This window comes from Porcisia hertigi, chromosome 28 (genome assembly GCF_017918235.1).
Source record: "Porcisia hertigi strain C119 chromosome 28, whole genome shotgun sequence".
NCBI classification, from domain to species: domain Eukaryota; phylum Euglenozoa; class Kinetoplastea; order Trypanosomatida; family Trypanosomatidae; genus Porcisia; species Porcisia hertigi.
In genome coordinates, this window is record NC_090587.1 from 1 (window position 1) to 137,658 (window position 137,658).

Below are 137,658 nucleotides of genomic sequence, written 5' to 3' on the forward strand. Positions count from 1 at the left end.
TTTTAATTTTAATTTGACTGCAATTTTAAATTTGACTTCACTCTACCCCACTTTTAATTTTTAAACCCACCTTAATTTTAATTCTTAAATTTTAATACTTTGACTTGACCCTGACTTGACTTTGACTTGACTTTGACTCTTAATTTGACTTGACTCTGATTTGGACTTGACTTGACTTAATTTTACCTTAATACTTCTTAATTTACCTAATTTTAATTTGACTTTAATTTTAATTTTAATTTTACCTAATTTAACCTTTTAAATTTTAAATTCTAATTTCAACTTAACTTTTAATTTTAATTTTAATTTAATTTTAGATTTAATTTAATTTAATTTGACTCCAACTTTCAATTTGACCCGACTAATTTCAATTTGACTTGACTTGATTCTAATTTCAATTTAAATTTGTAATTTGACTTCTAATTTGACTTAATTTTGACTTGACTTGACTTTAATTTTAATTTTAATTTGACTTAATTCGACTCCAATTTCACTTTCAATCCCGACCCTAACTCCCTAATTCCTAACCCTAACCCTAACCCTAACCCTAACCCTAATGCTACCGACCTGTGGTGGAGATGTGTCGCGAAAGAAAGATGCCGAGGGGAAGTGAGGGAGGCGTGGCCTGAGGTGGGGCAAGTCATGGCATGATTCTTCGCGACCCCGATGGGAAGCGGCAAGGCAGGCACGCGACTACAGCCGCGTGGCCGCGTAACTGGGGTTCCGTTCGTCCACCCTTCGCGTCCAGTCGCGTGTGGGACACGTCACGTCGTCTACATCTCTGTTGTGTGTTTTTCTGTGGCTTGGCACCGGTACCGGGAAGCCCCCAGCACCGAGTGCCCCTTCATTTGTGCCAAAGGTGTGCATGCCAAACGGACATGCAAGAACAACGGATCACGAAAGAGAATCTAAAAACATATGAAACTACAAAGGCAAATCAGCTCCGACTGAACAAACGGTGGTGCCCGAGGGAAAAAAGAAGAAGCCGAGGCGAAACGAGCACTCGTGTTGTCAGTGGGCAAAAAGATGAAGACAAGAGAATCTACTAAACTAGAGAAATCGAACAAATCAAAGAGTGACAGAAAACAAAGAAAAGATACTGGGTGGATGACAAACGCCCCGCCGGCGTTCGTCAGAGGGTTATGGCGAACACAGCGTGAATCCATGCTGTGTCAAGAGAAAACTGAAAACAAGAGAATCTTTAGAGAAATCAATCATAAACGTTAGATATAGTTTTTCCATTTTTCAGGTCATCCTGGCTACCATTTCTTCACCCAGCGACGTCCAGCCATCAACTATTGAAGGCAAGATGGTGCTTGGAAAATAAAGAACTTTTAAAGAAGAATGACCTTAATGGGATCAACGGTTCCCCTTGTTAAAGCCCACGGGGTGTTGAAACGCCATCGGCATATGAGGGTGGATAGCTTTCCGCCACGATCCTACCATCTCGGAAGCGCACCCTTTCAACTCAGACCCGCGCCCTCTTTCTTGGAAAGACCCGGGCGCGGGGGAAAAGGAGAGCTGGTCGAAACCCCCCTCGGGCACATGTAAAAATACGGAATAAAATCACACTCGCGTGGCATTCTTGACCACCTTGAAAACAAACTGGTTTGCTGATCTGCCATCGTGTGGCATAGAACAGCTTAAACTGAATCAACATTTCTTTAAGAAAAACCACTTCACCGTGGACCAGACACCGTCAGGAGTTCCAGTTCTCAGGGTTGGGTGGGTGGGCGTTTTTGCGTCAGAGACCGCATTAAACCCACTTAGATTACTTACTGGATTTGTATCCAATTCCATAAGAGACAGAAGTAGAAGGAGAGAGAACGAATAATCATTCGGTAAAGAGATAACAAACATACACGCATGTGACATCACATTTGTAGAAAACCACTTCAAGAGCATATCGGCACACAAGGCGCACTGGACCAAACCGTCCCGGGTACACCCGGGTCCGGGGTACCAAAATACATTTGGACCAGACATCTCGGACGAAACCCGGACATGTATTCATCAGAAATCCCCCGCACCACACACTGCATAGCAGTGAATGTGCGTCACTCACTCGGAAAGCCGGCCGACCACATGGTACCCGACCCCCTCGCTCGGACCCCCCCCCCGTGCCGAGCTTAAAGCCCATTTCAATCCATCCAGAAAATCATGTACCATTCGATTGCCTCCGTCGAAAAGACTTCGCCAATGAAATGCTACCGACCTGTGTGAGATGTGTCGCGAAAGAAAGAGGCCGAGGGGAAGTGAGGGAGGCGTGGCCTGAGGTGGGGCAGGTCATGGCATGATTCTTCGCGACCCCGATGGGAAGCGGCAAGGCAGGCACGCGACTACAGCCGCGTGGCCGCGTAACTGGGGTTCCGTTCGTCCACCCTTCGCGTCCAGTCGCGTGTGGGACACGTCACGTCGTCTACATCTCTGTTGTGTGTTTTTTCTTGTGGCTTGGCACCGGTACCGGGGAAGCCCCCCATAGCGCGCGGTTAGCCAGAAACCACTCTTGCATCTTTTCTTCCTTCGAAGTTCTTCATCTCATGGTGTGCGTGTGTGTGTGTGCGGGGTTGGTCGTCACACTTCTCCGCCCTCCTCGCGGGGCCGCTCTTCGCATAGCGGGCAACCACGTTTGGCGGAGAAACGGCACACCGATGGGAGCTACACGCTCCACCTCCAGCGATCCCGTCGCGTCAACCCCAAAGTGGCGCGAGTAGGCGTCAGCCGGACTCTGCGCACCCTCGACGTAGAAAACACTACGTCGATGCCTCTGTCACACCAGCAGGTCACACGTGTACTCGAAAAGTTTGTTCAGTGCATAGCCTCTGCCGATGCCACCGAAACCGTTCAGGTGCTTTTGTGCAATCACAATCGCCCGGTGATCCGTTGCCAGCGCGATGCGTGCACCATCTGGAACGCGATGGTGTTCCACAATGTATCGCAGCATCAGTTGCGCGGCGCGAGGTTCCGCATGTGCCGAGTACCTCGCCTGGAACCGGTCCGTCTCGAGGTCCGGATCTCCTAGTTTGCCGTCCGGATTCCTATGGCATTGTTGCTGGTATTTTCGCAGTTTTTCCAGCACGCGGGTCGCCTCGCCGTCCTCACCGCAGAGCTGCTGCTCCAGGTCCTCGGTCCAACGTTGTCGATACGTCCACCACTTCCGTGGCGCCGGCCTCGCGCAGGTGAAGGACCGCACCCCAGCCTTCCAGCGACGCGTCGGTGAAACACACCGCGTCGTAGGCCGCCTCGTCACAGGACGGGTGACGTTCATCCGATATTCTCCACCACTGGTTGTGCACAAGTGCTCCGCCAATCTCCTGGAGTGTGCGCGAAACCGCCGAGTCAATGTATGGCACTGGGTCGTCCCAGTCGAAGCCCCGGAACGTCAGACGGAATATGCCGCGGTAGGTTCTCAACAGCTTGAAGGCGCGAGCCGGGTTCACCTGGGTGGTGTGGAGTGCGAAAATATCAGCGAGATCAGCGACGCCAAACTGCGAATCGTGGGAAGTTTTCCGCAGCGCAATCTGCATCTTCGCCACCGTCTTGACCGAGTTCCGAATCAGACGTTCATGTCCGTTCCACTGTATTCCTCACCGATGAAACACCGTATTGGCACCTGCCAATCCGCAAGATCGTCTCGTCGGACATCACCTCCAACTCGTCGCGGTTTGGTGATGTCATGAGGTTTGCCGCCTTGATGCGCGCCACGACCGCGCGCACCGCCATCAGGAACTCACGTTCCTGACCCTCCTTCGCTGCGATCACGAATGTTGTCGATGAGGGTGGTGATGGTGACTGGCGTGTCGATGTCGACGATCGTCCAGGTCACGGCCTGACCCACGGCAACGCTCCATCGCGCACCGGTCGGAAGCGTCCGCAGACGGTAGTAGCGTCCGTCATGTCGTGCTCGAAACACCGAACTTGTTGCGGAGTGTCGCCGCGATCGGGATAGCGTCGTAATAAGCTTCGAAATCGATCTGCAGCATGTAGCGGGCGTATCGCAACCGCTGCCGCCTTCCGAGGCGGGTGTCGTAGTGGACGCGTGGCACGTGATGTGTCGGGATCACCCGGTTCAGCAGCGGCTCCGTGATGAGGCGCCGTCTGCCCTTCAACTCGGGCACCGTGAACACGTTCACGCCATGCACTCCCTCAGGCAGTTGCGCCTGGGTACCCACCTGTTGGCAGGACACGGCTCGAATTTTCCCATGTCGACTGCCTGGCGGATCTCGTCCGCTGTCAGGGCGCATTTTTTGATGGTCCGCGAGGTCCGCAATCCGTCATACGAAGCAGGGATCCAGGAAGCACTGGATCCGGCGAAGAAAACGCTTTGTGGAGGCGCGTTTTGTCGGCATCGTCAGCAACCGCCTCCATGTCCAGCGGCGTGTTTTGTTTCAAGCGCAGCGGCCAGTGCTTTACCAGCGCCGGCCTTTCCGCCATCACTGGACGAACCCGGACATGCGATCCACCATGTCCGACACCTCTTGCGGTGCAATCGCGAGGTTCGCACATGACGATTCCTGGGAGCGGAAACGAAACACCGAAGTCGCCGCTTCTAGCGGGTCTGGAACAGCGCTCTTCCTGCGTTTTCCTTGCGGTCTCGGCCTCCACCGTAGCGCTGCTGGCCATACCCAAGCGTAGCGCAGCAGCGTGGCTTGTTTGGCGTGGCCTGATATCGTCATCAAGTCCTTCAGCGGGACACCCGCTTCCGCCATGCAGCGGAGTGCGCCTTTTCGAATCGAGGGCAGCTGTGCGCCTCGCATCTCTGTCCGCACCTCGTGTGCGATCCGCGACCTCAGCTCCTCCGAGTGAGGCGCGAACAACTCCTCTGATGGTTTCCGTTTTGCCATCATCTCTTGCAGCGTGGCTGCAAGCGTCTCTGGTCAGCATCGACGGCACAGCGGTATGGGCCCCTCGTCTTGGCACCTTTTCCTTTGCGTATCGTCAGGGTGATTCGCACGCCACGGCTCCTCCTCTGCGATGGTGGTCGCTCTTCTCCTGCTGTGGTGGTCCGGCTCCGCAGCGGGTGTCGGAAACACCGTCACGTCCTTCACACGCAGCGTGGATATGTCGCACGCTCGCGCCGCGAATCCCCACATCATTGCCAAGAAAAGTGCAGCCCGAGGATGGCCTAGGCGAAGTCGGTCGAGGATTTTCTCGACCTGCATACGCGATACGAAAGGAGGCGCGTCTGGCACCGACTCTTCATGAAGCGCTGCGCCGTGCCAAAAGCGCTTCGCCATTCCGGGTCGTCCTGGAGGCGAATGCCTCGCGATTGGGTGGAATAGAGCGGCAGGTCGCGCAGCGCACCCGCTACTCCCGCAAACGCCTTCGCTGTCGTTGCCCACTTCCATTTGCGTGCCCGAGCGGTCGACAGGATCAGGTCGATGCACGCCGACGGAAGACGCATGAGCATCTGCTCTGAATTCATGCATTTTATGCGCGTCAGCCATCGTAGATGGTGTGCGCGCGTGTCCGGCCTCACACGACTCCATGCCAGCTGTGAGACGTGTGGCGGTTTCGCGCTGAAGAGGAACCAGCTTCGGGCAGGCCTCTGCTTCCTCTGCTTGCGAAAGAGGCCTGCCCTGCATGTTTAAAGGGTTTGAACGGATATCCTCGAGTGCTCGTTTCGCCTCCTCCGATATGTTCGCGTCGACATCGGCGTATCCATCACCTTTCCTGTTGCCAGGAATCCTGGATGTCTCGCCTTCATCGCCTTCATCGTTGATGTCCGGATCGACGTTCACTCCATCACCTGGCCATCTTTTCCGTCTGGTCAGGCGTGGCGCTGGATCATCCGAGCGACCTTGATGTGTTCTCCGGCGTCGCACCTCTTGGACGAGGCACGCAACGGGACGCGTGGCGTGACGCACGCTGTGGCTTTGAGGTCGGGTAATGCGTCATCCCGGCGGGAATGTACACACCCACCGTCGCTTCCGACGCCACTTTTGTGAGGACGTAATAGCTCGGGCAACGCACCCCGTTCATGTCTTCCGGTGCCTCACGGAGTCTCGCTCCGAGGAGAAACTTATAGTTTCTAAACTGGTCAGATAACGCCGACATCGAGGGCCCTCGAACGAGATACAATTCGTCGATCGGAGGGTCCATCGACACCTCATCGGCTCCGTTCTCCTCACGGAAAATCACCTCATTCGGATCGGTCGGTGATGGATCCACGATGTGGATCTTCTTGTGGAGAAGTTTCAGCATCTCTTGAACACTATAGGGTTGCAGCGGTGTCAGTTTGTGTCGCACACGCTGCTGTCCAACGGCTGTGTCGCTCATACCGCGCGCGACACCATCGCCGGCTCTCGCCAGAGCCGTCGCAGCCCATAGGTGATCCAAAACAAATTCGTATACCCTCCTGGCGTGTTTGTTTGCCTCTGCGAATGTTTCTTCTATCCACTCGGAGATGCATTTCCCTTGTGGAGGTGGTGGTGATGGATTCGCCGGCACGTTTTCAGCTACACTCACGGTCGCGTTCGCTGGCATACTCCCTGGGATGTTCTCTGGGACAATCCTCTGCTCATTTTCTGATGCTTTTTCGGGAGTTTTCGCCGATGCGCTCTCAGGCTCGTGAGTCACGACTCGTGCTGATGCGCCATCAGCGCTCGTGAGCCACGTCTCGTGCTGATGCGCTGGTTGTTTCATTGACGGGCACGTTGTCCCGTAGTGCTGCAGCGCGTGCGTCGGCACGCGCGATCGCATCAATCAGCAGCATGTCCTCATCATCGGATGATGGGTCGCTTACCAGTGGGGAATGTGATGTGTTTTCTGTCACCTGAACTGGATCCACGGACATTTGTCTACCACGTTTCTTTGCAGCCTTACGCCTTGGAAGCGGAGCATCCATCGAGGACCTGTCCGGACGTTTTCGGGACGACGCCTGCGATGTCGATTTTCTCTCCTGTGGTGTGCGCCTCGTTCGCGCAGCTCGGTCCACGTTCCTCTGCATCCTGGTTTCCCTTTTCTTCTGTCTCGAAGATGGTTTTGGAATGCTCTGGACCGCTCGTGTGGTGCGTGTCGTTGGTCGTTTCCGATTCGGCGGAGACTTTTTCGACTGCTTTACACCACCACCTCCGTGGAGAGCGTCGCGTGATCCGGATGATTGGACTGCGTCATCCATTTTTGCACGCTTCCATGGCATCTTCGCGATTTCATCGTAAAAGAAATCTTTCCTAGACACCGGGTGGTTCGTGAGCAACCTTCTCATTTTCGTGAGGAAATAATCACGAGGCGGGTGATACTGCGACGCCGCATAAAATAGTCGTCGCAAACACCGTGGCAAATCACGACGGTGATCAACCATTAATTGTAAATAATGACTGAAAAATGCCGCGGACATGAACAACCCACAATCATTGCTATAGCGTTCCTGACGTGGCGAAAATTGTTTCACCAAACGCAAAGCTGGCCAAACCTTTTGAGGTTCTCATTGAGTTGTTGCTCCAAAATTGGGGATGGTGCGGAATCATAAAGGGATAACTGAATGCCTGTTGCATCCTCGTCGTCTTGCTCCAAAATGCCCGCTATCCAATGCTTCATAATAAAGATTGGAAAATAAACAAAGCCGTGCTCGCGCACCATCTTCGTAAGTTGTTGGGTTTTATCGCGGTCCAAGTACACCATTGTATCCGACGGAACGATGCGTTTTGGTGGGAGGTACTGCTCGTAAATGGCGTCGAGTTCTATGTTTGATGTTTTGCCTTCGAGCATGTCGCCGCCCCACACTTCCTTGCCGAATTCGCGGGCAATATTCGACATATTTTTTGGTGTGTGTGTGGATTCCTCCTTCAAAACGACCGGCTGCCGTTCCGTCGCGCATCAGTTTTTGGATTTTCCTGCGGTTCGCCTCCGCGGTATGTGTGGCCTCTGCCTCCTGCGTTTCCGTTGCCGTAGCCGCCTCGCCTGCTACCATTTGAATAATTACGTCCTTGGTAACTCTTGTAATTTGCGGGGGCGTCCGAGCGGTATTGAGTGCTTTGGCGCGTTTGCGCGCGCATGCGTTCTTTCATCATCCGAGCAAACAAGCTCACGATCATTGGCATTGAGGGTGTCCAACTTTGCGCAAAGAGTGGTGGCGAATTCATCCCAGCTGCTCAAGTCCAACGCTCCAATTGGTGACCCGTCCGTGCCCACAATTTGCGCATACGCAGCTCCACCTTCAAGCGGGTCACATTTATCGTCCTTTGAGTTCCGGAACGTGCTTTGGGTTTTTGGTGTAACCAGCGCCGCCTTCAAATTCCGCCTTTTAGTCATTACTGCAGCCTGCGCTGTTTCCATAATGTCTCGCGTGAATCTCGCCAGGCGTGGCGTTTGTGGAAGCAATGGCTCGCTGACTTCTTGGATAATTTGTCGCCATGTACGCATCTGGGCTCCCATCGCCCTTGCAACATGCACGTTGTACCGGAAAAGGCGCGTCGGCTTGGGTTCTTCGAGAAACACGTCGAGCCATAACGCGATCCGCTCCCTATCGCTCAATTCTTTCAGCTCCGGCCCGGATAGGCCGAGCAGGATTACCGCCGACGCCGCCACGACTGGTGTCACCTGTGATGCTTCGATTGCCGTTTCCAGTTTTTCCAGGGCCCCTTCTAACGGGTCTCCTGTTGTTTGGCGTAGGCTCCGGACGCCTCGACAGCCTGTTTGTCTGCATTTTCCGTGTTCATGCATTCGCGGGCCGTGTGTCCGCGTAGATGGTTTGCGCTTCCATCACGTTGTGTTGAATCCTCGCGTCACCGTCCAACGGCAACCGTTCGGTCCCTTTCCTTGTCCTTTTCAAGACCCTCAGCCAGGCGCACAAGCTCTTCGTGATACTTCTCCGCTGAAATGATCCCTTGTTTGCGGAGACCTCTCCACGTCTTCGCTCTAGTCGACGTGCTTGGGTTGTTCAAAAAGAAACTGATGTCCACATCGCCCTCCTCGGTGGAAAGCGAAGCGATATCCGTCTTGTTGCTCATTGTTAAGCGCGAATGTTGTGAAGTACAATCGTCTTTTTGTGACGTGGCGGAACTTCTTGAACGGCTAGATGACGAGAAGCTGCGGATCTGCCTGGGCGCGTGCGTACGGTATTTTTTGTGCAAAATGTGTTTTTGTTTTCGTTTTTGCGTCAGAGACCGCATTAAACCCACTTAGATTACTTACTGGATTTGTATCCAATTCCATAAGAGACAGAAGTAGAAGGAGAGAGAACGAATAATCATTCGATAAAGAGATAACAAACATACACACATGTGACATCACATTTGTAGAAAACCACTTCAAGAGCATATCGGCACACAAGGCGCACTGGACCAAACCGTCCCGGGTACACCCGGGTCCGGGGTACCAAAATACATTTGGACCAGACATCTCGGACGAAACCCGGACATGTATTCATCAGAAATCCCCCGCACCACACACTGCATAGCAGTGAATGTGCGTCACTCACTCGGAAAGCCGGCCGACCACATGGTACCCGACCCCCTCGCTCGGACCCCCCCCCGTGCCGAGCTTAAAGCCCATTTCAATCAATCCAGAAAATCATGTACCATTCGATTGCCTCCGTCAAAAAGACTTCGCCAATGAAACCCTAACCCTAACCCTAAAACCCTAACCCTACATGCACTGACCTGTGTGAGATGTGTCGCGAAAGAAAGAGGCCGAGGGGAAGTGAGGGAGGCGTGGCCTGAGGTGGGGCAGGTCATGGCATGATTCTTCGCGACCCCGATGGGAAGCGGCAAGGCAGGCACGCGACTACAGCCGCGTGGCCGCGTAACTGGGGTTCCGTTCGTCCACCCTTCGCGTCCAGTCGCGTGTGGGACACGTCACGTCGTCTACATCTCTGTTGTGTGTTTTTTCTTGTGGCTTGGCACCGGTACCGGGGAAGCCCCCAGCACCGAGTGCCCCTTCATTTGTGCCAAAGGTGTGCATGCCAAACGGACATGCAAGAACAACGGATCACGAAAGAGAATCTAAAAACATATGAAACTACAAAGGCAAATCAGCTCCGACTGAACAAACGGTGGTGCCCGAGGGAAAAAGGAAGAAGCCGAGGCGAAACGAGCACTCGTGTTGTCAGTGGGCAAAAAGATGAAGACAAGAGAATCTACTAAACTAGAGAAATCGAACAAATCAAAGAGTGACAGAAAACAAAGAAAAGATACTGGGTGGATGACAAACGCCCCGCCGGCGTTCGTCAGAGGGTTATGGCGAACACAGCGTGAATCCATGCTGTGTCAAGAGAAAACTGAAAACAAGAGAATCTTTAGAGAAATCAATCATAAACGTTAGATATAGTTTTTCCATTTTTCAGGTCATCCTGGCTACCATTTCTTCACCCAGCGATGCCCAGCCATCAACTATTGAAGGCAAGATGGTGCTTGGAAAACTAAAGAACTTTTAAAGAAGAATGACCTTAATGGGGATCAACGGTTCCCCCTTGTTAAAGCCCACGGGGTGTTGAAACGCCATCGGCATATGAGGGTGGATAGCTTTCCGCCACGATCCTCCCATCTCGGAAGCGCACCCTTTCAACTCAGACCCGCGCCCTCTTTCTTGGAAAGACCCGGGCGCGGGGGAAAAGGAGAGCTGGTCGAAACCCCCCTCGGGCACATGTAAAAACACGGAATAAAATCACACTTGCGTGGCATTCTTGCCACCTTGAAAACAAACTGGTTTGCTGATCTGCCATCGTGTGGCATAGAACAGCTTAAACTGAATCAACATTTCTTTAAGAAAACCACTTCACCGTGGACCAGACACCGTCAGGAGTTCCAGTTCTCAGGGTTGGGTGGGTGGGCGTTTTTGCGTCAGAGACCGCATTAAACCCACTTAGATTACTTACTGGATTTGTATCCAATTCCATAAGAGACAGAAGTAGAAGGAGAGAGAACGAATAATCATTCGGTAAAGAGATAACAAACATACACGCATGTGACATCACATTTGTAGAAAACCACTTCAAGAGCATATCGGCACACAAGGTGCACTGGACCAAACCGTCCCGGGTACACCCGGGTCCGGGGTACCAAAATACATTCGGACCAGACATCTCGGACGAAACCCGGACATGCATTCTTCAGAAATCCCCCGCACCACACACTGCATAGCAGTGAATGTGCGTCACTCACTCGGAAAGCCGGCCGACCACATGGTACCCGACCCCCTCGCTCGGACCCCCCTCCCGTGCAGAACTTTCATCCATCCAGAAAATCATGTACCATTCGATTGCCTCCGTCGAAAAGACTTCGCCAATGAAACCCTAATGCTACCGACCTGTGTGAGATGTGTCGCGAAAGAAAGAGGCCGAGGGGAAGTGAGGGAGGCGTGGCCTGAGGTGGGGCAAGTCATGGCATGATTCTTCGCGACCCCGATGGGAAGCGGCAAGGCAGGCACGCGACTACAGCCGCGTGGCCGCGTAACTGGGGTTCCGTTCGTCCACCCTTCGCGTCCAGTCGCGTGTGGGACACGTCACGTCGTCTACATCTCTGTTGTGTGTTTTTTCTTGTGGCTTGGCACCGGTACCGGGGAAGCCCCCAGCACCGAGTGCCCCTTCATTTGTGCCAAAGGTGTGCATGCCAAACGGACATGCAAGAACAACGGATCACGAAAGAGAATCTAAAAACATATGAAACTACAAAGGCAAATCAGCTCCGACTGAACAAACGGTGGTGCCCGAGGGAAAAAAGGAAGAAGCCGAGGCGAAACGAGCACTCGTGTTGTCAGTGGGCAAAAAGATGAAGACAAGAGAATCTACTAAACTAGAGGAATCGAACAAATCAAAGAGTGACAGAAAACAAAGAAAAGATACTGGGTGGATGACAAACGCCCCGCCGGCGTTCGTCAGAGGGTTATGGCGAACACAGCGTGAATCCATGCTGTGTCAAGAGAAAACTGAAAACAAGAGAATCTTTAGAGAAATCAATCATAAACGTTAGATATAGTTTTTCCATTTTTCAGGTCATCCTGGCTACCATTTCTTCACCCAGCGATGCCCAGCCATCAACTATTGAAGGCAAGATGGTGCTTGGAAAACTAAAGAACTTTTAAAGAAGAATGACCTTAATGGGATCAACGGTTCCCCTTGTTAAAGCCCACGGGGTGTTGAAACGCCATCGGCATATGAGGGTGGATAGCTTTCCGCCACGATCCTACCATCTCGGAAGCGCACCCTTTCAACTCAGACCCGCGCCCTCTTTCTTGGAAAGACCCGGGCGCGGGGGAAAAGGAGAGCTGGTCGAAACCCCCCTCGGGCACATGTAAAAATACGGAATAAAATCACACTCGCGTGGCATTCTTGACCACCTTGAAAACAAACTGGTTTGCTGATCTGCCATCGTGTGGCATAGAACAGCTTAAACTGAATCAACATTTCTTTAAGAAAACCACTTCACCGTGGACCAGACACCGTCAGGAGTTCCAGTTCTCAGGGTTGGGTGGGTGGGCGTTTTTGCGTCAGAGACCGCATTAAACCCACTTAGATTACTTACTGGATTTGTATCCAATTCCATAAGAGACAGAAGTAGAAGGAGAGAGAACGAATAATCATTCGGTAAAGAGATAACAAACATACACACATGTGACATCACATTTGTAGAAAACCACTTCAAGAGCATATCGGCACACAAGGTGCACTGGACCAAACCGTCCTGGGTACACCCGGGTCCGGGGTACCAAAATACATTCGGACCAGACATCTCGGACGAAACCCGGACATGCATTCATCAGAAATCCCCGCACCACACACTGCATAGCAGTGAATGTGCGTCACTCACTCGGAAAGCCGGCCGACCACATGGTACCCGACCCCTCGCTCGGACCCCCTCCCGTGCTAGAACCCATTTCAATCCATCCAGAAAATCATGTACCATTCGATTGCCTCCGTCGAAAAGACTTCGCCAATGAAATGCTACCGACCTGTGTGAGATGTGTCGCGAAAGAAAGAGGCCGAGGGGAAGTGAGGGAGGCGTGGCCTGAGGTGGGGCAAGTCATGGCATGATTCTTCGCGACCCCGATGGGAAGCGGCAAGGCAGGCACGCGACTACAGCCGCGTGGCCGCGTAACTGGGGTTCCGTTCGTCCACCCTTCGCGTCCAGTCGCGTGTGGGACACGTCACGTCGTCTACATCTCTGTTGTGTGTTTTTTCTTGTGGCTTGGCACCGGTACCGGGGAAGCCCCCCATAGCGCGCGGTTAGCCAGAAACCACTCTTGCATCTTTTCTTCCTTCGAAGTTCTTCATCTCATGGTGTGCGTGTGTGTGTGTGCGGGGTTGGTCGTCACACTTCTCCGCCCTCCTCGCGGGGCCGCTCTTCGCATAGCGGGCACCACGTTTGGCGGAGAAACGGCACACCGATGGGAGCTACACGCTCCACCTCCAGCGACCCCGTCGCGTCAACCCCAAAGTGGCGCGAGTAGGCGTCAGCCGGATTCTGCGCACCCTCGACGTAGAAAAACACTACGTCGATGCCTCTGTCATACCAGAGGTCATATGTGTACTCGAAAAGTTTGTTCAGTGCATAGCCTCTGCCGATGCCACCGAAACCGTTCAGGTGCTTTTGTGCAATCACAATCGCCCGGTGATCCGTTGCCAGCGCGATGCGTGCACCATCTGGAACGCGATGGTGTTCCACAATGTATCGCAGCATCAGTTGCGCGGCGCGAGGTTCCGCATGTGCCGAGTACCTCGCCTGGAACCGGTCCGTCTCGAGGTCCGGATCTCCTAGTTTGCCGTCCGGATTCCTATGGCATTGTTGCTGGTATTTTCGCAGTTTTTCCAGCACGCGGGTCGCCTCGCCGTCCTCACCGCAGAGCTGCTGCTCCAGGTCCTCGGTCCAACGTTGTCGATACGTCCACATTTCCGTGGCGCCGGCCTCGCGCAGGTGAAGGACCGCACCCCAGCCTTCCAGCGACGCGTCGGTGAAACACACCGCGTCGTAGGCCGCCTCGTCATAGGACGGGTGACGCTCATTCGATATTTTCCACCACTGGTTGTGCACAAGTGCTCCGCCAATCTCCTGGAGTGTGCGCGAAACCGCCGAGTCAATGTATGGCACTGGGTCGTCCCAGTCGAAGCCCCGGAACGTCAGACGGAATATGCCGCGGTAGGTTCTCAACAGCTTGAAGGCGCGAGCCGGGTTCACCTGGGTGGTGTGGAGCGCGAAAAATATCAGCGAGATCAGCGACGCCAAACTGCGAATCGTGTGGAAGTTTTCCGCAGCGCAATCTGCATCTTCGCCACGGTCTTGACCGAGTTCCGAATCAGACGTTCATGTCCGTTCCACGCGTATTCCTCACCGAGAAACACCGTATTGGCACCTGCCATCTGCAAGATCGCTTCGTCGGACATCACCTCCAACTCGTCACGGTTTGGTGATGTCATGAGGTTTGCCGCCTTGATGCGCGCCACGACCGCGCGCACCGCCATCAGGAACTCACGTTCCTGACCCTCCTTCGCTGCGATCACGAATGTTGTCGATGAGGGTGGTGATGGTGACTGGCGTGTCGATGTCGACGATCGTCCAGGTCACGGCCTGACCCACGGCAACGCTCCATCGCGCACCGGTCGGAAGCGTCCGCAGACGGTAGCAGCGCCCGTCATGTCGTGCTCGAAACACGAACTTGTTGCGGAGTGTCGCCGCGATCGGGATAGCGTCGTAATAAGCTTCGAAATCGATCTGCAGCATGTAGCGGGCGTATCGCAACCGCTGCCGCCTTCCGAGCGCGGGTGTCGTAGTGGACGCGTGGCACGTGATGTGTCGGGATCACCCGGTTCAGCAGCGGCTCCGTGATGAGGCGCCGTCTGCCCTTCAACTCGGGCACCGTGAACACGTTCACGCCATGCACTCCCTCAGGCAGTTGCGCCTGGGTACCCAATCCGTTGGCAGGACACGGCTCGAATTTTCCCATGTCGACTGCCTGGCGGATCTCGTCCGCTGTCAGGGCGCATTTTTTGATGGTCCGCGAGGTCCGCAATCCGTCATAGAAGCAGGGATCCAGGAAGCACTGGATCCGGCGAAGAAAACGCTTTGTGGAGGCGCGTTTTGTCGGCATCGTCAGCACCGCCTCCATGTCCAGCGGCGTGTTTTGTTTCAAGCGCAGCGGCCAGTGCTTTACCAGCGCCGGCCTTTCCGCCATCACTCGGACGAACCCGGACATGCGATCCACCATGTCCGACACCTCTTGCGGTGCAATCGCGAGGTTCGCACATGACGATTCCTGGGAGCGGAAACGAAACACCGAAGTCGCCGCTTCTAGCGGGTCTGGAACAACGCTCTTCCTGCGTTTTCCTTGCGGTCTCGGCCTCCACCGCAGCGCTGCTGGCCATACCCAGCGTAGCGCAGCAGCGTGGCTTGTTTGGCGTGGCCTGATATCGTCATCAAGTCCTTCAGCGGGACACCCGCTTCCGCCATGCAGCGGAGTGCGCCTTTTCGAATCGAGGGCAGCTGTGCGCCTCGCATCTCTGTCCGCACCTCGTGTGCGATCCGCGACCTCAGCTCCTCCGAGTGAGGCGCGAACAACTCCTCTGATGGTTTCCGTTTTGCCATCATCTCTTGCAGCGTGGCTGCAAGGTCTCTGGTCAGCATCGACGGCACAGGGTATGGGCCCTCGTCTTGGCACCTTTTCCTTTGCGTAAGGGTGATTCGCACGCACGGCTCCTCCTCTGCGATGGTGGTCGCTCTTCTCCTGCTGTGGTGGTCCGGCTCCGCCGCGGGTGTCGGAAACACCGTCACGTCCTTCACACGCAGCGTGGATATGTCGCACGCTCGCGCCGCGAATCCCCACATCATCGCCAAGAAAAGTGCAGCCCGAGGATGGCCTAGGCGAAGTCGGTCGAGGATTTTCTCGACCTGCATACGCGATACGAAAGGAGGCGCGTCTGGCACCGACTCCTTCATGAAGCGCTGCGCCGTGCCAAAAGCGCTTCGCCATTCCGGGTCGTCCTGGAGGCGAATGCCTCGCGATTGGGTGGAATAGAGCGGCAGGTCGCGCAGCGCACCCGCTACTCCCGCAAACGCCTTCGCTGTCGTTGCCCACTTCCATTTGCGTGCCCGAGCGGTCGACAGGATCAGGTCGATGCACGCCGACGGAAGACGCATGAGCATCTGCTCTGAATTCATGCATTTTATGCGCGTCAGCCATCGTAGATGGTGTGCGCGCGTGTCCGGCCTCACAAGACTCCATGCCAGCTGTGAGACGTGTGGCGGTTTCGCGCTGAAGAGGAACCAGCTTCGGGCAGGCCTCTGCTTCCTCTGCTTGCGAAAGAGGCCTGCCCTGCATGTTTAAAGGGTTTGAACGGATATCCTCGAGTGCTCGTTTCGCCTCCTCCGATATGTTCGCGTCGACATCGGCGTATCCATCACCTTTCCTGTTGCCAGGAATCCTGGATGTCTCGCCTTCATCGCCTTCATCGTTGATGTCCGGATCGACGTTCACTCCATCACCTGGCCATCTTTTCCGTCTGGTCAGGCGTGGCGCTGGATCATCCGAGCGACCTTGATGTGTCTCCGGCGTCGCACCTCTTGGACGAGGCACGCATCGGGACGCGTGGCGTGACGCACGCTGTGGCTTTGAGGTCGGGTAATGCGTCATCCCGGCGGGAATGTACACACCCACCGTCGCTTCCGACGCCACTTTTGTGAGGACGTAATAGCTCGGGCATCGCACCCCGTTCATGTCTTCCGGTGCCTCACGGAGTCTCGCTCCGAGGAGAAACTTATAGTTTCTAAACTGGTCAGATAACGCCGACATCGAGGGCCCTCGAACGAGATACAATCCGTCGATCGGAGGGTCCATCGACACCTCATCGGCTCCGTTCTCCTCACGGAAAATCACCTCATTCGGATCGGTCGGTGATGGATCCACGATGTGGATCTTCTTGTGGAGAAGTTTCAGCATCTCTTGAACACTATAGGGTTGCAGCGGTGTCAGTTTGTGTCGCACACGCTGCTGTCCAACGGCTGTGTCGCTCATACCGCGCGCGACACCATCGCCGGCTCTCGCCAGAGCCGTCGCAGCCCATAGGTGATCCAAAACAAATTCGTATACCCTCCTGGCGTGTTTGTTTGCCTCTGCGAATGTTTCTTCTATCCACTCGGAGATGCATTTCCCTTGTGGAGGTGGTGGTGATGGATTCGCCGGCACGTTTTCAGCTACACTCACGGTCGCGTTCGCTGGCATACTCCCTGGGATGTTCTCTGGGACAATCCTCTGCTCATTTTCTGATGCTTTTTCGGGAGTTTTCGCCGATGCGCTCTCAGGCTCGTGAGTCACGACTCGTGCTGATGCGCCATCGGCTCGTGAGCCACGTCTCGTGCTGATGCGCTGGTTGTTTCATTGACGGGCACGTTGTCCCGTAGTGCTGCAGCGCGTGCGTCGGCACGCGCGATCGCATCAATCAGCAGCATGTCCTCATCATCGGATGAGGGGTCGCTTACCAGTGGGGAATGTGATGTGTTTTCTGTCACCTGAACTGGATCCACGGACATTTGTCTACCACGTTTCTTTGCAGCCTTACGCCTTGGAAGCGGAGCATCCATCGAGGACCTGTCCGGACGTTTTCGGGACGACGCCTGCGATGTCGATTTTCTCTCCTGTGGTGTGCGCCTCGTTCGCGCAGCTCGGTCCACGTTCCTCTGCATCCTGGTTTCCTTTTCTTCTGTCTCGAAGATGGTTTTGGAATGCTCTGGACCGCTCGTGTGGTGCGTGTCGTTGGTCGTTTCCGATTCGGCGGAGACTTTTTCGACTGCTTTACACCACCACCTCCGTGGAGAGCGTCGCGTGATCCGGATGATTGGACTGCGTCATCCATTTTTGCACGCTTCCATGGCATCTTCGCGATTTCATCGTAAAAGAAATCTTTCCTAGACACCGGGTGGTTCGTGAGCACCTTTCTCATTTTCGTGAGGAAATAATCACGAGGCGGGTGATACTGCGACGCCGCATAAAATAGTCGTCGCAAACACCGTGGCAAATCACGACGGTGATCAACCATTAATTGTAAATAATGACTGAAAAATGCCGCGGACATGAACAACCCACAATCATTGCTATAGCGTTCCTGACGTGGCGAAAATTGTTTCACCAAACGCAAAGCTGGCCAAACCTTTTTGAGGTTCTCATTGAGTTGTTGCTCCAAAATTGGGGATGGTGCGGAATCATAAAGGGATAACTGAATGCCTGTTGCATCCTCGTCGTCTTGCTCCAAAATGCCCGCTATCCAATGCTTCATAATAAAGATTGGAAAATAAACAAAGCCGTGCTCGCGCACCATCTTCGTAAGTTGTTGGGTTTTATCGCGGTCCAAGTACACCATTGTATCCGACGGAACGATGCGTTTTGGTGGGAGGTACTGCTCGTAAATGGCGTCGAGTTCTATGTTTGATGTTTTGCCTTCGAGCATGTCGCCGCCCCACACTTCCTTGCCGAATTCGCGGGCAATATTCGACATATTTTTTGGTGTGTGTGTGGATTCCTCCTTCAAAACGACGGCTGCCGTTCCGTCGCGCATCAGTTTTTTGGATTTTCCTGCGGTTCGCCTCCGCGGTATGTGTGGCCTCTGCCTCCTGCGTTTCCGTTGCCGTAGCCGCCTCGCCTGCTACCATTTGAATAATTTCGTCCTTGGTAACTCTTGTAATGTGCGGGGCGTCCGAGCGGTATTGAGTGCTTTGGCGCGTTTGCGCGCGCATGCGTTCTTTCATCATCCGAGAAACAAGCTCACGATCATTGGCATTGAGGGTGTCCAACTTTGCGTAAAGAGTGGTGGCGAATTCATCCCAGCTGCTCAAGTCCAACGCTCCAATTGGTGACCCGTCCGTGCCCACAATTTGCGCATACGCAGCTCCACCTTCAAGCGGGTCACATTTATCGTCCTTTGAGTTCCGGAACGTGCTTTTGGGTTTTTTGGTGTAACCAGCGCCGCCTTCAAATTCCGCCTTTTTAGTCATTACTGCAGCCTGCGCTGTTTCCATAATGTCTCGCGTGAATCTCGCCAGGCGTGGCGTTTGTGGAAGCAATGGCTCGCTGACTTCTTGGATAATTTGTCGCCATGTACGCATCTGGGCTCCCATCGCCCTTGCAACATGCACGTTGTACCGGAAAAGGCGCGTCGGCTTGGGTTCTTCGAGAAACACATCGAGCCATAACGCGATCCGCTCCCTATCGCTCAATTCTTTCAGCTCCGGCCCGGATAGGCCGAGCAGGATTACCGCCGACGCCGCCACGACTGGTGTCACCTGCGATGCTTCGATTGCCGTTTCCAGTTTTTCCAGGGCCCCTTCTAACGGGTCTCCTGTTGTTTGGCGTAGGCTCCGGAGCGCCTCGACAGCCTGTTTGTCTGCATTTTCCGTGTTCATGCAATCCGCGAGCCGTGTGTCCGCGTAGATGGTTTGCGCTTCCATCATGTTGTGTTGAAACCTCGCGTCACCGTCCAACGGCAACCGTTCGGTCCCTTTCCTTGTCCTTTTCAAGACCCTCAGCCAGGCGCACAAGCTCTTCGTGATACTTCTCCGCTGAAATGATCCCTTGTTTGCGGACACCTCTCCACGTCTTCGCTCTAGTCGACGTGCTTGGGTTGTTCAAAAAGAAACTGATGTCCACATCGCCCTCCTCGGTGGAAAGCGAAGCGATATCCGTCTTGTTGCTCATTGTTAAGCGCGAATGTTGTGAAGTACAATCGTCTTTTTGTGACGTGGCGGAACTTCTTGAACGGCTAGATGACGAGAAGCTGCGGATCTGCCTGGGCGCGTGCGTACGGTATTTTTTGTGCAAAATGTGTTTTTGTTTTCGTTTTTGCGTCAGAGACCGCATTAAACCCACTTAGATTACTTACTGGATTTGTATCCAATTCCATAAGAGACAGAAGTAGAAGGAGAGAGAACGAATAATCATTCGGTAAAGAGATAACAAACATACACGCATGTGACATCACATTTGTAGAAAACCACTTCAAGAGCATATCGGCACACAAGGTGCACTGGACCAAACCGTCCTGGGTACACCCGGGTCCGGGGTACCAAAATACATTCGGACCAGACATCTCGGACGAAACCCGGACATGCATTCTTCAGAAATCCCCGCACCACACACTGCATAGCAGTGAATGTGCGTCACTCACTCGGAAAGCCGGCCGACCACATGGTACCCGACCCCTCGCTCGGACCCCTCCCGTGCAGAACATTTCAATCCATCCAGAAAATCATGTACCATTCGATTGCCTCCGTCGAAAAGACTTCGCCAATGAAACCCTAATCCTAACCCCAACCTTAATCTAACCTACCTAACTCCTAACCTAACCTAATGACCTACGCACTGACCTGTGTGAGATGTGTCGCGAAAGAAGGAGGCCGAGGGGAAGTGGAGGGAGGCGTGGCCTGAGGTGGGGCAGGTCATGGCATGATTCTTCGCGACCCCGATGGAAGCGGCAAGGCAGGCACGCGACTACAGCCGCGTGGCCGCGTAACTGGGGTTCCGTTCGTCCACCCTTCGCGTCCAGTCGCGTGTGGGACACGTCACGTCGTCTACATCTCTGTTGTGTGTTTTTCTGTGGCTTGGCACCGGTACCGGGGAAGCCCCCAGCACCGAGTGCCCCTTCATTTGTGCCAAAGGTGTGCATGCCAAACGGACATGCAAGAACAACGGATCACGAAAGAAAATCTGAAAACATATGAAACTACAAAGGCAAATCAGCTCCGACTGAACAAACGGTGGTGCCCGAGGGCAAAGGGAAGAAGCCGAGGCGAAACGAGCACTCGTGTTGTCAGTGGGCAAAAAGATGAAGACAAGAGAATCTACTAAACTAGAGAAATCGAACAAATCAAAGAGTGACAGAAAACAAAGAAAAGATACTGGGTGGATGACCAACGCCCCGCCGGCGTTCGTCAGAGGGTTACGGCGAACACAGCGTGAATCCATGCTGTGTCAAGAGAAAACTGAAAACAAGAGAATCTTTAGAGAAATCAATCATAAACGTTAGAGATAGTTTTTCCATTTTTGAGGTCATCCTGGCTACCATTTCTTCACCCAGCGATGCCCAGCCACTAACTATTGAAGGGAAGAAAATGCTGAAAAGTAAAGAATCTGAAAGGGATGTCATTACGGAGGGAACAAATCAATCAACGGTTCCCCTTGTTAAAGCCCACGGGGTGTTGAAACGCCATTGGCATATGAGGGTGGTTAGCTTTCCGGAAAGGTTTTACAACAGAGGAAGCGCACCCTTTCAACTTAGACACCCGCTCTCTTTCTTGGAAACCCGGGGCGCGGGTGAAAGAGAGCTGGTCGAAAAACCTCTCGGGCACCTGCAAAACATTGAACCTGCAAAACACTGGATAGAATCACAGTCGCGTGGCATTCTTGACCGCCTTGAAAACAAACTGCTTTGCTGATCTGCCATCGTGTGGCATGGAACAGCTTAAACTGAATCAACATTCTGAAAACCACTTCACCGTGGACCAGACACCGTCAGGAGTTCCGGTTCTCAGGGTTGGGTGGGTGGGCGTTTTTGCGTCAGAGACCGCATTAAACCCACTAAGATTACTTACTGGATTTGTATCCAATTCCATAAGAGACAGAAGTGGAAGGAGAGAGAACGAATAATCATTCGGTAAAGAGATAACAAACACACATACATGTGACATCACATTTGTAGAAAACCACTTCAGGAGCATATCGGCACACAAGGTGCACTGGACCAACCGTCCTGGGTACACCCGGGTCCGGGGTACCAAAATACATTCGGACCAGACATCTCGGACGAAACCCGGACATGCATTCGTCAGAAATCCCCGCACCACACACTGCATAGCAGTGAATGTGCGTCGCTCACTGGAAAGCCGGCCGACCACATGGTACCCGACCCCTCGCTCGGACCCCCCCTCCCGTGTAGACTTTCAATCCCTCCAGAAAATCATGTACCATTCGATTGCCTCCGTCGAAAAGACTTCGCCAATGAAATGCTACCGACCTGTGTGAGATGTGTCGCGAAAGAAGGAGGCCGAGGGGAAGTGAGGGAGGCGTGGCCTGAGGTGGGGCAGGTCATGGCATGATTCTTCGCGACCCCGATGGGAAGCGGCAAGGCAGGCACGCGACTACAGCCGCGTGGCCGCGTAACTGGGGTTCCGTTCGTCCACCCTTCGCGTCCAGTCGCGTGTGGGACACGTCACGTCGTCTACATCTCTGTTGTGTGTTTTTTCTGTGGCTTGGCACCGGTACCGGGGAAGCCCCCCATAGCGCGCGGTTAGCCAGAAACCACTCTTGCATCTTTTCTTCCTTCGAAGTTCTTCATCTCATGGTGTGCGTGTGTGTGTGTGCGGGGTTGGTCGTCACACTTCTCCGCCCTCCTCGCGGGGCCGCTCTTCGCATAGCGGGCACCACGTTTGACGGAGAAACGGCACACCGATGGGAGCTACACGCTCCACCTCCAGCGACCCCGTCGCGTCAACCCCAAAGTGGCGCGAGTAGGCGTCAGCCGGATTCTGCGCACCCTCGACGTAGAAAAACACTACGTCGATGCCTCTGTCATACCAGAGGTCATATGTGTACTGAAAAGTTTGTTCAGTGCATAGCCTCTGCCAATGCCACCGAAACCGTTCAGGTGCTTTTGTGCAATCACAATCGCCCGGTGATCCGTTGCCAGCGCGATGCGTGCACCATCGGGAACGCGATGGTGTTCCACAATGTATCGCAGCATCAGTTGCGCTGCGCGAGGTTCCGCATGTGCCGAGTACCTCGCCTGGAACCGGTCCGTCTCGAGGTCCGGATCTCCTAGTTTGCCGTCCGGATTCCTATGGCATTGTTGCTGGTATTTTCGCAGTTTTTCCAGCACGCGGGTCGCCTCGCCGTCCTCACCGCAGAGCTGCTGCTCCAGGTCCTCGGTCCAACGTTGTCGATACGTCCACATTTCAGTGGCGCCGGCCTCGCGCAGGTGAAGGACCGCACCCCAGCCTTCCAGCGACGCGTCGGTGAAACACACCGCGTCGTAGGCCGCCTCGTCATAGGACGGGTGACGCTCATTCGATATTTTCCACCACTGGTTGTGCACAAGTGCTCCGCCAATCTCCTGGAGTGTGCGCGAAACCGCCGAGTCAATGTATGGAACTGGGTCGTCCCAGTCGAAGCCCCGAAACGTCAGACGGAATATGCCGCGGTAGGTTCTCAACAGCTTGAAGGCGCGAGCCGGGTTCACCTGGGTGGTGTGGAGTGCGAAAATATCAGCGAGATCAGTGACGCCAAACTTCGGATCGTGTGGGAAGTTTTCCGCAGCGCAATCTGCATCTTCGCCACGGTCTTGACCGAGTTCCGAATCAGACGTTCATGTCCGTTCCACATGTATTCCTCACCGAGAAACACCGTATTGGCACCTGCCATCTGCAAGATCGTCTCGTCGGACATCACCTCCAACTCGTCACGGTTTGGTGATGTCATGAGGTTTGCCGCCTTGATGCGCGCCACGACCGCGCGCACCGCCATCAGGAACTCACGTTCCTCACCTTCTTTCGCTGCGATCAGAATGTTGTCGATGAGGGTGGTGATGGTGACTGGCGTGTCGATGTCGACGATCGTCCAGGTCACGGCCTGACCCACTGCAACGCTCCACCGCGCACCGGTCGGGAGCGTCCGCAGACGGTAGTATCGCCCGTCATGTCGTGCTCGAAAACGAACTTGTTGCGGAGTGTCGCCGCGATCGGGATAGCGTCGTAATAAGCTTCGAAATCGATCTGCAGCATGTAGCGGGCGTATCGCAACCGCTGCCGCCTTCCAAGGCGAGTGTCGTAGTGGACGCGTGGCACGTGATGTGTCGGGATCACCCGATTCAGCAGCGGCTCCGTGATGAGGCGCCGTCTGCCCTTCAACTCGGGCACCGTGAACACGTTCACGCCATGCACTCCTCAGGCAGTTGCGCCTGGGTACCCACCCGTTGGCAGGACACGGCTCGAATTTTCCCATGTCGACTGCCTGGCGGATCTCGTCCGCTGTCAGGGCGCATTTTTTGATGGTCCGCGAGGTCCGCAATCCGTCATAGAAGCAGGGATCCAGGAAGCACTGGATCCGGCGAAGAAAACGCTTTGTGGAGGCGCGTTTTGTCGGCATCATCAGCACCGCCTCCATATCCAGCGGCGTGTTTTGTTTCAAGCGCAGCGGCCAGTGCTTTACTAGCGCCGGCCTTTCCGCCATCACTCGGACGAACCCGGACATGCGATCCACCATGTCCGACACCTCTTGCGGTGCAATCGCGAGGTTCGCACATGACGATTCCTGGGAGCGGAAACGAAACACCGAAGTCGCCGCTTCTAGCGGGTCTGGAACAGCGCTCTTCCTGCGTTTTCCCTTGCGGTCTCGGCCTCCACCGCAGCGCTGCTGGCCATACCCAGCGTAGCGCAGCAGCGTGGCTTGTTTGGCGTGGCCTGATATCGTCATCAAGTCCTTCAGCGGGACACCCGCTTCCGCCATGCAGCGGAGTGCGCCTTTTCGAATCGAGGGCAGCTGTGCGCCTCGCATCTCTGTCCGCACCTCGTGTGCGATCCGCGACCTCAGCTCCTCCGAGTGAGGCGCGAACAACTCCTCTGATGGTTTCCGTTTTGCCATCATCTCTTGCAGCGTGGCTGCAAGGTCTCTGGTCAGCATCGACGGCACAGGGTATGGACCCCTCGTCTTGGCACCTTTTCCTTTGCGTATCGTCAGGGTGATTCGCACGCACGGCTCCTCCTCTGCGATGGTGGTCGCTCTCCTCCTGCCGCGGTGGTCCGGTTCCGCCGCGGGTGTCGGAAACACCGTCACGTCCTTCACCCGAAGCGTGGATATGTCGCACGCTCGCGCGGCGAATCCCCACATCATCGCCAAGAAAAGTGCAGCCCGAGGATGGCCTAGGCGAAGTCGGTCGAGGATTTTCTCGACCTGCATACGCGATACGAAAGGAGGCGCGTCTGGCACCGACTCCTTCATGAAGCGCTGCGCCGTGCCAAAAGCGCTTCGCCATTCCGGGTCGTCCTGGAGGCGAATGCCTCGCGACTGGGTGGAATAGAGCGGCAAGTCGCGCAGCGCACCCGCTACTCCCGCAAACGCCTTCGCTGTCGTTGCCCACTTCCATTTGCGTGCCCGAGCGGTCGACAAGATCAGGTCGATACACGCCGACGGAAGACGCATGAGCATCTGCTCTGAATTCACGCATTTTATGCGCGTCAGCCATCGTAGATGGTGTGCGCGCGTGTCCGGCCTCACAAGACTCCATGCCAGCTGTGAGACGTGTGGCGGTTTCGCGCTGAAGAGGAACCAGTTTCTCGGGCAGGCCTCTGCTTCCTCTGCTTGCGAAAGAGGCCTGCCCTGCATGTTTAAAGGGTTTGAACGGATATCCTCGAGTGCTCGTTTCGCCTCCTCCGATATGTTTGCGTCGACATCGGCGTATCCATCACCTTTCCTGTTGCCAGGAATCCTGGATGTCTCGCCTTCATCGCCTTCATCGTTGATGTCCGGATCGACGTTCACTCCATCACCTGGCCATCTTTTCCGTCTGGTCAGACGTGGCGCTGGATCATCCGAACGACCTTGATGTGTCTCCGGCGTCGCACCTCTTGGGCGAGGCACGCATCGGGACGCGTGGCGTGACGCACGCTGTGGCTTTGAGGTCGGGTAATGCGTCATCCCGGCGGGAATGTACACACCCACCGTCGCCTCCGACGCCACCTTTGTGAGGACGTAATAGCTCGGGTATCGCACACCGTTCATGTCTTCCGGTGCCTCACGGAGTCTCGCTCCGAGGAGAAACTTATAGTTTCTAAACTGGTCAGATAACGCCGACATCGAGGGCCCTCGAACGAGATACAATTCGTCGATCGGAGGGTCCATCGACACCTCATCGGCTCCGTTCTCCTCACGGAAAATCACCTCATTCGGATCGGTCGGTGATGGATCCACGATGTGGATCTTCTTGTGGAGAAGTTTCAGCATCTCTTGAACACTATAGGGTTGCAGCGGTGTCAGTTTGTGTCGCACACGCTGCTGTCCAACGGCTGTGTCACTCATACCGCGCGCGACACCATCACCGGCTCTCGCCAGAGCCGTCGCAGCCCATAGGTGATCCAAAACGAATTCGTATACCTTCCTGGCGTGTTTGTTTGCCTCTGCGAATGTTTCTTCTATCCACTCAGAGATGCATTTCCCTTGTGGAGATGGTGGTGATGGATTCGCCGGCACGTTTTCAGCTACACTCACGGTCGCGTTCGTTGGCATACTCCCTGGGATGTTCTCTGGGACAATCCTCTGCTCATTTTCTGATTCTTTGTCGGGAATTTTCGCCGATGCGTTCTCAGGCTCGTGAGCCACGACTCGTGCTGATACGCTGGTTGTTTTATTGACGGGTGCATTGCCTTGCAGTGCTGCAGCACGTGCGTCGGCACGCGCGATCGCATCAATCAGCAGTATGTCCTCATCATCGGATGAGGGTTCGTTTACCAGTGGGGAATGTGATGTGTTTTCCGTCACTCGAACTGGATCCACGGACGTTTGTCTACCACGTTTCTTTGCAGCCTTACGTCTTGGAAGCGGAGCATCCATCGAGGACCTGTCCGGACGTTTTCGGGACGACGCCTGCGATGTCGATTTTCTCTCCTGTGGTGTGCGCCTCGTTCGCGCAGCTCGGTCCACGTTCCTCTGCATCCTGGTTTCCTTTTTCTTCTGTCTCGAAGATGGTTTTGGAATGCTCTGGACCGCTCGTGTGGTGCGTGTCGTGGGTCGTTTCCGATTCGGCGGAGACTTTTTCGACTGCTTTAAACCACCGCCTCCGTGGAGAGCGTCGTGTGATCCGGATGATTGGACTGCGTCATCCATTTTTGCACGCTTCCATGGCATCTTTGCGATTTCATCGTAAAAGAAATCTTTCCTAGATACCGGGTGGTTCGTGAGCACCTTTCTCATTTTCGTGAGGAAATAATCACGAGGCGGGTGATACTGCGACGCCGCAAAAAATAGTCGTCGCAAACACCGTGGCAAATCACGCCGGTGATCGACCATTAATTGTAAATAATGACTGAAAAATGCCGCGGACATGAACAACCCACAATCATTGCTATAGCGTTCCTGACGTGGCGAAAATTGTTTCACCAAACGCAAAGCCGGCCAAACCTTTTGAGGTTCTCATTGAGTTGTTGCTCCAAAATTGGGGATGGTGCGGAATCATAAAGGGATAACTGAATGCCTGTTGCATCCTCGTCGTCTTGCTCCAAAATGCCCGCTATCCAATGCTTCATAATAAAGATTGGAAAATACACAAAGCCGTGCTTGCGCACCATCTTCGTAAGTTGTTGGGTTTTATCGCGGTCCAAGTACACCATTGTATCCGACGGAACGATGCGTTTTGGTGGGAGGTACTGCTCGTAAATTGCGTCGAGTTCTATGTTTGATGTTTTGCCTTCGAGCATATCGCCGCCCCACACCTCCTTGCCGAATTCGCGGGCAATATTCGACATATTTTTTGATGTGTGTGTGGATTCCTCCTTCAAAACGACGGCTGCCGTTCCGTCGCGCATCAGCTTTTTGGATTTTCCTGCGGTTCGCCTCCTCGGCATGTGTGGCCTCTGCCTCCTGCGCCGCCGTTGCCGTAGCCGTTTCGCCTGCCACCGTTTGTACAGTTCGTCCTTGGTAACTCTTTTGGTTTGTTTGGCGCGTTTGCGTGCGCATGCGTTCGTTCAATATCCGGGAAGCAAGCTCACGATCATTGGCGTTGAGGGCGTCCAACTTTGCGTTAAGCGTAGCGGCGAATTCTTCCCAGCTGCTCAAGTCCAAAGCTCCAGTTTGTGATCCGTCCGGGCCCAAAATGGGTGCGTATTGCGCCCCGCCCTCGAGCAGGTCGTGTTTGTCATCTTTTGCCCGCCTGAACAATCTTTGCGATTTCTTTTCATGGCCGCCACCTCCCTGGATATTTGTCGCTGTGTTATCCGCCTCTTTCCGCGCCTCCTCTAGCGCAATCCGGTTGAAACGCGCCAACCGAGCCGTCTCAGGAAGTAGAGGGGTGTCCACTTTTGAGAGTATTTCGCGCCACTCCATGTTGTCACCTTCAAGCGCGCTGGTAATAAACGTGTTGTAACGATATAAACGCGACGTGCTTGGCTCATGTACAAAGAATTCGTACCAAAGAGTGATCCGCTCTGCGCGGCTCATCTCCTGAGCCCCGCGCCCCGCAAGGCCGAGCAGGATTACCGCGGATGCTGCCATGATCGGTGTGAGAAGTTTTGCTTCGATGGACGCCTCTAACCTTGCCTGTAGTCCTTCCATTGGGTCCGCTACCTCGCTCAAACGCTGCAAGAGTCTCTTGTTTCTATCCTCCGTAGATACGATACTTTCGCATTTCCTTATCGGAAAATAACGATTGCGCGTGCATCATTTCCTCTGGATGTTGCGCGGGTGTTCCTCAAAGGTCGCCCTGCTGTCATATGATCTGGCAGATGCTGACCCGTCCCCTTTGCCTTCGAGCAAGCCGGTGGCCATACCCATGCACCAACTCGATAAATTGGTTGTGATCAATGCTTCCTCCGAGGTACATCTTTTTATCGTTGAGGCTGAGGTTCGGGTTTCGGGATTTGCAAAATAGACTTTCATTTTCTCATCAAGCTCCTCCTCTGTGAGTCGTCTGGTTGGCTCCATTGTTGCGTTGATGTTTGATGAGTCGTCTGATAAATTGTCTGATAAATCGTCTGGTAGATTCCCTGATAAACGGCGTCTGTTTAAACTTTGTTGGCGTAACTGAGCGTGCTTCAATTTTTGTGTAAGAATTCGTTTTTGCGTCAGAGACCGCATTAAACCCACTAAGATTACTTACTGGATTTGTATCCAATTCCATAAGAGACAGAAGTAGAAGGAGAGAGAACGAATAATCATTCGGTAAAGAGATAACAAACACACATACATGTGACATCACATTTGTAGAAAACCACTTCAGGAGCATATCGGCACACAAGGTGCACTGGACCAACCGTCCCGGGTACACCCGGGTCCGGGGTACCAAAATACATTCGGACCAGACATCTCGGACGAAACCCGGACATGCATTCGTCAGAAATCCCCCGCACCACACACTGCATAGCAGTGAATGTGCGTCGCTCACTCGGAAAGCCGGCCGACCACATGGTACCCGACCCCCTCGCTCGGACCCCCCCTCCCGTGTAGACTTTCAATCCCTCCAGAAAATCATGTACCATTCGATTGCCTCCGTCGAAAAGACTTCGCCAATGAAACCCTAACCCTAACCCTAACCCTAACCCTAACCCTAACCCTATGAACCCTAACCCTATGAACCCTAACCCTATGCACCCTAACCCTATGCACCCTCACCCTATGCACCCTCACCCTATGCACCCTCACCCTATGCACCCTAACCCTATGAACCCTAACCCTATGAACCCTAACCCTATGCACCCTAACCCTATGCACCCTCACCCTATGCACCCTCACCCTATGCACCCTAACCCTATGCACCCTAACCCTATGCACCCTAACCCTATGCACCCTAACCCTATGCACCCTCACCCTATGCACCCTAACCCTATGCACCCTAACCCTATGCACCCTCACCCTATGACCCTAACCCTTATGCCGCCGACCTGTGTGAGAGGGGCTTCGCGGAAGGAGTAGGAAACACTTCTGCCGCAGCGGATTCTGAAATTTTAACCTGAGCTCCATCCCGCCAGCTTTCAGCTAAGCACGGAAGGCGCTCCATACGCAGACGGAGGCGGCTGGCATCCCAGGCCCGTTGTAAAGGCAAAGTTCAGCGACCTTAACTGAATAGTGGGGGCGCTAAATTCGCTGAAAACAAAGAAAAGCGAGGGCCAGAGGCAGGATTCCAATGCATGCTTGTCGTGGCTATGTTAAAACATGCGGATTCACGGCGGAAGAACATCGCGGAGCCAGAGAAGTAGAATGCGGAGGACAAGCTAATCCCAAAAAGGAAAGAAGCGCACGAAGTACAGAGCAGAAAACTATGAGCACCCCGAAACCTTCCACTACAGATAAAACGCACTTTGGTGATAGCGTGACTCCATAAAGCTGCCCGCGGATTTACCGGGCATAAAATTGTCCAGGGGGAACGCGGGGGGGCATATCGTTTCAATCGCGGAAATAATACGGGAGCCACGGGGACACCCCGAGGTTACTCCGATATCCCCTACTGGCACCTCGGAAGAAAAACGGGCGCAGTCATTGTTTTGAGGGGTTCACCTAGGCGAACCTTATACACCCGATCGCGAAGGCCCATTTCAGAATAAATGCGGTCCTTTTTAGAATGCAGCGAGATTTCACTGCAGTTTCGCATCAACACCGAGCCTTCTTTTAAGCGGCCCTTCAAACGGTTATGGACACTTTCTTGGCAGGCCTGGAAGCCCACAGCCGCCCCCCCCCCGCCAACTTATCCCAACGCCCCGAATGGCATGCAGGTCGCGCAGCGTGGGGCTTCGGGCGATGCCACGAAGTGTTGCGGTGAAAAAATGAAGCAGCTTTAACAAAAGACCTGGCGATCCGCCCCGTAGCCCAGACATGGGCGCACCCGCACCTAGAGGCCAGCGCGACATTGCATCGCGACGCCCGTTTTACCTGGGCGACGCCGACCCACGCCGAACAGCCCTGGAGCTGCTAAACTGGCGGCCCGGTGTTCCTAGCTGGATGAATTCCGCATGCAACTGTGAGCTTTGAGCTCTACTTGGGTGCAAGAAAGGGGAACAGGAGTGTAGGGCAGATTTGCGACCCCCCCCTTCCTTTCTTCTGGCGACCCTTTTCCGAAGTTCTGATTTTTTGGCAAAGACATTTGCCAAAGGATACATCGCCTCCTCGGACGTCTTTGCACACATGAACTTGTCACTGTATGTCGATTTTGGCCGGGGTTCGCCGCGTCACTGCTAGCGATGATGGCGGTATTCCAGGCAGCATTGACTATATTTTCCGCTGAGCGCGCCAGAAGATGCAGCGTAGGCACGCTAGCTCCAGTGACTTTCTTGATGGCTTTGACGCGAATACCCAGGCGGTATCCGCACACCGCTGCTTTTGCCTATGCGCGAACAATCCAGGGTAGGCGGTATGCAAAGCAGTGGCCCACGCAGAAACATCTGACTTTGGAGAGAAGTGTCATGGAAAACGAGCCGTTATCCAAAGCACTCGCTCTCTCAACAGAACGCGACACACCAGGAAAGTCGAGGAAATGAATTATTCATATATATATATATGTGTGTATTTATCAGGGTTCTTCTCAGAAGCGAGCGGCAATCATGAAGACGCACCATCGAATCTGTTGAGACTGCCAGTATTCCATCACAGACCCGTGCATCAGCTGCTGCTCCTCTTCAAAGAAACGCAGCGGCCTTATCGCTTTTTAACTTCTGAGGGATGGCACGATGCCTGTGCTCTCGATGGAGTTGTCATGAGCACTGCCACCTCTTATCCATGGTGAGAAGCCACTGGTCTGTTCTCCGCGCTATTCCCTCTTGAACGCAAAGTCTTTCGCCGTCATATGTTCCGAGACAATGCCATTCCTCCTGCTAGGTTTCGTTTCGCGGAAACCAGTCGAGAACTTAGTTCACTATCGAATATGAAAACCCGGAGTCAGGTCACGGTTGTGACGAAAATGTGGAAACTACTGAGCACATAACGCTTCACAGTGCCCTTATTCACCATCAATATTCTCAGCTCTTTGGTTCACAAGGAGATAAAGTCAACAGCCACTCTCAAAACGCGTGCGTGTCCATAACCATTGGAATATCAGCGCTGCATGTGCCATGTGAAGGTAGGATTTCACCTCACATATTACGGCTCCCAGCCAGTGATGAAGTCTGTCCTGACCAACCGCTTTGAAAACTACCCCCTAAGCGACCTAATGAAGCCCATGTGACTCGTAACTTGTACTGTGCTTCAAAAGGACATCATTCTATCTGTGCCAAACCACTTGTGGGAGATTACTCACCCTTAATCCTCCGTTTCCGCTCATCTACAAACTGAATCTGTTGCCCGGTAACGCAGGTTTCCTTCTGAGTTTATTCGTAGGAAATCAGCTGCACAAGCACCCAAATACAAACCCACACACACACACACACCCTTAGCGGGCCCTGGAGAATGCAAGAATGCGCAGGTTATCTATAAACATTCTGCGTACGAGTCCACGGCGATGGCTTACACTTCGACCGGAGTCAACTCTTGATTCAGCTCGTTATCCTCTGGGTTATGTCCCTGTGGACGGGACTGAGTCGATCGACTCTGTGTATGTGCTTCTGAAGCGAGGTCACTTTGTGGCACCGCTGAATCGTATAGAGGCAATTCATAGAGTTAGCGTTGGCGCACGAGCCTTGTGTCGATCGGAGTACCCTGTTATCTCGGCACAAGATGTGTTGACTTTGCATCTTAGAGAGAAGGAAATACTTGGCCGAATCCTGATTCGCAGAGACTTCTGGACTCTGGAGGATTTCAACGATGCTGAGCTGAATCAGAGTTTCGGTGTGCAGAATTTGTACTTTGATAACTACAAATGGTCACAAGTTCTGTGGCGCCGTTTCCAGGTATTTGCAGAGGAGTATTTTCCAGTCTCTGAGCACACGCACCTCCTCTACAGTGAATTCGTGCAGTTGATCTGCAGCTTCTCATCTTTTGAGCAGGGGACGGTGGTGAAGCCAGCGTTGCCCAAGTCGATTCGTCTTCACCCACCCTATGGTGCTCTGATCCCTAGCAGGTTTACTCAGGAGCCGATCCTGCTGCTAAAGAGCTGGCTCACGAATTTCCGTGGTCCTCTGATGTTGCAGAAAGCCCTTGTTCTGAATGCAGGTTCAGGTGTGCTTGCATTTTGCACAAAACTGTGCCACGTGCCGATGGTGAGGGGAGTGGACTCTCGCCCTCGTTTCATCGAAGCATGCCGCAAGGATGCTGTCCGCTCTCCAAAGCTGTCGAATGTGAGCTTCCAGGTGGCGGAAATGTTTCCAGAACTCCCTGACAGCAGTGATGGTCGCTCTCGAAAAGGAAAATATGACCTTATCATCTTTTATCCGGACGAAGAGATTGTATCTGTCTTCTGTAATGGTGAGAATGATGCTTTCGCACCCACATCACAGGGTTATGCCGGCAAACTGGAAGAGTTTTTTGAAAAAGTGACTCCGTACCTCACTGAAAATGGCGTGATCGCTGTGTGTTGTACGAATATTCATGCGTTGCTGTTTCCTGATGTACCGCACCCCATCGAGTACGAGGTGAAAGTAAACCGGCGCTTTGTCATTCTGGATTACTTTGACGCACCGGCACGGTATTCGGGTAACATTCGGACAAAATTTCTGGAACCGGTTATCGAGTGTCACCCCGCACTGAAGACGCAACTTCGCTCGGAGATGTGGATTCTGCACAAGACTGAGTCAATCCAGCACTTCGGATTCATTCACGGCATACCCGGCGCCAAGCCCCCTAATATGGAAAAATGGCGGACAAAGAATATGGGGTTGGAACGGCGGAGGGCGCTGAAGGAACACGTTCGCTTGATGGGTGGAGACTGGGGCGACTACAAGAGTCGGCTCCTGACAATGCTCCAGGAGGAAACCGGTGAGCCGGAGGACGATGTTGCAGAGGCAGTACGCATGTCATTGGACCCGACATATCCCGCTGTGCTAGCAGAACGTGCACGGAAAGCAGTTGAGGAGCGAGAGAGAGAAAAAGTGGCGTTTGATCGATCCGTAGCGCTCGAATTTCGTGACTGTTCCCCAAGAGAGGCGTTTCTGAGGAGCGAGTCGCCACTGCGAAGCTGATGTTCACAAGAATGCAGACGCAAGGCCTTCTTCACAGACACCTTTTGTTTTCCGTGCTATGCTTAATTTCGTTCATATTTGTCCATCTCGTTCGGCTAGCCAGTGTAGAGGGAAAGAAAAACTGTATTAGGGTTGTCTTGTTTCTCAGTGAGAGAACGAGTCTCACCGCGTCTGAGTAGCGCACCTTCACGGACCCTCTACTCGTTTGCAGTAGTAGATTGCGGTTCCCGATGAGGGTTCCATTTGGGGAGATCTTGACTCCTGTATGTTCTTCAGTGGTTGTGAATCTTTGCAGACTTGTTTTTTTTTGTTGTTCGCACTCTCTCTTTCTCCTTGCAGCTGCACTTGTCGAAAAACGGTTTTCCCCGTCAAGAAATCGGCTTTTTAGGCGGCTAGTACTGTTCTCACTGTTTAGCGGGGCTCAATAGGCGAAGGGTCCCCCCGTAGAGACACTGTTTCCGGACACAAGGGGCCGTCGATGGCCCAACAGGATCCGGGGTAGGGTAGTTTGTTTTTATCTTTCGCGGTGGAGTTCGGCACAGGTGTAGTTCCGGCCGCAGAGTCCGCTGAGGATCCAGCTGAGTCAAGGTATCTATGGAGGTCGTCGAGGAGTTCCTGCGCCTGCGTCGGGAGGGTAAAGGCGAGGAGGCATATCAACTATTAGCTCCAGGGGCATCTATGGGATGTCCGTGGGGTGGAATGCATCATGGCCAGCGCATCCACGATCTTCTGATGGACGAGTCTCGATTCGCCAAAAAGGGTTATCTAGATGTGGTGCCCATCGAAAAGATCGATGAGGGGACGTATCAACGCAAGTTCCAGTGGGACAGGGGCATGGGGGAGTTCGGCAATAGCGGCTATCGTTATCTCGGTGTGCTGCCGATGTGGAGAGAGGTGTTTTTTGTGCGTGATGGCAAAATCAATCTTGTGACGTCCAATAAGCAGCTGAAGAACCGGTCACTGCTGCATGCACTTTTCGGTATAGGTAGTGGGTAAGCAAAGAGTGTGGCATGGGTGCTGTGTCGTACAGTGAGTGTCCTATCTGCGGTCTATCTTTATAGTGGGTTCTGCTCCCGGCGCTGACGTTGGATACCGCTGTTTGTTTCCTTTTGTTTCGCTCTTCTCGGTCGTATTCAGGGGGACCTAGCGACTATGATACACATTCACTGATTCGGAGCAGCTCTTGTTTTTAGAACATCAAAGGAGAGCCGAGAAGAAGAGAAAACGCGTTTGTCCCTGCGGTGCAGGGCCATCTTTTGTGCTAAGGGGAAAGAATGCACTGGGCGGTGCATTTACTTTTCCCGTTCTATATATTGCTTTGCCTTCTGGACAAAGACGACGTGCGCAACTCATACATGGTCTACCGGGTCGTGAATGCCATGCGCGCGAGCCAGTCCCGGCTTCAGTTTCTGGCCTACAGTGAAACACCGACATGTTGGCCATCCTTCACTGCATCCTGATACGTCAGCGCGTTTTTCTCTCTCCTTTTCTATTTTTCACCCCGGGGGTGCTGTGTTGTAAGTGACGAGAGTCTTTGACCAGACGGTTATGAAGCGCAGCCGGCGTGCGACGCAGGAGGAGGATGTTATGCGGGCACTCAAGGAGGGAGTCCAGGCGTTAAGCGTTTCAAGTGCAATCTCCACAAAAGAGCTTGTTTGGAGAGAGGTACACGCTCGCGCAATCCAGGATTTTCTACAAGACGAAAAACAACACACCATGCAGATATTTGGCATGCCTGGTACGGGTAAGACAGCTACCGTAAATTTTGCACTGGCGCAACTAGCCTCACAGCGGGGCTCGAAACCGACTGCTGTTCTCCTAAACGGTTTTATTGTGCAGAAGAGCACCGATATCTACTATACCCTTCATCAGCATTTGACGAAGGCGAGACTCGGTGCAGTGGAGCAATGCACTGTTGCACAGTGTGCGTCAAGTATTGAAAAGCGCTTTCGGCATGGGTGGGGAAGCAGGCCACCCTCTTTATGCGTGATCGTAGTGGATGAGGTGGACAAGTTTTTAGAAAAGCATGCCAAAGGACTTTTCAAGGTAGTGGACTGGTTGACTCTGCCGTACGCTAACTGCAAGCTCATCACTATCTCGAACAGCATGGAGCTCCAACTCGACGCAAAAACGAAGAGCAGACTTGGTGTGATTAATCAGCTGGTGTTCTCATCGTATGGCACACAGGAGCTGCGTGATATTCTGTTGAACCGAGTAGGCTCGATAGAGCCAAAGCTTTTTTCAGATCAGGCGGTCAATCAGCTGTGCACCCAAACGGCGTCGCACTATGGCGATGTGCGGCGACTTTTACAGTCTGCTTCCGCTGCCATATGTAGTGTCTTGATGCGGATACAGGATGGCACTGTCGACGTCTCCTGTGCGGACGGTATCATCACACTCCGGGAGGTCCACAATGTTGTGCGGCATATTTTCCACGACAGGTTTGTCGAGTTCATCACCACTATTCGAAAACCTGTCCTTTTCATCCTTGTGGCTCTCCTGGGCAAAGAGACAGAGGAGCTGGTCAATAAGAGGGAGGTGGACTGTCGTCTATCGATGGAGCGTCTTCTGGCCCTGACACAGCAGGCACAGAGGAAGTGTATGAAGGTCTCGCAGCCACTTTCCCGGGCCGCGTACCTGGAGGAAATAGAGCTACTTTGTCAAGTTTCGCTGGTTGAGATGTGCGTTGGGGAGGATCGCATTCCAATTCACTGTGCGGATGAGGTTCTCGACTCGACAGAGGACGTTCATATTCTGCTACTCCAACCGTATCAAATGGTGGTCGACTCGTGCCGACTCCATGACGCATTTGGTTCTACCTATGGGGTAGGACTAAACTTGTGACAACCAACTGGACTCACCCACCGCGGCTGTTTGCTGCGGTACACTCTTCCCATGTAGGCCTTTGTATACCTGATGGATCTTGGACTACCCACTAGCACCATGTAGGCAAGTCCCAATGGGCGACTTGTCGCGAACTTGGGAGTGGGTTGTCATGGGTGCATTTTTTGTGCTGTCAGTTTTGGGGCAAAACGTCAAGTCTGAGAAGAAGCACTAATATGTGCCTGTGTGGTTTTGAATAAACCGGGCAGACGACGTGCCCTTCCTTAACGGTGTATATTCCATGCGGAACAGGGGAGTAACTCTCAACTCGATGAGGTTTTTGTCTCCCATACTCGGGGCTTCACTTTCATGCTGTCACTTACTCTCTGTTTTTTTTTTGTTCTCGCCCTCTTCCTGCTCTTCATGTTTGATGGAAATCCTTGAAGTCGTCTGTTCAGATGCCGCCTTCACACAAAGGCACCGTGTCGGGTTTCGCAGCTGCGGCGAAGGTTCTTTTCGAATCTGCGCAACGTGTTGGTGCAGTTGAGCCACTGGAGCACAGTACTAAGCAGTATGCGCAGCAGCTGAAGAAAATCCAGTCCCAGAGCAAAAAGCGAGGAGGTTCTCTGGGTGGTGTTTCGTACAAAGTGGCAGAGTTTTTGGCGGCACAGCGACCTGCTGCTCCTCAGCGAGTGTGCTCCTCTCAACCCAAAGAGCGCACCCTCGCGAAAAAGGTTCCTTTGATTGAGATTCCTCAGAACCCAGGTAAGGCAACCGTGAGAAAAACTCCTGCATTGGAGGCCAAGTCGCGGCCGTCGCAGCCGCCGCTGTTGCCGCTCGCCAGCGTGAGCTTGTGCTTCGCTGAAAACACGGAGCTGCGCAGGGCACAGGTCCCACCACCACGTCCAACGCCTCTCTCCAGTACTACGGAATCTGCGGCTCCAGCTTCATCATCTGTAGAAGAGGTATTCATTACCGAAGACCAACCTGTCTTCGATGTTCGCCCGCAGGTTTCGCCACAACATCCACCGGATGTTTTCGTTCACCCAGTTGTTGCAGCTGCTGGCCTGGAAAAGTTGCTGACCCCAGCTCGCAAGGTGAAGCCGGTGATCGCCATTCCCATTGTCTCAGCTGACGCCAACGTAGCGGAAGCCGCTGCGGATTTAGCAGGTGGTGACTCTGGCACCGGCCAAGCGGTGGCGAAAGCAGCTGAAGAGCTTTCGGTCGATGCATGGGAGCAGCTGCGCGAGCGGGAGCTGGCGCGGCTGCAGAGGAAGCAAGAAGAAGAGGAGCAGCGGCGCCTTGCGATTGTGCGAGAGCAGGAGCACCAAACACTTGGGAAAAAGTGGGTGGAGGAGCGCACTCGAAAAGTTTCATTCGAGGCGGAGGTCACTGTTGGTAGCAAGCTGTTGCGCGAATTGTTCGCCACAGATTCTGCTGCTGCTGCACTAGGGATATTTCAGAAGATGATCGATGCCGGTGCCCGGGCTTCTGCGCTGTTGCCGGCGGGTCTTGCGTCTGTCGCCTACAAGATTCGTTCGGCGGACCCCGCCGAGCGCCTCGAACTCAAGCGGGCTCTTCTCGACACAGTGGGGAAGACCAAGCTCCCTGATCATGTAATGCGAAAGGCGCACTTGCTAGTGTCTGGCAGCACGGACTTCCTGGAGGCCTTCGGCGCCTTGACGATCGAGGAGAAGCAGCACCTGGACAGCCGGACCATCCTCAGGGCCATCCGGATCCTCATGTGGAATGAGCGATGGGAGGAGGCTCTCGAGTTTGCCAAGCAAAGTCGATCGAGCTTTCGCAGTAGGAGTGATGTGTTGGACCTAACCTTGTTGAGGGCGAGTCAACTACTCGAAGAGGGGCCCCGCAAAGAAGTTGTTGCCCACGCGACTCGGAGTCTCACGGAGAGCGGGCGTCTCGGAGGCCAGGCCAAGCTGCTCATCGCCAGCGCGGAGGTCGGTATGTATCGTCGCACACTATTGAAGCAACTGACGGCGTCGTCAGATGTAGACGAGGGAGTGTACGCAGAGCTTATTCTACGCTCGGACAGGGAACATACAGAGGCGCTCTTGGCTGAGATGGCCACTAGAGGGCTGAACAATGAAGACCCTGTAGTCCTGAGCGCCGTGGCTATGAAGACACTGAGCAGCGAGTCACCCGCGAACGCTTTTAAGGAGATTCATCGACAAGTGGCCAAGATCGGTATTCGGTCAATTCACATGCGCGTTGCAGCAATGACAGCGGCCTTGCATCCTACAGAGGAGGTCCTGCGCCAGGCGAGCGCGGTTGTGCAGATGGCTGCGCCAGCGGCTCGCGGTCCAGGCCTGCGCAAGCTTCTACCAATTCTTTACCAACACAACATGCTTGACGAGATTGTCCATTTAGCAAAGTCGACAAACGAATCTGTGCCAGTTGCGAAGCTAATACCCCGTGCTGTAGCTTTCATGAATGAGGCACTTTTGAAGGCGGGTCTTGAGCCCCTTAGCGAGGTGCGAGTGAGCGACATTGGCTTTTCGCGCACGATCGTCAGCGCGGATGCTAGCCCTTCCACCGAACTCGATGATCGAGCAACAAGCGTTATTGCTGATATGGCTGGCCTGACCGAGAAGATGCTTCTTTATGCAAAGGAGCGGCAATGGTCGAAGGCACTAGAGGTGGTGAGCGGACTGCCAACATCCATAAAGGCAGACGCATCCGCGTTAACCCTGCTCTACAATTGTGCGTTGGGTGCTGCCGTGGAGCATCCAGAGACAGTCAAAGAGGTATATGTGCTGATGGTGAATCGTAAGGTCACAGTGAACGCAACCACAGTCAATACTGTACTAAGTAGCCTAAGCAAATCATCTCGGTGGAAGGAGGCTCTCGAGTTCTTTGATTCCACACCTGTCGAGAAGCGAGATAGCAATACGTATCTCGTCTACTTTGCGCTGCTCGGAAAGCAAAATCTGTGGAAGCAAGCAACGGAGGCTTACGACGAGGCGCGCGCGGTCATGCCGAAATTGCCCTCTGCCATGTTCTCGCTCGTCATCGGAGCGACATGCGGGCACGATTGGCACGCCACTCTACGAGTTTTCCAGGATATGTTGAGAATGCATGGTCCGGGCGTGAAGGACAACGTTGTGACACAGGTTTTTCGCTGCCTTGAGGAGAACAGAAAAACGACGGAGATTGCGAAGCTCGAAAAGGAGTTGTTAAAGCGTAAGAAAAAAAAAAAGTGATTGCCTCACTTGTGACAGGGGAGGGGGTCGGTCACTTTCCCTTGCGCTGGGACCTTTTCGAACTGGGCACAGGCACAGCGGCCAGTCTTTTTTTTTCTCTTTTGCTGGTCTCCAAAGCGCTGTTAACCACTTGGCGGCGATGGTGGTTTCTCTCCTCAATCAGTGAGAGCTACTCTGTGTCGTTTTCTGCGCATGCGGCTGACTCTCTGTCGTTTACTAGGGAGCATTGAAAGTTTCACCAGATAGGGTGGCTGGCGTCGTGCCCGGGGTGTACTGCTGCGCGCGGCATGAACAGATCACGAGACCGTGCATCACCATTTTTCTGATGCGAATTCCTGAAGGTGAGGAGGCGTTTCAAGGGTATTCGAGATGAGTTTGAGATCTTTCCTGCCCTCGTGTTGCTACACCCCATACAAGATCAAACGCACTATAGGTAAGAGTGTTTGGTTCTGCGAATGAGTGGAATAGACCCCCCCTTCTTTCTGCGCCCACTCTGCCACACATCGTTTCATTCAGCAACGATGCAATGTTTGTTTTGTCGTCACCCTCGACTTTTATTTCACACTCTCGCTTGAACTGATCGCCCTTTTCTCTCCTCTTCGTGTGTGGTTTGTGTGAATTGTGGTTTCAAGAAGTGGTGACCGCTTCGTTTATCTTCGCCGTGCATAGCTCACCTCGTCGAATTACGACGTGAATTTATCAACTGATCCCCTTGATTTATGAAGTAAACAATCAGCAGCGACGTGATATTCGCCAATGCCGGTCGAAAGGAAGACGTCCAAAAAGGGCGCTCGGAAGAAGATCCTCACCGCTGTCGAGCTTGAGAGGATGCGAGCGGAAGAGTCCGAAAAGCGATGCCGCCAGCTTATGATGTTGCAGAATCGCCTCCGCGAGGTGATTTTGGAGGAAAAGGAGGTATCCAATATTGTCGCTGGAGCTATTGATGCTCGCTGGATGCGCTTTTTGCGTGAATGCAAGCAGCGGGAGCTTGTCGCTGCCATCGAAGTGTTACGGCGGACGTTCGAGGCGACGCTGGACAGAAAAGAAGCTTTCTCCGCGAGGCTTTTAGAAGAGCTGGGCGTGGCGGAGGAGCAGTGCCGGCATGCTTTCCGGTCTCACATGGATGTTGTCAATTCTCTGCTCGAGTTGCACGAAACCCGCACAAAGGATCTGGAGGGTGAACTTGACAATAATTTGTCGGAGATGCAGCAGGACTTCGAGTATGAAAAGGCCGAACTTGAGCTCAAGCACCGGATTGAGATCGGTGACCTGCGACTGATACTGGAAAACATGGCTGCTGAAGCGGAGTTGTTGGAGAAGAAACTGCAGGAGGAAACATCTGAGGGTCACGAAACGGCAGCTGAGAAGATGGACGAGCAGAAGAGACAGATGGAAACCGATCTCAACGCTGCTGAGGATGCCCTCCGGAGCGAGCTGGACTCTCGCTACAAGGGCTTCATGTCCACTGCGCAGGCAAATATGAAAGAATACACAGCGAAGTGCAAGGAAGATCAGGAAACGACAGAGCGTATCGCCGCTCAACTGCGCAAGATCGAAAAGCTGCAAAGCAACGTTTCTTCATGGCGCACGAACATCGCCCGTAATGTCAAAGAATGGGAGGCGCGAAACGCTGCTATCCAGGCTGAGCGGGATGCGACCATGGCCCACACGAAAAGACTGAAGAAGAAGATGCAACGCTGGCGGCAGTTGCAGTCTACTGCACTTATTGAGCTTGTAAAAGAGGCGAGCGCGACCGAGGATGCGCTGCAGGCGACCTCAAAGCGAGCCGCGCGCTTGATGCGGCTGGTAGAGTTATGCAAGCCGCTAGAGACGGAGCGAGAGCAGGTGCTTCTGCACGAGACGAATATTTCAGCTTCAGCGATTGACGCTGAAACAAGGCGCCGAGTTGCCACTGATGGCTCTGGGAACGAACCTGTCGATGTACAATCAAGCGGTAGCGCTGTACCGGTTGCCAATGAACCGTGGCAGTCGCTGGAGCGCTTCTGGGTAAAGCACAACAAGGTGGTGCTGGACAACGCGGCGTTGGCTCAGGAGCGCGTTTTATTGGAAGAAGAAAATCGAGTGTTGCAGCGGGTTCTCAAGGAGTACTTAGATGATGTTTCTGTCAACGATGAGGTGATGCGCCAGAGAAATGCCCTTCTTTGCACACAGGCAGCAATTCCCAACGTCGTCCAGGATGCGAATGCGCGCGATGGTGGTGGTACAAGGGGCTACAATGTTGTCGAGGGAAACAAATTCGTAAACGACCTGACTCGTCACGCCATTGGCCATTAGCCACAGCTGAGCCCATCGCTTTCCTCGCAGACGGAATGCGAGCCAGCAATGGTACAGAGTGTTCTTTTTTTTTCGGTTCTACAAGCTGAAATTTGGACCGCGAATGTCTTCGCTTCGTGTTCTTTTTTTTTCCTGTGAGGAGTGAGTGCATTCCCGTTTCCGTGCTGACGATACTCTGGAGAGATGTAAAAAAAAAAACATCACACCGACGTTGTGGTCAAGAAGGCCGGTTGTATAGTGTTTGCTTTTGCGGTGTAGATGTATTTTGATTCTCAGCTGTCTCTCTTTTTCTGGAAAGCAAATCGAACGAAAGGCAATATATGGTGTACACGTGATCAATAAACCGTGGCTTTTTCCCAGTACCTTGTTTTTTATTTTTCCTACTCGACACCGTACTGTGGAAGAGCAGCACTTGCAACTCGAGCGGAGCGCACGCGAGGCAACAGTAGCAGACGGTTTTTACCCCGCTTCGCCCTTGAAGTTTCTGCAAGATGTGTTCTACATTTTTCCAATTCCTCAGCCTCTTCCTGTCTTTCTGTGTCTCGGGGGTTTTTCATTTCTCGGTGCTCCTCGCGGAAAGATTACGTCCTTCACAGCTTCAGTCGCCCCTTCGCCACACCTTCACTCTCATATTCAGACTATTTCCGTTTTTGTCGGTGGTGCTTGTGGGTGAGGTTCTCTGGAGGAGACGCGTCGCCCGACACTTAATATCTTTGGCACTTCTCGTCGTTAAGTCTACTGGCTCTTCAATGCTGCAATGCGTCGCTTTGGGCAACGTGTACTCACCTCGCTGGCTTCGACTGCTGCTCGACGGTGGCTCGAATCGCAGGAGCCGTGTACTCCAGAGGCGATTCGCGAATTGTTACAGCGAGCGGAAAAGGAGCAGGAGAGTCTTGAGCTTGCGGTCGACCAGCGCAGGGTAGTGTTCACATCTGCCAGCAGCGGTGACCACCGTCCACGTATCGCGGCTGCTGAGGCCTTTGATGTAGCGGCGGCGGGACTCCCGCGGCCACCGAATTTTTGCTACATGAATGTCTCAGTTGACTATGCCGGGATGGTGGATGCACCAGAGGTGGTTTGGTTCAACATGTGCAAGACGAATGGCTTCACACCGTCTTCGGTGAAGGCTGGCGCGCTTCACATGTTGGGAGGGATGGTTTGTCATCAGCGTCTGGGTGGAGGGTTCATTCAAGTAATTCTTGGTTGCATTCCCGACTTGGAAACAGACTCTTTCACCTTTGATGCAGTGCCGCACGAAGACGAGATTACGGTGGCATCCCGAGCACCGCCAGTGCTGGGCGTCGCTATGCTTGATACTGGCCTGGCGCTCCAATACGAGCAGGTTCTCTCAGCGCATCTCAGTAGTCTCAGCAGCTCACTTGGTGACGGGTGCCCTCTTGTTGGTGGACTGTACCCCCCTGTGGGTACTGTCACCGGTGTGGAAGAGCAGTCTGGGAAGCTTGAGGACTCCATTTTTTTCATCAACGATCGTGTTTACCGCGGTAGTGCGGCGGCGGTGGTCTTGCGCAGCAGGCTTGTGAAGGCTCACGCGGTGAGTGTGGTTCCATCGATTTCTCTTGGCGACGCTGTAGTGACAGATGTGGCGTGTCAGGGTGGGGTTGTGACTCTGCGAACGTTGAACAACCAGAGCGCCACAGAGGTGGTCAAAGGGCTGTACTCCTTGCCTGAGATTTCGGAGAAGCCTAGCAAAGTGTTTATCGGTCTCAGACACAGGGACGTTCGTGTCCCCGTATCGTTTGTCGGCCATCCAGATAGTGGTGAGCTTGTCTTTTCTTTACCTCCTGGGACATCCCTAGTGCAAGGCGAGACTGTTGATTTTTTGGTGGATGACGCAGAGCTGGACATGGAAATGGCTGCAAGCCTCTTGATTGGCATGGAGAAGAACATTGCACCGATATCTGTGGAGAAGGATATCAATGTGGCACGCGAGGCACGCCGGAACATCGTTGCATCCTCCACAGCGGCCTTGCACTTTTCGCACGGTGGGCTGAACACTGTCGCCAAACCAGACGCCCCCATTGTGAACTTGGGCAGCGGTGGGGCGGTGTTTGCACCGTCTATTTTGCACCGTTGTGTTGGCCGCTCGTGCCCCAACGCTGGCTTCTTCTCGTCTGGTCAGGTGGCGACGGTGGCGAATCTTACTTCCATCTTTCCCCGATCAAGCACCTACTGCTTTCTGCAAGGATCAGAGTAGTTTAGTGTAGGTACTTGTCTGTTGGTTTGTGTGGTGTTTCAGGAGATGAGCACTTCTCACTGCGGGAGGCGTATTATGTGACACTAATGGGACCGTTTGGATATGCGCGTTCGTGTTGCTTTAATTTTCACAGCTGTTCTTGATTGTTCTCATAGGCCGACGTTGACCACAGGCTCAACAGGCATGAATCAGAGGGAAGGGGGAACATGGCGGTTCTAAGAAAACAAACGGTACTTTCTCGTGGAAGGCTACACCAACACGCGGCACCTCCTGCGATCGATGTGATGTTTGTTTCTCCAAGGACCAAATCACTTTGGCTATCTACTGAAGTTCATAAGGCGCTTAGACTGAGGGACTCAAGGCGGGATGGTCCGGTGAAGTGCCGTGCTTGTGGTGGGCCATAAGCGCCACAGTGGCCCTAGCGGCTACAACTCTCTTGTAAGGGCTGCACGCTACTTCTTTGCTATGCCTGTGCCACCCCATCGACTTTGTTACAGCACACTGCTGCTCTCACAAGAGATCATAAGCTTGCTTTAGTTGTACCGAGCGCTCTTTGCACCGAAACAGAGTAGATATGTCGGTTTGCACAGCTCATCAACTGAGACGATCGGCTTCCAGCGTTGCGACCGAGCTATGGTCTCCGCACGAGTTATACAGTGCTGACCCCCAGGTTGATGTATTGCAGCCCACGTTGACTCCTCTTGAAGTGGACACTCGTCAGTTTTATGCGTTTCGTCTCTCATTGTCTCTGGTGCCGTTTGAGGTGCTTGAGAACTACTGGGCACCACAGGCCAGGGTCTACGGATGTCCGGATGACGGTGTTTTGGATGTGACGTGCACGGAATTGCCATGTGACGGGGGATCTCATGTGAGCACGACCGGCACCATCGCTGAGCAACGCAAACCATCCACATGGTTTCGTTTCTCGAGCACAATCTCTCAACGATCGTTTGTCGTTGATCGCACTGCAGCTCACGTGCAGACGCTCGTCTCAGCACTACGGTACAGCTTTCCGCATCTCCTCTTTCCAGCAGACTTGCAAATGAGCAAGTCGACATGCGTTGTGCTTTTCAATTTCATTGTGCACCATTGGCCGAAGCTGTCTGCATATCTTCCTTTGCTGTATTTTCTTTTTGAGCTGCAGGAGCGCGCCTTCTCCACGTTTTACAAGCAGCTGGCTACACAGGTTCAGACGCGGAAAAGCAACGATGCCGCCGCATGTGACGCCCTCAAGCCGAAGAAGAGCAGAAACCTGCTGTCGTGGCTGTCGTCGAAGCCGAAGGAGGTTGAGCTCAGCGTGAAGGACAGGCTGGAGATCATTGATGCTCACAAGTCGATGCTGCCGGTTGCGCTTGAGAAACGGTACATGCTGGCCCTCGCAAAACAGGAGCAGATGAAGAAGATGCAGTATTTTTGTCATGAGTACATAGACTTCTTAAAGGAGGAGATGTCTACGTATGAACCGCTCGGAGAAGGGCCAGCCACTTTCCACGGAACCTTTAGCTCTGCCGCCCACTGTTACCCCGCCAGCGCTCTCAAAGGTTCAGCAGATGATAGCGCAATCGTAAAGCAAATCGAAGCCCTGTTGCAGAGCTTTGCATTGCGCAATCGTGTTATCACCAAACAGTTTCTCCTACCTCATTTAGCTGAAATCTCGGCGTGCGCGTCTGAGATGTGTGTAATCGCGAGCTCACACGTGGCTTTCTACGATGAGCTGATGATGAGAGCAAAGGCGGTGAACGAAAACACGACACTGTTGTCGAGAATGACACTCATTCCCATGAGCTGTGAAGCTTCCACGCGCCCAGAGAGCTTAGCAAACGCCCGGGAGGTAAACCGGAGGCACACAATAGAGCTCGCCAACTGTGTCGAGCAACTCTACGCAGAGACTGCACACGCGGAGGCGGCCTTCAAGGCGCTCATGAAGCGTCTCTGCATTGCTTTCGGGGGTGTTGTGAAGTCCATAGCTTTTTCCACCGATGAACAGAACACCGAGGTGTACTTGCATCCAGTGGCTCTTACATCGGCAGACAACGTCACTGAGGACTCCTTTGCTTCCCATCCACCTCAAGAATTCAACGGCGTAAAGGAGGGGAGGGACGAGGCTGCTTTTTACACTGACCGCGGAGGTTCTTAGATGTAGCCATTTAGTTGCCGAGGGATAACAAAGCAAAGCAGCCCAACGACGCTGGACTTGCTCATTTCTGATCGGAATACAACCCCCTAGCTGTGATTGTTTTGTTTTGTATGTGTTTTCTGTCTTCTTGCTGCTTCGCAGTATAATGCACATTCGACAAATTTTCTCTCTGGGGGGGGGGCACATGATATGGCTGCTCCTCAGCGGTGGTGTTCTTGCAGTGTCCACCTCTTCCTGTGCACGATGTGCGCCTCCGCTTTGTGTTCCCGCTTCCCTGCATGGCATTTCACATCGAGCGCTGTAATATGAAGCATCTTTTGGTGGTATGACGACTTTGTCGGACTTCCTCTCGCATCGTCTGTCTCTCCCATTCTGCCAGATAATAGCGAGCGCGTAGGTAGAACTGGGACGCGCTTATTTGATGGGCATCTCTGTTTTCAATGGGGCTCCAACTCTTTTCTTTTCCATCATTCCGCTGAAAACTCGCTCTAATCGCCATATTACCCGGCACCACTTTTAACTGTGCATGAGTCAATGCAGATGTCCCCGTTGCCGACGCGGCAGCTGTAGATGCACGGTTTCACATCTCACCGCGCACCAAGAATTTTTGGTAGGACACGTCTGCCCTTCCATCATGAACCGATCTCCGCAGTCACCTGCGGGTAGGAGACCCACTCTCGCAAGTGTGAGCTCTCACCCTAGCGGAGCCTCGTTTCTTCCCGCACCCGAGTTGATAGAGGCAGTAGAGCAGGCGGATGTCCGGTTGCTGCGGAGTCTTCTGATCACATCCCCTCCTGGGCTGTGCGCATGGTGTGATGCAGAGCAGAACAGTCTCCTGCACAAGGCTGCTGCACTTGCTTCTCCAGCTTGCCTGACAGAGCTTCTTCAATCCGAGATGCGGTTTGCCTTTTTACAGAACTTATGGGGTGAGACACCGCTCCACGTTGCTGCCCGCTGCGCAGTGACGATTGTTCCGATTCTCCTCCTTGTAGCCAAGTACGGTTGTGCCCATACCGTTGACCGGAACGGAGATACGTTCCTGCATTGTGTTCTTAGCAATGAGAGGATCAGCTTCCGGCAGTTGGTGTTGCTCATGGAGTCGCTGCTCGAGCGAGACGATGTCTCCGTCCAGATAAATACTGCCAACAATAGAGGAAGGACGCTATTTGACATGGCGTACCAATGCCACTCTAGCAATGTCGTATTGCTGGATCTTCTTTTACGATACGGCGCTGTTTCTGGTGCGCTTTTATTGCACGATGAGTCGGCTACTCTCGTTTTTACAGAAAAGGAAGAGCGCGCGCGCGCTATAGAGCGTGAGGGCACCATGTCCGCGACGCTGCATTTCAATGAACAGACGGATCGTGCGCGGATTTGGCGGGAGGAGCGTGAACTTAGAAAAGTGGTCAAGAGTGAGAGGAGGAGACGTAGGGTGTATTGTGACAAGGAAGCGTCGGTGTGGGTATCGCTTGTAGACAAGGAGAGAGGACATGCGAGGCGAGTTACTGAATGCCGTGCGGCCAGGGAGACCTGGGCTCGCGAGATGCAGCGCGTCGGCAGAGGATTTTTGGCACGATGTGTGATGCGCACTTTGTTGTTACGGAGAAGCGAGATCGAACTCCCTGCTGAAGGAGGGACTGAGGCCACTGCCGCCACCGCTGTCACCCTGGCCATGTCGTCGGAGGTCAACGCACGTGGAGGTGAATATGAGAATGTCGAATCCGAAGAGGAGTCTAAAGGTGTGGCGGTGGTCCTCGACCCCACAGAGGTGCAATTCAGCACTCTTCCCGAGAAACTTCTTGTGTATCTGCAATCCCTGGCCAGAACGCGTCGGGCAAGGCGCATTTTCCTCGGTAAGAGGCGACTCATAATTGCTCTTCAGCGGGCGTGGCGACACCACTGCGCCCGTGTTATGTGCCGACGTCAGCAGGCAGCCGACATGGTCATTACCGCGCTTCAAACCTACCAATTCAGGAAGGACCGTGGTACGTTCCTGGAGCAGGCAAGTGTGATTCATATTAAAGCCATGTTGAAAGAGGTAACGCGGCTAATCACGAAGCTGGTCTGGCGAGAGAATTTCTGCAGCGCATTTCGAGAAATCGTGTTCATGCAGAGGCGTCGCATGCCCTTACCCCCACCGCGGCTCTCCCGCTTTCGGCGACTGCAGCTACTTGCTGTGAAGTTCGAGCGGTTTGTCTTGCTGGCACAATTCCTGGTCAGTCTGTTTCTGCTCGTTTATATGGGCTGCTTCCCGCGAACTAGTGCTTCCCAGGTCCACAACTCGGTCGACATTGCCTTGATTTGTCTTGAGCTGGTCATCACGTCCTTCCTCCCCGTGTGCTGGTGGCGATTATGGGACGTCGCAGTTGTTTTTACCGCGCTCATCTGCGCCGCTGCGGGGCAATATGGTGGGTCTATTGTGATCACGTTCTTCACTCTAAAGCTGCCATTTGTCTTGCGTCAGTTTGCGCCGCGCCACTTGGGCACATGCACCTTGTGTCGGTGCGTCGAATACTCTACGGTGTACTTGTTGGTGCTACTGCCCTTTGGCGTAGCAGGAATTGGCGCCACCGTGCGGGGCACCACCCTGAGTCACCTTTTGCTGACAACTCACGGGAACTGGGGTCGCGTGTTTTTGTCGCTTCTTAGCACAGTGAGTCCTCAGTATACCGCTTTTCTTCTAACATCAAAGGTGACCGAGAGCGTTGCAGTGGAGGAGCTGTTGCCATTGCGTGCAGAGCAGCACATCTACGGCCTTCCTGATGGCGGTGCTTTGCTGCGCCTACGCATGCCGTTGCCCCAGCTCATCGCCTTTCGAACGGTCCTGTGGCTTTACTGGTGGTCGGCAGTGATTGTTGGTACCCACCACGCGATTCGGCACCACTACGATATCAGTGACGAGTTGAAGCTCAAATCCAATAAGCATCGATTTCGTAACGAGGGTAAGGAAGAGCTTTTCGATGCTCACCGTGCAGCGAACATTGAAGCCCTCGGGCAGCAGCTCGACGGAGTGATGTGGGAAAATGACGTGCGTGCTGCCAAGGAGGCGATTGAAGCTTCTCACTACGACCGTAATGCCAACATAAGGGTGCATCGCTTTGTCTGTGAAGTCCAAGATACACTGAGTACCCAGGAAGGCGCAATACTGAAAAGACAGTTGTCACCTCGGTCTCCACGTGTAGCGAAAACGACGACGAAAAACGCTTCTAAGTGGGATTGCCGCAACGAGGATCCAAAGTCGCGCGGCGCGTACGACGTTGGTATTGTAGAGACGGCGCTTGGCATGGTCGAGCGCAAGGGCTTTGGTGAGCGGTTCATCGAGCGGCAGTGGACTGGCGCGCCGCTCCGAAAGGAAATGAACTGGTTGGTTGTGGGCATGCTCGTTATGGCGTCGGTCAAACCCAATCTGTTTCCTATGGAGGCGGCGTTCAGTGCTGTTTTCGCAGTAGAGTTAGCGTTGTCGCTCTACTTTCTCCGGTTGGAGTTCATTTTTTCTCACTACTTGCGCCTCATGCTTCGGATGTTCTGTGTGGTGATCGGATTCGTACCTCCTGGGATCCCTTTTGTGGTTTTTCGTGGTCTACGACTTGTGGAGGGGTGGTCGCTTCTGTTCAGCATTTCAGGCATGGTGCGCTGGGGCATGGTTTACCTCCTTGCATTGTTTTTTACCATGTGGATGATCGCCTACGTGGCCTCCCTGCAGTTTCTCGCGGCTGCAGAGCTGCATGCGCGTCCATCCATCTGCTCGAGCAAAACTGAGTGCCTAGCAGTCTCGTTACGGGAGCTCGTCCTGCCTGTCTGCACGCCCAAACATATCGACCCATTCTCGGAGGCCCCCGTCATGGCGATGCTTGTGCTTTTCACGCGCTTCTGCTTCGTGCCACTCTTTCTCACCATAGCGCTGCACCCCCTTCTGCGGCTGTCCGACTTCATTTGGCGTTTCTTTCGGCTGGTGGTGCGAAGTCTTCACCAGGACGTCCTAGATTATCTGGAGCACTACCTGGAGGGCGCATCGTGGTACACTCACTGGGGTCTCAAGACGGAGGTATCGGTGGACGTCATTGTGCGGATGAGGATTTGGATCAATGACTTACGACGCCGGCGCATGAGTGCCGCCTGGGGCTTCGCGCAGACCAGCGGTATTTTCTCAAATATGTACGTCCCACAGAAATCGTTCATCAAGGGGTATGAGCGGAAACCGGAGGAGGAGGGCCCAGCATTGACAGAGATCATCTGCCGCGGCGAGTTCGCGTCCTTGGAAAACAATGACGCACTAGACCGTCTCACTCGCCACCCGGTTGATCAGTTTCTGAGTCGCTTGGTCGTCCGCAATGTGTATGTGCACTACCTGAACTTCGTGTTCACCTTTGTATCCATAGCCTTTCTGTGGATTGCTGATGCTTCGCTCGATCGCGATGACGGCCTCGTGGTCACATCTTGTGTGGTGCACTTACTGAGCGTTGTAGTATCCGTCGTAGTACTTCCGCATGATTCCACGGCAGTCACGACGTTTGTGTCCGCGTGCGCGCTACTCTGCGCTGTTGTCTTCGTCTTAATTCCAAATCGGCGATTCAACGGCTACTATTGTGTGCGATTTGTGTCGCTGTTACGCCTTGGTCAGATACAGGTGTTTCTTTTTCGTGATGCGAGACAAATGGTGAGGATGTACATGGATTCCGCGCTTAGGATTTTGTTTCCAGTCGCAGTCATGGGAGGTGCCGCGTACATGGCAGAGCTGCTTCGAGCGCAGATTTTCATGGTGCAATTCAAGCCTTTTGCGTGGATGGGAATCGACTGGAGTAATCTGACAGAGGTGGAGGCTTTGCGGTCGAACGTGTCGTATCCGGAGTTTCTTGCAGCCATACCACGTAGTCACACTTCGCGTCCCAACGTAAAGGAGACCTCTGACCTATTTGCCACATATTTCCGAGGAGATGCATACATCTTCTATTCTATCTACTCTTTCTGGGTGCTTCCCAGCATTAGCGTTGCGACGTGTCTGTCGTACCTTTTCTGGGTCGGAGCGAACCTCAGAGACACAAACCGGCTGAGAGTGGATATGATCCCTCTGCTAGAGGACCCGATTACCATGTCTCACTTCAACTGGTATCAATTTCTATACCGCTACGTAGGAAACGTGGTCCTGCTGGCGAGCCTGGTGTTCGGGTGCATCTTTAGCCCAACCACCACAGCCACTGATGATGATTTCAGCTTTTTTTTTGGATTCGAGGTGGCCTTCACCATTTTTGGCCTTGTCGAAGCGATCATGTCATGTTCCTTTGCTGTGCACCGCTGTGCACGTTCTCGCATTAGCTGGCGGTCGTGCCAAGATGACGCCAAGCAGCCTTATGTACTCTACGGCGACTGTGTTTTTCTCTCATGTGAAGTGATTCAGCTTGTTTATTATTGTGTAGCCCTAACGTTGTGCGCGACGCTTTTGACGGAGCGCGGATTCTGCCTTATATCCGCAAGCGGGTACGCAACTTTTTTTATCACAGCCCGTTTTCTGTTTCTACTGCGCCTTTTGAGCCGCGAGATTCTTCTGGCGTTGCTGCGCAACTTCTTGTCGATTTTTTGTTGCTGCGCTGCCATGCTCATCTACTTTGTTGCTTCGGCGAGTGTATTGGCGGACGTCTATGCGGCGGAGACACGCACAAGATACACACCTGCAACGTGGCGCGCCGCCTTCGACGCTATATTACGCCTCGCCTTCACATCGGCGATCTCTTCCCGTTATGAAGACCACTGGCAGCCTTTTAACAGCACCGCTGTCGCTTCTGAGCTGCAGAATAAGTCGATCACGCGGTGTGTGATCGAAGAGAACTACACCACATGGCGCTTGGCTTTTGCTTTGGCCACAATCGGAATGGCAATTTTGGCCAGCATCGTAGGCTTTTTCATCGGTTCTGTGATTACTCCGGTACGCACAGCGTTTCTTCAGCCGCTGCCGGCAAAGAGCATGCTGCTCTATCAAACACTGTGTGGGGGGTTGAAGGGGTTAGTTGCATTCGGTGTGCAAAATCACGATGATATGCGGCCGCAGACGCGTCGCCGTATTCAGTCTCGCAAGTTCACGCGCATATTCATGTCGGAGGGGATCCCGTCGTGGGCGGTGCCGCACCTTCTGGAGGAGCTGGATATCTGCCGACCTGTGCGGCAGCGCCGACTGATGTACGCCTTGATGAGATTGCTGGAGTACATGCCAACGAGGGAGAGGCGGCACGAACGGGTGCGTGAGTATATGCGTGTGTGGGAAAGCTATCGCTGCGGCGGGCCGGCACGTGTTCTCTTTTCCGAGCTCCCAGTTTATCCTCCTGCTGCGGCGTTACAGACAATACCAAACCCATACAATGCATTACCTTCCCCAACGATGCGGCGTGAATGCTACATTGCACCACTGCGGCTTGTTCAGGCTCTCGCGATCTTCGAGCTTGGGTTTCCTGCAGACTCGTCTGTGGGCTCTAAACTGTGGATAGATTTTTTCTCAGTGGTCCAAAAGATGCGCGGCGCCACGCTGTTGCAGTCCTTGTGGCGGATGTATCGTGAAAAGAAGGCTTTCGAGGCCGACGCTAGCCGCAGCTCGTACGAGCGGGCTCTGATTGTGCATCTTCGCCGCGGGTTTAGAAAACAGAAACTGCGCAGCCACATAACGTTTTTGAGGTTCTCCTCCTTTGAGGAGGCCATAAAATACGAACACGAGGCGTTCAATCCAAGCTCTGGTCATTTTGACTTGCTGAATCGTTTGCGTCGTCATTACACCGGGCTTAGCGCTTCACCTGGGTTTTGGAAGAACGCCCGCGCTGCCGAGAGAGAGCAGGCTGTATAACATTTTTTTTTTACATCATTGCGTACCGGCAGGCGCAAGTCGTGCTTATGCGTGGGAGGGAGGGCGTAGTGTATCAAGGTTTCCCTACAACCAGGAGTCCAGCTTCACGATTTGCACGACAGATGAGTATTCTCTGAATTTCGCGTAGTTGTGTGTGTGTCTGTGTGTGTTGTGTTCCCCCTTCATACTGGTTGATTGTGCGTCTTGTTGCAGTGTGCTGCGAAAAGCTGCTTTTTTCCCGTTTCGCTTCAACTTTAGAGTATTTCTCTGTTTGTTTTCAAATGTTTTTCAGGTCATAGACTTACTTACACTGGCATTCAATGTAATGTATCGTTTGTATATTGCACGCGTTTTTCGGCACTTGACCAAAAATCAACTTTTGAGGGTAATTATTCCCCACTTTTCCTTTTTTTTCAAGGATCGGAATTGATTGTGGTCTTGACGCTGTAGGTTGCGCACTTTCTGCTGTGCAACCCCAGTGGCGTATGCGGATTGGCCCTCGCGAGGCGGGGGGTACTCGCGGTTCAATTGTTTGTTGCTGCGACGTTTTGTTCCCCCTCCTCTGTGTAGTTGAACACAGTGATGACGAGTGCGGTTGCCGCTTCCACTCATGGCGGCTTCGCATCGCTGACCCCGCCCGCCTGCTCATCCCTCTTCTTCTTTTTTCCTCCTTTATAACATGGCGTGCATCGATCGACCTCGGCGAACCCACTCACTGTTTCAAATCGTTGCTGAAGTGACCTGCCGTCATTGGAAGAAACGCCATCAAGCGCGCTGCCTCCAGTTTCAAATTGTTGAGTTCTGCGGCATGCCAAACCGTTGGATGTGAGGCTTGGAGGCTGGTACGTGATGTTTTCTTTACCGGCGAGGCTTTAGCTCTGTGTGCGTCCTTCTGTAAAAGTTGTCTGGAGCCCGTCGAAAGCAGAAGGTCATGTGACAGATAAAGCGGCTGAGCTCAAGCTACCAAAAAAAAAAGCGTGCCGCTGTAAACGGCTATAGTTATCTGAACACCGAGATATCAGCGGCGCGTCTCGTTTGGCATTCTGGTGAGATAGTGCACTTCACATACATGCATCGTCTTCAAGAGCTCTGTACATGTCAGCTCAAATCTTCCGACCATGCTAAATGTCGTTTTTGCATCGTCAATAGCAAAAGTCTGAAAGGCCCATTGCGCAGCGACACCGCGCACCTTGTAAGAACCTTCATGAAAAAAAAACTTTTGGCGCGATTCGGGTTTTCCTCAGGAGGCTTTGCTTGTTTCTTGGAATCTTTACACGTAGGTGACTAACGGCATTGGCGACCTTGATACGTCTGGTATCCGGTCACGAGGTCACAGGCAAGGCTAGCTGGCTGTTGTTTTTTGATTCCTTTCTTTCATCAATTTCTCTCTGTGTATGGGGAAGTAAAATTTGTGGTGATCGTCACCGACCTGTCGGTAATAGATCTTCTATAGGTCGATTCGCTAATGGAGCACCGGCTGGGTATGTGCGATCTTGTCAATTTGGAGCGTGCAAGTGCCAGTGGAGTGGATGAGGTTCCCATGCGCGTAGGGAAGTGCAGCAATGACACCCCTTAGACCCACAGTACATGGATTGTGTGCGATTGCAGTCGCGACTATTGGGTATGGTTACCCCTTGCGTGATGAGCGTCTCAGGATGAGTGGTTAGGCTCCCCATGTTTTTGGGAAATCCCAGTAACCCATCTAGGATGGGAAGAGGCGGGTAGCTTTGTATAACGACACGATAATCTTGTCGATTGGTGCCGCTATGTTTGCTCGTCACCTGTTGAAATTTCCCCCGTGATGCTCGAATTTTCATTTGATGCGTCCCCCTCCTCCCCTTCTCCATCTTTATGATTTTCGTTTCTTTTTTTATGTGAGTAAAATGAAAGTCTTCGGTTTCTCAGAGGCCTAGTTGTGCCTTGACGCACTAGAGCCTTGGGCTTAAGATGCATTTATTATACATGGAAATGTTGACACATTGCGGTGTACTGAGCGACACTGTGAACGCCGAGTTGTTCAGGTCAGGAGTTCAGCGCTGGTGGTGCGAGCCCGTGAAACTGTGAAGGAAAAGCGGCCTCGAAGCTCTTTGAGCTCCCGTTTTTTGTGAAGATGGTAAACATGTTTTTTTTCTTTCGAAGACACGGTGTGGAAGCAGAAGTGCGCGTAATTTTTCCACTTTTTATATCCGTATTTTACCATGGGGCTCTCGAGTTTCCCTTCTAGTGCGTCTTTACCGTCGTGTTCTTCCTCCTTGAACTTCTCTGTAGTCGATGTATTCCGCTGTTTTATATGTCGTGGCTTTCTCCACCCTCCTCATTCTTTGACATGCGCAAGTACATGAGCACCAGCTCCGTCATCAATAAAAGAACACAGAGAGGAGCCTGATCATTACCATTGCCTGCGCTTCCCTCAATCATTTCGTTTACCAGCACAGGAGGAAGAAGGCGGCACACTCCCAAACTCGTGCATTGTGTGAAATGTTGTTTGGTGTGTCGATCTACTTTGCGCCACGATCTAAGCCTTTCCCAATTGTGCGTATCCACAGGCACAACTCTACGGTGTTTGTATCACCCTCACTCCTCCTCCCACACCCCTTCTTTGACTCCCTGTGAGCAGAAAAAAAAATTCTGGCTTTTTTTCCTCAACAGCCAAGGTGCATTGCCTCGGATGTATCCGTCATACACATACACACTTATTCCGAGCCACGTATAGTAGCACCCTTCCTGTTATGGGCTCTATTACTATTTCCCCCCTGCTCCAGTCCACGCTTTCACGCCTCTCCTGCACCTGTGAAGGTGTTGCCTTCTCTCAAAAAGTTTTTGCTCCACGCAATCCTTGTTGTGCTGTTCGTGCCCTCTTCAATCATTGCTGGTGAGACTATTGTGCTTCGTTCAACTGCTACTCCGCTAAGTTTATCCGGTGCGGCCATTTCTGAAGCAGTCTTGTGCTACCCTTTTTTTTTGGTTCCAGAGTGCGGAGGCTTCGACCATGGGGTCTGGTGCCTCTCGACAACGTCGAAAGAGGGATTCTTCTATTCGTGGGACTGATGCGGCCAGGACTTCCCTTCCAACCGAGAAAACGTTGACCTCATGGAAGCAGTGTGAGAGCTCGGCGAAAAATGAAAGTAGCTCTTCCATGGTTGAGTTAGCGCTCAACTCGGGTGGACAGGATATGGAGCCTTGGAGGACGGGGGGTAACTCGGATGAGACCCAATATGGCATGAGGCAGATGGCCAGCGTACAAGATGAGCTTCCGCTGTTCAATGAACAGACTTTCCATGATACACTTGTGAGTGTCGCTCAGCAATTGCGGGATCGTCAGCGCGATGGCAATGCAATTATTTCGAAAGCAGAGATGGAGGGCCTAGTGCTTCTTACCCGTGAGCTGGAAAATCTCAAGCAAATGATGAGACGCTCACAGTTCACAGTGGAGGGAACATGGGGCATTTTGGAAAAAGAGGGGATGCTGGATCGCTTTGGTCAGCAGCTGTACGATGAGCTGCTCACCCGAAATCCACGTCTTCGAGTTCATTTTTACGGTGTCGACCTTGAGGAACAGTCCAAAGCGTTGCTGCGGATGCTTGGTACCGCGGTGCACTTCTATGAGAGGCCGGAGGTAACCGTTGACATGTTCACTAGGGCAGGTGCACGCCACCGCGGATACGGCGTGGATTGGGAGGTTTTTACGGAAATGCGAAGCGCCTTTTTTAAGGTGTTTCCCAAGTACGTGGGTACCGACGTTTTTCAGGCATCCGAGGAGGAGTGGAACAAATTTTGGAAGCTGGTTTTGGATCTGCTCAAGCACGGAAGTGAGAGTGCAGAGGGCGAACGTTACGGTAAGATGCACGAGGAGCAAATGCTCAAAAATATTCAGGCCGACTTCAAGCTCATCACGGAGCGGCAAAGGAATCTGGACACACGGTCCCAGTTCATCGGCGTGATGTACGGTAAAGCCATAGATATGTATGAGGACCTCTCCACGTTCGACGCGCTCAAAGATCTGCGTGTAAGTGGACGTGTGTTTCAGTCGTTCGTTGACATAATCAACAACATCCACGACAAAAGGCTCTCAGAAGAGTACATGCGTGAACTTGGCGGGCGCCACATAGCCTACAACGTAACGGTGGAGCACTTACGCTCGTTCACTGAACCATTCCTTTTCTCGTGCCGTCATTTTTTGCAGGACAAGTGGAATGTCGCAGTGGAGTCGCGCTTTTTGTGGCTCTTTGAGCGTATGGTCGATGGTATCGCGGCTGGTATGGTCAGGGAAATTCACAGCATCGAAAACATGCGCGCTCCGATCAACAACGTTTCCTTTGGCCTTATCTTCACCGATATTGAAGCTAGTACGAAACTGTGGAGTAAGGACCCCACCGCGATGGGACTCGCGGTGAAGAACCATCACGCCATGATTCGACAGCTTATCGCGGACTACGGTGCATATGAGGTAAAAACAGCTGGCGACTCCTTTATCATCGCCACCAAGGATGTGCTTGTGGCTGTAAAGCTGTCGCTTTGTATCCAACTAGAGCTGATGCGCATAGCGCCTATTGCAACAGGATTTACGATGGTTGACAGCACCGAGGGCCATGGTGATCCACAAGCATGGGATGAACGCACGCTGCGCGTGCGGATCGGCGTAGAGCACTGCACTGATGCCACGGCCACGTATGACGCTGTTCATAGGCGCTATGACTACTACGGAGAGAGCGTTAATCGGTGCGCCCGTATCGAATCGGCGGCGTGTGGGGGGCAAATTTTACTCTCCCGTGAGAGTTTCCAGCAGCTCAAGTCCATTCCAGAGTTCCATGACGAGCCTTGCCCATACATTTTCCGCACCATAAAGCTTGCCACTCCGCCCCCGAAGATTGATAGCCGTGGCTTGGACCACTTTATAGGAGTGAGTGATGTTGGCCTGGCTTACCTTAAAGGCATACCTCATCCGGTGCACCTTGTTTCACTCGTTCCACGCTGTTTAACGGGGCGGCAGTTTGTGAATAAGACAACCAAGGTCTCTTGTTAGCGTGATGGCTGCACCATCTCTCGCTCTCCTCTCGATTATTGTCCAGTCTTACGACTCGGTGGGATATCCTTTTCGTCTCCATTTTTTTTTATTGCTCCCGCTGACGGGAGCCCAACTCCAGCGTGTTATCGGGACCCAATGCCTCTCGTGTGGGGGAAGCCACGCAACCGGTTTCCTTGCCAAAGCCGTGCCACCTCTAGTGGTGACAGGCTGAGGTACCCACGACAGAAAGGGGGGAGGGGTACGGCGATCTCTCTCTGCTAATGTCAGGAGTGAGGTCCTGGATGGCGTCGAGTCGAGGCGACCTGCGACAGCGAACCCCTTTGTACTCATCGTGTGATGGGTGAGGTCTCGGCGTGGCTCAAATGCTTTTTATCCAACTCCCACTGCCTATTGCTGGGGAGTCTGAGCCTACCCCTCCCCCCCCCCCCTCCCCCCCGGGGGGCGCACTACGTGGCGACCGGCATAGCGTGAGCGGCTTTGAAGCGACCCGCGGAGCTAGGCTGTGTGGAGCTGGTGGAAATGGCGTTCCTCAGACGACTGGGCTGGCATCGCAGAGACAGTTGGGCTACTGTTCCTATGCAATGCACGATTGGGCCCTTGACAGACAATGAGACATGCGCGAGGGCACAACTAACATGTGTGACAGGGAGCGCATCAAAAGGAATTTTTTTTGTATTTCCGGGCATAGTTCCCCTCACCATTGAAAAAAGAGCGAATATGATCAGCACTGTAGCCTCATGTGCTAGCCAGGCCACGGTGATATACTTCTTTCATTTGCGGACTCGTTTATTGATGTTTGGTCTGCACAACCTCCCCATTGCTCTCAGGGTAACACAGCGGAGAAGTGCACTGTACAGCTCCTCCCCGCGAATATTTTTCTCTCCGCAGTTTCTGCCTGCAGTTTCCTATCGTTATGGATGTACTGCACGCCTTTCTGATCCACTGGCTTTTACCCTCCTCGCCTACTCAAAAGGCTATTTTAATCTCTGTGTTCCTCATCTCCTCCCCACACGGCCGCGTTGAAGTTTTTGTCTTGAGGGAATTCGGGTGCCTGTTCAGGAAATATCGGCTCACTTTCACGCACCTGCAGCATTCTCACACGGTCTTGATCCACTTCACATATTTAGACCCGAGGATGAAGGAACCGTACCGCTCGACATGGCGGGTGTATCTCCCGGGTTTATTCATGATGTCCATGTTCAGCGTTGTCGTTTATTTCAGTCGCACCCGCTCTGATGTCGTCAAGAACGGTTATGATTTCGTACCAATCTACTCGGAGGACGGAAAACTTGAGGGCTTTACACACCCCGTGCTCGTCAAAGCAGGCAACCAGTACCGCGAGAGTGATGGGCAACGGGGTATGCGATGATATCTCAGTCATTTTTTTGTTTTCCAGCGGAAGCTCTGCTATCTGTGCTTGTTAGGTCAAGCCCTTTCCGAGTGGCTAGATAGAGAGGGAGTACACATGTTTTTTTTTGCATCGACACACCCTTGTGTGTTTTTCTTTTCTCGGAGTTGATCTTCCGGTTACAGAAGAGCGCGTTTTTGGTGCAGCGAAAGCATTTGCTCTCTTCCGCGCCACAGTTGATCCCCTGTGGCTAATGGAGGGGCTGCGCCTTGAGAATTTTCTGAGAGGCGTTGGCGGCTATAGCGCCTTGGTTCCTGGCGGTTGGGTGACATCGCAGGTGCCGGTATTCCTGAGAGTGGCGCTTCGATGATCAAATATTAAAACAGAGAATATACATCTTGCGATTCATTGTGTGACCTTGCGGATTCGCAAGCGATGGCGTGAGGAGGACATGCCCAAAGACAGGGAGGAGCGGTGGCTGCTGCGCTGTGGTTGAGGGTAGAAGGAAAAGACCCACCTGCGTTTTTTTTGCTCGCGGTTCTGCGACGCACTGTATTTGAACCTTTGATTATGCAGCTTTAGGCAGTACTCACGACTGCTTTTCTCACTTCCTGTGTTGCCTCACAAAACTATCTCTTTCACTCATGCTGTCTTTGTGCGCACTCTTTATGTGCTGCGGCTGTGTCCCTCCGCCCGTATCATGACGAGGTGCAACGAAGAAATTTCGTCGTCAGCTGCAAGCTTCAGTTTTTCTCTCCTTTGCACCATTCATTCATCACTTCCCTGCGCCTTTGTACACATCGTGTGTTCTTTTCGCGGTTTGCATCTTTTTTTCTTTTATCGTGTGTTCACAGAACTGCACGCCTCGAATACTCGCCCCCTTTTTCGGTGTTTTTCGTCGGTACCCCTTTTGTGGTGACTCTTCTCGCTCTGCTTCGGTGTGAAGTGCCCAAGATGTCTATTATGTCCTACAGCGGCGGCTCGGTGATGGCCATGGCGGGAAAGGAGTGCTTCGTCATCATCTCGGATAACCGCCTCGGCGAGCAGCTGAAGACGATTTCTATGGAGGTGCCGAAGCTGCACGTGGTAAACGACAGCGTTGTATATGGTCTGACCGGGCTGCGTACAGACCAGCAAACCTTTGCGAACAAGGTTCGGTTCCGCACGGACATGTACAAGCTGCGAGAGGAACGTGACATAACTGGTAAGGCGTTCTCTGCGATGATCACATCTATGTTGTATGAAGCGCGTTTCGGACCGTGGTTTGTGGAGCCGGTGATCGGTAGCATAGATAAGTCCACAGGTGAGGTGTACTTGTGCGCCACCGATCTCATCGGTGCGCCATGCGAACCTGAGGACTACGTCTGCGCCGGCACCGCCGCCGAGAGTTTACACGGTATGTGCGAGGCTCTCTGGCGACCGAGTATGTCCCCAGAGGAGGTCTTCGAGATTGCGGCGCAGGCGATGCTTTCCGCCTGTGATCGCGACAGTCTCTCTGGTTATGGTGCAGTGGCTATGATCGTGACGAAAGACAAGATCACTACGCGCCTTATCAAGGGCCGCCAGGATTAAAGTTGACATGTGGTGGTACCTTGACAGGAGTGTCACCGCACCATTTTTCTTTTTTTTTTGTGCTTGATTGCAACCTTGCCAGGGACACTGACGCACGCACAAACTATTCTCTCTTTCCCTCTTTTTGTGTTACTCCTTTCTTGTCTATGGTCGGACCTGTGAGTGTGGTTTTAGGTTCGCTGCTCAAGCTCTCAGTTCAGAGGCGTTGTTTGAGCGGCATGTCTGTGCTTCTCCCAGCTCTGAGTGCTTTGTTGTACACAATCAGCAGGTATCCGACCAGTGAAACAACAACATGCGGGATAGGTTATGTTCTCTGAAGAAGAGCAAGGTGTACACATTCCTCTGGTGCCTCGTATTATGCGCATCTCGGAGCGGGTCTGTATGGGATTTCCTGTATCACAAACACGCTCTCGGCGGGCTTTGTTGTGACAAAATTATACCCCCTTTCTTCAAGTGGTCGTATGTGGAGTGAGAAAAGAATGAAAAATAGAGAATGTGTTATTATTGCAACTACGTGTAGCACGCCGGTGGCGGTGTGATGCCGAATAGGACTTTTGAATCTGCGTAGTTGTGATGCCCCAATACACCGGGTGGCGCTCTCGCCGCTTTCAGCTGTTGGCCAGGACAAACTTTCCCAGATAAGTTACCGAGGTCGGGGACGCATTGTCGTGTATCATGCTTGTGCTCCTCGGAGAAAAAAAATGATGGGAGTTATCGCAGCGCCAGCGTCTCTCCCTGCTCATCTTTGACGTCGAGCGCGCATCGATCTATCACATTTCTGCGTTTACTCTATGCTTATTCTGTAATGCCGATTTCTTGGCAATACCCCTCGGCTGTGATGCGTCTCTGTTCTCCTTTGCTTCCCCTGGTGAATGTCTTCTTTTTTTTTTGTCGTGTGCTTCACTGACTCCCCATCTCTCCTAAAGTGCGCGCCTTAACACAAAAATTACTCCCAAACGAAACGCATCCGCCAGTGCAGAGGTGAACTCCACAGAGTGAATACGAGGGGGAAAGGCGCGCTTTTCGCCTAATTTCCCGGCAGCGTCGACCGTCGTCGCCGTCAGTATTCTACTCGAGCTTTGTGTTTTGTCAAATAAAAAAGGTCACATCGGTTTTGTCCGTGTCTCAGGTGCAATGGCAACGGAGGACATCACTCAGGTGAGCATCGGAAACGCTACCACCGCTCCGATGCTCTTCTGCTCACAGTGCAGCAATCTTCTTTACCCTGAATGCGATGAGGACAATTACAGTATGACATGGCGCTGCAACTACTGCAAGACGACTGAGCAGCACGACCAGTGCAATCTCGTCCACGTAATGAATTTGAAGATGAAGGCAGATGCGATTGGCGGGATGGATCTCATTGCGGAGTTTGCTAGTGACCCAACCGCGCAGCGTGATCCTGACAAGCCGTGTCCCAGGTGCGGCAAGAAGGGTGTTGCGTGTTTCGTGAACCCGCTCGGCCAACCGCAAGAGGACATGACACTCTACTTTGCCTGCTCTGATACGGTCTGTCGCCATGTATGGAAGGGGGCTGCCGTCGAGGACCAAAACTGAGACCATTCCCCTTCGTTCGACACGGAAGGCGAGGTGGGGTGCACTTTCACCTTCCTCCTCCCCCCAAATCGCTCCCGCGTTTACTCATCTTTTTTACTTCCCCCTGTTGTTGTTGTTGCGATTTTTGTCTAAACAAGTGAGAAAAAAAATACCGGAATAGTGAACTAATCGTGCGTTGCGCTGAGTGCCGCTCCCCCTGTTTTGTTTTTGAAAATAAAAATCCACTACCAGTTTGGAAGCACGTCTGCACTTTTGTCTCAGCGCTTCGCATTGACATCAGCTGCGCTGTCATCCTTCGTGTTTAAGCGTGAAGAAAGAAGAGAGATGTGCCCTCCCCACGACGTACTGATGCTCCCAGGTTTGAAAAGCTGACCGCTTCTCTCTCATGACGGGAGCCCAACTCCAGCGTGTTATCGGGACCCAATGCCTCTCGTGTGGGGGAAGCCACGCAACCGGTTTCCTTGCCAAAGCCGTGCCACCTCTAGTGGTGACAGGCTGAGGTACCCACGACAGAAAGGGGGAAGGGGTACGGCGATCTCTCTCTGCTAATGTCAGGAGTGAGGTCCTGGATGGCGTCGAGTCGAGGTGACCTGCGACAGCGAACCCCTTTGTACTCATCGTGTGATGGGTGAGGTCTCGGCGTGGCTCAAATGCTTTTTATCCAACTCCCACTGCCTATTGCTGGGGAGTCTGAGCCTACCCCTCCCCCCCCCCCTCCCCCCCGGGGGGCGCACTACGTGGCGACCGGCATAGCGTGAGCGGCTTTGAAGCGACCCGCGGAGCTAGGCTGTGTGGATCTGGTGGAAATGGCGTTCCTCAGACGACTGGGCTGGCATCGCAGAGACAGTTGGGCTACTGTTCCTATGCAATGCACGATTGGGCCCTTGACAGACAATGAGACATGCGCGAGGGCACAACTAACATGTGTGACAGGGAGGGACATTGCTCAACAGAATATATGTGCTCGCCACTGTGATGTTATGTTCTGAACAAGCTATTCTCAAAGGCCTCTTACTTTTCTCTCGCTGACACCTCGCATTGGCCTTGTGCTCTCGATTCGACTCCACGACCAAACTGGCGCCCTCGAATGCAGCACGCGCACCCGGTTGTTGAAGTGGAAAAGATGGTGCTCGAACGTGCTCCCGAGTTTTGTTGCATTCATGTCTTGGGATAAAAGAGCAGAAGTTTGTCCGTTGCGCATGCGCACTGAAATCAAAAGAAAAGAGTGAGTAGAGACAGGCTTGTCGCACAGTTTAAGGTTCTAAGGCCTTTCCCGGTCTTCATGTAGCACTATCGCTCTTATTGATTTCTAGCTGAGTGGTTGCGAGGCAGCATGCACGTCTTTTGCATATCAGTCCCGCTTATGTGTCTGTTGTTCTTCCACCTGGTCGTTGTGATTATCACCCCTTTTGAACTACCACCTTTTGGTCCGACTACAGTGTTCATCTGAAAGCCTGCGTAGTGCTTATGTTGGGTTGTGAGCGGTCGAGGGATTGGCTTACGGCGCCTTTGCAGCGCCGCGGTTTATTTACTCGTGCAAGTACGGTAAAATCACCACTGCACGCCTAAGTGGTCTTCTCAGCGGCGTCGCCATCATGTTTCTGTTTTTTTCCCTCCCGCTGCTGTTAATGGAGGCGGGGCCGTTGCTGAATTTTGGTGGACGGTTCCTTCACGTCTTGGATGGGACCGTTTGTGTGTTGCACGCCATCGCAGCGTTCGTGGGCGGCTGCACGTCATATTTTGCCTTTATGCACGTTGTAGCACGGTACCTCCAAGGCTGGCGGGGGCCGGGGCGCCAGATCGCGGACAAGTCGGAGAGCCTATCACGCCCATATATTGATCGTCGTATCTCGCGGCGCTCTCAGGGGCAACCGGAAACTATTTAGCCGGGGAAATCTGCGGTAGTGTGGGAACCGAGGCGGTTTCCTACTCGCTTCCCACTGCGCCGTGATGGATGTGGTGGCTTGGCCTGACTCACTCCGTGCCTTTGGCCGACGGGCGCTGGAGTTTGTAGCTGCCGGAAAAATAAACGGCAGAGTGAATTTTGAGTGCTCCCCTTCCCCCCTTCGAACAAAAAATAAAAACAGTGGAGAAAACGTCACTCTCTGACGAACTCGGGCGCGTATACACAAAAACACACCAGAGCCGATGCTGTTCGAGCTCCTTTTCACCCTTGCGTGAGTTAAATCTTTAGATGTACAGGCACATACCCACGGCGTTTATTTAGAGAGCTCATGTCGCTTGTTCTCTTCTCCGCACTGTCTTTTTTCCCTCTCTCTGACGCCACGTGTACAGTTTAGAGCTCAATATGTACTCCCCCCCCTGTGTGTGCGTGGGAGTGGAAGGAGGGGGGGGGGTAACGGTCTGTGATTAAGCAATGCTTGCTCGAATCGGCTTTACCGGATATGTCTGCGGCGTGTGTGGCCAAACATGTTTCGTGGTCTCTTGAGACATATTCCCAGTCGACTGCCACAAGTGGAGACCCAGGTTTATGGTTTCTGCTTCATTACCTATTGGTCTTTCGTCTCTACGAACTTGGCGTTCGTCGGTCGCATTAAGGAAATACTGTCCTCGTCGTCCTCCTCACGCTCTCTTCCCTTTTCGATTTGGGCTCGCATCAGATTTTCGTCTTCATTGTCACCGTGTCCTAACTAACCCTTCGTTTGTCGTGCAGCATACATTGCAGTATCGATTGCCTAGGAAAGCTCTGTTTTTACCTGACCGCATAGAAAGGTTTGAGCTATAATGTCAGTGAGCGACGTAGGCAGTGCTTCGGCTCGGGTACTCAGCTTTAACTTTAATATTCTTCCTCGAGGTAGTGGTGGCTATCAGCATGAGCGCATCGACACCTTTCTCGGCATGGTAGACGCGTACGACGTGGTGCTGCTTCAGGAGGTGTACGCCACAAGCTACTTACCCTACATTCTGCAGAAGCAGCTGTGCTATCAGAAGATGATTTTGGATGGGCTCAGAGCGAAGGGGTTCCACTACTACGTGATTTCTCGGAAACCATCCTACATGACTATGTTGCGGTACAATGTCTGCTCTGACAGCGGCCTCATCATTGCTTCCCGTTTTCCGATTTGGAACCGCGGCTCCTACACGTTCCGCAGCCACAAGCGTGGGGAGGCAACTGTTGGTAAAGGGTGCCTATTTGCTGAAGTCGAGGTGCCCGCGGTGAACAGTGAGGGCAGCCAACGCATCGTCTTCTTCAATGTGCACCTGCGTCCAGAGGACAACCTTCCCAGCGAATCGTCGCAGATGCAGCAGGTTCACCGCTTTGTCGAGGCAGCCCTGTCCCAGGTGCGTGGCGAGCACGAGGACAGTGACGGACCGGGGGCGCCGCAACAGAAGGGGGCGGCGGTGCCCTTTATCATCGCTGGGGACTTCAACATCTACGGCATAGACGCGGTGACTGGGCAGTCTTCGAAAAGATTCCATGACATGCTGAGCCAGTTCCAGGACATCGGGTCGGTACGGGACGTCATTTACGCGGAGACGGGACAGAACCCGCCGACCCGTCCGCCAAGGCTTTTCTTCCCAGAGCTGTCGAAGCTAGAGCGCTATGAGTCCACGCCGCAGCGGCAGGACTACTTGTTGGCGGAGGCATCCATTCAAGTAGAGAAACCCCACCTGGAGAAGTATGTGGTGAGCAGTCGCCGTCCGTACACGTACTTGTCGGACCATTTTGGTATCGCGTGTCGTGTGACGGTGGCACTGAGCCCAAATGGCAGCCTCCAAACGCGCGTCTCCTCGCGTCTCAATGTTTCGTCTCTCATTGAGGCAGCCAATCACGAGCACTCGAATTCCACGTCGGGTGCGCGTCTCGAGGCGGTCCTCATCGCTGTCTTTGCGTGGTGGATCTTCTCCTTCAGTTTTAAGTTTCTGGTGTTGTGTGCGGCACTCGTGTCGTTCCTGCGCTGGGCCCAGGAATACAGCGCCTCGCCGGTGCTGGGTGAACCACCACTGCTGACTATGGAGGCCCTCAAAGAGAGAGGAAAGCTGTGCTTTGCCAACAAGACGCTCAACCCCCTTGCGGGAGTCTCTACACTCGGAGAAATGTGGGAGCGCAGTGTGTCCCGCTTCCGAACGTTCAAGTGTCTTGGCACGACCAGCGAGTTAGGTATGCCTGAATGGATGACATACGGCACCGTGGACATCCGCGCTCGAGAGCTGGGTGCTGGCCTCTTGGAAATGGGTTTTCGACCTGGCGATCTGATTGGTGTGGCTTGCGAGCCCAGTCGCAGCATCGTCATTTTGGAAGTGGCATGCGCACTCTACGGCTTCGCCACGGTGCCGTTGGCGGGAAAGCGCAGTACTATGCGTACTCTGCTGGACCATTGCAAGATCCGTGTCGCGATTGGAGACCGAAGCTCCGTGGCGGCGTTGCTTACGTGCCGCTCCACCAAGCTGGAGACAGTTATCTACACGAGCTCCTTCGCTGACGAAAGTGATCACGCGACGGCAAAAGACCTGAACATCTGGCTTATCCCATTTGGGTTTGTTGAGCAGAAGGGCCGTCTGAATCTGGTTGCACCATCGAAGGAGCACGTGACGACGGAATCGGTCTTTACGTACACAATTGACAACACGAACAGTCTTGTGAGTGACGATGGGAGTACGCTGCTGCCGGTGCGTCACTCCACCGTTTTGCACGATCTCAGTCTGCTGCTTATGACGGGCGTGCTGCCGTCATCCTTCAAGAGAGAGTCGATGGTGTGGTTCAGCCCCATGGCGCTGCTGTTCCATCGTGTGTGCGTCCTTGGCATGCTAAGCCAGGGTAACGCCATCGCCACGGTCGACGCGGCGCACCTGCAGGAGGCCTTCGTGAAATTTCGCCCGACTCTCTTGGTCACATCGCCGGCGCTGTTCAGTACGAGCCGCCTGCAGCTGAGCCGCGCACAGCGTCGGTACAGCGCCGTGTACAACTGGTTCTTCAATCGCGCCTTCCAGCTGCGCTCGCATCTAATCCACCTCAAGCGACAGGACAGCTCGCTTCTGCGCTTCTTTTTTTTTCGAGCCTTCCAGAGGCAGCTAGGTGGATGTGTGCGCAAGATAATATTGAGCATATCGGAGGAGAGCACCGCCTTCAGCCTGCTGGAACACGTCAGTGTGTGCTATGTGCCGTTGGTGTGTGAGGTGAGCTACCAAAACTGCGTCGGTGTGTGCGCCATCGACGGCACACCAGTGCCCTTGATGCAGGTTGGCCTGGAGTCAATCAGCGATCTTTCAGACAGCGTCGGTATTGGCCAACTGGTCATCAGGAAGGAAGGCGTACCGAGTATGCGTCTGGAGATCGCGGCGCAATGGAAGCGCGATGGCACTGCTACGTTTCTAGGAGCACCGCGAGGCATTCTCTGGCCTGTTTCCTACCAATATGCTGTTGCCGCAGAGCTGGAGCGTATCTTCTCTGTCTCGCGGTACATCAATGCCATATTCGTTTACTGCGACCCACTGAAGCCGATTATCGCGGTTGTGTGCCCGAACCGAGACACAATTGAGTTTGAGTGGCATCAGTCCAATGGGTGTGACGGCCCAGTGCGGCAGCTCAGTTGGACCGAGCTCGTTGAGTACGCTACGTCAATTATTTCTGCCGATCTCGCGAGTATTGCGAGAGAGGAGCAGCTGCACTTGTCACAGATTCCCGAGTATGTGCACCTCCACCCGCATGCGTTCAGCGACCACAGTACATTCCTCACCCCCTTTGGAAAGATTCGTCGCGACGCCGTGCACAGCTACTTCAGCTCTGTCTTCGAGAAACTGTACAGCGGAGCCGCCACCTCGCCCCTCTCTGCGACCGACGCGGGCTGCCAGGAGGACTTGAGCGATGCAGAGATCAGTGGTACAAAATTAGATGCGGGTTGCAGTCCTCATCTACGTGTGCCGGTCAGCATCGATATTGGCGGTACGTTTGCAAAGATCGCGTTCATTTTGCCCCCCAACGCAGGCGAGTTTCCGGTATTTCCTTCCGTTATATTTGAGGCATCCTCACTCACAGACAAATTAGGGTCCAGAACATTTCGTTTTTTTTCAGATGAAGAGGCTGCCGAGAAACAGTTGCAGAATCGCCTCCACTCGCGCGTTGGTACGTTACGTTTTGCGAAAATTCCCTCCCAGCAGGTCCCACGGTTTGCCGAATACCTCGCCGGTCTCCATGCCATCAAGTGTTTCAAACCAGAATACACCACTCGTGTACGCGCTACCGGCGGTGGTGCGTTCAAGTACGCTCCGCTGGCGCGTAGCGTTCTCGGCATCGAGTTCGACGTGGTGAAGGAAATGGATGCCGTGGTGAAGGGTCTCAACTTGGTTCTCCGCACTGCGCCGGAATCTATCTTCACGGTGGACTCAGCGACTGGCGTCCACCACCCACATCGGCTCGTGAGCAGCGGCGAGGGCTTTTCGCCGTTTCCGTACCTGCTCATTAACATCGGATCTGGCATCTCTTTTATCAAGTGTACCGGCGCGGATGGCTCGCATGTGCGTGTCGGCGGCTCTCCCATCGGCGGTGCTACGTTTTGGGGTCTCATACGCACAATGACGAATCTCACGTCATGGGAGGAGGTGATGGAGATTATGCGGCTGGACGGCCCAGGCGACAATAAGAACGTCGACCTGCTTGTCGGTGACATTTACGGCTACAACGCGAAGGACTTGCCCGCGATGTTGTCTAGTGAGACGGTGGCGAGCACTTTTGGAAAACTAGGGACCGAGCGGTTTTATGAAATGAAGCGTGGGGGCAGCACCGACAAATTTGCAGACGACGGCGCAGCGGGCGAGATTTTGTCACCGATCGCGGTGAAGACGCCTTCCGTTCGGGCTTTACTACCGGTTCGCAACGGAACCAAGGTGGCATCAGCTATTGACATTGTGCGGTCTCTGCTGAACATGATTGCGGGTAACATTACACAGCTTGCGTACCTTCATGCGCGTCTGCACGGGGTGTCGAACATCTTCTTTGCTGGGGGCTTTGTGCGCGACAACGCGATCATTTGGAGCTTGATTAGTGGCACCATGAAGTATTGGTCCTCCGGTGCATGCCATGCTCACTTCCTCGAGCACGACGGTTATCTCGGAGCGCTCGGTTGTGCAATTCTTGATCCACAAGGAGATGTGACGAAGGGTGAGTAATACAGAAGCACTTGGTGGTGGTGAGAAAAGAGTTTGGTGCGACGTCTGGGGAGATGGGGTTCGCGATTATGGGTGCACACGCGGCGCGGCTTAGTGCAGTGCTTGCTTCACACACCCTTTTCATTAATTGCTTGTCTAGTCAATAGTGTGTGTGTTTTGTTTAGCTTCCTCATGCGAATGACTTATGCGTGCTGCATAGCCGCATTTCATGAAACCACTGCAAGACTGGTAGCACTGGTACGCCAGAAGAGTTGACTTGCCGTTCATTTACCTCTTCGTCACCACAAGGGTTACAGGCTCCTCTCCTCCCGGTGTCCCCCCCAATACAGTACTGCTCTCTCGCAGCATGTGCCCCAGTGCGAACGTTGCGCGCACGCGCCGTGGGCTGCCGCTGACGTTCCACATACCAAGAAAGCACGGCGCCCACGCGGGTCAACTGCGCCAGTTCAGTGGACGGTAAAGACGCGAAGAAGTCTGCACGTGTGGGTCTAGGGGGTGCATGTGTGAGAAGCATTCAGGGTGTCTACAACGTTTGACCTGCTCGGGTGGCGAGGCGATCAGGTGGGAGACCCCCCGAGCTACGAGGTGGGGTCCCGCAGATTCGCTTCCGTAGAGTTGTCAGACTTTGATAAGAGGATGTGCAGCGGAATGAGTCGGCTTGTGAAGGAGGAGCACGGCATGCCTACTTGATATTACGTGTAAGAGAGGGCTCTGATAGGGAGGTTCTCATCTTCCTCGGCGGGCTCGTTTGTCGCCCATGACGCTCACCCCCTGCTCCTCGCGCTGCAAACGCCGCTACTCTCGCGCTCGAGGGGCACGTTGCGCGCAGTTGACATGCATAAAGGCGCTTTGCCCGCCCATGTGAGCCCAGTGGTTGGATGCGGCAGTCGACATGCGTTGTCCCAGAAGACTGCCGGGCGTGACCGCTGCGCACCAGAGGCAGGCGAGTCGTGACCGTGTGCGCGTATATGTCTGGCCATGTGCTCGTGACACGTCGACGCGCTGAACCCCGGCGTATTGTGTATTTGTTTTTTACCTGTATTATGCAACGAAAGTCAGGACGCGGGGTAGCGAGTTTGGCTTTCATTTTATTATCTGTAACCTGTTCTCGGGTATTTTGTGTGATGGCGCGATGGAGGTGTTAGCCTCACATATCAGTAAGGCCTCGTGGGTCTGGAACCTCTTCAGCGATTCGAGGGTAACACGGAAAGAGAAGCCAAATCCAATAATTTTTCTTTCGTTCCTTTTCTTTTTTCTCGGTGCGTTGGGTAGGGATGGCACGATCATTGCCTACGCACGTGAACCGAATTTCCCGCACGCGGAGGATTACGGAGACTCCTGTTACTGGGCAATTAAAGCGGATGTTTTTTTTTTTTTCCTTCATTATTCAAGCACGACAAGGGGCAGAGCGTTTGGTACACATGTGTAGTATACAACGCGAAAAAAATGACACCTAGACGAGGTTGTAGGATGTTTCCGTCGACGGGCGAGGACGGCTGATGAATGAGCAGCTATGTCGCACTTTCAATCGGTAGCGAAGGTGCGCGCTCGGATATCTTGCACTTTGATTTCCAAACAAACAAGAAGTGATGATGCTCATCTGAGGTGTCTCATTCTTTCAGAGGGACGGGCTTCTGCCATCTCTTTGTTTACTCTTTGCGGGGATCTTCACTGACCGCCTTTGCTTTTTTTTTCTTTTTTTCCCATGTGACGGGCATCTTTCATAGAGCACATCTCTGCTGAATTGCCTTTGTGTGTGTGTGTGTCTGTCCGAGAATTGTGACATGACGTTATATCTTCTATTTTCTGTGGAGCCTGCCATTGGTGGTTGATTTGGCAGGGGTAAGCACTTTACTGATTATCCTCAAATATCGACTATGTTCGTACCTGAAAATACAGCACCCGCTTGCTCCCCCCTTGTCTGATTACAACGATTGGCTCTTTGATCTCTGCTCTGGGTGTTGTCGGGCCTCTGCAGGGGTCCTTGTCACTCATCATGCGGACATCTCTCGCGCTTCAAACATATCCACATTCCCCTACTTCCCGCACATGCAACCGTGTGAGAAGGCGGCTGTCGTAGCCGTGGTACTCTGGTGCTGCGGGCCCAGCAACCAACCGGAGTCTCTTTCGTTCACCGGTCTTCCCTCTTTGTCGTTGGATTTCTTAGCTGTGAGGTCTCCCTCAACTCGCTGCTCTCCTCTCTCTCGTTCTCTCAATCTTCTTTTGCGTTTCATGTGTCTTTCTTCATTTGTTCGCGTCCCTGCCCAACACGCTGGACCGCCTTGTTCACCTGCCGCAACGGGATTTTTTTTTTTGCACCTGCACGAATTGTTTTTTTGTTTGTTCTCCAGTGGTCGAGACGCACGCAGGGGCTTGCCGTTGTCGTAGTCTTTGTCATTTTTTTTTTGCATCCATTTGCTGGGAAGAATCGTAAACCCTTGGCGCGCTGTTGTATTGACGCACATTTTCTTACCGCTGGGCTTTTCCCTTAGCATTCATGGCGTCAGAGGAGGGCACCGATATAGTTGCCGAGCAAGCAGCGTCGGTGTGGTCTATCCTCCGAGAAGAATCGCGAGAGCTCCGCTGGTATGTCCTGGGAGTAGCGTGCTTCCTCACTTTTGGAAGTTATTACATCTATGACTTCCCCGGCTCCATTGGCAGCGGCAGCGGGCACACTATTGAGGGCCATTTCAAGGCTCATCAGAAGATCTACACAGAGAGCATGAATCAGTACCTGTACAGTGTGTACGCGTGGCCGAATACGGTTCTTTCCGTCGCGGGCGGCCTCCTCATTGACAAGTACCTTGGTCTACGCAGGGCCATGCTCCTCTTCACCACACTCATTCTGGCGGGTTCTGTGTTGTTTTTCTTTGGCGTGTATTTGACGGAGTACTGGATTTTGTTTGTTGGCCGCATAGTCTTGGGCTTTGGTGGGGAGTCGCTCTCCGTCTCGCAATCCGCGTTTGTAGCGCGGTGGTTCAAGGGCCATCGCGGTATGGCGCTTGCCTTCGGCGTCACGATCAGCTTCTCTCGTGTCGGCTCTTCGTTGAATTTTTTGTTTGCGCCGGCGATAGCGAACAAATCTAATGTTGACGCTGCTGCTTTTTCGGGCATTGGTGCCTGCCTCATCTCCGTGGTTGCATGCAGTGTGCTCGTAATGGCGGATCGATATGCCGCGCGTACCGGCTATCTAGCCGGTGCCGCTGAGGGGGAGCACGACTCGTCGACTGATGACGAGGTAATGCGCTTGGCAGGCGTTCTGCAAATGCCTTTGGCGTACTGGCTTCTGTGTGCTGTATGTGTATTTTGCTACACAGCCATATTTCCTTTCATGGGTGTGGGAAAAAACTTTTTCGTGGTCAAATACGGCTACAGTGGTGACACGGCAGCCCGCTACCTTTCCCTCTTTCAGATCACCTCAGCTGTGGCGAGTCCGGTCATCGGGTTGGCTGTGGACTCGGTGGGCCGCAATACGTGGTGGCTCATCTTTGCCTGCTCATTCATAGCGGTCATCCATGTGCTGTTCATGGCGTCAGCGATCCCTGGTGCCCCTCTCATGGTTCTCATGGGGTGCTTCTACAGCTTTTTGGTTTCAGGGCTGTGGCCGTCGGTGCCCTGGGCTGTGCCCGATGCGGTGGTTGGGGTTGCGTATGGCGCGATGACCTCAATCCAGAACATCGGTCTGGCACTCTTCCCTATGGTCGTGGGTGTAATTCTGGACCATTTCCGTCCAAACGGCAGCAATGCGGAGGACCGGACGCAGAACCTGCCACCGTTGGTGGCTTACAGGTGGACCGAGGCGCTCTTCCTGTTTTCGGCTCTCCTTGCCTTGCTGGCGAGTGTAGTCTTGCTCGCGGAGGACTATCGAACGGGTGGAGTGCTCAGTACTTCAAGCCGCAAGCGGCTACAGATTGTAGAGGAGCTCAGTCGGCGGCAAAACGACTTTGAGGGGGTTGTGCCAGAAGTGGAAGACATGCTCTACTGTGATGAGGATCTATCCTACAACGAGGAGACAAGATGTCTCTCAGATGCCGCGCTCACTCGCGCTCTGCCCACGGAGGCGATTACGCGATCGCAGCCTGTGAAGGGTGCGAGAGGCACTGCGTAGTCAAAAAAAATTCTCTTCTCTCCCTGCGAGGTGCTGCTGCCGAGGACACGAGCGCGAGTGCGTGCGGATGTGGTTTGTAGCACATCCTACGCTGTTGTCAACATGCCCATCATCGTTACAGTGGCGCCGCTGTGGCCTTCATCACTTTGCGGAAATCAGCAGAGATGCGGTCGCGGGTGAGCTGCACATCTCTTTCGACAACCGGCACCACTCTCTGGTCATGGCTAGCATATCTGTCGGACAGAGTTCTTTGGGCACGGAGCGCTATCGAGGCTTAATCTACTGTGTATGTATATATATATATATATACTGTTTTTGTGGCCCCCGCTCCTGCTTTCATCTCCGTCTACTAGCGTTTTTTTTTTTGTCGCCCGTTGCGGGCTCACGCTGTGGTGGGCATCTCTCCCCACCATCTCACACTTTGGCGACGCCCTTCGTTGCTTGTTCTGCACCTTTGTTTTCATTAATGTGCAGTAAAAATTGCTGCAGCTTCATAGCCATGCTGAAGCCTCTCTTGAATGTATCTCCCCGCCCCTCCCCACCCCCAAAAAGAAGGTTTATATTTATGCTCATGACGTGCAGGTCTCTCGTTTTGCAGCTCTCTGCCCTTGTGCACTAAGGAAAGGGGGTGGGCCATTGCTCGCCCTTTTTTTGGCGCTCCTTCAGCTCACCACGAACTTGCCCACAATGGGCATCTGGAAGCAATTTGGACGTCTTTTTTTTTGTTATCCGCTCGCTTCTTTGATCCTCGTACAACGCGGGTGACAATTTCTCTTTGCGCTCGTTCTCTAGGGGTGCTAACAGAGCTCCTGTAACCGCGGCTCTGATCACCTGCAAGCTTGCGTGAAGTCGAGACTAGTGCCACTTGTGGCCACGTGTGTTGGTGTTGTCGAGGCATTCGGTCTCCGGCTCAAGGCAATATGGCCGCTCCTGTTGCTCATATTTCCTTTGTCTCATGTGCTCCTCACTGTCTTTTATTCCTCTCCACAATTCCAAATAGCAGAACTTTTTTTTTTCTCAACGCTCCACCCCCGTCGATCGAGTGCCGCCTGGGCAGGGCAGATAATGCCAAGCAGGGCCGTCATTCGCAAAAAGCAGCGGCGCGATGCAAAACGCAAAAAGACGGAGGAGGAAAGTCGTATTTTACCCCAGGATTTGGCGTCCGTTCCTCTCGGAATCGACGAGTCTTTGCTGCGTCTCTCTTCGTCAAAGGTAGATTTGCCACTCAACAGCATGAGCACAGAACCGCCAGTGTCACGCAAGCGCGCACTAGCTCCACTGTCTGCTGACCCGTCCTCATCACGGAGCTCCGCAGATGGTGTCTCGGCCAGCTTTGCTCATCCTGTGAAGCGACAGCGCTTGGAAACGTTGCCGCCGGAGAGGATGCCCGACGGTCTGTCGCGCAAGGAGCGTCGGCGCTGGGAGACAAGTCAGCGGCTAGAGCGTCAAATGTCCCGACTGGTCTCAAACCTGACGGCGTCCAAGGAGGCGATGGAAGGGGCAGCCGCACAGCACTTTGGGTCAGCAAGCGGTGCCAACGATTGCGACGTGGTCGCATTGTCGGAGATGAAACCGCGGCACGACCCAAAGTATAAGCAGGGTACGTTTTGGCGTGATCGGAAGGAGAAGAGAGCGCGGACGCTCTTTCTCGGCGGCATCCCCGCTTCATTCTCGGTGCAGGAGGTGAAGAATCTCGTTTGCGCCTTGGTGAACACGGACTCCGGTGCCAGGGACTATGTGGATGAGATTGACAAAGATGCAGAGTTGGTGGAGGAGGTCGACATGCTACCAGTAAAACACAATAGCAAGGTCAAGCACATGTACGTGACCATGGCATCTGTCTCGCTCGCTGGCTGCGCTGCAGCCGTCCTGGATCGATACAAGTTGAAGGGAAGGGAACTACGGTGCAACTTTGCAGCGGACAAGTCGCAGCGCGAGGAGGCGATCCGGCGACGAAACACCGCGCAGAGCTGAGTTTGCATGTTCCCTTAATAAAATTAAAATACGCCAGCTTCGTGGGAGCCACAACAGACCAAGCGCTATCCCTAATGATTGTGTCACGCTCGACAGGGTGTTGAGCATCTGCGCATTTTTTTTATTGTCGCCGGATTACGTGTAAAACTTCATTTGTGGATTTGGAGAGCAACCTTAAGGCAGAGCTGCGGCTGTCGATTGCGTTAGCAAAAAAGAGCAGAAAAAAAACGTGTGAATGTCGACAATGTTTTTTTTTTTGGTTGTATGCTGATGGCAGTGAGAGGATTACCGCCTACGTCTCTCGTTGTTTTCGGCAACATCGAATCCCTTTCGCGTCACTGATTTTGCGCGCAAGTGCACGCTTTAGTCGAGCGCAGAAAAGCGTTGTGCCTATGATCCACAAAGCGCGTAAGTCGTACGCGAAGGGCCCTCAACGGTCTGCTCCCCGACCCTTGATTGTACGTGCTTTTTCTTCTTGACCATCGCTCTCACGTCTCCCCTCCTCACCTGTCGCTTTGTTCTTCATTTTTTCGATCCTGGGTGAACTCGGAAGGGCTGTAACTGTGTGACGTAGTAGAACCGCGCGACTCCTAGCTTGACTTCAAGACCCTCTTTGCACCGCTTGTTCGCGTTTGAGCGATCGACGGTGTCTTTCTCTCTATTCTAGCTCCCCCCCCTTCGCTCCTCCTTGTCTTGGCACACCTCTCTGTTTCCATCTTCTTTCTTTCCCCGCAGCTCTCGTGGGCACGCCAATGGGGCTCTGACCACATGAACGCAGAGTGAGCGCCTTCTCCGTAGTTTTGTTGTCACCAGTGAGTGAGACTTCCATGCCTGTGGATCACTCTGAAGCATGGCCGAGCAATTTTTAGAAGACTTTAGCTACCGATGCTGTCGACCAAGTAGGGAACGCTTTACACGTCTAGCCGAGATTGCGAGACAGACGAGACGTATCGCGTTACCCTCCCTCGGTTTTTATGCGACCCCTGCTCCGTTTTCTCTTCCACATCTCCCTCGACCGTGACTCGCGTAGTTTTTAGCGAAACCTTTTTGGGATGACCTTTTTTGCACGTATAATCCTCCTCCTTCCTCCTTTTCCTCCTTCCCGACTTCTTTGTAAGTCTGTTTGAGGTCATGAACCTGGTCATCGAGTATATGTATGTGCATATTCTATTTTTTTCAGTTAATCACTCCACCTCTCGTTGGTGTGACACGCTGACCGAACGTGTGTTTTGGTCCTCAAAATGTCTTGACGCTGTTTCGTCGCTGTTCTCCCCTATATGTTCATGTACATGGGTCGTTCCTCCCCCCCCCCCCCCCCCCCCCCACCCATGGTTGTAGCCGTGATCCGCAGGCATGTACACACACACACACACACATATACGCACGCACCTCTTTGTAGTGATGTATGCTGTGGCGTGTGCGCGGTACCTCTCGCCACCGCCTTTCGTATGGCGAGGAGGACGATGCCATCTTGTTTTCTTCACTAAGCTTCTCTGTGGACTCATGTCAGTGCCTCCCCTAAGCAGACCGCGTCGTGTCAGCCACCGGGTAAGACATGTTAAAGCAGGAGAGGGGGGGGGGGGAAGCCTTGCACATTGGTAGGTTCCATCAAAAATTGAGCATCAGCGCTATGATGGAAGCACACAAAAGACAAATTCTTCATTCCCTGACGACGCCTAGCGTGCATGTGACATTTTTTTTTCATATTGCAAAAAAAAAAATCGTTGTTTCTGTGTTCCCCCAACTCAATAGATCCCCCTCCCCCCTCTTCTTCTTCCCCTCCGTATTTCTCCTCCTTTGTTTCATCGATATCACACCACAGAAGGAAGGGAGGATATATTCACAGTTAGTGGAGGACACCAGTGATGAGTAAGTTTCCTTCAGCCTCAAGTTTCTGCGATTTCGGGGAGTGGAAGTCCGGAGGGGACTACTCTGAGGACTCATGCTCTTCGACCTCCTCTCTTCAGTTGAGTACATCCTGCTTGGTTTCTAAGCGGTCTTGCTCCTTTGCAGTCGGGCTACTGGCAAAAGCACAACGCAAGCTAAGCGCTCTGCCGCTTTGTAACACCGAAGAGGAGTTGCGTACCGAACTTGAACAGTGCAAATCATCGCTGGATTGCAACTTGTCTGCGCTGGGGTTGTCGGCAGTGCCGTCTGATGCACCACTGAGCACCCTGCGGAAGATTTCTCTTTCTGAGAACAAAATAGTTTCGTTACCGGAGAGACTCTTCACAAACGGATCGTTCGGTGTGCTTGTGGAGTTGATCCTCAACACGAATCAGCTCACGTCTCTTCCGCTCTCTCTTTTTTACCTCCCACACCTGCAGGTCCTCTCCGTGAACAACAATCTGCTGAGGTCGCTTCCGTTTGAAGATGCTAGCGGAGCAGAGTGCAACGCAGCGGGAGCGCCATTTTTGCCGTCGGTGCGGCGTATCGGGATGGAGTCGAATCAATTGCAGCGACTGCCATTGCCCCTCCTAGAGTGGTGCCCCTCGCTGGAGGAGCTGCTATTAGCCATGAACGAGGAGATGCTTGAGGAGTCCGTACCCTATGATCGTCTCCAGAAAATTTGTCGTCCCTCTAGCAAACGTATCATGCTCAAAGTCGATAATCGACCTCGTTTTGTCACTCAGATCGAAGAACAGCGCTGGTTCGAGACTCTGCCATGGCTGCAGGTGGAGCTCAACAAGATTTATCCTGACAAGGTATTGGATTATCTCTTCTTAGGATCCCTACGCACTGCGCAGACGTTGACCGTGTACCATGATCTAGACATTGGCTACGTTCTCACCGTGGGGCGTGACTTGGAGGCGGTGATTGAGCCGTGGATGCGGCAGCTTGTACTTCCTGTTGATGACTTCCCAGAACAGGCAATGAAGCCTGTCTTCGAGGACGCCTTCAGTTTCATCGATGAGGCCAGGTCGCACCGGAAAGGCGTTCTTATTCACTGCTTTGCTGGTCTATCCAGGTCAGTGACGATAGCCGTGGCATACCTAATGCATCTCAAAGGAATCACACGCGATGAGGCGCTTGCCTTGGTGCGTCTGGCGAGGCCGGCCGCACGTCCAAATGAGGGCTTTCTGCGTGAGTTAAGCGTCTATGAGGATATCCTGCGCACTCGCCAACTCATTCATTAGTAAGGCGCGCGAGTGGAGAGGAGAGGCGCACTTTATGCTGCTAACTGTTTATTTTTGTGGATTCTTTCCCCCTCCCCCTTCTCCCTCCCCTCCCCCTCCCCCCCCTACCGCATAGGCGGGGAGGGTGTCTCGCGTCGGCCGTGGTGTTTCTGTCCGACGCGCTTTTTTGTGCTTTTTCTCCCATCATGAATAGGCGGGTGACGTATAGTTTTGCGGTGCATGATCGGCATCGATTGCGTTGTTTATTTTTGGTCATGGTCGAGTTATGACGACGCTCTTTCTGTCGGTTATGGCGGACACCGGTGAATCGACGCCCCCCTCCCCCCCATCCCCGTTCGCTACGGTTCAGTGAGCTTCTTCAGTGCGCTCATTGCCTCGCTTCTTTTTTCGGGGGCTGTATTCGCCTTGTTTCCACGCTTGCTTTTCTTCTGTCAGCGTACGCTTCAAGTAGGCATCCGCGGTACCTTGAGAAGTTGCTCACAACATCGATGAAGTTTGAGGAGAGGAGGGGGGGGGCACAGAAAGCATCACGACGGCGTGCCGTGGGCGCAGAAGAGCCACTGCATACTAGATGAGGGTGTCTGGTGGATGCTCTTAGCGTGATTTGTCAACTCATAACACGCCAGCTCGCGTGTGCGTGTATTGCAGAGCTTCTTGCTATCGGCGTACAGCGAAAGTGGGGTTACTGCGCCAGCGTACGTGTGTATGTGCGTGGCGGATACCTACGTGCGTTGTAGAGATGCGGCAGTCTATGACGTCTGACTCGTTTCTCATGTGGCATTCAATGAGGCTGGCCAACGAAGACTTGACAGGGGTCGGAAAGGAGTTGTGTATTTTTTTTCTGCAGTGTGTGTCCCCCCCCCCCCCCCCTCCACCACATAAAAAGCGCGTTTCTGCCTTACGTTCGCTCTTTGATGGCCGCATCACATTCTACGACACCGGCCTTGTCTTAGTGGCGCTGCCTTCTCAACTTTAGGCCCCCTTGTGGTTTAAGAGCACATCTCAAATTGAATTAGGGAACTGTGCGTAGACGACGTCGCCCCCCACCCCCCACCCACGAAAACAAAAACAAGTGAACAAAATGAAAAGGTACTTGGGTGTGCATGCTGTTGGTTGGCATGCTATGCCGCTACTGTATATAGGCATACACATGTGTATATGCACACACACATCCCCATCCTGCCTTCTTTTTTTGTTTCTGTCTCTTCTCTTCCTTGTTGTGTTGGTTTGTCTCTCCACGCGGCTTCAGTTGAAAAAGATACGAAAAAATTGTACCCCCCCCAAAAAAAAGAAAAAAAACGTGGACGGACTCGACAAGGCTGCGAACAGGGGAACTCCAGAAAGCTGGTCTTGTATCCTTCATCGCTGCTGTTTCGTGGCTTTGTCGCCATCTATTTTCACAGTACTCGACCTGACCATATTTTCTCTCACATATACACACACACACACACCGCAGCGTACGAGTGTACCGCATCAAATGTTGCTCTGCACCCGGGGGGCTGTCTTTTACGGTTCCGTATGGACAGCGGGCGATTTCTTCGCGCAGTTTTACAGCGCTCACAAGGAGGCGGCGATACGGCGTGCCCGCGGCGAGGGGCGGGCGCGCCCGCGCCCGAGTGCGGCGGATATGTTCTCGATGCTGGACAAGGAGCGTCTGGGGCAAAACGCGCTCTTCGGACTTATAGCCGGCTTCGCCATTGGGTACTATGAGCACTTTCTGCCACGAATTTTCGGCACATTAAGACGTCACGCCACGCCGTGCTTATGCGCACTCGGTTTACAGCAGTTGGCATTGACGCCGCTCCTTCTTTGGTCCTACTTCAATGCCATGACCGCAGCGCGAGGGGGGCTAAGCGACCCGAGCTTCATGAGCGCTCATAGTTTTGGGGCACATCAACGACATGATGTCGCCAGCGTTGAGAAGCACATTCTTCGTGATGTGATGCCGTATCCGCTCCTTCTTTCGTGGGGTGTGTACACACCACTGTTTATCGCCGCATACATTGGTCCATTCCGTGCTTACACCTTCTTTTCCGGCTGCCTTTTCGTGCCGTGGTGCGGCCTCCTCTCCTATACGCAGACGAATGATATTCTCTAGCCTTCCCCGTCTACATTTTTATATATTCTGCCACGTACATGGAGGAGAAAAAAAGTTCTCTCACAGCAGAAAGGTGTTTAGGTGTGCAACTTCTATATATATGTGACCATGTGTCGCCTAGGGAAGGAATGCACTTCATGCGTAGCCGGCGCGTTAGAGGAGGTTGCGGTGCGGTGTGGTCTCTTTCTCCACAAAGGGGTGGTGGTGGTGGTGGTGGTAGCGGCATAGCATATTTCGCGTGTCCTTCTGTTCTCTGTTGACTTTGTTTGGCTCACCATCGCCTTGTTGGGTGCATCTTTTTTTTTTCTTCCCGTATCATGTCATTTTTATTGCATCACTTGCCTGCGCGTCTTCGCGTGTGCATTTCTTCGCGTATCGTCGTCTCTTCGTGTGAACCAGTGAATGATGACGGCCCCATTCCTTGCACCCATTACTAAGACAGGACAGTCATCGTTGCTTTTTCTTTGTGGTGCGATTGTATCGTAATCACGTTCCACTGTGCTCTCCCCCCCTCCCCCCCTTCCCCCTTCTCCGCCTGTGTTCGGAGGATTGTAAGACGAGGCGTGATTGTGAGGGAGAGGCGACGGGCATAAGTCCTGATCAACGTCCGTGTCTCTGCTCGTCGCGTGAACACCAACGTTGTCGCTATACAGCCTTTCTCAATGAGCTGGTGGTGTACGCCATGATCTTGTATTCGCTCCGTTGAATGTCCCGCTTGTTCTCTTGCACCCGATGTGATGTCATCTATTTGCCATCTCTTCCCCTGCTCCTATTCTTCTCCCATAATGCTTACCGCACGCTCTCACTTTGACACCATGCCACACTTTGCACTCTTCTCTTATTCACCGTCTCACATGTCGGATCACCTTCCTCCCCCGTCCGTTCTGCCTCTCTGGGGGTATTCCACGCACTATGCAACAAGAACCATCACGTAGCACCATTGATTTCACTTCTACCCGTAAGATCACTTTTTTTTTTTCGCGAATTTTTAAATCACCATATTTTCTCTTTTCGTTGTGCTCATTTATATTTTTGTGCGTGTGTGTTTCGTGTATGTCTGCGTGTTTATATCGCTGCTTGATGTGTTGCTCTAATTCTCTCGGAGCGTTCACTCGTTCTGTACGGACTTTTTCTCTGTTCGCGCTTTTCTCGTTTCGCTCTTCTTTACACGCTTTTTTTTTTCGCCGTGTATTGGCCGCTCTGCGTCCTGCACTTCTATTTTTGTTTGCTTCGCGTTTTCCCTTTCTTCCTCCCTCCCTTCCCCCCTAGCTGGCGTCTTGTGTTCATGTAGTTGTCTTCACGTCAGTCTTTTCATGCGTTGCGTGTTGTTTTGCTTCTGTCATCCGCTCACTTCACACTTCTCTTTTCGCTTTTCTTCTTTTGTTTCCTTGCCTCTTGCCACTGCTTCTCGTAGTATCGTGCGTTTTATGCCAGGTTAACGTAATCGATTCCGTTGTGTATTCGTCGCCTTTTTTGTTTTGGCAAGGAAGGTGAGGAGGGAGGGAGAGAGGGAGGGAGGGGGCTGACCTTCTTTGGTGTATTTCCTCAAGCATCCTAACGGACATTTGAGGCCTCCTGAGAGTCTTCATGCGTCTCGCCCAGCCTCTGAACGTCAGTGACGATAGGAAGAAGGACACCTGCATGGTGACCTTGACGGCCCTACGGTTTTGCGTACTCTCTTCGCTTGCCATCCCGAGGACACCGCAGCAACTGACCACGCGCCTGTAGGGTGGAGGGGTAACATCATTATTATCTTACCCTGCGTCTTGTGTGCGCTGCTTTGCTTTCTCCCCGTAAGCGGGGTGTGTCCAGTGTCAGGTGCGTGTGTCTGTTAGCCTCACTTCTCCGTATTATGTCGAGGGCACTGATTAGGTTTCACCTCTCTTTCTATAGAACATCGCATCGTTTCTGAAATCCTTGCATGTCGCCACGTGTATCCGTTGTGTGTTTTTGCCGGTTCTCTCATTCCCCATAAAAGACTGCGCCACGCTTCAGTCCAGAAGCGCAGTGAATCAACCAGCGCCAGGGGTCACGGACACGAGGAGCGCTTGTGTGTGTGTTGTAGCGCCTTTCCGTTTTGTTCCTCAAAACCTGTACGGCCTTGAATGCGTTGCAGCAAAGACCATTTCTTACCACGAGTTGTGTGAGGTAGTTGCAGACATCACAGCGTTGGGTGTCTGGGGTGTCGTTTTTATTTTTTGCCAACTCTCTTAGTCTGTCGGCGGGACGAAGGGGGGCACACTGTCGACGACGTCGAGATGATCAAGGAGAGGGTTGACTGCATGGAGACGGCGAGTCCGACGGACTCGCCGTGTGGTGTGGTTCTCGAGGGCAATGATGGTCTGTCGGTTACGACAAGCGAATGCTCGTCACAGTCGAACTCACGCAGCAAGCGGTGCGAGACACCAGACGGCACCCCTATGCCTTCCACTGAATGCAGCGACTTCAACTCATGGATGCCCATTATTGATGAGGAGGATCGGCAGGCACGCACCCTGCCTAACGGACGCTCTTTTTTAGACAATAACCATCAGGCGCAACGAGGGGTGTGTAATCAAGAGTACCGCAAGTCGGCTTACCAACTTCAGGTGCGGCGGTGGCAGGACGAGGAGACGGCGTACTTGAGGCACGAGGACTGGTGCGAGCACCGCGTTATCCTCCTCATGCAAGAGGCCTTCCGATGCAGCACCCAAAATCTGAAACGGGCGTTCAGCGCAGGCGTCATGTCGCCAGAGGTGTACCACACTCGTGTGACGGAAATCAAAAATTCTCTGCTGTACATCAAACGGGAGTATCGCCGGACTCTGCAGCGCACACGGGCTCGCAAAAGCGACTTGTCCAGCATAGCCAGCAAGGCTGTCACGTGCATCGCTTCCGTGTTTCCGTGGAGCTGTAGCGGATTCGTAATAGGGTTTGAAGAGAACGTTCGTTTTGGTCAGCTGCTGGACAAGATGGGCAGCGGGAGTCGACGTGGGATCCCACTGGCGCCCCCGATGCCGCAGCAGCTGATCGACGCTGCTGTGGCTCCTTGCTGTGAGGCTGATCGTATGGAGGGAGTGGTACTTTCTGGTCTTCCCCCCGAGCACGTCGATACACCCGCCCGGCTGAGGGACGATTTTGTTCCGGGTTCCTACCGACGACCTCTCGCCACTGCGCGCGTCACTCTAAGCCCTTTCCCACCTCGGTGTCAGCTTTTCCGGAGAGAGTTATCAGGAGACGGCCCTCAACTCCTCTCACCAGTGTCCGCCGGCACTCTGGCAGAGACGGTTCCCTCGTCGATTGGTGCTCTGCCGTCAGAGAGTTTTAACCGCAGTTTCTGTGCATTTTCACCCCACTGCTTGTCTCCAAAGTCGCCGGCTCAGGTGCAGGTGCCGCCAGTGTCGTTGGCCGGCCCATTTCGAAACGATGAGCGGCGATTCCTAGAAAAGTGCCAAATCGTTGTGCGAGGGATGGCGTTCGTCTCGCGTTCGCTGGCGTCAAGTATTTTCATTTCGAGCCGGCGCGCCACCATTGCGGCTGCTACGATGCAAGAGCGACTGGCTCTCACAAAGGATCAGGCGAAGCCTCCGGCGCTACATCCGAGACCCGGCTCTTCTGTGGTAAAGAAGCGGCTTTCGCCTCCGCCATCCCCCTCTTGCAAGGCAGGCATTGCTTTCCCGAAGGTGAACCCCATGAATGCGAACAACGGATTTGTCGGGGCGAGCACGATCAGTACAAGCCCACACGTCCGTCAAAGTAAGCGGCGCCCATCGCCATCCCTCGCCCGTGACAGTGGTTCCTTTCAAGTGAGCCGCTCGCCGGGTGCCTCTGGGGAACCAACTCCACCATCGCACCCACACGCAGTTGCCGTATCGAGCGAGTACACGCTCGTTCATCCTGTGCAACTCCCCTCGTACTACCCTAGGCGAATCAGCCGCGGCTGCTTGTGTGTTGACCGCACAAGCGGCCGCTCTCCTCTGCTTTCGTTGCCGCCCGTGCCGTTTGAGGAAGAAAAGCACGTCAAAGAGCTGTGGTAACGTGCTCCCTCCCTGCCCCAAGCTATGCAGGGATCTCATCGTGCTCGTGATTCAGCTTTGTTGGCGGCAGAGGGATCGGCTTCATCTTGTAAGAGAGGATGTGCCCAAGATTGCGGAGCGGGAACACTGACTGAGAGACTCTGACTTGGCACGGGACTTGTGTGGTGCTGAGCAACGTGCATGGGAGTGTTGCTAAACTTGAATACTTTTTTTTTGTTCAGGGGGAGTGTGCCGCAGGCAGCGACGTTCCGTCATCCCAGAAAGGCACTCTGCGATAATGTCAGCTTAATTGCTGAGACGCTTTCATATTCCCTTTAGCATTCTCTTCTCGTCGTTCGGCGGGTACGGCTTTTTATCTGCCGAGCGTCGCCTTACCCTGGAAGTGTCGATCTTGGACTGCAAAGTTTCTCTTCCCGTATCTCCCCTCTCAGCGCACAGTGTTTCTCTTTTTATCAGAGACCCTCAACGGCTGCTGTCCATCGGGAACTCTCTTTTTATTTTTAATTTTGTGTCGTATGCCCAGATGCTTGTGATCATACTTTTTTTTTCCACCTCTTTCCGTTTGCTCTCTCTTTGCCCGTGTGTGTGTGTGTGTGTGTGTGTGTGTGTGTGTACGTACCCCCCCGTCCCCCCCTCCCTCCCTCGCTCCCCTTTTCTCTGTCCTCCCGCCGCCCTTTTTCTCTACGATGTCAACTCCATTTGCTTGTGTGTAAACTCATAGGGCGTTTTTTTCCTTCTTTGCGCGTTTCTCTTCGATTTGTGCGCCTTTTGTTCTCATTTTATTTTTCATGTGCGCGTTTTTTTTTCGGTCTTCGTTTTTTTCTTTTTTATTTCTGGGCTCACGGAGATACGCTCTGTCGGCACAACATACGCGCACGCATGTACACACACACACACACACACACACACACACAGACACACATACACGCATATAGATGTGTGTTTTTATTTAATTTCGACTTTGTCGCTTTCCCACGCCAATTTCTTTCTCTCTGCCTTTCTTTCTTCCCTCACGTATGGCCGTTATTTATGCACACTCGAAAAAAAACGAGTATAGAACCCACAGATTTACAGAGGGGTGCAACGGGGTGAGGTTGGCAAGTGGGGGCGGCGACGATCTCAGCATGCGCGTTCCTATTTCCATTTCTGTTGTGTTTTTTTTTTGGTGCCGTATTCCAAAGGAAATATCCACACACGCTCCAAATTCTTGGAAGCGCTCATTTTTTTTTATCCTCTCTTCAGGAGTATGCTGAAGTCCAAAAAAAAAAGGGAGATGCTACTCCCTCTGCCCCGTTCCCCCTTCATGTACCGTTTTTCTCTGTCACTTGGGTTAGGTCCTGCTGTTTTCTCTTAGCGCCGAGGCGATGTACTTTAAGCTCTTGCCTCTTTTTTTTTCGTTGCTCACTCTCTTTCTCTGGTGGTCATTAGGTGTTAGAGGTGATCTGCATGCATGACCACGCATACGTCTGGGCGTCTGCCGGCGTGCTTTGCAGCGATGGTGGTTGTTAGTGTCGGTCGGTGATGAAGACAACGAGGAATTCTTTATTCATGCGTAAAGAACGGCGCTTCTCTTTCCCCCCTCTCTTCCTTAGTTGAGTGGACGTCAGGCTGTTTGTGCATCTCGAAAGTTGCTCTCCCTCTTTTTGCTGAACTATCGACTGCGATATGCCATCTTTTGGACCTCCCATTTTTTGTTTTGCTTTTCAGTGCCGGCAGTTGTGGCATGGTCCCGTGCTTCCCTTGCCGCTGGCCGCGCTCTCTCTTTCCACACTTCACCCATCAAGGCACAAGATCACCCCTCGTTAGTGGACACACACACACTCTATCGCTCTTTTTTTTTCTTCTTGCCGCTTGCTATGCGCACGTTTTTTTTGCCCCTCGTGGGACTTGTAGGCTCCCCCCCCCCCCAGGGTGTGGGAGCCTGCTTTGTTTGAAATGATGCGATGTGTGCGCAGCCCACACCCCACATAGGGTGAGCTTCGGTGAGAATCAGGTGAGCATTCGAAGATTTCGAATGAGGTGGGGCGCTGTGGCATTGTCCCCATACCTCTTCACGTTTTCTGTTGTTCTGCTCTCCCTGCTGGTGCATCTCAACCGGGTTTGAAGGGGATGAACGCTGGTGGAACGGGTGCTTGTTGTGAATCTGCTTTTGTGTGTGTGTGTGTGTGTGTGTGTGTGTGAAGGGGGGAGGGCGAAGCAACCTGTGAGATGGTGGACAGCTGAGTAGTGGTGGTGGTGGTGGTGGGGGGGGGGGACGGTTTTATGCCTACAACAGTACAAAAATAATAATGCACATGAACAATTTTTGTCGGGGATCTGTCTTCCTCGTTGATGTTTGTGCAACAGCGCGACGATGAACCTCCTTTTTTCCCTTCCTTCGCGTCCAGCGCAGCCGCTTTTAACAAGTGGTTGTAGGGGAACGAAGAAAAAAGGCGGAGGAGAAGGGTACGCAAAAGCATGCAGCTTCACCTGGATGTGTTCACGCAAGAATGAGTGTGGGAGGAATGCACGTAATACGTCACGGAAGAAGAATTAGGTAAATCCGATATCGTGCAAGCTTGGCGCTCCATATGGAGGTCTCGGGACTCCGCGGCTTAGGCCTGCCATAATGGTGCTTACAATTCACCCCTCGTTTACGGACAAAAAACAACGCGATACCGTAGGGGTGGCGACGGGGGAGGGCGCGCGCGCACACTAGAGATCCCCCCTCCCAAAAAGGGGTCGTCCCTGCGGTGTAAAGACTTGTGCCTCACGCGCATAGATGCACACGCCCGCGCGTGTGCCAAGGGGACTGTGTGCGGAGGGAGGGAGGCGTAGTGAGATGATGCGCAGCACAGTGTGAAGTTCCCCCCATTCGTGACCGTTTTCTTGCGTTTCTTCGAACTTTCTCATCTCTTTCTTCTCAACCATGAGCTCTCTCTCTCTCACACACACTCACACACACACACACACACACATATATATATATACATATATATATATATATATATATATATAAGCTTATGCTCCTTTTTGTTTTCTGCTTGCCGTTCTTCTTTCCTTTATTAGCACCACACGTGCGCTGCTCTGGCTGGCCTTTTTCCCCCCTCTGCTCTCCCTCATTCCTTCTCTCTTGTAGACATCTGCCAAAAAATGTTGAACACGCTCGAACGACGGGTAGACGGCGTAGAGTTGGCTGGACAAAGAGGACGAGCGTTCTACGCAAGGTTGTAAAGCTATTTGCATGTGTGTGTACATCGCCGCCGCTTGTGCCAGCACCGATTCGTTTTCTGCCTCACTGCACGTCTGCGTTCATTCAGGGCTGAGGGGTTTATTGTGTCACGAAAGGATATCGAGAGCTCATGTGTCAAAGACACGTTTTCGGATTCGACACGTGTATCTTTGGGTGTGTGCATCCTTCGCGCTCTTCCCTTTTATTTCTGATGCCGCCGTGGGTGCATCTTCTTTACTCCACATCCTCGTTCCCCGTTCCCCGGGTCGCCTCCCTTTTTTTTTCCGCCGTTCCTCCATCCCCGCTCTCACCATATCCAACGTCCCAAACCCTTTTAAAATTCTCGAACAGAAGTCAATATAAAAGCGAGAAGAACCGGATTTACTAATTTATTTCATGGGACCGCTTCCCGGTAGATGCGTTTAGGTGCGGCAATTGGTTTGATGGAGCGGGCGGGCGGGCGGGGGGGGGGAGCTCTGTGTGTGTGTGTGTGCGTGTCTGTGTACGATTCCGTAATACTGGGCTGTTGTATCAGTCGTTGTCTTGTGTTTGTCTCATTCTGCTCCGTCTCCCAACCACAGGCACTCGGCTGGTCTCCACTTTGCAGTGAAGCGGTAGGTTTGTTTTCTCTCTGCTGAAGGCCTCATGTCGCCCCCTTCCCTCCTCTGAATTTCAGAGGCGAATGTACGCTCTCTGAGGAGCTCACGATGCCACTGACCAGTCTATTGTCTTGTACCGCGGGGGACTGCTCGTGTTGGCGCATGGCTTTGTGCTGAACAGGCCTGTGGTTAGCCTTTTCTGGGCACCAGTGCACCACGAGTTTTGTAGAGAGTGCACAACGGGCGTGCGCGCACACCTGCAGTATTACCACTTGCGCGGTGTCTTGCAGTGATGCTGAGCGCGAGTGCGGACGTGATTGTCTGCGAGGGGCGCGATTGGGGTGCACGGGACTGAGCGCTACCAAAGGCGGTTGTCTGACGCCGCCCCATGGCGAAACCTCAAACCACCACTGAAGTCTGTAGTGGATTCGTTTGGTCTCCCGCGGTTGTAAGCCTCCCGGCTAGCAGCAGCAGATCGGATGTGCGATGGTGACCCCCCGCTTGATCGACGGATCCTCGCCTGCACCAGGGCGTAGGTGACGCCACAGCTGCGGAGTGCGGTACCTGCCGTCCCCAGATGCGCCTTGTGGACGGGTGCGGAAGAGGCGCTGTATGTCTCAGTGCCGCCCCTTCCGCGCTCATCGCGTCGCGCACCATCGCAGCGACTGTGCCTCTCTCTTCCGCCGTGTCCACATTCCCCCTCCACCCCCCCTTTTCACCCCCCTTGTCACCCACCTTTCCCCGTTGCCCCTGCTGTGCGCTGCCACTGCGCCTGTTCGACGTATCGGTGGCCCGAAGACCCACCCTCCCCTCACCCTGCTCCCACACCTCTCGTCCCCTGCATCCACACCCATCCCAGCGCGCGCGCGCGTGGCGGGATCATCTGCGGTTGACGAACAGCGAAGCCCTGGCACTATAGCCCGTCCCGCGCGTCTGCATATCGTCTGCATCGCGAGTGTCATTGTGTGGGTACAGGCGCCCCGCCGTATCGATTGCCGCTGTCATTTATTGTGGTGCTGCCGGTGCTGCTGCGCCTCTCCTCTCCTTTCCTTTCCTTTTCTTTTCTTTCCTTTCCTTTCCTTTCCTTTCCTTTCCTCTCTTCTCTCACTTGCCCGTGGCGTGCGCCCGTGCGCGCTCTCCCTCCACTCACCTCTATTCGCCGCCGGTGTTGCTACTCGTCGTTGTGCTTCTCACTGTGGGATCGGCCGCTCTGCGCGCTCTTGTCGTTGTGCCGCGCCGCCGTGTCGTCGATGTGCGCCGCCGTACGCCGCACGCCGCTGAAGGCCGTGGTGGCCGCGGTGCTTGTGTGTGCTGCTACTGCTGTTGCTGTTGCTGTCGCGGGTGCGACGCAGGTGGAGCGGGAGCCGGGGCCTGTCACTGCGAGTGTGCATCGGTGCGGGTTCGACGAGCTGGAGGCGCAGACGCTGGGCACTGGCGTGAGCCTGGTGAGCAACGTGGATGCAGCCGCCGGCGAGCGAAGTGTCGCTGCTGCTGCTTCTGCTGCTGCTGCTGCGCGGCCCTGGCAGCCGATTCGCATTTCTGTGTTCACGGAAGACATCACGGATAGGTGCCGGCACTGCTGCGCCGCACAGCAAATCCGGGTGGACTATGAGGGGAGGAAAGTCTTATGTTCTTCAGAGGACGTTTTGACGAAGGCGAAGAGGCGGACGCTGTTGGAGCTGCTGATCCCGTCTGCCGTGCAGCTGCACCGCGAGCGGTTGAATGTGCAGCGGGAGAGTGGCAACATCGTTTTGTCTCGCTCCTTGAAGGACGACCGTGTCTGCGGTCAGTTCAGCATCCCGGCCGCGCACATGACGACGGGTGTGCCGGACGCCGACTTTGTCCTCTATGTGGCTGTTGGGCCGACGTGGGGTCTTGTGAGTTCGTGGGGGAGGACGTGCCAGTACTTTGGCAATGGGCGGCCTTCTGTGGGTGTGGTGAACGTGTCGCCCAAGTACATCTCCGCCACTCCGCAGATGATGCGCACGGTTGCCCACGAAATACTCCACGCACTCGGATTTTCCTCCACAACGTTCAGAGTTCACAACATGTTCTCCGTCGAGGACTTGCGGGGCAAAGGTGAATTAGCGGTCATTGCGACTCGAACTGTACGGGCCAAATCCCTGGAGCACTACGGATGCTCCTCAAGTGCATTCATGGAGCTCGAGAACGAAGGGGGTAAGAGAATTTCTTATTCTCATTGGGATCGCCGGAATGCCAAGGACGAGCTCATGGCGATGGTACTCGGCGCCGGCATCTACTCTGCAATCACGATTGCGGCCATGGAGGATATGGGCTACTACCGTGGCAACTACAGCAACGCGGAGCCGATGGCGTACGGGCAGAATGTGGGTTGCGGCCTGACCACGAGAAAATGTGTGATCGATGGCGTGTCGCAGTTCCCTGATATGTTTTGCGATACGAATAAGAAAAAGATGGTGTGCACCTCGGACCGCAGTGGGATGGGTGTGTGCGCCCTGTCGTTTCACGCATCAGGGTTGCCTACCCAATACCAGTATTTCAGAAGCTCGACCGTGGGTGGCTCGGACCCGCTCATGGACTACTGCCCATTTGTAAAGGCCAACAGTAACACGCACTGCACTCTGAACGGGAAAACGCTGTCGGGCAGCGTGTACGGTGCCATGTCGCGGTGTCTGGACACACCCACGAGTTTTTCTATCGGTCCCAAGCGGCACTGGCAGTTTGGCATTTGTGCTGATATTGAATGTGGGAACTCTACGTATGGTGTCAGAGTGGCTGGGGCGTCTGTCTTCACGGCATGTCCGCCTGGTACGGTGGTTATGTTGCCTGCGATTAGCCCACTCTTCTCTTCTGGGACGCTGATGTGCCCTTCCTATGACTCTGTGTGCGCGATGAAGGAGGACGCCGCGCTGTATGGGAAGTACGCCGCTCTGCTTGGAGACTACAGCGTTGCTGGCGTGCGGCTGTGTACGGTGGCTGTGGTGGTGGTGCTTGTGGTGATGCTGCTCACGGGCTGAGCGTGACAGTGCAGAGGCCTCTTCATGAATTCGTCGAAATGTGTGAACTCTTGATGAACTGCTCCCCTCTCCTGTTTTTGCCCATCATGTGTTTCTGATAATCCTTCGTCGTTTCCGTGAGGGTGGGGGATCGGCACCGACTTCATTGGGTGCCACTCGCGTTGTGTAAGTGCCTGCGCCTGCGTATGTGTGCGCACGCTGGCTGTCTCGCAGCTCCGCCCCCCTTCCCTATTCCCTCTATTCCCCCTATATTCCCCTTATTCCCCCTATTCCCCTCTGTCCCCCAAGTCACCTCCTTCCCTCTCTGCCATGCCCCGCTGTCGGTTCGCATGTCTCTGATTTCTCTGATGTACCTCCCGCGTGTGAGTGATGCTGGCCGCGCGTTTAGTTTTTTTATTTCGCTGTTTTTCTCTGTAGTTGTTGCTGTTGCAGTTAAAGGAAAAATAGAAACAGCAGCGTTGTCAACAGGAGCTGAGTGCGTCTCCCGTGCCGTTGTGCCTCTCTTCCCCTCCCCCTCCCCCCTCTTGCTGTGCACTGGCGCGAGCGGCACGGACCGCTGCGTTGGAGGGCTCTGCCTACTGGGACAGGCCATAGCGGGGATGGCTGTTGTGAGGCACCTGCACTCTGATACCCATGTGGTGCACAAGGCTTCGCCTTCAGCGATGAGCGACTGGGCGTACTGCGGCGCGTGGGGAGGAGCACGTCTCTGCGGTGCCCATCCCCGTGGTTTCAGGGGCCCTGTGGTTGGCTGCGAGGACTGACATGCTTTGCCCCCGACCGCCTCCCTCTCACCGTGCGTGACCGCTGTGCGTGTGTATGCCTGTCGATGTGCTCGCGGGGGGATAAGACGTTTGGACGGGGAAAAAGGATACGCATTGATTAATAACTCACCTCTCCCCATTCACCGAAGCCGTACCTGCGAGACACTACTCTGGGTGCTGTTATTCCGGGTGCTAGGGGCGCTGGTGTTGCGAATGCTGTGGTCGAGGGTGGAGGCAAGGCGACACGTGCGGCGTCACACCGACGCCACCTCCTCTGATTCCGATGGGGTTGTGCTGAAGGCGTTGTCCGCACAGACGCGTTTTAACTCACCGTCCAGTGTGGAGCATCGACGCGCACGCGGACTCGCGCTGCTGCACTGTTGCTGCTTTTCTCGTGCCATTTCTCAACCTCGCCGACGCAGTGCCAGCACTGACAAACAGCTGTGGTGGTTTTCACCGTGGTGCTTTGTTGCGTACACGTGAAGGCGACGCAGTGGACAAGGAGTCCACCGCTGCTGGCATTGTATGGTGGTCGCCAGGGCCGAGGATGTGCTGGAATGGCTTGGGGTCGCTGGCAAGGTGGCGTCGCTTCCCTGCACACTGTGTCTGCTGCTCGCACGTGTGCGCGTGTGTGTAGTGTTTGCCCTCCCTCCCTCCCTCCTGTTCCTCGTGTTTCTTCGCGTGTGTTTTCATATTGCTGCGCTTTTCTCTTTTCCCGCTGACAAGGACGGCCTCTCTCTTTCCCCCTCTTCTCCTCGCCCGGCTGTCCCGTCCGTGTCTTACCGTGTCTGCTGTATGGCGTCCATCACGGAGTGCCGAAGGGCTTCCGTCACCTGTGCGTCTTGCCGCTTGCCGCTTACGCCCGCCTCGCGTGCCGTTTGGCTCGTCCTCGTGTTGCGTGTGCGTCAGAGAGGAGGCCGCAGGAAGACCCCGCAGCGCATGTTGAGCGACGCACCGGGAGTGCTTGCATCTGAGCCGCTCTGTAGCACCCCCCCACCACCCCTCCCGGCTGTGCCCTGCGGCACGCACCGCTGTGGTGCTGTATGCGGAGCGGCGCTGTATGTCTCAGTGCCGCCCCTTCCGCGCTCATCGCGTCGCGCACCATCGCAGCGACTGTGCCTCTCTCTTCCGCCGTGTCCACATTCCCCCCTTGTCACCCCCCCTTGTCACCCCCCCTTGTCACCCCCCTTGTCACCCCCCTTTCCCCGTTGCCCCTGCTGTGCGCTGCCACTGCGCCCGTTCGACGTATCGGTGGCTCGCAGACCCACCCTCCCCTCACCCTGCTCCCACACCTCCCGTCCCCTGTATCCACACCCATCCCAGCGCGCGCGCGAGTGGCGGGATCATCTGCGGTTGACGAACAGCGAAGCCCTGGCACTATAGCCCGTCCCGCGCGTCTTCATATCGTCTGCATCGCGAGTGTCATTGTGTGGGTACAGGCGCCCCGCCGTATCGATTGCCGCTGTCATTTATCGTGGTGCTGTCGGTGCTGCTTCGCCTCTCCTCTCCTTTCTTCTCTCACTTGCCCGTGGCGTGCGCCCGTGCGCGCTCTCCCTCCACTCACCTCTATTCGCCGCCGGTGTTGCTACTCGTCGTTGTGCTTCTCGCTGTGGGATCGGTCGCTCTGCGCGCTCTTGTCGTTGTGCCGCGCCGCCGTGTCGTCGATGTGCGCCGCCGTACGCCGCACGCTGCTGAGGGCCGTGGTGGCCGCGGTGCTTGTGTGTGCTGCTACTGCTGTTGCTGTTGCTGTCGCTGGTGTGACGCAGGTGGAGCGGGAGCCGGGGCCTGTCACTGCGGGTGTGCATCGGTGCGGATTCGACGAGCTGGAGGCGCAGACGCTGGGCACTGGCGTGAGCCTGGTGAGCGACGTGGATGCGGCCGCCGGTGAGCGAAGTGTTGCTGCTGCTGCTGCGCGGCCCTGGCAGCCGATTCGCGTTGCTGTCTTCAGCGATGACGTCACGGATAGGTGCCGGCACTGCTGCGCCGCACAGCAAATCCGGGCGGACTATGAGGGGAGGAAAGTCTTATGTTCTTCAGAGGACGTTTTGACGAAGGCGAAGAGGCGGACGCTGTTGGAGCTGCTGATCCCGTCTGCCGTGCAGCTGCACCGCGAGCGGCTGAGTGTGCAGCGGGAGAGTGGCAACATCGTTGTGTCTCGCTCCTTGAAGGACGACCGTGTCTGCGGTCAGTTCAGCATCCCGGCCGCGCACATGACGACGGGTGTGCCGGACGCCGACTTTGTCCTCTATGTGGCTGTTGGGCCGACGTTGGGTTTTGTGAGTTCGTGGGGAAAGACGTGCCAGTACTTTGGCACTGGGCGGCCGTCTGTGGGTGTGGTGAACGTGTCGCCGAGGTACATCTCCGCCACTCCGCAGATGATGCGCACGGTTGCCCACGAAATACTCCACGCACTCGGTTTCACGGCCAAGCAATTCGAGGCGAGGAATCTGCTCGATTCACTGGCGTTAAGGGGCAAGAACAAGTCGTGGGTTATGAAGTCGCCTAACGTAGCAGCGAGAGTGCGTGCACAGTATGGATGCAGAGCTACCGCCTCCATGGAGCTGGAAGACCGGGAGGACAGACCACAGCCTTATCTCACTGGAAGCGCCGCAACGCCAAGGACGAGCTCATGGCGGGGTTGGTCGGCGCCGGCATCTACTCTGCGATCACGATTGCGGCCATGGAGGATCTGGGCTACTACCGGGGCAACTACAGCAACGCGGAGCCGATGGCGTACGGGCAGAATGCGGGTTGCGGCCTGGCGACGACCAAATGTGTGATCGATGGCGTGTCGCAGTTCCCTAATATGTTCTGTGATTCTGTTCAACCTCCTTTAGTTTGTTCGTCTGATCGCAGAAGTTTGGGGAGGTGTTCCCTCTTGTCCCACCCGTCAGCGCTGTCCCCGTTGTACAGGTACTTCAAGAATCCCAAGAGGGGGGGGGGACAACTCTGAGATGGACTACTGTCCGTACATCGAGGAGTACACTAACACTCAGTGCTCAGCGAACGGGCATCAACTCGCAGGCAGTGCGTACGGTGCCATGTCGCGGTGTTTAGACACGTCAGGCGGTTTCTCTGTGCAGGGCAAACACAAATGGCAATATGGAATCTGTGCGGATGTGCTGTGTGAAAACTCGTTTTACGCTGTCAAGGTGGCTGGTGCGTCCAGCTTCACGCTGTGCTGGCCTGGTATGGCCCTTCCGCTGGAATTGATGAGTTCGTTGTTTACGGAGGGTACGCTGTTGTGTCCCTCGTACGACTCCGTGTGTGCTGTAAAGGTGGACGCGGCGCTGTACGGCAAGTACGCAGCGCTCCTGGCCGACCACAGCGCTGGGGGTGTACGGGGCGTTTGATGGCCGTGATAACCGCGGCGGTGCTGCTGGCGGTGCTGCTGACGGTGCTGCTGGCGGCTTGCTTGTTTCCTGTGTAGCGCACAACGGAGGCCTCGCACACGCGCGCATGTGGAGGACGTGTGCACGGCGAGATGATGTGCTGACCCGCGGTGAAGAGTAGGTGTGGCAGTGCAACGATAAGTAAGTGAAGAGTGTACTCTTTGATAACTGACACCCCCCCCCTCCCCCTCCCCCTCTCCCTCCCTCTCACCCCCCTTTCTTTGTTCCTGTTCCCCGTGCCACCATTGCGGTGTGCAGTTGACTGTCTTTTCATTACCCCTGCGTATTCCTGACTTCGCCTGTTCATTTTATCAGCATGGTTTCTTGACGAGTTGTTTGTGTGGTTGTCATACATGAAGTACGATGGGTGGTGTGTCGTCGCGGGTGGAGCGGCTCTCTCTTGTGCCTACCCCTGTAGCTGCCCGACTCTTTCTTGTTTGTGCAGGACGAGAGTTGAGCGCACTGCGCGCTCTGACAGGCGTGTGCACGCCACTCCCTTGCTGGAGGCACTGAGGGACTCGTGGCGGATGCGTGTGGGCACAGGGAGGGATTGCATGTCGCTGCCACCGCGCACTGAAAGCGGCGTCCCTGCTGTGGCGGCACCTGCTGTGGTGCGATGCAGGTTCCCCTCGGCTCCCTTCCGCCCCCCTCCCCCCACTCCCCAGCGCGAAATTGGAGGGATACGGCTTGCCAAGGCAGCGATGCACCCGCGTCACCGAGCGCCGGGCCACACCACCGTCGTGGCGCCTGGGCTTGCAGGCTGAGAGATGCGGCTGCTGCAGTCACACGCGGTCGGCGACGTGTGCGGTGACGTGTGTGTGGCATGCATGCACGGCGTCGAGAGGCGCCTGGGGAGCTCGAGGGAGGTGCGAGGTGACGCGCGCGAGTGGCACCCGTTCATGACTGTGTGTGTCTCTGTGTGTGTGTCGCAGATTTCATATGTGCGCTGATTGTTGTCTTTTTTCTCCCCCATTATCCCCTTTGTTGTTTTACGTGTCTCGTGTTGCGGCGCATTTTTTGTTCTCCCGCCTCACACATATTCCCCACCCCTCCTCCTCCCCCCCCTCCTCCCCCGTGTCCACCTCTTCTTCCCCCTCGTTTCTCTTTTTCCGTTGGCGTCCGATGACTGACTTGTGTCTGTCTGTGCCTTCTCAACGCAACTCAGCGCTAGCTGCGGGTGCCTTTCCATGCCTGTGCGTGTTGCTGCACCGCTTGTTCTGCAGTGTGGCGGGTGCAGTGTGATGCGCTGCGCGTGCGCGACGGGCATGGCGTACCTGTCGGGAGTTGTGTGGCGCCGCCGCAGCGATGCCGCCACTGTTGCTTTTTGCTCTCGCTGCACGTGGTGCAGGCGCCGCGTGGAGGCGCGGAGTGGCTGCTTTCTGCCCGTCTGTCCCCTCGCTCGGCGCCGACCGCGTTGCACGCTGCGCCTCCGCCTGTCTTTTCATCTTCGTTTCTCCTCCTGCCGCCTACGTACTCCCGCTGCCTGACTCTGCGCTACTGCCGCTACTCACCGTGTACGTGGCGCGTAGACATCTGTGAACCATAGACACACACGCACACACACAACCTCCCCCGTCCCGCATACACGCGCACATACTGGCAGCTTGGGGGGCTTCTCGTTTCTGTAGGTTGCATTCAGTTCGCTGTGGCGGATCTGATCTCCCTGTTCTCCTGTCCACCCCACCCCCCCTCTCTGGTTTCTTCAACACTGGTTAGCGCGCAGTAACACACACACACATACACACACACACAGACGGGAGGAAGAACGAGTGGTGTGGTCATCTGCAGCCCATACGCGAACACGCCGAGTGTGTCTGCCCTTGCCGCTGTCACCCGACTCTGCGCTGCTGTGGCTGTTTCCTCCCTCCTCTCGGACTGCGACTGTTGTCTGCCCGACGGGGGGACGTCTGTGCTCGCAGTGGACGACGTCTTCTCACGCCGTTGTTGATGCGCCTCAACTTGTCGATCCCCCCTCCCCTGCTGCGATTCTCCCCCTCCCCCCTTCGGTTCTCGCCTCTATTGGTGCACTCCGCTGTTGCGGTGGCCTCCCTGCGTGTGTGTGTGTACGTGCGGTTGCGGGGTGAATCTTATCTCTCTATTCATTTGTGTAGCGGAATCGCGACGACGGCGGGCAGCGTGAGTGTTCTCTCTCCTCTCTTGTTGTCCCCCTTTTCTTATTCCAGTCGCGGTAGTTCTGTCGGCGGGGACTGTGTCGTCGATGCGCGGGTCTGTAGGCTGCGCGTTGGTGAGGGCGGGGCTGGTGGCGGCGGCTGTGGTGGTGCTGTGTGCTGGTGGAGGCGCTGGTGGCGCTGGCTCAGCTCAGCTGGCCGCCATCGATGATGGACGTCGCTGCGGGTTCGACGAGATGCAGGCGCGTGTAATGGGCACTGGCGTGAGCCTGGTGAGCGACGTGGAGGTGCCCACGGATGGGCGCGCTGTTGTGTCTGCTGCAGCGAGACCGTGGCTGCCGATCCGCATTGCTGTGTTCACGGATGACATCTCCAACGCTAGCCGACACTGCACTGCTGCAGGGCAGAAGCGGCCCACCTTCGCGGGCGGGACTGTGACGTGCACTGCAGAGGACGTTTTGACGAAGGCGAAGAGGCGGACGCTGTTGGAGCTGCTGATCCCGTCTGCCGTGCAGCTGCATCGCGAGCGGCTGAGTGTGCAGCGGGAGAGTGGCAACATCCTTGTATTGCGTGATGTGACGAAACAACGATATTTCGGTCTGTTCAGCATCCCCGCGTCGCACATGACGGCTGGTGTGCCGGACGCCGACTTGGTTCTGTACGTGGCGGCTGGACCAACGTCGCGATTCGTAGCTGCGTGGGCAGTGGTTTACCAGAGCTTTGTCAACGGCCGCCCGTCTGTGGGTGTGGTGAACGTCTCGCCCATGTACATCTCTGCTGAACCAGCGATTGTGCGTATGATCGCACACGAGATGTTGCACGCGTTGGGTTTTAATGTTCATAAATTCAAAGCGCACACGATGATCTCCTTCAAGAGACTACGAGGGGCAGAGAAGTCGCCTGTGATCACCTCGGAGAATGTGGCGGCGAGGGTGCGTGCACAGTATGGATGCTACATGAGTGCATTCATGGAGCTGGAAGACCAGGGAATGAAGGGCACCCCTTTTTCACACTGGAAGCGCCGCAACGCCAAGGACGATCTCATGGCGAGTGTCAGCGGCGCCGGCATCTACTCTGCGATCACGATTGCGGCCATGGAGGATATGGGCTACTACCGGGGCAACTACAGCAACGCGGAGCCGATGGCGTACGGGCTGAATGCGGGTTGCGGCCTGGCGACGACGAAATGTGTGATCGATGGCGTGTCGCAGTTCCCTAATATGTTCTGTGATTCTGTTCAACCTCCTTTAGTTTGTTCGTCTGATCGCAGAGGCTTGGGGAGGTGTTCCCTCTTGTCCCACCCGTCAGCGCTGCCCCCGTTGTACAGGTACTTCAAGAATTCCAAGAGGGGGGGGAACAACTCTGAGATGGACTACTGTCCGTACATCGAGTATTACACTAACACTCAGTGCTCAGCGAACGGGCATCAACTCGCAGGCAGTGCGTACGGTGCCATGTCGCGGTGTTTAGACACGTCAGGCGGTTTCTCTGTGCAGGGAAAACATCAGCGGCAATATGGAATCTGTGCGGATGTGCTGTGTGAAAGATCGTTTTACTCTGTCAAGGTGGCTGGTGCTTCTCGCTTCTCGCTGTGCTGGCCTGGTATGCCACTCGAGCTCGCGTCGATGAGCTCGTTGTTTACGGAGGGTACGCTGTTGTGTCCCTCGTACGACTCCGTGTGTGCTGTAAAGGTGAACGCGGCGCTGTACGGCAAGTACGCTGCGCTCCTGGCCGACCACAGCGCTGGGGGTGTACGGGGCGTTTGATGGCCGTGATACCCGCGGCGGTGCTGCTGACAGCTTGATTGTTTCCTGTGTAGCGCACAACGGAGGCCTCGCACACGCGCGCATGTGAAGGGCGTGTGCACGGCGAGATGATGTGCTAACCCGCGGTGAAGAGTAGGTGTGGCAGTACAACGATAAGTAAGTGAAGAGTGTACTCTTTGATAACTGACACCCCCCCTCCCCCTCCCCCTCTCTCTCTCCCTCTACCTCCCTCTCACCCCCCTTTCTTTGTTCCTGTTCCCCGTGCCGCCATTGCGGTGTGCAGTTGACTGTCTTTTCATTACCCCCGCGTATCCCTGACTTCGCCTGTTCATTTTATCATTATGGTTTCTTGACGAGTTGTTTGTGTGGCTGTCGTACGTGAAGTACGATGGGTGGTGTGTCGTCGCGAGTGGAGCGGCTCTCTCTTGTGCCTTCCCCTGTAGCTCCCCGACTCTTTCTTGTATGTGCAGGACGAGAGTTGAGCGCACTGCGCGCTCGGACACGCGTGTGCACGCCACTCCCTTGCTGGAGGCACAGAGGGACTCGTGGCGGATGCGTGTGGGCACAGGGAGGGATTGCATGTCGCTGCCACCGCGCACTGAAAGCGGCGTCCCTGCTGTGGCGGCACCTGCGGTGGCGCGATGCAGGTTCCCCTCGGCTCCCTTCCGCCCCCCTCCCCCCACTCCCCAGCGTGAAATTGGAGGGATACGGCTTGCCAAGGCAGCGATGCACCCGCGTCACCGAGCGCCGGGCCACACCACCGTCGTGGCGCCTGGGCTTGCAGGCTGAGAGATGCGGCTGCTGCAGTCACACGCGGTCGGCGACGTGTGCGGTGACGTGTGTGTGGCATGCATGCACGGCGTCGAGAGGCGCCTGGGGAGCTCGAGGGAGGTGCGAGGTGACGCGCGCGAGTGGCACCCGTTTATGACTGTGTGTGTCTCTGTGTGTGTGTCGCAGATTTCATATGTGCGCTGATTGTTGTCTTTTTTCTCCCCCATTATCCCCTTTGTTCTTTTACGTGTCTCGTGTTGCGGGGCATTTTTTGTTCTCCCGCCTCACACATATTCCCCACCCCTCCTCCTTCTCCCCACCCCCCCTTCTCCCCCGTGTCCACCTCTTCTTCCCCCTCGTTTCTCTTTTTCCGTTGGCGTCCGATGACTGACTTGTGTCTGTCTGTGCCTTCTCAACGCAACTCAGCGCTAGCTGCGGGTGCCTTTCCATGCCTGTGCGTGTTGCTGCACCGCTTGTTCTGCAGTGTGGCGGGTGCAGTGTGATGCGCTGCGCGTGCGCGATGGGCATGGCGTACCTGTCGGGAGTTGTGTGGCGCCGCCGCAGCGATGCCGCCACTGTTGCTTTTTGCTCTCGCTGCACGTGGTGCAGGCGCCGCGTGGAGGCGCGGAGTGGCTGCTTTCTGCCCGCCTGTCCCCTCGCTCGGCGCCGACCGCGTTGCACGCTGCGCCTCCGCCTGTCTTTTCATCTTCGTTTCTCCTCCTGCCGCCTACGTACTCCCGCTGCCTGACTCTGCGCTACTGCCGCTACTCACCGTGTACGTGGCGCGTAGACATCTGTAAACCATAGACACACACACACACACACGCACACACACAACCTCCCCCGTCCCGCATACACGCGCACATACTGGCAGCTTGAGGGGCTTCTCGTTTCTGTAGGTTGCATTCAGTTCGCTGTGGCGGATCTGATCTCCCTGTTCTCCTGTCCACCCCACCCCCCCTCTCTGGTTTCTTCAACACTGGTTAGCGCGCAGTAACACACACACACATACACACACACACAGACGGGAGGAAGAGCGAGTGGTGTGGTCATCTGCAGCCCATACGCGAACACGCCGAGTGTGTCTGCCCTTGCCGCTGTCACCCGACTCTGCGCTGCTGTGGCTGTTTCCTCCCTCCTCTCGGACTGCGACTGTTGTCTGCCCGACGGGGGGACGTCTGTGCTCGCAGTGGACGACGTCTTCTCACGCCGTTGTTGATGCGTCTCAACTTGTCGATCCCCCCTCCCCTGCTGCGATTCTCCTCCCCCCTTCGGTTCTCGCCTCTATTGGTGCACTCCACTGTTGCGGTGGCCTCCCTGCGTGTGTGTGTGTACGTGCGGTTGCGGGGTGAATCTTATCTCTCTATTCATTTGTGTAGCGGACTCGCGACGACGGCGGGCAGCGTGAGTGTTCTCTCTCCTGTCTTGTTGTCCCCCTTTTTTTATTCCAGTCGCGGTAGTTCTGTCGGCGGGGACTGTGTCGTCGATGCGCGGGTCTGTAGGCTGCGCGTTGGTGAGGGCGGGGCTGGTGGCGGCGGCTGTGGTGGTGCTGTGTGCTGGTGGAGGCGCTGGTGGCGCTGGCTCAGCTCAGGTGGCCGCCATCGATGATGGACGTCGCTGCGGGTTCGACGAGATGCAGGCGCGTGTAATGGGCACTGGCGTGAGCCTGGTGAGCGACGTGGAGGTGCCCACGGATGGGCGCGCTGTTGTGTCTGCTGCAGCGAGACCGTGGCTGCCGATCCGCATTGCTGTGTTCACGGATGACATCTCCAACGCTAGCCAACACTGCACGCGAGCGGGGCAGGAGCGGCCCACCTTCGCGGGCAGGACTGTGACGTGCACTGCAGAGGACGTTTTGACGAAGGCGAAGAGGCGGACGCTGTTGGAGCTGCTGATCCCGTCTGCCGTGCAGCTGCACCGCGAGCGGCTGAGTGTGCAGCGGGAGAGTGGCAACATCGTTGTCTCACCTCATATCAAAGAACAACGTTTCTGCGGCGAGTTCAGCATCCCCGCGTCGCACATGACGACGGGTGTGCCGGACGCCGACTTTGTTCTGTACGTGGCGGCTGGACCAACGTCGCGATTCGTAGCTGCGTGGGCAATGCTTTGCCAGAGCTTTGTCAACGGCCGCCCGTCTGTGGGTGTGGTGAATGTCTCGCCCATGTACATCTCTGCTGAACCAGCGACTGTGCGTGTGATCGCACACGAGTTGTTGCACGCGTTGGGTTTCAATGTTCATAAATTCATAGCGCACGAGATGATCTCCCTTGAGAGACTACGAGGGGCAGAGGAATCCCCTGTGATCACCTCGGAGAATGTGGTGGCGAGGGTGCGTGCGCAGTACGGATGCTACATGAGTGCATTCATGGAGCTGGAAGACCAGGGAATGAAGGGCAGCCCTTTTTCATACTGGAAGCGCCGCAACGCCAAGGACGATCTCATGGCGAGTGTCAGCGGCGCCGGCATCTACTCTGCGATCACGATTGCGGCCATGGAGGATATGGGCTACTACCGGGGCAACTACAGCAACGCGGAGCCGATGGCGTACGGGCTGAATGCGGGTTGCGGCCTGGCGACGACCAAATGTGTGATCGATGGCGTGTCGCAGTTCCCTAATATGTTCTGTGATTCTGTTCAACCTCCTTTAGTTTGTTCGTCTGATCGCAGAAGATTGGGGAGGTGTTCCCTCTTGTCCCACCCGTCAGCGCTGCCCCCGTTGTACAGGTACTTCAAGAATTCCAAGAGGGGGGGGGAACAACTCTGAGATGGACTACTGTCCGTACATCGAGTATTACACTAACACTCAGTGCTCAGCGAACGGGCATCAACTGGCAGGCAGTGCGTACGGTGCCATGTCGCGGTGTTTAGACACGTCAGGCGGTTTCTCTGTGCAGGGCAAACATCAGCGGCAATATGGAATCTGTGCGGATGTGCTGTGTGAAAACTCGTTTTACGCTGTCAAGGTGGCTGGTGCGTCCAGCTTCACGCTGTGCTGGCCTGGTATGGCCCTTCCGCTGGAGTTGATGAGTTCGTTGTTTACGGAGGGTACGCTGTTGTGTCCCTCGTACGACTCCGTGTGTGATGTAAAGGTGGATGCGGCGCTGTACGGCAAGTACGCTGCGCTCCTGGCCGACCACAGCGTTGGGGGTGTGCGTGCTATTACGATGGCAGTAGGGCCGGTGGCAGCGCTGTTGGCGGTGCTGCTGACGGCTTGATTGTTTCCTGTGTAGCGCACAACGGAGGCCTCGCACACGCGCGTATGCGGAGGACGTGTGCACGGCGAGATGATGTGCTGACCCGCAGTGAAGAGTAAATGTGGCAGTACAACGATAAGTAAGTGAAGAGTGTACTCTTTGATAACTGACACCCCCCCTTCCCCTCCCCCTCCCCCTCTCTCTCTCCCTCTACCTCCCTCTCACCCCCCTTTCTTTGTTCCTGTTCCCCGTGCCGCCATTGCGGTGTGCAGTTGACTGTCTTTTTCATTACCCCCGCGTGTCCCTGACTTCGCCTGTTCATTTTATCAGCATGGTTTCTTGACGAGTTGTTTGTGTGGTTGTCATACATGAAGTACGATGGGTGGTGTGTCGTCGCGGGTGGAGCGGCTCTCTCTTGTGCCTTCCCCTGTAGCTGCCCGACTCTTTCTTGTTTGTGCAGGACGAGAGTTGAGCGCACTGCGCGCTCTGACAGGCGTGTGCACGCCACTCCCTTGCTGGAGGCACTGAGGGACTCGTGGCGGATGCGTGTGGGCACAGGGAGGTATTGCATGTCGCTGCCACCGCGCACTGAAAGCGGCGTCCCTGCTGTGGCGGCACCTGCTGTGGTGCGATGCAGGTTCCCCTCGGCTCCCTTCCGCCCCCCTCCCCCCACTCCCCAGCGTGAAATTGGAGGGATACGGCCTGCCAAGGCAGCGATGCACCCGCGTCACCGAGCGCCGGGCCACACCACCGTCGTGGCGCCTGGGCTTGCAGGCTGAGAGATGCGGCTGCTGCAGTCACACGCGGTCGGCGACGTGTGCGGTGACGTGTGTGTGGCATGCATGCACGGCGTCGAGAGGCGCCTGGGGAGCTCGAGGGAGGTGCGAGGTGACGCGCGCGAGTGGCACCCGTTCATGACTGTGTGTGTGTGTGTGTCGCAGATTTCATATGTGTGCTGATTGTTGTCTTTTTTCTCCCCCATTATCCCCTTTGTTGTTTTACGTGTCTCGTGTTGCGGGGCATTTTTTGTTCTCCCGCCTCACACATATTCCCCACCCCTCCACCTTCTCCCCCCCTCCTCCCCCGTGTCCACCTCTTCTTCCCCCTCGTTTGTCTTTTTCCGATTGCGTCCGATGACTGACTTGTGTCTGTCTGTGCCTTCTCAACGCAACTCAGCGCTAGCTGCGGGTGCCTTTCCATGCCTGTGCGTGTTGCTGCACCGCTTGTTCTGCAGTGTGGCGGGTGCAGTGTGATGCGCTGCGCGTGCGCGACGGGCATGGCGTACCTGTCGGGAGTTGTGTGGCGCTGCCGCAGCGATGCCGCCACTGTTGCTTTTTGCTCTCGCTGCACGTGGTGCAGGCGCCGCGTGGAGGCGCGGAGTGGCTGCTTTCTGCCCGTCTGTCCCCTCGCTCGGCGCCGACCGCGTTGCACGCTGCGCCTCCGCCTGTCTTTTCATCTTCGTTTCTCCTCCTGCCGCCTACGTACTCCCGCTGCCTGACTCTGCGCTACTGCCGCTACTCACCGTGTACGTGGCGCGTAGACATCTGTGAACCATAGACACACACGCACGCACACACAACCTCCCCCGTCCCGCATACACGCGCACATACTGGCAGCTTGAGGGGCTTCTCGTTTCTGTAGGTTGCATTCAGTTCGCTGTGGCGGATCTGATCTCCCTGTTCTCCTGTCCACCCCACCCCCCCTCTCTGGTTTCTACAACACTGGTTAGCGCGCAGTAACACACACACACACACACACACACACACACAGACGGGAGGAAGAGCGAGTGGTGTGGTCATCTGCAGCCCATAAGCGAGCACGCCGAGTGTGTCTGCCCTTGGCGCTGTCACCCGACTCTGTGCTGCTGTGGCTGTTTCCTCCCTCCTCTCGGACTGCGACTGTTGTCTGCCCGACGGGGGGACGTCTGTGCTCGCAGTGGACGACGTCTTCTCACGCCGTTGTTGATGCGCCTCAACTTGTCGATCCCCCCTCCCCTGCTGCGATTCTCCTCCCCCCTTCGGTTCTCGCCTCTATTGGTGCACTCCGCTGTTGCGGTGGCCTCCCTGCGTGTGTGTGTGTACGTGCGGTTGCGGGGTGAATCTTATCTCTCTATTCATTTGTGTAGCGGACTCGCGACGACGGCGGGCAGCGTGAGTGTTCTCTCTCCTGTCTTGTTGTCCCCCTTTTTTTATTCCAGTCGCGGTAGTTCTGTCGGCGGGGACTGTGTCGTCGATGCGCGGGTCTGTAGGCTGCGCGTTGGTGAGGGCGGGGCTGGTGGCGGCGGCTGTGGTGGTGCTGTGTGCTGGTGGAGGCGCTGGTGGCGCTGGCTCAGCTCAGGTGGCCGCCATCGATGATGGACGTCGCTGCGGGTTCGACGAGATGCAGGCGCGTGTAATGGGCACTGGCGTGAGCCTGGTGAGCGACGTGGAGGTGCCCACTGATGGGCGCGCTGTTGTGTCTGCTGCAGCGCGGCCGTGGCTGCCGATCCGCATTGCTGTGTTCACGGATGACATCTCCAACGCTAGCCAACACTGCACGCGAGCGGGGCAGGAGCGGCCCACCTTCGCGGGCAGGACTGTGACGTGCACTGCAGAGGACGTTTTGACGAAGGCGAAGAGGCGGACGCTGTTGGAGCTGCTGATCCCGTCTGCCGTGCAGCTGCACCGCGAGCGGCTGAGTGTGCAGCGTGAGAGTGGCAACATCGTTGTCTCACCTCATATCAAAGAACAACGTTTCTGCGGTCAGTTCAGCATCCCCGCGTCGCACATGACGACGGGTGTGCCGGACACCGACTTTGTCGTCTACATCGCGGCTGGACCGATGGCCAAGGGTATGAATGCGTGGGCAATGCTTTGCCAGAGCTTTGTCAACGGCCGCCCGTCTGTGGGTGTGGTGAATGTCTCGCCCATGCACATCTCTGCTGAACCAGCGACTGTGCGTGGGATTGCACACGAGTTGTTGCACGCGTTGGGTTTCATCTCGTGGAATTTCTCATCCCTGAATTTGTTGAGTTACGTGTTCCTTCGCGGGAAAGGTGCATCACCGGTGATCACCTCGGAGAATGTGGCGGCGAGGGTGCGTGCGCAGTACGGATGCTACATGAGTGCATTCATGGAGCTGGAAGACCGGGGAGGAGAGACCACAGCGTTATCTCACTGGAAGCGCCGCAACGCCAAGGACGATCTCATGGCGAGTGTCAGCGGCGCCGGCATCTACTCTGCGATCACGATTGCGGCCATGGAGGATCTGGGCTACTACCGGGGCAACTACAGCAACGCGGAGCCGATGGCGTACGGGCAGAATGCGGGTTGCGGCCTGACCACGACGAAATGTGTGATCGATGGCGTGTCGCAGTTCCCTGATATGTTTTGTGATTCTGTTCAACCTCCTTTAGTTTGTTCGTCTGATCGCAGAGGCTTGGGGAGGTGTTCCCTCTTGTCCCACCCGTTAGCGCTGCCCCCGTTGTACAGGTACTTCAAGAATCCCAAGAGGGGGGGGAAAAACTCTGAGATGGACTACTGTCCGTACGTCAAGGAGTTCACTAACACTCAGTGCTCAGCGAACGGGCATCCACTCGCAGGCAGTGCGTACGGTGCCATGTCGCGGTGTTTAGACACGTCAGGCGGTTTCTCTGTGCAGGGCAAACACAAATGGCAATATGGAATCTGTGCGGATGTGCTGTGTGAAGACTCGTTTTACTCTGTCAAGGTGGCTGGTGCTTCTCGCTTCTCGCTGTGCTGGCCTGGTATGCCACTCGAGCTCGCGTCGATGAGCTCGTTGTTTACGGAGGGTACGCTGTTGTGTCCCTCGTACGACTCCGTGTGTGCTGTAAAGGTGAACGCGGCGCTGTACGGCAAGTACGCAGCGCTCCTGGCCGACCACAGCGTTGGGGGTGTGCGTGCTATTACGATGGCAGTAGGGCCGGTGGCAGCGCTGTTGGCGGTGCTGCTGACGGCTTGATTGTTTCCTGTGTAGCGCACAACGGAGGCCTCGCACACGCGCGTATGCGGAGGACGTGTGCACGGCGAGATGATGTGCTGACCCGCGGTGAAGAGTAAATGTGGCAGTGCAACGATAAGTAAGTGAAGAGTGTACTCTTTGATAACTGACACCCCCCCTCCCCCTCCCCCTCCCCCTCTCTCTCTCCCTCTACCTCCCTCTCACCCCCCTTTCTTTGTTCCTGTTCCCCGTGCCACCATTGCGGTGTGCAGTTGACTGTCTTTTCATTACCCCCGCGTGTCCCTGACTTCGCCTGTTCATTTTATCAGCATGGTTTCTTGACGAGTTGTTTGTGTGGTGGTCGTACGTGAAGTACGATGGGTGGTGTGTCGTCGCGGGTGGAGCGGCTCTCTCTTGTGCCTTCCCCTGTAGCTGCCCGACTCTTTCTTGTTTGTGCAGGACGAGAGTTGAGCGCACTGCGCGCTCGGACAGGCGTGTGCACGCCACTCCCTTGCTGGAGGCACTGAGGGACTCGTGGCGGATGCGTGTGGGCACAGGGAGGGATTGCATGTCGCTGCCACCGCGCACTGAAAGCGGCGTCCCTGCTGTGGCGGCACCTGCTGTGGTGCGATGCAGGTTCCCCTCGGCTCCCTTCCGCCCCCCTCCCCCCACTCCCCAGCGCGAAGTCGGAGGGATACGGCCTGCCAAGGCAGCGATGCACCCGCGTCACCGAGCGCCGGGCCACACCACCGTCGTGGCGCCTGGGCTTGCAGGCTGAGAGATGCGGCTGCTGCAGTCACACGCGGTCGGCGACGCGTGCGGTGACGTGTGTGTGGCATGCATGCACGGCGTCGAGAGGTGCCTGGGGAGCTCGAGGGAGGTGCGAGGTGACGCGCGCGAGTGGCACCCGTTTATGACTGTGTGTGTCTCTGTGTGTGTGTCGCAGAGTTCATATGTGCGCTGGTTGTTGTCTTTTTTCTCCCCCATTATCCCCTTTGTTCTTTTACGTGTCTCGTGTTGCGGGGCATTTTTTGTTCTCCCGCCTCACACATATTCCCCACCCCTCCACCTTCTCCCCCCCTCCTCCCCCGTGTCCACCTCTTCTTCCCCCTCGTTTCTCTTTTTCCGATTGCGTCCGATGACTGACTTGTGTCTGTCTGTGCCTTCTCAACGCAACTCAGCGCTAGCTGCGGGTGCCTTTCCATGCCTGTGCGTGTTGCTGCACCGCTTGTTCTGCAGTGTGGCGGGTGCAGTGTGATGCGCTGCGCGTGCGCGACGGGCATGGCGTACCTGTCGGGAGTTGTGTGGCGCTGCCGCAGCGATGCCGCCACTGTTGCTTTTTGCTCTCGCTGCACGTGGTGCAGGCGCCGCGTGGAGGCGCGGAGTGGCTGCTTTCTGCTCGTCTGTCCCCTCGCTCGGCGCCGACCGCGTTGCACGCTGCGCCTCCGCCTGTCTTTTCATCTTCGTTTCTCCTCCTGCCGCCTACGTACTCCCGCTGCCTGACTCTGCGCTACTGCCGCTACTCACCGTGTACGTGGCGCGTAGACATCTGTGAACCATAGACACACACGCACACACACAACCTCCCCCGTCCCGCATACACGCGCACATACTGGCAGCTTGAGGGGCTTCTCGTTTCTGTAGGTTGCATTCAGTTCGCTGTGGCGGATCTGATCTCCCTGTTCTCCTGTCCACCCCACCCCCCTCTCTGGTTTCTTCAACACTGGTTAGCGCGCAGTAACACACACACACACACAGACACACACACACAGACAGACGGGAGGAAGAGCGAGTGGTGTGGTCATCTGCAGCCCATACGCGAACACGCCGAGTGTGTCTGCCCTTGCCGCTGTCACCCGACTCTGCGCTGCTGTGGCTGTTTCCTCCCTCCTCTCGGACTGCGACTGTTGTCTGCCCGACGGGGGGACGTCTGTGCTCGCAGTGGACGACGTCTTCTCACGCCGTTGTTGATGCGCCTCAACTTGTCGATCCCCCCTCCCCTGCTGCGATTCTCCCCCTCCCCCCTTCGGTTCTCGCCTCTATTGGTGCACTCCGCTGTTGCGGTGGCCTCCCTGCGTGTGTGTGTGTACGTGCGGTTGCGGGGTGAATCTTATCTCTCTATTCATTTGTGTAGCGGACTCGCGACGACGGCGGGCAGCGTGAGTGTTCTCTCTCCTGTCTTGTTGTCCCCCTTTTTTTATTCCAGTCGCGGTAGTTCTGTCGGCGGAGACTGTGTCGTCGATGCGCGGGTCTGTAGGCTGCGCGTTGGTGAGGGCGGGGCTGGTGGCGGCGGCTGTGGTGGTGCTGTGTGCTGGTGGAGGCGCTGGTGGCGCTGGCTCAGCTCAGGTGGCCGCCATCGATGATGGACGTCGCTGCGGGTTCGACGAGATGCAGGCGCGTGTAATGGGCACTGGCGTGAGCCTGGTGAGCGACGTGGAGGTGCCCACGGATGGGCGCGCTGTTGTGTCTGCTGCAGCGAGACCGTGGCTGCCGATCCGCATTGCTGTGTTCACGGATGACATCTCCAACGCTAGCCAACACTGCACGCGAGCGGGGCAGGAGCGGCCCACTTTCGCGGGCAGGACTGTGACGTGCACTGCAGAGGACGTTTTGACGAAGGCGAAGAGGCGGACGCTGTTGGAGCTGCTGATCCCGTCTGCCGTGCAGCTGCACCGCGAGCGGCTGAGTGTGCAGCGTGAGAGTGGCAACATCGTTGTCTCACCTCATATCAAAGAACAACGTTTCTGCGGCGAGTTCAGCATCCCCGCGTCGCACATGACGACGGGTGTGCCGGACATCGACTTTGTCGTCTACATCGCGGCTGGACCGATGGCCAAGGGTATGAATGCGTGGGCAATGCTTTGCCAGAGCTTTGTCAACGGCCGCCCGTCTGTGGGTGTGGTGAATGTCTCGCCCCAGTTCATCTCTGCTGAACCATTGACTGTGCGTGTGATGGCACACGAGTTGTTGCACGCGTTGGGTTTCATCTCGTGGAATTTCTCATCCCTGAATTTGTTGAGTTACGTGTTCCTTCGCGGGAAAGGTGCATCACCGGTGATCACCTCGGAGAATGTGGCGGCGAGGGTGCGTGCGCAGTACGGATGCTACATGAGTGCATTCATGGAGCTGGAAGACCGGGGTGGACAGACCACAGCGTTATCTCACTGGAAGCGCCGCAACGCCAAGGATGAGCTCATGGTGGGTTTCAGCGGCGCCGGCATCTACTCTGCGATCACGATTGCGGCCATGGAGGATATGGGCTACTACCGGGGCAACTACAGCAACGCGGAGCCGATGGCGTACGGGCAGAATGCGGGTTGCGGCTTGGCGACGACCAAATGTGTGATCGATGGCGTGTCGCAGTTCCCTGATATGTTCTGTGATTCTGTTCAACCTCCTTTAGTCTGTTCGTCTGATCGCAGAAGTTTGGGGAGGTGTTCCCTCTTGTCCCACCCGTCAGCGCTGTCCCCGTTGTACAGGTACTTCAAGAATCCCAAGAGGGGGGGGGACAACTCTGAGATGGACTACTGCCCATACATCGAGGATAACATTAACACTCGGTGCTCAGCGAACGGGCATCAACTCGCAGGCAGTGTGTACGGTGCCATGTCGCGGTGTTTAGACACGTCAGGCCGTTTTGCTGTGCAGGGCAAACACAAATGGCAATATGGAATCTGTGCGGATGTGCTGTGTGAAAACTCGTTTTACGCTGTGAAGGTGGCTGGTGCGTCCAGCTTCACGCTGTGCTGGCCTGGTATGGCCCTTCCGCTGAAGTCGATGAGCTCGTTGTTTACGGGGGGTACGCTGTTGTGTCCCTCGTACGACTCCGTGTGTGCTGTGAAGGTGGACGCGGCGCTGTACGGCAAGTACGCTGCGCTCCTGGCCGACCACAGCGTTGGGGGTGTGCGTGCTATTACGATGGCAGTAGGGCCGGTGGCAGCGCTGTTGGCGGTGCTGCTGACGGCTTGATTGTTTCCTGTGTAGCGCACAACGGAGGCCTCGCACACGCGCGTATGCGGAGGACGTGTGCACGGCGAGATGATGTGCTGACCCGCGGTGAAGAGTAAATGTGGCAGTGCAACGATAAGTAAGTGAAGAGTGTACTCTTTGATAACTGACACCCCCCCTCCCCCTCCCCCTCCCCCTCTCTCTCTCCCTCTCTCTCTCCCTCTCACCCCCCTTTCTTTGTTCCTGTTCCCCGTGCCGCCATTGCGGTGTGCAGTTGACTGTCTTTTTCATTACCCCCGCGTGTCCCTGACTTCGCCTGTTCATTTTATCAGCATGGTTTCTTGACGAGTTGTTTGTGTGGTTGTCGTACGTGAAGTACGATGGGTGGTGTGTCGTCGCGGGTGGAGCGGCTCTCTCTTGTGCCTTCCCCTGTAGCTCCCCGACTCTTTCTTGTTTGTGCAGGACGAGAGTTGAGCGCACTGCGCGCTCTGACACGCGTGTGCACGCCACTCCCTTGCTGGAGGCACAGAGGGACTCGTGGCGGATGCGTGTGGGCACAGGGAGGGATTGTATGTCGCTGCCACCGCGCACTGAAAGCGGCGTCCCTGCTGTCGCGGCACCTGCGGTGGCGCGATGCAGGTTCCCCTCGGCTCCCTTCCGCCCCCCTCCCCCCACTCCCCAGCGTGAAATCGAGGGGATACGGCCTGCCGAGGCAGCGATGCACCCGCGTCACCGAGCGCCGGGCCACACCACCGTCGTGGCGCCTGGGCTTGCAGGCTGAGAGATGCGGCTGCTGCAGTCACACGCGGTCGGCGACGCGTGCGGTGACGTGTGTGTGGCATGCATGCACGGCGTCAAGAGGCGCCTGGGGAGCTCGAGGGAGGTGCGAGGTGACGCGCGCGAGTGGCACCCGTTTATGACTGTGTGTGTCTCTGTGTGTGTCTCTGTGTGTGTGTCGCAGAGTTCATATGTGCGCTGATTGTTGTCTTTTTCTCCCCCATTATCCCCTTTGTTGTTTTACGTGTCTCGTGTTGCGGCGCATTTTTTGTTCTCCCGCCTCACACATATTCCCCACCCCTCCTCCTCCTCCCCCGTGTCCACCTCTTCTTCCCCCTCGTTTCCCTTTTTCTGTTTGCGTCCGATGACTGACTTGTGTCTGTCTGTGCCTTCTCAACGCAACTCAGCGCTAGCTGCGGGTGCCTTTCCATGCCTGTGCGTGTTGCTGCACCGCTTGTTCTGCAGTGTGGCGGGTGCAGTGTGATGCGCTGCGCGTGCGCGATGGGCATGGCGTACCTGTCGGGAGTTGTGTGGCGCCGCCGCAGCGATGCCGCCACTGTTGCTTTTTGCTCTCGCTGCACGTGGTGCAGGCGCCGCGTGGAGGCGCGGAGTGGCTGCTTTCTGCCCGCCTGTCCCCTCGCTCGGCGCCGACCGCGTTGCACGCTGCGCCTCCGCCTGTCTTTTCATCTTCGTTTCTCCTCCTGCCGCCTACGTACTCCCGCTGTCTGACTCTGCGCTACTGCCGCTACTCACCGTGTACGTGGCGCGTAGACATCTGTGAACCATAGACACACACGCACACACACGCACACACACAACCTCCCCAGTCCCGCATACACACGCACATACTGGCAGCTTGGGGGGCTTCTCGTTTCTGTAGGTTGCATTCAGTTCGCAGTGGCGGATCTGATCTCCCTGTTCTCCTGTCCACCCCACCCCCCTCTCTGGTTTCTACAACACTGGTTAGCGCGCAGTAACACACACACACACACATACACACACACACACACACAGACGGGAGGAAGAGCGAGTGGTGTGGTCATCTGCAGCCCATAAGCGAGCACGCCGAGTGTGTCTGCCCTTGCCGCTGTCACCCGACTCTGCGCTGCTGTGGCTGTTTCCTCCCTCCTCTCGGACTGCGACTGTTGTCTGCCCGACGGGAGGACGTCTGTGCTCGCAGTGGACGACGTCTTCTCACGCCGTTGTTGATGCGCCTCAACTTGTCGATCCCCCCCCCCCCCTGCTGCGATTCTCCTCCCCCCCTTCGGTTCTCGCCTCTATTGGTGCACTCCGCTGTTGCGGTGGCCTCCCTGCGTGTGTGTATGTGTACGTGCGGTTGCGGGGTGAATCTTATCTCTCTATTCATTTGTGTAGCGGACTCGCGACGACGGCGGGCAGCGTGAGTGTTCTCTCTCCTGTCTTGTTGTCCCCCTTTTTGTATTCCAGTCGCGGTAGTTCTGTCGGCGGGGACTGTGTCGTCGATGCGCGGGTCTGTAGGCTGCGCGTTGGTGAGGGCGGGGCTGGTGGCGGCGGCTGTGGTGGTGCTGTGTGCTGGTGGAGGCGCTGGTGGCGCTGGCTCAGCTCAGGTGGCCGCCATCGATGATGGACGTCGCTGCGGGTTCGACGAGATGCAGGCGCGTGTAATGGGCACTGGCGTGAGCCTGGTGGGCGACGCGGAGGTGCATGCAGGTGAGCGGGCTGTTGTGTCTGCTGCAGCGAGGCCGTGGCTGCCGATCCGCATTGCTGTGTTCACGGATGACATCTCCAACGCTAGCCGACACTGCACGCGAGCGGGGCAGGAGCGGCCCAGTTTCAAGGGCACTGTGGTGATGTGTTCTTCAGAGAACGTTTTGACGGAGGCGAAGAGGCGGACGCTGTTGGAGCTGCTGATCCCGTCTGCCGTGCAGCTGCACCGCGAGCGGCTGAGTGTGCAGCGTGAGAGTGGCAACATCGTTGTATTACGTGATGTGACGAGAGACCGACATTTTGGTCAGTTCAGCATCCCTGCCGCGCACATGACGACGGGTGTGCCGGACGCCGACTTTGTTCTGTACGTGGCGGCTGGACCAACGTCGCGATTCGTAGCTGCGTGGGCAGTGGTCTACCAGAGCTTTGTCAACGGCCGCCCGTCTGTGGGTGTGGTGAATGTCTCGCCCCAGTTTATCTTTTCTGAACCAGCGATTGTGCGTATGATCGCACACGAGATGTTGCACGCGTTGGGTTTTAATGTTCATAAATTCAAAGCGCACACGATGATTTCCTTCAAGAGCCTACGAGGGGCAGAGAAATCGCCTGTGATCACCTCGGAGAATGTGGTGGCGAGAGTGCGTGCGCAGTACGGATGCAGCACGAGTGCATTCATGGAGCTGGAAGACCAGGGAATGAAGGGCACCCCTTTCTCACACTGGAAGCGCCGCAACGCCAAGGACGATCTCATGGCGAGTGTCAGCGGCGCCGGCATCTACTCTGCGATCACGATTGCGGCCATGGAGGATCTGGGCTACTACCGTGGCAACTACAGCAACGCGGAGCCGATGGCGTACGGGCTGAATGCGGGTTGCGGCCTGGCGACGACCAAATGTGTGATCGATGGCGTGTCGCAGTTCCCTAATATGTTCTGTGATTCTGTTCAACCTCCTTTAGTCTGTTCGTCTGATCGCAGAGGATTGGGTAGGTGTTCCCTCTTGTCCCACCCGTCAGCGCTGTCCCCGTTGTACAGGTACTTCAAGAATCCCAAGAGGGGGGGGAACAACTCTGAGATGGAGTACTGCCCGTACATCGAGTATTACACTAACACTCAGTGCTCAGCGAACGGGCATCAACTCGCAGGCAGTGCGTACGGTGCCATGTCGCGGTGTTTAGACACGTCAGGCGGTTTCTCTGTGCAAGGAAAACATCAGCGGCAATATGGAATCTGTGCGGATGTGCTGTGTGACAGATCATTGTACAGTGTGAAGGTGGTTGGTGCCTCTCGCTTCTCGCTGTGCTGGCCTGGTATGCAGCACGAGCTCGCGTTGATGAGTTCGTTGTTTACGGAGGGTACGCTGTTGTGTCCCTCGTACGACTCCGTGTGTGCTGTAAAGGTGGACGCGGCGCTGTACGGCAAGTACGCTGCGCTCCTGGCCGACCACAGCGCTGGGTGTGTACGGGGCGTTTGATGGCCGTGATACCCGCGGCGGTGCTGCTGGCGGCTTGCTTGTTTCCTGTGTAGCGCACAACGGAGGCCTCGCACACGCGCGTATGTGGAGGACGTGTGCACGGCGAGATGATGTGCTGACCCGCGGTGAAGAGTAAATGTGGCAGTACAACGATAAGTAAGTGAAGAGTGTACTCTTTGATAACTGACACCCCCCCCTCCCCCTCCCCCTCCCCCTCTCTCTCTCCCTCTCTCTCTCCCTCTCACCCCCCTTTCTTTGTTCCTGTTCCCCGTGCCACCATTGCGGTGTGCAGTTGACTGTCTTTTCATTACCCCTGCGTATTCCTGACTTCGCCTGTTCATTTTATCAGCATGGTTTCTTGACGAGTTGTTTGTGTGGTTGTCGTACGTGAAGTACGATGGGTGGTGTGTCGTCGCGGGTGGAGCGGCTCTCTCTTGTGCCTACCCCTGTAGCTCCCCGGCTCTTTCTTGTTTGTGCAGGACGAGAGTTGAGCGCACTGCGCGCTCGGACACGCTTGTGCACGCCACTCCCTTGCTGGAGGCACAGAGGGACTCGTGGCGGATGCGTGTGGGCACAGGGAGGTATTGCATGTCGCTGCCACCGCGCACTGAAAGCGGCGTCCCTGCTGTGGCGGCACCTGCGGTGGTGCGATGCAGGTTCCCCTCGGCTCCCTTCCGCCCCCCTCCCCCCACTCCCCAGCGCGAAATTGGAGGGATACGGCTTGCCAAGGCAGCGATGCACCCGCGTCACCGAGCGCCGGGCCACACCACCGTCGTGGCGCCTGGGCTTGCAGGCTGAGAGATGCGGCTGCTGCAGTCACACGCGGTCGGCGACGTGTGCGGTGACGTGTGTGTGGCATGCATGCACGGCTTCGAGAGGCGCCTGGGGAGCTCGAGGGAGGTGCGAGGTGACGCGCGCGAGTGGCACCCGTTTATGACTGTGTGTGTGTGTGTGTGTGTGTCGCAGATTTCATATGTGCGCTGATTGTTGTCTTTTTTCTCCCCCATTATCCCCTTTGTTCTTTTACGTGTCTCGTGTTGCGGCGCATTTTTTGTTCTCCCGCCTCACACATATTCCCCACCCCTCCTCCTCCCCCCCCTCCTCCCCCGTGTCCACCTCTTCTTCCCCCTCGTTTCTCTTTTTCCGTTTGCGTCCGATGACTGACTTGTGTCTGTCTGTGCCTTCTCAACGCAACTCAGCGCTAGCTGCGGGTGCCTTTCCATGCCTGTGCGTGTTGCTGCACCGCTTGTTCTGCAGTGTGGCGGGTGCAGTGTGATGCGCTGCGCGTGCGCGACGGGCATGGCGTACCTGTCGGGAGTTGTGTGGCGCTGCCGCAGCGATGCCGCCACTGTTGCTTTTTGCTCTCGCTGCACGTGGTGCAGGCGCCGCGTGGAGGCGCGGAGTGGCTGCTTTCTGCCCGTCTGTCCCCTCGCTCGGCGCCGACCGCGTTGCACGCTGCGCCTCCGCCTGTCTTTTCATCTTCGTTTCTCCTCCTGCCGCCTACGTACTCCCGCTGCCTGACTCTGCGCTACTGCCGCTACTCACCGTGTACGTGGCGCGTAGACATCTGTGAACCATAGACACACACGCACACACACAACCTCCCCCGTCCCGCATACACGCGCACATACTGGCAGCTTGAGGGGCTTCTCGTTTCTGTAGGTTGCATTCAGTTCGCTGTGGCGGATCTGATCTCCCTGTTCTCCTGTCCACCCCACCCCCCTCTCTGGTTTCTTCAACACTGGTTAGCGCACAGTAACACACACACACATACACACACACACAGACAGACGGGAGGAAGAGCGAGTGGTGTGGTCATCTGCAGCCCATAAGCGAACACGCCGAGTGTGTCTGCCCTTGCCGCTGTCACCCGACTCTGCGCTGCTGTGGCTGTTTCCTCCCTCCTCTCGGACTGCGACTGTTGTCTGCCCGACGGGGGGACGTCTGTGCTCGCAGTGGACGACGTCTTCTCACGCCGTTGTTGATGCGCCTCAACTTGTCGATCCCCCCTCCCCTGCTGCGATTCTCCTCCCCCCTTCGGTTCTCGCCTCTATTGGTGCACTCCGCTGTTGCGGTGGCCTCCCTGCGTGTGTGTGTGTACGTGCGGTTGCGGGGTGAATCTTATCTCTCTATTCATTTGTGTAGCGGACTCGCGACGACGGCGGGCAGCGTGAGTGTTCTCTCTCCTGTCTTGTTGTCCCCCTTTTTTTATTCCAGTCGCGGTAGTTCTGTCGGCGGGGACTGTGTCGTCGATGCGCGGGTCTGTAGGCTGCGCGTTGGTGAGGGCGGGGCTGGTGGCGGCGGCTGTGGTGGTGCTGTGTGCTGGTGGAGGCGCTGGTGGCGCTGGCTCAGCTCAGGTGGCCGCCATCGATGATGGACGTCGCTGCGGGTTCGACGAGATGCAGGCGCGTGTAATGGGCACTGGCGTGAGCCTGGTGAGCGACGTGGAGGTGCCCACGGATGGGCGCGCTGTTGTGTCTGCTGCAGCGAGACCGTGGCTGCCGATCCGCATTGCTGTGTTCACGGATGACATCTCCAACGCTAGCCGACACTGCACTGAATGGGGGCAAATCCGGCTCGACTTCGAAGGGGCTTTTTTCGTATGTTTTTCAGAGGACGTTTTGACGGAGGCGAAGAGGCGGACGCTGTTGGAGCTGCTGATCCCGTCTGCCGTGCAGCTGCATCGCGAGCGGCTGAGTGTGCAGCGGGAGAGTGGCAACATCGTTGTGTCTCGCTCCTTGAAGGACGACCGTGTCTGCGGCGAGTTCAGCATCCCCGCGTCGCACATGACGACGGGTGTGCCGGACGCCGACTTTGTGCTTTACATGTCTGCTGCTCGCTCAACCCTTTTCACTGTCGCGTGGGCGATGCCTTGCCAGTATACAGCAGATGGGCGGCCGTCTGTGGGTGTGGTGAACGTGTCGCCGAGGTACATCTCCGCCACTCCTGAAATGACGCGCACGGTTGCACACGAGATATCGCACGTGCTTGGCTTCGATGTGGTAAAGTTCACAAATGCAAAGATGATCTCGTACGTGAGTCTGCGCGGAAAGGGAAAGGCACCGGTCATTTCGTCTACTACAGTGGGGATTATGGCGAAGAAGCAGTACGGCTGTAGGGCCAGAACCTTCATGGAGCTGGAGGAGCGAGGTCATGTGGATACAGCTCTTTCTCACTGGAAGCGCCGCAACGCCAAGGACGAGCTCATGTCGGGTGTCAGCGGCGCCGGCATCTACTCTGCGATCACGATTGCGGCCATGGAGGATATGAGCTACTACCGTGGCAACTACAGCAACGCGGAGCCGATGGCGTACGGGCAGAATGCGGGTGGTGATCTGACCACGAGAAAATGTGTGATCAACGGCGTGCCGCAGTTCCCTGATATGTTTTGCCACACGAATAAGAAAAAGATGGTGTGCACCTCGGACCGCAGTGGGATGGGTGTGTGCGCCCTGTCGTTCCACGCATCAGGGTTGCCTACCCAATACCAGTATTTCAGAAGCTCGACCGTGGGGGGCTCGGACCCGCTCATGGACTACTGCCCATTTGTAAAGCCCAACCGTAACACGCACTGCACTCTGAACGGGAAAACGCTGTCGGGCAGCGTGTACGGTGCCATGTCGCGGTGTCTGGACACACCCACGAGTTTTTCTATCGGTCCCAAGCGGCACTGGCAGTTTGGCATTTGTGCTGATATTGAATGTGGGAACTCTACGTATGGTGTCAGAGTGGCTGGGGCGTCTGTCTTCACGGCATGTCCGCCTGGTATGGTGGTTGCGTTGCCTGCGATTAGCCCACTCTTCTCTTCTGGAGCGCTGATGTGCCCTTCCTATGACTCTGTGTGCGCGATGAAGGAGGACGCCGCGCTGTACGGGAAGTACGCCGCTCTGCTTGGAGACTACAGCGTTGCTGGCGTGCGGCTGTGTACGGTGGCTTTTGTGGTGGTGGCGCTTGTGGTGGTGCTGCTCACGGGCTGAGCGTGACAGTGCAGAGGCCTCTTAATAAATTCGTCGAAATGTGTGAACTCTTGATGAACTGACCCCCCTCTCTTTTTTTTTGTCGATCTTGTGTCTCTGATAACTCTTTGTCGTTTCCGTGAGGGTGGGGGATCGGCACTGACTTCATTGAGTGCCACACGCGTTGTGTAAGTGCCTGCGCCTGTGTGTGCGCACGCTGGCTGTCTCGCAGCTCCCCCCCCTCCCTCTTCCCCCTTCCCCCCGTATTCCCCCTATTCCCCCTTAATTTCTCTGTCCCCCAAGTCACCTCCTTCCCTCTCTGCCGTGCCCCGCTGTCGGTGCGCATGTCTCTGATTTCTCTGATGTACCTCCCGCGTGTGAGTGATGCTGGCCGCGCGTTTAGTTTTTTTATTTCGCTGTTTTTCTCTGTAGTTGTTGCTGTTGCAGTTAAAGGAAAAATAGAAACAGCAGCGTTGTCAACAGGAGCTGAGTGCGTCTCCCGTGCCGTTGTGCCTCTCTTCCCCTCCCCCTCCCCCCTCTTGCTGTGCACTGGCGCGAGCGGCACGGACCGCTGCGTTGGAGGGCTCTGTCTACTGGGACAGGCCATAGCGGGGATGGCTGTTGTGAGGCACCTGCAGTCTAATACCCATGTGGTGCACAAGGCTTCGCCTTCAGCGATGAGCGACTGGGCGTACTGCGGCGCGTGAGGAGGAGCACGTCTCTGCGGTGCCCATCCCCGTGGTTTCAGGGGCCCTGTGGTTGGCTGCGAGGGCAGACATGCTTTGCCGCCGACCGCCTCCCTCTCACCGTGCGTGACCGCTGTGCGTGTGTATGCCTGTCGATGTGCTCGCGGGGGGATAAGACCACTGGAAGAGAGAGGGCGGGCGATGGTGAATGGTTGGGCGCCTGGCAGAACAAATGCTGCACTGGATGTCTTTGTGTGTTTGTGTCGTGAAGGATGTTGCCTCTATTCCTGCGTGTATCTGCTGTCCTCTGTTGTTGTACTCGCGTCTAGACGAAATTCTGTTTGGTTCACTGTGGGCTACTCAGCTCAGAAATAGTTATCCGGTGTCTTAGCGCGGACACTGTGCGAGGTAACCCCTCCGATCACTATGCAGGTTGGAACGTTGATGATAATTCTGACGAGGAGCACTCGCTGCATTTTAGCGCGGATCTGCTCATCTACACATCGTTACTCAGAAGACGCTCGTACACGCAGGAGAACGGGGCGCAGGGGGACATCCCAGGTGTACACGGGTCTTCTCGGGTGTGGAAGAACGCCGAATGACATCCGTACCGGCGCCTAAGAGTGGCGGAGGCTGTTTTCCCGTTCAGTGGGATTTGGTGCGCCTCCCAGTGCATTTGCAGGTGCGGTTGACGGCTGGAAAGCAACGCACACTCGCCCCGCATGTTTCTGTCTTCGAGGGTTTCGGCTCTTTTCACTCTGAGAATGTTGAAGACCTCATGATGATCGATGAGGCGGCTTATAGGCCCCCCGCACATTCCCCGGCATTTGCGAAGCGCATTCTCTCAACGTCGGAGATTTCGCGTGCCTTCATGGCGGCGCCGGAGGAGGCCACTGGCTCGAAGCTGACCATCTCGAAGTCCAGCTGTAAGCGAAGCCGCCTCGAGGCGGGGCCCTGTGGCGCCGCAGTCTTGTTGTCTGACTTCAGCAGCGGCAACGGAGACACACGTACTGGGGAGGAGGAGGGCTGGGAAGCGGACTACGGGGACACGGACGACTCACCGAATAGCGACTGCGACGTGAGAAGTGACGAGGGCCGCGGCGTCTCTTTTCGTGTCTCTGGTGAATTGGGTGACTCTGCGGATCGCCAGATTCGTGAGATGGTCAAGCATGCCGTGGAGCCGTGCGAGTTTGGGAGCGCCTTCCGCTCTGAGCATTTCACAATCACTCGCGATATGGTGTTTATTAACCACGGTGCGTTTGGGAGCACTCTAGCCGGTGCAATGCTGATAAAGCGGCTTTACGAGGAGCACATGGAGGCGGAGGTAGTGCAGTTCATGGACCGGGAGCTGCTTCCACTAATTGTGCACAGCATCCGCTCCCTGAGCCGCTTCCTGCATGCCGATGCGCGCCAGGTGGTGCTGCTCCAAAACGCCACCTTCGCTCTCAACTGCGCCATGCGCATGATCGATAAAGGGGATGTGGTTGCATTTCTCGACACGGAGTACTTGGCAGTGTACAAGATGATGTGGTTTCGCTGTGTGGAGGTCGGCGCCTCGCTGCATGAGATTGGTCTCAACAGGTTTCTGCACGACCCGGCTGTGATGGGCAACGACGCCGCATTGACCGCGGAGATATGTCGCCAACTGCCTGCGAACTGCACGGCAGTGGTTCTGGACCACGTGGCGTCGACTAGTGCGCTGTGCTTTCCCGTTTTCACTCACATCATTCCCGCGCTGAGGCAGCGCGGGGTGCACAAAATCATCGTCGACGGTGCTCACGCACCGCTGCAGGTCGAGCTGGACTTCCTTGCTCTGCCACCCGCGTCGCAGCCAACCGTCTTTGTAGGTAACTTGCACAAGTGGTTTTCCTCACCCAAATCAGTGGGCTTCTTCTGGGTACGGCCCGATGGCATGGAACGGATGCACAGCGTGGTGCTCTCGCACGGCGCTGGGGAGGGTCTTCTCTCGGAGTTTATCTGGGACGGCACACGTGACTACGGCGCATACCTTTCAATCCCTGCCATTGTAGACTTCTGGGAGAAGCAGGGTGTCGAGCGAGTGCGAAGCTACTGCTCTCATCTCTTGTCATCGGCCGTGGACATGCTCACTGCTGCTTTTCAGTCCCGCAAGGTGGCTCGTCACTCCCGCTTTATGTCGCTGGTGGAGCTCCCAGAGAAGCTGCAGGACAGTCTCATCACTACCAAATACATCCAAGATAGCCTCCATGACATCTTCCGAGTAGAGGTGCCAGTGAAGCGAATTGAGGGGCGCTACTATGTGCGCATCAGCGCATTCGTGTACAACTCCCCGGATGAGTACGTATACCTGCGCGAGGCGGTCTTGTTCATTGCCGACAAGTGGGTAGAGTCCCCACAGCGAAAGGACCTGCAAGCGCAGTTTCTCACTTCACACGCGACCGCAGTCGCTGCCAAGGGTCAGCTTACTCCAGTGCCGTGCGACGAGCGCGTCCGTCGCCAAGGCGGCTGTGAAGTATCTGGCCTGGAGCCTTAAGCGCAAGAGGACCTCCAGGTTTGCATCGCTCCCACTTGGCGATGCACAGAACAAGGGAGCCTGAGACGCTGTGCGTGATTTGAGGTGCGTCAGGCTTCGGTAGAGCCGATGCTTTGGCTACCTTGTCCACCTCCACGCGGCGCTATTGTCCTCCCTCCTTCCCGCCTTTGCTGCCCACTGCGCCTTCACTCTTTTTTTTTCGGGTCGTGGACCCCACAGTCTGGTGTTAAAGAGCTGATTCCGGCAGCGGTGTTGTCGTTATTATTTGGTGACGTAGTCCGGGTTTCCATCGAAAGCCGCTGCATCGATCGTGTGCGGTTCCGTTGTTTTGTTTTCTGTGTGTGTGTGTGTGTCATGTTTTGCCGCCTCCGCCGTATGCTTGCACCTCCTTTCCTGCCCCCCCTCCCCTTTTTCGCCTACACTCCCCTTCCGTCTCCAACGCCTTTCGTCTACAGGCACAACATGTGAGGGCCTTCATTGGTGCATTTGTGAGCACTTTTCAGCCTCTGCGGTTCTCACTTTTCTCGTTTTTTTTCTTTTGCAGTGTGTTTCCATGCCGCCTCCTTTCTTCCTGCTGCATCGCTCTTTTTTCCTCCCTCTTTGTGTTGTCACGGTCCACGTGTAGTAGGACACATCCGACTCGGTTCTCTTCCTTCATAATTGTATGCGTGAGGTGTTTTGCAATCTGTGGATCATACTTACACGCCAGCGCATGCGACAACGTAGACAAAGTTGATTTCGTGCAAGAATGTGTTCTGCGTGTTGGTGCACAGCTTCACACAGGGTGAGAGGCGCGGTCGAATGAGGGTGGGTTAGCACTCTGAGGGCGGGGTGCTCCTCAGTGCGGTACGAGGGGTCCATTGCACATTTTACGCGGGTGTCGAGAGGCTCCCTATACTGCGTGCCAACGCTGAACTGCGTCGTGTGGCCACGGGGTCGTGCGTCAATGTCATCTGGGGTCAGAGCAAGGAATCCCTGAGGGCGGTTGTCGCCAGGTCCTATGTGGTGTTGCGTCCGAGCGACCCGTGCCTGTGGACATGTCCGTGGCATTTGAATGATGGGCTGTGTGTTGGGGTGGCCCCAACGCACTCTAATCGGCTCTCGATGTCCACTGGTGGGGAGCCTGAGCCATCCTGAGGGGTGTGGCACGTGGCGGGGCTGGCATAACGAGAGCGCCTGCGAGGCGACGTGAGGCGACGTGAGGAGTGGGGGTGAGTGGGGTTTGAGGCCGATGCCGTGGTCGTGTGACTGAGTGCGCCATTGCTGTAATGTGCGTCTAGGACTGTTTCGCACCACGCTGTGTGTTGGCATGAGGTTGTGTGTGCGTTCCTTCCTTCTCACTGCCTCTCTGTGGAGCTGGTGCGCTTGACGCCGGCATCACACGTTTGGACTGGGAAGCAATGAATGCCACGCGCCTATAAACTTCACACAATATGCCATTAGAAGAATGAACGCCGGCGTACACACACACACACAGCTGACCAGCACACACACACACACACGCACTTGCGCGTGGCGAGGTAGGGGCTCAACAAGAAATAGGAGCCTGGGGGGAGGGAGGGGAGGAGGCAAGTGGTCGTGTGTTGGGGGACAGGGCAACACGGCGGAGGGGTGCCTGGAGTTCTCCGCTCCCCCTAAAAAAACCGAAGCCCTTTCAAGATGAAGGGGATGCGACCAGCACTTCAGTGGCGAAGTCGTTTCGACGGAGGCACTGTTAGACGCGGGATTGGACTGAGAGTTTGGCGAGGAAAGAGGCCGCAGGGGGGTGTGGGGGGGGAGGGGGGGGGCATGAGGCGCCAACTTGACTGCAAAGCACAGCGACGCGGACCAACATCAACGGCGAGGGCTGAAAAACAACAATATGACGAGACCCGAATGTCCACCGATGAACCCAGCTGTTCGAAGTATGAAAAACGGGAGAAAATATCTCCTCGATGGGCTCTTGATTTTACGCGCGGGGCTTCTCCTTTTTGTTTGTGTTCTGGTGTGCGGTTTTGTGACCTCGATTGCCCATGCCTCTTCCTGCACCTCGCCTTTCAACCATTTGTTTCCCCCCTCTCTTTCATGTGGCTACGTCTCTCTCCGCTAAACCACTTCTTGGGTGCTGTCGGGTTCCTCTTCCGTTCTCTTTGCTTACCCGGGCTCGGTTTGTATTTTCTGAGGAAAAGATACCGTACTTTTGTTGCCTCCTCCCTCCCCTCTCGAAGGGAGAAGGAAGGAGAGGGGTTGAATGTGTGTATCTGTGCGCGTGTATACATGTGCTCTACCTTCTGCATTCCTAACGCTCGTGAGTGCGACAGTTTTCTCTGAGGCCAGATATCAGACGCCGCTGAATCGTGGGGTGTCATGTGGCGCACTAGTATGTTGTTTGCCTGGCCATCCGATAAAGGTTTCGGTGCACGTATTAACCAAGGCACAGGTTTTTGAACGGCTAGCAACGCGCAGACCGCGAGAGTAGGGGGGGGGGGCGCGGGCAGTGGTGTACTTTCTACTAAAGCTGGCCTCTTGCACTAAGGCACACGATTGGCTCAACAGTGTTGCAATGAATTGTGAAGTCTCTTAGGTTGCATGTGTCCTTGTCTCAAAGATGCCCCCTCCCCCCCACCTCGGCAACCCCTCAGCCGTCTCTTCATACTCTACAACTAGCTCTCCTCCACCGAACTCTTCTCCAATCGCCCCACACCGGCGTTCTCCTCATTCGGCGGCGCTCACGCTCCGCCGTATCACGCGGCGCGCATCTTCGTATTCATCCGTTGTCAAGAATTCGTCTTCCAGGGACGTCTCTCGCCACCAGTCTTCTCCTCGTGCCTCGACTGTGTAAGCGCACCAAACGTGCCTCACTTCTTTCTTCTCTTGATTCCCCGTCCAGCATGCCTCCGACCAAAGGTGGAAAGCGGCCCATCCCGCTGGGAGGTAAGGGGAAGGGAAAGCGCTCAGGTGGCAAGGCACACAGGTCAAGCGGCGGCCACAAACGCCGCCACAACCAGAAGCGAAGCCAGCACTGGGACCTTTACATCCACCGCGCCCTGCGCCGCTTCTTCAAGCGCGGCACGCTTAGCAAAGCTGCCGTGCGCGTTCTTTCTTCCTTCATTGAGGACATGTTCAACCGTATCCAGACCGAGGCCGTCTTTGTCGCCAAGATCAACAAAGTAAAGACGCTGACCGCTCGCAAAATTCAGACGTCGGCACGTCTGTTGCTGCCGCCGGAGTTAGCGAAGCACGCCATGAGCGAGGGCACTAAGGCCGTCGCCAAGTATAATGCCTCCCGCGGTGAGGCGTATGCACAGGGCTCGATTTAGAGGGAGGCTGTGCTGCGAGTTGCTCGAAGGGCTGCCCCTTTCCATTCTATCTGTTCTTCACTTTTTGCATCTTCGTGTGGCTCTTCTGCGTGCACACGCGTACGGATGGCTGATGCGCGCACGTTTCTCTGTTTCTTCTTTTTGGTTTCACTTTCTTTTTTCCCCTTCCTTCCAGCAATACGCGCACGCAGGGCATAGAAGTGGCTCTCTCTTTTTTTGTGTGTGTGTGTGGGGGGAGGAAGAGAGGAGTGGGCCTTTGTATTTGTGTGTTTGCCCGTTACGAGTATATGTTTATGCACATTCCTGCGTCTGTCTGTCTGTGGGTATGTGCTTCTGGAGGATGTGGTTCCAAACGTCTTCGTTTTTCTATGCGTCAAAGTATATCCTCCCCTTGTTTTCCCTGTTGTTGTCCCCATCCTGTTGTGTGCAGGTCGCTTCAGCGCAGGCGCGCCAACCCTTAGACACACACACACACAGGCACCTGCAAAGTTTTTCTTAACTGGTTTGCCCTTTCTTCGCCTCCTGTAAACGCCTGCTGCTGTGCACCGGCAGAGTGGGGCGGCACGCGGACGAATTCCGTCCGTTGGCCTTTTCAGTTTTTTTGTTTTGCTGTGCTTGAATGTGTGCGCGTGTGCTGTTTGTGCATTGGTGTGCGGGCGACGAGGTGTGGGCCGCAGCGATGAAGCACAGCAGGCATAGATGCTTTAGAAAGGTTTGGTCCGGAGCAGGAATATGGCAAAAGAAAAAGAAGCGTTGTTTTTCTGTCTATCCCCAGGCTGATATGTGGGTCATCGATGCGTTATGTGGCTGCACTCGGTTGATGCTCGTACCTGCGCCTTTGGGGCGGAGGAAGGCGTTGCACCGTGTGTTTCCAAGAGCCGCTCTGATGTCTTGGGCACATCTTCACCGTGTTCTCGGTAGACCTCCTGTGCGCAGCGAGTCTGAGCAGCCACGGGTGTGTGCTTGTGCTGTTCGTTCCCGCAAACACGTCGTCCTGCTGGTGGGCACACAAGGGACGGTTATAGATAGAGGGAGATGTGACACACACACACACAGGGACTCTATGCTTCTACAACTTCCCCCTCTCTATGTCACGCACCTCTGCCTCACTTTTTCTTTGTTGAGCACCCTGCCCTTTTTTCTCGTTTCCAGAGCGTGTCGCTGGAGTGCTGTAATTTGCGCGATCGTCTGACAGCGGTTGCGGCGGGGGTGTGCGTCGAGCTACGCTTGCACTGCTGCCCATCTGCTCCCCGCCGCCTTCGTTATTTGCTGTTACATGAACAACGTAGGCGAGTTGTGTGCACCTCTCAGACTCTCCCCTCCCCTTCCTTCCTCCTAAGCCTCCATGGGAGTTTCTAGAAGCCGCCATTTCTCTTTCCGAGGCGGCCTCTCCGGTCGCCTGTGACCAATCGTTGTGTTTCGGGCGTGTGGATGAGGAACAGCGATGCAGTTGCGTGGGTGTTGTTGCTCGCGCATGATTTGTGGGCGCACCCTCACACCAACCACGCCGCCCCGTTGCTGTTGTTCAACTGGACACCAGCTACTTAGCCATGCTCTTAGCGAGGCCTGACAGTCATTCTCAGGGGCAGCGAGGGACTTCACCAGAGGCGGAGGAAACTTGGTTGGTCGCCAAGACACGGTGCCCGCCGTCTTTGTCGCTGTTTTAATTCAGCACCGATACGCGTAACTGCTGTTGGCGGTGTCAGCCGCACTATACCCCCGCTCCGAGCCACGTAGTGGTATGGTTGTGATGCATGTATTCTACAGCACGACCACCACTGTCGGCCTCTCGGCATCTGCGTCGGTAAGAGCGCATCCTCAAGGCTGGTTTGTGGGATACCGGCTGTCCACGACTGCACAGTTGAGTGCGGGCATTGCTCTTCAAGGCGCCTTGATCCCATTGCATTCCCCTGGAAAAGGACCGGGGGCGGCCTCCTACCCAGAAGAAGGCCAGCGCGTGGACACCAGAGGGGATAGACGGTATTCAAAACAGCGCCACACCGCAAACCCTCGTTCACCGTTGTCAACACGGAGCTCATCGGGGTCCCCCGGGTCCCCCTCGCTTCCCGTTCCATTGCGTATCTGCCTGCTGCCACTGAAGAGCACATGGCGAGAGTCGGACCACAATGGGCTTGCGCGCGGGGGCCTGGGCTGACTATCCGGTGCATGCCAGCCACGCGTGTGTTTGTGGAAGGTGTTGAAGTTCCTGTGCGCGAGTCGAATTCCCTTTGCCGAGTGGCGGAAAGCCAAATTCGTCGTATAAAACGAGCAAAGGCCGCGCTCACGCGCGACGCCGTGATAAACATGATGTGGATGCCGTCCATGTGCGCATACTTGTGTGTGCTTTTGTGAGTGCGTGTCTTTTCATCGCCCTCATGTGGTCACCGCTGGTAGTTATGAATGCAGCGGCGGTCCTGTTGCGCGCCATGTGCCGTGCAATCAGCTCAACCGACTACTTTTGCTCTCACTCCCTTCTTGGTTTCCAGGGTGTGGTGGTCCATCAAGTGAATTGCGTGGGACGGCGTGCCTCTCCACTGACGACACATGCGAGGGGCCCCCTTTTTTTCCACCGGCATCCCTCTCTCCCGGCGGAGTCTTTGGATTGGTCTTCGTCCTCACCTGCCATTTTTTGATACCATGCCGTCTTAGTTTGCCACATCCCACACTCATCGGTGATGCATGAGTACATACTATCACCCCCGTCTTTCCTCTCCTCCTCCTTATCTCTGGCACTGTAATGCTTCTGTGGTGCTGTTTCCTTCGCAAAACTGTTGTTGGTGTCTTCTACTCTCTGTAGTCTTTCTGAGGCCACTAATGTCTCGCTACGGTGCACCACATTCTACCACCCGCGCCACCTTTCCTGTGCGCTGTTCCATTCTCTCTCCACCCCCATTCACCCGTCTCTTCCATTGCCGTTTCGTCGAACGACGCTGACCAGCACGCGGAGATAATCTGCTGAAGGTGAAGCCCCTATCGCATAGCCAACAGGCAAGGCTATTGTTGCACAGGTACACCCCCCTTTCTCTAGATCCCACACCGTGTGTTTCTCCCCTCCCCTCCCCTCCCCTCCCATCCCCCCCATACACACACGCACACAACCTTTCGCCCCTTTTGTTGTATTTGTTGACTCTTTCCCTTCCGCCTTAACTCGTTCTTATTAAATCACGCAACGATGAACGCGTTCATGGCTTCGGCACCGATGGTGTCGTCGTACCATCAATGTTACGACGCGCCTGGCTTTTCTGTCAGTCAGTCTGGTGTCACGACGTGTCACGCCGCTATGAGGATTCCGCCAGCGCCGCCTCCCAAGCCCAAACCGAAAGAGCCGCATATCCCCGTGGTGGATCCCAAACTCTACATGCACCGCCGCAACTCCGCTAAAGAGGCGCTTGGCGCGTTCCGACTGCATCATTTTTTGTGCTTCAAGTTGTACCACAGCAGCGACTTTCTCATTGGCACCATCCCAATGGGTATCACGGTCGTGTTGATCGTGGCGAACATGGCGCTTGTGTGGCACCAGGTTGCCTGGGGCGAGTATATCTTCACACTCTTTATGCTGGCAACAACTTTCACGTCGTACTTCCTGACTACCTCGAGCGACCCCGGTATCTATCCGCGCCTGCGGAGCGGCGAAAAGGACCCGCTGGAGGGACACACGCTGCTCGCTTTTTGCAAAGAGTGCCGGCTGCGTCGCCCTCCTCGGTGCGCGCACTGCCATCACTGCAAAGTGTGCGTACTGGAACACGACCACCACTGCAGCGTTCTCGGTGGCTGTGTCGGAGTGCGCAATCTGCGCTGGTTCACGCTCTACCTCCTCTCCTGCTGCTCGTCTACGATGATCGGCATTGTTTGGCTAGCGCGGTATCTCTTCTACGACCTGTTCACGCTTGATGCGGAGGAGGAAACGAATAGGGATCTGGAGGCGGCACTGACGCCGTACCCCACCATGCAAGGTGGGCGGCGGAGTTTCTCACCAGACGACGACACTGCCTCCCATCTGGGCGCTATTTTTGTGCTGCTCCTGGATTGCATCGTTGTGATACTTGTGGGAGCGATGCTCTGCCTCTACATCTACCTCACGCTGACCTCGACCACGCGGCGGGAGTCGATGCGGAAGCAAAACTCCCTCAAGGCGTTGCTGCAGCCAGGTGCAGTGTGGCGAAACTTTAGGAAGCTCCTCAGCCCGCCATCGTCGCTTCTCAGCTCTGAGAGTGACGCTGATGGACAGACGATGAATCTCATCTGATGCCGGTATGGCGGGCAGGGTGTGATACAGTGTAGGCCCACTGTGGTGCCGCTCGGAGATGCCGGCAGTGCGAATGCTCCTGCTGCGCGGAGGAGGGTCTGCAGATGCAATGGATGGGGTGCTGCCACCAGTGAAGGTCCTAGTCTTGTCATTCACTCGCGTTTTGTTTTTCCATATCGTAATATCGGGAGGAGGAGGAGGAGGAGGAGGATGGGGAGAATGGGTGTGGGGACAGAGGGTACTGCTCTTGTTATTTTCTGTGTGTGTGTGTTTGCACGGGTATTCCCTAGTCGAGCTTACATATTGCTGCACAGGCTCCGTGTGCAGGACATCGAAGTCGGAAAAAGAAGGCATTATCGGAAGAAATCGATGAAGGAGAGGGGTTTCTTCCCCCACCCCCCTCCTCTTGTGAAACGTATGCGCAGAGTGCGGTGTTTCCCCTTCCCACCACCCCTTTCCGGGGTGTGGTGCAGGGCCACATGGTGACGTCGTTGGGGCTGCGATACTTTCTTTGTCACCGCGAAGCGCATATGGTCCCCTTGCCTTCCTCACCCACATGCTGGTCTTGCAGGATCATACTGTCCCAGCATTTCCCTCTGTTTTCGTTCTCACCGCTTGTCTCCCTCCTCCTCGTTTTTTGTTTTTTCGGATGCACCACGATGCCCAAGTGCGCTTCACCCCCTGAAAGCACCTTGTTGCATCGACGTGTACGTGTTTAGGACTGCGACAGGAAGACCACACACACGTGAGCTCTTGTCATTGTGTCTGTCTGCGCTCTCTTCGATTTCACCTCCTGTGTTCTATTCGCCTCTTTCTCGTGTCCTGCTCTGCTTCTCCCTTCCACTCACCATCGCCTCCACCCCCGCCCGTGTCGCTTTCCACGGCTGTCGTCTTTTTGATCTGAGATCTGCTGTTGCTGGCGCGGATCCGCCGTGACCGGCTCGGCGGGCGTATTTTTCGTGACTTTTTCCCGGCCTTCCACATCTCTTCTGCTGTCTGCACGCACGGCCACCACAAATTTCCGCTCCCTCTCTTCCTCCGCTCTACTACTTCACCTCCCCGTGACTTTCAACTTTTTGTGTTTCACTGAAACGCATCTTGTCTTCACTGTCTCTGTGCTGGTTGAGCTCGCTCCCACATCTCTTGGTGCGCTTGAACATGTCTACCGCGCATGACTTCCCCTCAGATTGGAGCTCGTGGTCTCTCAGTGCTCGAGGCGAGCCATCTCCAACCGTGGAGGCTGGCGGTCTAGGCGTCGTTCAGAGCCAAGCGGGCGTTGGGCAGACGGATTGTGAGACGCCGAAGATGTGCACCCGTGATGATGCCGCGTTGCCTGATGATGTGACGGCCACCGCGCTGGACAGCGAGGCGAACGCTGCGGTGCTTCGTGAGAAGGACGATGGTGACGAGCGCCTCTCGGAGAGCTCAGCAGAGTCGTGGGTGGAGCTGAACCCTGCGGAGCTGTGTGCACCCTGTGAGGTGCAGCGTACTTCCGTCGACACGTCTGCGTCTGCTCGTGTGGTTGATGTAGTGGAACCACTGCTGCCCCTTCCCTTTGCACCAGAGGGTGCCGACAGAGGGCAATCGGTCGAGGTGCTTGAGATGCCGGAGGAGATAGTGTCGGCCCAGATTTCCGCTCAGGAGCCCTCGTACGCGCTGCTCAGGGGTGCTGGGGGGATGGATGTCTCGGCGCTCACTCGTCCTATTAGGGACAACGCGGCCACCACTTCCGCTCCTCAGACCGACGTCGTCAACGAGAATGCAGGGACGGAGCAATTCCTCTTATTTTTACACGAGTCCATTGCCATCCGTGACGGCGTCTCCTCGGTCGACTGTGACGGAGCGCAGGGGGAAGAGACGGTGGGCGTTGGCCCCGAGAGTGCTATGTCTATCCCAGAATCTGTGGCTGCTGCACACCCTGCGCCAATGGTCGGTGTCACGGAAGTGCTGCGCCGTCGGGTTATCCAGGAGGACTTCTTTCGGACAGAGAGGGGTCCATCGGAGCTGTCCACGGAGGAGCGCCAGGCCATCTTACGAGCCCTCCTGGGCGACTTGGGCGACGCACCGATTTCTGCGGAGAAGTTTCGTGAGCTTATGGTGCCTTATCAGCGCCAATGCGAGTGCCTTGGCGGTTCCTACGGCTTCCATCACCAACGCTGCCAGCTTTTTTCGGACTACCCGGTCTCCTTTTAGACTAGGGCTCTCGCTCGAGAGGGAGCACTCCTGCTCCTGTGTGCGTATCAACGCTGCACTTCTTCGCACATGTGGTGCTGTTTCTCTTCCTCCCTCACACGTACACACACACACACACACATGCATACACTCCCCCCTTTGAACCACGTTGAGGGCCTTCTGGCGGTGTGGCTAGCGTTTTTCAAGTCTTTCGACCTTGATTTGTCGGTCATGTTGCGACCCGGTGATGGGTGATTTTGTCCGTGTGCGCATGCGACTGGTGGTGGGGAGGGGCTCGCAGGCATTTTTTTTCTTGCTTGATTTGTATTTCATCACCTCGTCAGCTCACTCCGCCTAGTGCCAACCCCTTGTTTTGTGTGGGGTCTCTGAATAGCGGGCCGTGGAGCGGGGCGTATCCAGGATTGATATCTCTGTTTTCCTCTGCTGTTATCGAACTACTCCCCCCATTCTTCACATCCCGGCAGAGGGTCGTGGGCATTCATCTTTGTCGCTTTCCATTTTGTGTGTTCTCTCGTTTTCTCTGTGCTTAATTCCAGTGGCGTGGGTGGAGCGGACAAGACACCCGCATGAACATGGTTACAGGTTTGCATGGGTGTTTTTTATCTGCGCATTTTTTTTACACGCACGGGATCGCGGCCGCAGCGTGAGGTCCAGTGTTGCAGAGGACCTTCGCGAGGGCTCTCCTTCTCCTCTCTGTCCTGACCTAGCCCACCACCCCCTTTTTTTCCTTGTTGGCTCTTATTTTACCCTTGACCTGCTTGTCGTTATTTGCTTTGCTTTCTCGTGTTTTATGAATGCACATACGTGCTCGCGAGCGAATGATATGTGTTGCCATTGTATATTGATCCTGTGTCGTTGAGTAGGGGGGGGGGACGTGAGACCGCAGACGTGTGGGAAGTGGGCAGGGGTGCTGCCCCCCTCTTCTTTTTCTCCTGCGGAGCGTTTGGGAGTCTCTTTGGCGCGCTTCAGGGCTGGAGGTTTGCGGTAGTGAGCTCCTTGTTACGCAGGTAGTGACACGTACTAGTACGGCTGGCTGATGCTCGCCTCTTCATATCTCTGCTCTTCCTGTGCTTCCCGGACATTCCGTGTGGAGGGAATTGGAGGTGCGTGCACAAAGTTGCGGGTGACTTGTGCGCTGTGCTGTGTTGTGCTGGTGCTGTGCTGGTGCTTCTCGATTTCGTTTAGTACAGCCCCCCCCCCCTTTCTCTCTCTCTCTCTGCGTGTGTGTGTGTCTGTGCGCTCCTGTTTTTACGGCATGCCATTACTTCTCCCAGCAACGAAAACGCCATATGTACTCTCTCTCACACACACACACACACACCACAGCCCCTCCGCCCCGGGGAAAAAGGGGGGCAGGGTTACGCGGTGCGAGTGTTGGTGAGAGGTGGAGCACATCTAACTTCTTCTCTCGGTCCAAGCTCCCATCTGGAGGGCGTGGCTGCCGTGTCGATGCGAGTGCCTCGATGAAAGCGTTCATGCCGCCTACACATCTGCAACGTTAACACGGAAGCTGCTTGGCAACTCTTGGACTTTCCGTGCGGCGTTTCCCTCCAGGCGCAGGGCAGGGGCCTCTGTGTGTTCCAGGCGGCTGACGTTTTGTTGACGGGATGCATTGCTTTTCCCAGCTAAGCACGTCGTCAACGCACCATCTGTCTTTCCTCTCACCCCACGTTTCATCCCAACGGCTCACTCGCGTGTGTGCCACGCCGCCGCGCGTTTTTTTTTGTACGTGCTTCCATTGACCCACTCTACGTATCCCTGTTTCATCACTCACGCGCCATGACGCATTTGCCCATCAGTCGTATACCAGTAACCCGAGCAATACCATTATTACGCGCCCTTCAGCTTTTATTCACTTTGGGCTTCTCACTTCCCCCCCCCCCTCATCATCCCCATTCACGTTATTTTTCCAGTTTTATCCCTTCCGCCGCTCCCGTCTCATTCCCTCGCCTTCTGCCTCTCTACAGGGCCATGTGGCAGTGTGAGTAGAGAGAGGTGGCGCTGCAGTCAACGTCGCCTCATCTCCCTGCAGAGTTCCACGACGGTTTTCTAAAGGCCATCTGGTACCTTTTCCTGCAACCGAGACATCAAAAGCGAAAGGTGCAGAGCCCTTCCTCTTTGCCGAGGACGCGCTCCTTCTCCCTCATGCTGTCCACACACACACACACACACACACGGAATTTCTCAGGTCACCTATCCCTCTCCCTCCACCTCGCTGCGAAGAAGCCTCGTCTGTGTCCACCGAGCTGGTTGTACTTTTCCACTCCCTTCCCTCTACCCTTCACCCTCCGCTCTTCATGGTGTTGCGCGCGACACCCACTGTCGACGACCTCCCCACTTCAGATCTCATCCGACTAGCTCATTTGCAGAGGGCAGCCTCCGTAATACGGTTTCACGTCGTTTTGCGTTCACCACACTCCACAACTTTCGTTCCCCCGCTCTCCACCAAAGACCACAAAAAAGAATATTCGATATTAATGGGTAAGGGCCTTTGCTTTTTCTCTCCCCCCCCCCCACTTTCTGCGGCTGCTCATTCTCGCCATCGAACGGTACACAGGCACACTGAAAGGAACGTCTCCCTCACGTGACTGTTGATCCCCGAACTCTTGCAGTTTGCCTGCCTGCCTCCTCCTCTTGTGCGTGCGTCGGCGATTTACACCCGCAAACACCCCTAAGCACACCCCGATTACAGAAGAGCGAGGCAAATGTCCGCCACCGCTGTAAAATACATTGTTGGCGCCGGCGTGGCTGCCTTTGGTGGTATGGTGGGCTTCAGCTACACAAATCCTGCCTGGACACAACGCAAGTTCGACCCGAGTAGATGCCCTCCGCTGAAGTACGAGACTGTGCCGACGCGGGAGATGTGCGTGCAGGCGCTGGAGACCCACAACTCGGCAACAAACCCGCTGGACGTGCTGGTCGTCGGCGGCGGATGCGTCGGCGCTGGGTCTGCCCTCGACGCTGTCACTCGTGGCTTATCGGTGGGCTTGGTGGACATGGGCGACTACGCGAGTGAGACGAGCAGTCGTAGCACGAAGCTCATTCACGGCGGTATTCGGTACCTCGAGAAGGCCGTTTTCCAGATGGACCCCATGCAGCTGAAGCTAGTAGCCGAGGCACTGCGCGAGCGCACTATCATGCTTCACCAGGCTCCACACCTGTGTCACAGTTTGCCAACACTTGTGCCCTGCTACAATGCTGTCGATATTGGCATGTACTGGTGCGGGACGAAGATGTACGATTTGCTGGCCGCTCTTTACGGTGGCACGCTGGAGTATTCCGGCTTTGTTTTCCCCTACGACGCGATGAAGGCGTATCCGAAGTTGAAGACAACAAATCAAAACAATAACGCCCTCCTCGGTGCCGTCCGCTACTATGACGGGCAGATGAATGACGCACGGCTCTGCTACTCAGTGGCGATGACGGCGGCTTGCTACGGCGCTGCCACTGTGAACTACGCCGAAGTGAAGCAGATGGAGGTAGTGAAGGACGACAAAGGGGATGAACTGGTGCGCACCACAATCGAGGAAACGATAACGAGGAGGACATTTGATGTGTACAGCAAGTCAATAATCAACGCGGGCGGTCCCTTCAGCAGCGAGATCGAGAAGCTCGCGAAGAGTGCTGAGGCGCAACTCGAGATGTTCCCCGCCTCTGGCACGCACATTGTAATTGACCGAAAGTACTGTCCAAAGGAGCGTGAGGCGATGGTTGTGCCGTCGAACGATGGTCGCGTTGTTTTTACCATTCCGTGGCTTGGCGGCTGCCTCCTTGGCACCACGGACCACAAGTGTGATGTGCAGGTCAACCCGCCGACGCCGCAGGCGAACGTAGACTTTCTCCTTGAAAACGTCCGTCCCTTCGTTGGCGACGTTCCACCGGAGGCGGTGAAGTCTGCGTGGACCGGTATTCGCCCCCTGGCGGTTCCCAAGGCGCAGAAGTTGAAGGGCGGCGGCACGCAGAACATCGTGCGTGAGCACGTCGTCACGGTTGATCCGCAGTCTCATATGCTACACATAACCGGCGGGAAGTGGACGACTTACCGTAAAATGGCGGAGGAGGCGGTGGACGAACTGCTAAAGACGCTGATGAAAGAAAAAGCTGACCTCAAGCCCTGCTGTACTGCGGACGTGGTGCTTGTGGGTGCACGTCACCTGGACAGGGTTGCGCCCACCGCTGCCTTTGGCATCCCAGAGGACGTGCACAGGCACTGGCGCTCAAACTACGGTGATCGGTACGTGGATGTCATGGCGATTGGCGCGAAAAATGCAAAGCTGATGACGCGCTTGGCGCAGGACTCACCGGTTGTCGAGGCGGAGGTGGTGTACGCTGCTCGGAGTGAGCACTGTGAACACGTCATGGACTTCATTGCCCGCCGCACCCGAATAGCCTTTGTGGACGCGAAACAGGCAGAGGAGGTTGTGCCACGTGTCGCGGAGCTCATGGGGGAGGTGAAAGGGTGGAGCAAATCGAAGCGCAACGCCGAAAAGGCACACGCCTACTCTGCCCTAACTTCCTTCAAGGGCACGTAAAGCAAAGTCGACACACCCGGGTGCCTTGAGTGCGATCCCCCCTCCCCACTTTTCAAAAGAAAAACGCGCGGTCCACGCATGAGTAATGAGGGAGGACTGAGAGAGATCAGCTGGGACTTACAAAGGGGACAGTGCGACCGTCGAAACAATGACATGGGGGCCACGAGAGGTGCGCGCTGCCCGTTTGTGTGGCCTGCATCTGTTGCTTTCACTTGATACAGTCGCCGGGTACTCTTCTCTCCTTCGTGGCTTCTCGGACTTTCGAACCCCACACATTCCTGATGGCCCGGATGACAAGGTACACCTTACCCTGGGGTATCTTTGTGTGCGTGTGTGTGTGTGTCCCCCCGAAACTCTACGCGGGGGTCGAGAAGCTCCCTATACTGCGTGCCA

At 55.2% G+C, this 137,658-nt stretch overlaps 25 protein-coding genes across 25 annotated transcripts; all 25 read left to right on the forward strand.

Annotated features, from left to right (window-relative positions):
- Window positions 1-32,057: 32,057 nt before the first annotated feature.
- On the forward strand, window positions 32,058-33,716 carry JKF63_03417 (uncharacterized protein; the record flags this gene model as incomplete). The annotated part of the gene is made up of 1 exon (XM_067899420.1): window positions 32,058-33,716. The coding sequence occupies one exon, from the start codon at window positions 32,058-32,060 to the stop codon at window positions 33,714-33,716; it is 1,659 nt and encodes a 552-aa protein (XP_067755659.1).
- A 594-nt stretch (window positions 33,717-34,310) lies between these two features.
- Window positions 34,311-34,712, forward strand: JKF63_03418 (uncharacterized protein; the record flags this gene model as incomplete). The annotated part of the gene is made up of 1 exon (XM_067899421.1): window positions 34,311-34,712. One exon carries the CDS (start codon window positions 34,311-34,313, stop codon window positions 34,710-34,712), a length of 402 nt encoding a protein of 133 aa, XP_067755660.1.
- A 552-nt stretch (window positions 34,713-35,264) lies between these two features.
- On the forward strand, window positions 35,265-36,560 carry JKF63_03419 (uncharacterized protein; the record flags this gene model as incomplete). The annotated part of the gene is made up of 1 exon (XM_067899422.1): window positions 35,265-36,560. The coding sequence occupies one exon, from the start codon at window positions 35,265-35,267 to the stop codon at window positions 36,558-36,560; it is 1,296 nt and encodes a 431-aa protein (XP_067755661.1).
- Window positions 36,561-36,997: 437 nt separating this feature from the next.
- On the forward strand, window positions 36,998-39,760 carry JKF63_03420 (uncharacterized protein; the record flags this gene model as incomplete). The annotated part of the gene is made up of 1 exon (XM_067899423.1): window positions 36,998-39,760. One exon carries the CDS (start codon window positions 36,998-37,000, stop codon window positions 39,758-39,760), a length of 2,763 nt encoding a protein of 920 aa, XP_067755662.1.
- Window positions 39,761-40,516: 756 nt separating this feature from the next.
- On the forward strand, window positions 40,517-42,055 carry JKF63_03421 (uncharacterized protein; the record flags this gene model as incomplete). Its single annotated transcript, XM_067899424.1, has 1 exon — window positions 40,517-42,055. One exon carries the CDS (start codon window positions 40,517-40,519, stop codon window positions 42,053-42,055), a length of 1,539 nt encoding a protein of 512 aa, XP_067755663.1.
- A 757-nt stretch (window positions 42,056-42,812) lies between these two features.
- Window positions 42,813-44,270, forward strand: JKF63_03422 (uncharacterized protein; the record flags this gene model as incomplete). Its single annotated transcript, XM_067899425.1, has 1 exon — window positions 42,813-44,270. One exon carries the CDS (start codon window positions 42,813-42,815, stop codon window positions 44,268-44,270), a length of 1,458 nt encoding a protein of 485 aa, XP_067755664.1.
- A 574-nt stretch (window positions 44,271-44,844) lies between these two features.
- On the forward strand, window positions 44,845-46,407 carry JKF63_03423 (uncharacterized protein; the record flags this gene model as incomplete). Its single annotated transcript, XM_067899426.1, has 1 exon — window positions 44,845-46,407. One exon carries the CDS (start codon window positions 44,845-44,847, stop codon window positions 46,405-46,407), a length of 1,563 nt encoding a protein of 520 aa, XP_067755665.1.
- A 634-nt stretch (window positions 46,408-47,041) lies between these two features.
- On the forward strand, window positions 47,042-53,233 carry JKF63_03424 (uncharacterized protein; the record flags this gene model as incomplete). Its single annotated transcript, XM_067899427.1, has 1 exon — window positions 47,042-53,233. One exon carries the CDS (start codon window positions 47,042-47,044, stop codon window positions 53,231-53,233), a length of 6,192 nt encoding a protein of 2,063 aa, XP_067755666.1.
- A 2,989-nt stretch (window positions 53,234-56,222) lies between these two features.
- Window positions 56,223-58,256, forward strand: JKF63_03425 (uncharacterized protein; the record flags this gene model as incomplete). The annotated part of the gene is made up of 1 exon (XM_067899428.1): window positions 56,223-58,256. The coding sequence occupies one exon, from the start codon at window positions 56,223-56,225 to the stop codon at window positions 58,254-58,256; it is 2,034 nt and encodes a 677-aa protein (XP_067755667.1).
- A 1,138-nt stretch (window positions 58,257-59,394) lies between these two features.
- JKF63_03426 (uncharacterized protein) lies at window positions 59,395-59,628 on the forward strand (the record flags this gene model as incomplete). The annotated part of the gene is made up of 1 exon (XM_067899429.1): window positions 59,395-59,628. One exon carries the CDS (start codon window positions 59,395-59,397, stop codon window positions 59,626-59,628), a length of 234 nt encoding a protein of 77 aa, XP_067755668.1.
- Window positions 59,629-60,561: 933 nt separating this feature from the next.
- On the forward strand, window positions 60,562-61,179 carry JKF63_03427 (uncharacterized protein; the record flags this gene model as incomplete). The annotated part of the gene is made up of 1 exon (XM_067899430.1): window positions 60,562-61,179. One exon carries the CDS (start codon window positions 60,562-60,564, stop codon window positions 61,177-61,179), a length of 618 nt encoding a protein of 205 aa, XP_067755669.1.
- A 1,134-nt stretch (window positions 61,180-62,313) lies between these two features.
- Window positions 62,314-62,736, forward strand: JKF63_03428 (uncharacterized protein; the record flags this gene model as incomplete). Its single annotated transcript, XM_067899431.1, has 1 exon — window positions 62,314-62,736. One exon carries the CDS (start codon window positions 62,314-62,316, stop codon window positions 62,734-62,736), a length of 423 nt encoding a protein of 140 aa, XP_067755670.1.
- Window positions 62,737-65,481: 2,745 nt separating this feature from the next.
- Window positions 65,482-69,864, forward strand: JKF63_03429 (uncharacterized protein; the record flags this gene model as incomplete). The annotated part of the gene is made up of 1 exon (XM_067899432.1): window positions 65,482-69,864. One exon carries the CDS (start codon window positions 65,482-65,484, stop codon window positions 69,862-69,864), a length of 4,383 nt encoding a protein of 1,460 aa, XP_067755671.1.
- A 2,497-nt stretch (window positions 69,865-72,361) lies between these two features.
- JKF63_03430 (uncharacterized protein) lies at window positions 72,362-73,972 on the forward strand (the record flags this gene model as incomplete). Its single annotated transcript, XM_067899433.1, has 1 exon — window positions 72,362-73,972. One exon carries the CDS (start codon window positions 72,362-72,364, stop codon window positions 73,970-73,972), a length of 1,611 nt encoding a protein of 536 aa, XP_067755672.1.
- Window positions 73,973-75,037: 1,065 nt separating this feature from the next.
- JKF63_03431 (uncharacterized protein) lies at window positions 75,038-75,946 on the forward strand (the record flags this gene model as incomplete). The annotated part of the gene is made up of 1 exon (XM_067899434.1): window positions 75,038-75,946. The coding sequence occupies one exon, from the start codon at window positions 75,038-75,040 to the stop codon at window positions 75,944-75,946; it is 909 nt and encodes a 302-aa protein (XP_067755673.1).
- A 1,865-nt stretch (window positions 75,947-77,811) lies between these two features.
- On the forward strand, window positions 77,812-79,083 carry JKF63_03432 (uncharacterized protein; the record flags this gene model as incomplete). Its single annotated transcript, XM_067899435.1, has 1 exon — window positions 77,812-79,083. One exon carries the CDS (start codon window positions 77,812-77,814, stop codon window positions 79,081-79,083), a length of 1,272 nt encoding a protein of 423 aa, XP_067755674.1.
- A 1,477-nt stretch (window positions 79,084-80,560) lies between these two features.
- JKF63_03433 (uncharacterized protein) lies at window positions 80,561-81,181 on the forward strand (the record flags this gene model as incomplete). The annotated part of the gene is made up of 1 exon (XM_067899436.1): window positions 80,561-81,181. One exon carries the CDS (start codon window positions 80,561-80,563, stop codon window positions 81,179-81,181), a length of 621 nt encoding a protein of 206 aa, XP_067755675.1.
- A 2,258-nt stretch (window positions 81,182-83,439) lies between these two features.
- Window positions 83,440-85,197, forward strand: JKF63_03434 (uncharacterized protein; the record flags this gene model as incomplete). The annotated part of the gene is made up of 1 exon (XM_067899437.1): window positions 83,440-85,197. The coding sequence occupies one exon, from the start codon at window positions 83,440-83,442 to the stop codon at window positions 85,195-85,197; it is 1,758 nt and encodes a 585-aa protein (XP_067755676.1).
- A 17,114-nt stretch (window positions 85,198-102,311) lies between these two features.
- On the forward strand, window positions 102,312-103,589 carry JKF63_03435 (uncharacterized protein; the record flags this gene model as incomplete). Its single annotated transcript, XM_067899438.1, has 1 exon — window positions 102,312-103,589. The coding sequence occupies one exon, from the start codon at window positions 102,312-102,314 to the stop codon at window positions 103,587-103,589; it is 1,278 nt and encodes a 425-aa protein (XP_067755677.1).
- Window positions 103,590-103,677: 88 nt separating this feature from the next.
- On the forward strand, window positions 103,678-104,040 carry JKF63_03436 (uncharacterized protein; the record flags this gene model as incomplete). Its single annotated transcript, XM_067899439.1, has 1 exon — window positions 103,678-104,040. One exon carries the CDS (start codon window positions 103,678-103,680, stop codon window positions 104,038-104,040), a length of 363 nt encoding a protein of 120 aa, XP_067755678.1.
- A 17,041-nt stretch (window positions 104,041-121,081) lies between these two features.
- On the forward strand, window positions 121,082-122,995 carry JKF63_03437 (uncharacterized protein; the record flags this gene model as incomplete). The annotated part of the gene is made up of 1 exon (XM_067899440.1): window positions 121,082-122,995. The coding sequence occupies one exon, from the start codon at window positions 121,082-121,084 to the stop codon at window positions 122,993-122,995; it is 1,914 nt and encodes a 637-aa protein (XP_067755679.1).
- A 2,870-nt stretch (window positions 122,996-125,865) lies between these two features.
- Window positions 125,866-126,294, forward strand: JKF63_03438 (uncharacterized protein; the record flags this gene model as incomplete). Its single annotated transcript, XM_067899441.1, has 1 exon — window positions 125,866-126,294. The coding sequence occupies one exon, from the start codon at window positions 125,866-125,868 to the stop codon at window positions 126,292-126,294; it is 429 nt and encodes a 142-aa protein (XP_067755680.1).
- Window positions 126,295-129,466: 3,172 nt separating this feature from the next.
- Window positions 129,467-130,540, forward strand: JKF63_03439 (uncharacterized protein; the record flags this gene model as incomplete). The annotated part of the gene is made up of 1 exon (XM_067899442.1): window positions 129,467-130,540. One exon carries the CDS (start codon window positions 129,467-129,469, stop codon window positions 130,538-130,540), a length of 1,074 nt encoding a protein of 357 aa, XP_067755681.1.
- Window positions 130,541-131,698: 1,158 nt separating this feature from the next.
- On the forward strand, window positions 131,699-132,733 carry JKF63_03440 (uncharacterized protein; the record flags this gene model as incomplete). Its single annotated transcript, XM_067899443.1, has 1 exon — window positions 131,699-132,733. The coding sequence occupies one exon, from the start codon at window positions 131,699-131,701 to the stop codon at window positions 132,731-132,733; it is 1,035 nt and encodes a 344-aa protein (XP_067755682.1).
- Window positions 132,734-135,438: 2,705 nt separating this feature from the next.
- On the forward strand, window positions 135,439-137,265 carry JKF63_03441 (uncharacterized protein; the record flags this gene model as incomplete). The annotated part of the gene is made up of 1 exon (XM_067899444.1): window positions 135,439-137,265. One exon carries the CDS (start codon window positions 135,439-135,441, stop codon window positions 137,263-137,265), a length of 1,827 nt encoding a protein of 608 aa, XP_067755683.1.
- Window positions 137,266-137,658: the final 393 nt, after the last annotated feature.